Source organism: Pan paniscus, chromosome Y, assembly GCF_029289425.2.
Source record: "Pan paniscus chromosome Y, NHGRI_mPanPan1-v2.0_pri, whole genome shotgun sequence".
Taxonomy (NCBI): Eukaryota; Metazoa; Chordata; class Mammalia; order Primates; family Hominidae; genus Pan; species Pan paniscus.
The window spans coordinates 44,152,667-44,296,845 of record NC_073273.2 but is presented as its reverse complement, the minus strand read 5'-3'; the positions used below and the strand labels follow the sequence as shown (position 1 = coordinate 44,296,845).

The 144,179-nt window shown below is 38.8% G+C and overlaps 1 protein-coding gene, 1 long non-coding RNA gene and 2 pseudogenes across 7 annotated transcripts; 1 reads left to right on the top strand and 3 right to left on the bottom strand.

The window, feature by feature from the left end:
• Positions 1-7: 7 nt before the first annotated feature.
• Positions 8-2,130, bottom strand: LOC129395495 (heat shock transcription factor, Y-linked-like; annotated as a pseudogene).
• Positions 2,131-46,319: 44,189 nt separating this feature from the next.
• LOC129395496 (nucleosome assembly protein 1-like 1) lies at positions 46,320-48,213 on the bottom strand (annotated as a pseudogene).
• A 3,823-nt stretch (positions 48,214-52,036) lies between these two features.
• On the top strand, positions 52,037-102,364 carry ZFY (zinc finger protein Y-linked). Of its 6 annotated transcripts, none has more exons than XM_055107034.2 (8): positions 52,037-52,762; positions 73,799-73,887; positions 80,950-81,522; positions 94,963-95,112; positions 95,379-95,522; positions 96,534-96,686; positions 97,800-97,940; positions 98,669-102,364. In XM_055107034.2, exons 2-8 carry the CDS (start codon positions 73,827-73,829, stop codon positions 99,850-99,852), a joined length of 2,406 nt encoding a protein of 801 aa, XP_054963009.1. In that variant the 5' UTR covers positions 52,037-52,762; positions 73,799-73,826; the 3' UTR covers positions 99,853-102,364. The 6 variants fall into 6 exon arrangements, with proteins under 6 accessions (XP_054963009.1, XP_054963014.1, XP_054963013.1 ...); XM_055107035.2 differs by having other exon boundaries at positions 52,178-52,439; XM_055107039.2 differs by lacking the exon at positions 80,950-81,522.
• Positions 86,461-122,489, bottom strand: LOC134729865 (uncharacterized). The gene is made up of 3 exons (XR_010111365.1): positions 122,176-122,489; positions 101,701-101,790; positions 86,461-86,815 (listed from the first exon to the last, which is right to left on the bottom strand). It is a non-coding gene; the product is annotated as an uncharacterized LOC134729865 (long non-coding RNA).
• Positions 122,490-144,179: the final 21,690 nt, after the last annotated feature.

Genomic DNA, 144,179 nt, shown 5'->3' with positions numbered 1-144,179 from the left:
CTTGTTTTCAGAAATAAGGGAAAAGCAACCATAAAAGTAAACATGTAATTTTATTGTTTAATAAGAGAATTGCAGGAATTTTAAAATTTTTTATCAATGTAAATTTCAGTCCCTGTTGTCCTGCATAATCTGTTACCCCTTTGGTGGAAGATATGTTGTAATTAGGGTGATGTTTGTCCAGTGAAGATGGTTGATGAGATGGCCTGGAAAGACAGGCAGCCGATGTATCAAATGTCATAGGCATTTGGAACCACTGGTTGCCTACTGGTGGCAGGTTAGGATAAGGAGCCTCATTGGCTAATACCTCAAAATACCTGGTTGGAAAAGTAGTTGTTCCACTGGCAGCCCCAAAAAGCTATTCTGTAAGGGAGGTGTGATGTGGTATTGAGAAGTTGTGGTTGTAACAAAACTCACAATGTGCCCATTTGTTTGCATGTAGGTGCTATGAGAGTGCATATGAATATTGGTCAACTGATTTAAAATAGCATGTTGATCTGTGGCAATTTGGTCTGATGATCCAACTGAAGTTGAAGATGGAGGAGGAAAACTGCTTCTGACTGGGTCAGTTGAACTAGCAATTCTCTAGCTGACACAATACTTCCTTGTTAGAGGCATATTTAAATTTGTAGAGGTTGGAAATGAACTTTCTTCACTAGTTTCAGCAGCTAAGCCAGAATTATGACTATCCATGTTATACCCTGCTCTAAAGTGCTTCTTGTTGAAATCTTCAGCAAATAAAGTAGATACAGGAGAAGGATTTTTAATCCCAACTCTTCATTCTTACTGAAAGTTGGGGACAGTCATGTTTGAAATTTGGATTACGAGAACTGTAACTAAAACCAAAGGAGAAGTTGATTTAGTGCCATTTTTAACCAAGAGACAAGCGATTATCACAAATCTAACGTGTAAAGTCTCAGATTTCTGTATTATCACACACACTTAATGTCATCAGCTAATGCATGCACATTTTTGGCTATTTTTAAGAGTGCGCAGCCGAGCACGGTGGCTCACGCCTGTAATCCCAGCACTTTGGGAGGCCAAGGCAGGCAGATCATGAGGTCAGGAGATCGAGGCCATCCTGGGTAACATGGTGAAGCCCCATCTCTACTAAAAATACAAAAAAAATTTAGCTGGGCATGGTGGCGGGTGCCTGTATTCCCAGCTACTGGGGAGGCTGAGGCAGGAGAATGGCATGAACCTGGGAGGCGGAGCTTGCAGTGAGCCGAGGCCACTACACTCCAGCCTGGGCTACAGAGCGAGACTCTGTCTCAAAAAAAAAAAAAAAAAAAAAAGAATGCACTTTTTGGGGAAAAAAGCATTCAATTAATAAAACTGTCAAGTGAAAACATATTATATATTGACAGTGACATTTCACTAGTGGCTTTGGTATCTTTATTTGGAGTTCACTGATAAGATTCAAAGTTGTTGGCAAAATTTTTTAAGACACTGAAAGTTTAATGCTCAAGTTGTCCTCAATGTTTGCAAAAAATTAAATAACCTTAGTATTTCACATAATTTTTGAAATTTGGTCTTACTGCATATATTAGCATGTTTACTGATGTATAAAATAAAATCATATATTATATTCTACTTATGGTAACTGAAATATTTTGAATACTTTGCTTAAAACAGAGACTTGTTTTTCTTCTGCCAGAAAGTTGGCCAAAGAAGCAGATGTTTGAAAATTCTGTCAAATTTTACTAAATACGTGGAGGTTGAGCTGTCAAACTAAGCTTTTCATACTGTCAGTTTCCAATATTCTGTAAAGAGCCTTTCTTCCAAAATTTCTTTCTTGAAGAGTTCTTCATTAATCACTCTGCAAGTTCCATTCTCATCCCACGAAATAGACTTGAATTGGTCACTTTCAGCTATTTTCCAAAGTTTCCTGGGAAAGGTCAGAGAAAGAAAATCATTATCTTTATCTGGCTCAGAGACACAAACTGTGTAACGTGGCCTTTTTATCAAGGATCCTTGTGACAAAACCGGAAAAGCATTTTCTTCAATCATTGACCTTAAGTCTGAGTCCCCAGGGAACGTGTGTTCACAAAATGGAGACCTAGTGGAGGCTTCTGAACCAGTTAATTCATCTTTGGGAGAAACATCTTGAGTTTCTGAAGAAACATGTGCCATCTCAAATAAATATTTCTTTAGCTACTCTTCCAGCCTGCATGGTTTTCAAGCCTGCAGCTTCAAATGCTGCTTCAGAAGCCCTAGGCAGATAAAGTAACCATCACGATGTTTCCCAACCTGAGTAGCAATGATATCACAAGAGGACTTTGGTCTCCTAGCAACAAATGTAAAAAATTCAGCCAAGTGTGAGAAATGAAAATTTCTTCATTTTCATTTTCATTCCTCATTTCTTTATGGGACAATTCTTCCTAGAAAGGTATCCAGTAAAAAAAATAAAATGTGGACTTATTACTCACATAGTGTGATCTCCAAAATCTCATTCCTGCAGAATCTTTTAAGTAAATAAGGAAATAAATAAATAATGTCCTCAATCCCTGAAATAAAAGTGATTTTCTCTGTTACACATACACTCTTACTATATTGGTGCCAGGAGTGTAGGGCCTGGTAATTGGACAATGCAAAAACAACAACAATAAAAAAAAGATTTTAAAAGCTCTGTCAGTTTGGCGTGTTGGATTGGTAACTGATGCAGTGCAGAACCTATGTGTTAAAAGTCCTGTCTCTACTAAGATACAAAAAATTAGCCGAGCATGATGGCGTGCACTGGTAGTTCCAGCTACTCAGGTGGCTGAGGCAGGGGAATTGCTTGATCCCGGGAGGTGGAGATTGCTGTGAGCCAAGATCACACCACTGCACTCCAGCCTGGTGACAGAGCAAGACTCTGTTAAAAAAAAAAAAAAAAAAGCATGGCCTTTGGGTGTGGTGGCTCATGCCTGTAATCCCAGCTCTTTGGGAGCCTGAGGTGGGCAGATCACAAGGTCAGAAGTTCCAGACCAGCCTGACTAACATAGTGAAATCCTGCCTCTACTAAAAATACAAAAATTAGCTGAGTGTGGGGGCACATGCTTATAGTCCCAGCTACTCGGGAGGCTGAGGCAGGAGAATCATTTGAACCCAGAAGGCAGAGGTTGCAGTGACCCGAGACTGCACCATTGCACTCCAACCTGGGTGACAGAGAGACTTAGTCTCAAAAAAAAAAAAAAAAAAGTAGGTTACTGGTTGCTGCAGAGGGGATGGGGAATACAAAGAACTGTTTAGTAGATCAGAGCTTTCCTGTTGGGTGATAGAAATGTTTGAACTAGAGTGAGGTGATGATTGTATAACATCATAAGCATATTAAATTCCATTGAATTGTACACTTTAAAATAATTTTATATTATGTGAGATGTACTTTAAAAAATTAAGGGCTGGGCACAGTGGCTCACACCTGTAATCCCAGCACTTTGGGAAGCCGAGGTGGGCGGATCACAAGGTCAGGAGATCGAGACCATCCTGGCTAACACAGTGTAATTTTTAGTCTTTACTAAAAATTACAAAAAAATTAGCCGGGCGTGGTGGCGAGTGCCTGTAGTCTCAGCTACTCAGGAGGTTGAGGCAGGAGAATGGCGTGAACCCAGGAGGCAGAGGTTGCAGTGAGCCGAGATTGTGCCACTGCACTCCAGCCTGGGCAACAGAGCGAGACTCCATCTCAAAAACAAACAAACAAAAACTACTTGAATTTCTCCTTCATCTGAGTCCATAACTCCTGGGACTACATTAATGCCCTGTAGGTTAAGACGGCTTTTGCCTAAAATTAGTCCCATGTATCCTGCTGGTAAAGGTCCCCAAAAACCAGTGGGAACTTTGATGGGTTTTTCTCCCACAACTAATGTGATTCTTTCTCTTGGGGGGTAGATCTAATCCTGCACTTCCTGGTGCTCCTGGGGTGAGGGAATCAATGTGCCTCTGGGAACCCATGCCTGAAATGGGGTTGAGGTTTGAACTGGGAATGCCCTCATTGTTTGAGGGGCCGGGGTCCAGGCCCCCCTCTCATTTCCCAACAGCGGGTGCCATTCTGATTAAATCTTGAGTAACACTGATTAGCCCAGTGATTTCCTTTGTTAACAGTGAGGACAAAGTCCTGGCGTTTTTTTTCCCACTGGGTGGGACACTGCATTGTAAGGTCCTTTCTGTCCTGAGAACTGGCAGCATTCCTTTTTAAAATGTCCAATTTTTCCACAATTATAACATTTTCCCATTTTAGGGTTTGACCCTTGGCTCCTTTTAGATTTGTCAACTGCTAAATTAGCCATTGCTTGCGCTAACATTGCAGATCAATGAAGCTCAGTTCCTACATCCTGACAAGCTCTGAGAAAATTTCCCAAGTTTTGTGTACACCTTGCTGGTGCTAGTGCATGTTTACAATCCGTGTTTGCATTCTCAAAAGCTAGAGTTAAGGTTAGCACTTCTGCACCCTCAGTATGAGGAATCTGATGCTTCACTGCCTCTTGTAATCTTGCAAGAAATTGCAAATAGGGCTCCTGTGACCTTTGCATGATATGTAAAAAGGCTTGTACTTCTTTAGGAATTGTGGCCCAGGCATTTTTAGCAGCCTTTGCACACTGCAGATAAACAAAGTGTGCGAGTGCCATTTGTCACTCCAGGTCTGAATAAGGGCCATTACCTAACAGCATATCTTCTGTAATGTCTCCGTGTCCAGCAGCATTATTTTGTCTAGCCTGGTCTGCACACATTTCTTGCCAATTTAAATTCCATGTCAGATATGCACTAACAGACAAGTAAGTTTGTGCCAAGTGTTTTACATCAAAGGCTAAAAGATGCATAGCACCGAACACAGATTCTAGTAATCCTAAAGTGAATGGACTCTGTACGCCATTATTTACCACACTTGCTTTTTAATTCCTTCAACAACTTAAACTCTAGTGGAGTGTGTTCATGAATAACCTGCTATGGATTGTTTGGATCAGGCCTTACGGAAATAGGAAAAGCATAAGCTCCTAAGGACTCTCCAGCTATGGCAGCAGAGCATAAAATTCTTTATATTGGGGTTTCTATTTCTGCTATTGAAGGAGGTGGTACAGATGTTTCTGTAATTGGAGAAGGAGGTATAGGCCAATCCTCCCTGTGGTATAGGTATCCTCCCTGTCCTGTTTTTTATTTTTGTCAATGCTGTGGGTGGGACAACAGATGCTTTCAGATTTTTAGACTCAGCATGCTGTCCTGCAGAATAATAAGGACATATTGATAGACGAACAGTATGAATTAAACTCCAAGTGGAAAAAACAGAAGAATCAACTTTAAGACCTTTTTGATGGGCCTGTTTTAATTCTTTTCCTGCTCTGTCCCAATTTTCCGTATCAAGAGTGCCTGCCTGTGGAAACCATGAATTACGCCTAATAACCTCCTGCAGCATGTTAATGTCTGAGAACTAACTTGAGCACCAGTTTGTTTCAACAAAACTTTAAGCAACTGCACATAATATTTTTCTTCAATAGACAAATTCTGCCCCATGTTACCCTGATTTAGAAAACTTCCCATTCCCAGTATTTCTTTAAAGCACTGCTCCCACTACCTCTTTAGGGCACTGATGTTATATCTGCTGCTGGCAGACTTATCCTGGGGTCCCCCTTCACCTTGTCAATTTCAGTTCCTCTGCTCCAGCAGACCTTCTTCATTTACATCCTCGAAGTCCTGTGTCCGGACGCCACTTGTAACCTGCACGGACCTTGTGGGACTGAACAAAGGAGGATGAACGTGGGAATAAAAGACAAAGACAAAAGAGTATATTTGGAAGAAGGGTTTGGGGGCACTTTGCCTCTAGTGGACAAGGGCCCAGAGCTTTTTCAGCCCTCTGAATTTATTAGGTAAAAGAGATAATGAGAAAGCGGTGGGGGCCAGTGTGGGGGTGGTGGTGGTGGTGATTGTCGGGTAATTGTCAGTCAGCCATTTGGTTTACAGCTGGCTTGCGAGACTGCATCCTTGAAACAATAGGTGCTAAATTTCCCAGCAGATAACTTCAAGGAGACTGGTGCCAGGGAGTGACTGCCCTCAGCAAACCTTTTGGCAGCAGGCGCAGTGTGAGTTTGCCCACATCCTGCATTCATGATAAACAGTTTGCTGTTTGATCATATAGCCTCCAGTGGAATGCTGAGTTGGTCACGATTCCTTTGCTGGCTCACTACAGAAACTACTTTAATGATTTTCTGCATAGGAACAATGCTGTATTACACAAGAAAATTAGACATTTCTATTTGAGGGTTTGGGAGTCAAATTTATCACAATGCTTTAGAATATTGCCAAGAGGTGAGTCTGAAGGAATAGATAGGCTTTGTCCCATCATGGGACTGGAAAACACACTGCTCAGGAGCTTTCATGAACCGCTGTTTCTCTTGGGTTTCCTGCCGAGGTGAAGAGTGTTTCACTTGTGTCTGCTGAGGGACTTGGGTACATTTTCTAAAGGGGCATTCCACCTATTGGAAAAGATCTCTTGGCTGCTCAGGAGCCTTATGCTGGGTGATTGGTGAGGAAAATGGGTACACGAGTACTCAATCTGTGCTAGGGCAGCAGATGGAGCGGGTGAGGGAAGACTCCTTGTTCGGAGGTTGTCTGAGGTCACCTGATTTAGTAACGTCTAGAGCAGGATGGCTGAATTACTCAAGAAGAGAATTCAGAATGAGAAAGAGAGAGTCTGAGTCACCTAAAACAACTCTGAATGAGCTTCTGCTGTCAGTCACATCCCTTGTAGGGATTAGGGACTTTCTACTACAAAAGATAGAATAGAGTTTTAGTCCTTTTTAGGCAAGGCAGTCAGCTCTGTTCACACTTTGGCCTTCATGCAACAACAGAAAACAGGGCAGTTACTATAGTTGCCAGAGGGATACTGGAAGCCAGCTGTTGCAAGATTTAAAACAGAAAATAAACTTAGGTTCTTCACCTGCATGGTCATTGGTGGTCAGATGCTTCCATATGAACATTTTTCAGTCCCACTGGAATGTAGTTTCAGCCAGAGATGTTCACTTGTCTCTGGGCTTAGGTGCTGTTCACTGAGGATCCTGAGTTGGGAAAGAGAAAGGCAAGTGCGTTCCCCATAAGGAGAGGCCCTGTATGGACCCCCAAAATGTCATTGCTTATCAGCTACTGTCTAGGGCTGGTATCACACAGGTAGTAAGAAGAATTTACCAAAACAGTTATAAGAAAGGCAGATTTATTAGGAAAAGTATGGAACTATGTTGCAAGGATGCAACAAGCAGGGCAGCAAAAAGGACCCTACTGCAAGGAAACAAAGACTTGCTGAGAATTTTTTGGAACAGTGTTTATGTTGTGTACTGAAGAGGGCTTTGTGCAGTATTGATAACACCACAACCAAAGTTGCACTGAGCTAACTTGCATTTTTCTGTCAGCTGAGGGTCTGGTCATAGCTGCAGAAAGCTGCAGAAAGACTGGATTATTTGTCCAGGAGGGCTGTGTATCCTGAAACAATGAAGAAAGGTAGACTTACAGCTTATCTGCCTTCTTTTTTTGCCTTTCTTCTGTCCCACCAGCCAGACTCCTCCTTCCTTATTAGGACTTAGCAATTTCTTCATACTATTCTCAATAATTTATAGTAGTTTCTCACCTCTCCCTAGTATTTCAGGCCCATATAAAAAAGCCTGATTCAAACTAACCTTTTTTTCCCCTGTTTTTTCCCAATATAAGCCCCTCATTGAATTTTTCTATGTTTTCATTATTCCAGAATCAAGTCACACTTGGCTCTCTACCTGTTCTTTCTTCTTCCCTCTGCTCTCCTCCCCTCCCCTCCTCTCCCATCTCCCTCCCTTCCTCCCTCCCTCCTTTCTTCCCTCCGTCCCTCCTTCCTTCTTTCCTTTCTTCCTCTTTCTTTCTTTTCTTTCTCTCTTCCTTCTCTTCCTTCTTTTTTCTTCCTTTCTTTCTTTTCTTCATTTTAATAGGGAGGGATGGAATCTCTGTCACCTAGGCTGTGATACAGCTGTGCCATCATAGTTTGCTGCCAACTTGATTTTCCAGGCTCAAGCAATCTTCCCACCTTGGCCTCTCAAGTAGGTGGGACCACAGGCAGAAACCAGCATGCCAGGCTAAAATTATTTTTTGTAGAGACAGGGTCTCACTGTATTATCCAGGCTGGCCTCAGACTCCTGGCAGTCCTCCCACCTCAACCTCCCAAAATCCTGGGATTATAGGCATGAGCCACTGTGCTTGGCCTCTGTTCTTTTCTTACTCTCTACCTCCTTATGAAGCCTTCCATGAATTCTTTGCCCCAAGATCTGTCATCATTTATCATCAGCTACATTAGTATAAGTATCTAATTTATACTAATATTTAAAAGGTTAAGTTTCATTGCCTTTTGAGAAAATAATCTGGCTCTGTGGTGGTTTATAGATACTTGATTTTATTATTTCCTCTGTTATGATCTTAGTGTTTCCAGTGTGTTTAAAAATAAGTATAAAAAGGCCAGGCACGGTGGCTCACACCTGTAATCCCAGACTTCGGGAGGCTGAGGTGGGTGGATCATGAGGTCAGGAGTTCAAGACCAGCCTGGCCAAGATGGTGAAACCCCGTCTCTTCTAAAAATACAAAAATTAGCCAGGCATGGTGTTGGGCACCTGTAATCCCAGCTACTGGGGAGGCTGAGGCAGGGAATTGCTTGAACCCAGGAGGTGGGGATTGCAGTGCATAGAGATCGTGCCACTGCACGCCAGCCTGGGTGACAGAGCGAGATTCCATCTCAAAAAAAAGTATAAATAGGCCATGCACAGTGGCTCACACCTGCAATCCTATACTTTGAGAGGCTGAGGGGGGTGGATCACTTGAGCCTAGGAGTTTGAGATCAGCCTGGCCAACATGGAGAAATCCCATTTCTACAAAAAAATTAAAAATTAGCAAGATGTGATGGGGCTTACTTGTAATTCCAGCTACTTGGGAGGCTGAGGTAGGAAGATTGCTTGGCCCTAGTAGGTTGAGGCTATAGTGAGCAGTCATCAGGCCACTGTACTCCAGCCTGGGCAACAGTGTGAGACCCTGTCTCAAAAAATAATAAGTCTCTTTGGGAGGCTGAGGTGGGTGGATCTCTTGAGGTCAGGGTTCGAGACCAGACTGTGCAACATGGCAAAACTCCGTCTGTACAAAAAATACAAAAATTAGTTGGGTGTGGTGGCATGTGCCCCAGCTACTTGGAAGGCTAGGGTGGGAGGATTGCTTGAGCCCAGAAGGTGGAAGTTGCAGTGAGCTGAGATTGTGCCATTGCACTCCAGCCTGGGTCACAGAGCCAGACCTTTTCTCAAAAAAAAAAAAAAAGAAGAAGAAGAAAGAAAGAGGAGGAGGAAAGGAAGGAAGAAAGAAGGAGGAGAAGGAAGAGGGAGGAAAAGGGAGAAGAAGAAGAAACAGCAGAAGAAAGAATGAGGAGGAGGAGGAGCAAGAAGGAAAAGAAAAACAGAAAGCAGCAGCAGCATAAATAATATCAAGCCTTCAAAGACCTTTACAATGGAATATATTACTCAGCATGAATGGACATTTCCTGCATTAGAACACATTTTTAAAACAAAGGATCTTTAGGCCAGGCACGGTGGCTCATGCCTGTAATCTCAGCAATTTGAGAGGCCTAGGTAGAAGGATCACTTGAGTCTAGCAGTTTGAGACCAGCCTGGGCAACACAGCAAGACCCATCTCAGTTTTTTAAAAATAGTAATAATAAGAAAACAAGGATTTTTTGTCTTCTCACTATTACGAGAGAATTCTTTTCAAATGAAATTTCAGACTTTGAACAATTTTAAAATGTTGCATAGGTCTGGTATGGTGGCTTATGCCTATAATCTCAGCACTTTGGGAGACGGAGGTGGGAGGATCACAAGGTCAGGAGTTCCAGACAAGCCTGGCCAACATGTTGAAACCTCATCTCTACTAAAACACAAAAATTAGCCAGGCGTGGTTGCACGTGCCTGTAATCCCAGCTACTCAGGAGGCTGAAGCAGGAGAATTGCTTGAACCCAGAAGGCAGTGGTTGCAGTGAGCCGAGATTGCGCCGCTGCACTCCAGTCTGAGTGACAGAACGAGATTCTGTCTCCAAAAATAAATAAATAAAATAAAAGTGTTACACAAAGAAGTATCTGAATTATTGCTTTATAGTCTTAAAAAGTTATATTGTAAGGCCGGGAGCTGTGGCTGACGCCTGTAATCCCAGCACTTTGAGAGGAAGGGGCGGGTGGATCACGAGGTCAGGAGATCGAGACCATCCTGGCTAACACGGTGAAACCCCGTCTCTACTAAAAAAATACAAAAAATTAGCTGGGCGTGGTGGCGGGCGCCTGTAGTCCCAGCTACTCAGGAGGCTGAGGCAGGAGAATGGCGTGAACCCGGGAGGCGGAGCTTGCAGTTAGCTGAGATCGTGCCACTGCACTCCAGCCTGGGCCACAGAGCGAGACTCTGTCTCAAAAAAAAAAAAAAAAAGTTATGTTGTATTCTTTTTTTTTTTTTTTTTTGGAGACAGAGTCTCGCTCTGTCGCCCAGGCTGGAGTGCAGTGGTGCGATCTGGGCTCACTGCACTTCCGTCTATGAATTTTCCTACATTCAGTACCTCTTAGAAGTAGAGTTATACATTTGTCTTTTTGTTACTGGATTGTCACACTTAGCACAATATGCTCAAGGTTCATGTTGCAACATATAAAAAATTCCCTTCCTTTCTTCGGAGGGTGAGGCAGGAGAATTGCTTGAACCCAGGAGGCAGAGGTTGCAGTGAGCTGAGATGACATCACTGCACTCCAGCCTGGGCGACAGAGTGAAACTCCATTTCAGAAAAACAAACAAAAAATTTTCCTTCCTTTTAAAAACTGAATAATACTAATATTCTATGTATGTAACATGTTTTGCTTATCCGGGTATCTGTCAGTGGACATGTAGGTTGCTTCTACCTTCCAACTTTTGTGAATAAAGCTATTATGAATGTGGGTATACAAGTATCTCTTGAAGACCCTGTTTTCAATGATTTTGATATATACCCAGGAATAGAACTGATGGATTGTATGGTAATTGTATTAGCTGCTTTCAGTATTATCTGCCCACATATTTTGGTAGGTTGTGTTTTCATTTTCTTTTTGTCTCAAGATATTTTGTAATTTCTCATGATTTCTTCTATGATTTATTCATTGGCTAAGTGTATTGTTTAATTTCCACATATTTGTAGATTCTCTAATAGTTGTCCTTCTATTGTTTTTTGTTGTTGTTGTTTTCATCCCATCATGATCAGAAATAAAATCAGAAATTGTGCAATTTCCATCATTTTAAATTTATGAAAGTGTGATTTGTGGTCTGATTCATGGTGTGTACTGGAAAATGTTTCATTTACACTTGGAAAAATGTATATAATCCTGTTATATGTTGGGTGGAGACTTACATAAGTCTTTTAGATCCATTTGGTGTTCAGTGTTGTTCATGATCCTATTTCCTTATTGATCTTTTGTCTGAATGTTGTACCTGTTACTGAAAGTTATAGAAGTCTCTTATTGTAGCGCTATTTATCACTTTGATTCTGTCAATGTTTGCTTTGTGTATTTTAGAACTCGGATGTTTGATGCATGTTTGTAATTCTTATATCTTTGTGGCAAATTGATCTCTTTATCATAATATAATATCTTTCTTTTTGTCTTATAAGAGTTTTTATGCTAACATCCATTTTATGTGATAGCAGAATAGTTGTCCTCTTCTCTTTTGGTTACTGTTTGAATGAAGTGCCTTTTTCTGTTCTTTCATTTTCAACCTTTGTGTGCTTTTGCATCTAAAGTTAGTCTCTTTTAGAAAGTATGTAGTTTTTTCTTGATTTTTAATCTCTTTAGTAATTCTTTTCATTAGAAAGTTTACACAATTAATGTAATTACTTTTATGAAGAATGTATGATGCTGTTTTATTATTTGAGTTGTGTAAACAGATTGAATATTCCATATTCAAAATGCTTGGGTCCAGAATGGTATTAGATTTCAAAAATTTTTTTGATATTAGAATATTTCTGTTGTAGTTAATGCTTGACCATCCTAATTCAAAATTTGAAATACTCCAGTAAGCATATTTGAGCATCATGTCAGCACTCAAAAAGTTCTAGATTGTACAGATTTTGAGTTTTGGATTTTTTTATTAGGGATATTTCATCTGTATTGTACACATTTTTTGCTCCTCATTTTTCTCCCCTCTTTTACTCTCTGGTTTAGCTCATTTTTTGTAGTGACTTTCAATTTCTCTATCACTTCCTTTTATTATATTCTACAGATACTTCTTTCTAGTTATGAGCTTTACATACATCTTAAAAGTTAATAACAGCTTGTTTTATTTTTTAAGTTTTACTTACTTTTAGTACAAGTTTACTTTTAGTGTTTAGTTTTTCTGTTTTTACAGACTGAGGAGATCCTCCCACCTTGGCCTGCAAAGTGCTGGGTTTGTAAGATAAATAAATAAAATAAAAGTGTTATACAAAGAAGTATCTGAATTATTGCTTTATAGTCTTAAAAAGTTACATTGTAAGGCCGGGAGCTGTGGCTCACGCCTGTAATCCCAGCACTTTGGGAGGCCGAGGCGGGCTAATCACGAGGTCAGGAGATCCAGACCATCCTGGCTAACACGGTGAAACCTCGTCTCTACTAAAAATACAAAAAAAATTAGCTGGGCGTGGTGGCGGGTGCCTGTAGTCCCAGCTACTCGTGAGGCTGAGGCAGGAGAAAGGCTTGAACCTGGGAGGCGGAGCTTGCAGTGAGCTGAGATTGAACTACTGCACTCCAGTCTGGGCGACAGAGCCAAATACAGAGATAGACAGAGACAAATACAAAAACAAACCAAAAAAACAAAACAAAACAAAAACAGCTGCCTCCCTATTCTTTATGCAGACTAGCACTATGCAGGGAATGACTTTCAGTAATCAGCCCACAATGAAGGCTAATGGTTTTCTAAGGCTTTTTCTAGACCTGTGGCTGACCTGAGATTGTATGTTTGCCTTATTCCCCAGTTTTCTCACAATTGTGGCTGCTTTTAAATGTCTTTATTTCCCCCAGAGTCATACCCTTGCCGCTTCTTTAAAGCTCGCTGTTCTATTATGTTCCTGTTCCTGTAACTGGGGCCCCAGGATGCAGAATCTACTGTAGCTCTCAGGCTCTCAGTCCCAGGATTGTTGTGAGTAGCTTCCAACTGATATCCAAACTATGCTGCAGTTTTTCTCAAAGGCTTTAAATCAGGCAAGGCACAAACTATTAATAGTGCTTTGGGCAGCCCTCAGACAAGCCAACACTTTGAAAATGAGTTTCACTCCTTTTCTTATGTCTTGAGGAGAGGAACTGGGAAAAGGTGTCACTGCACCAGACTGCATGTTGTAGATGGTGGGGCAAAAGCGAGCAAAAATGCCTTTCATGATTCAGTTTTTAGTATTTCCAGGCTCAAAGGACTGTGGTACCAGTAGAAATTTCCTGCCATTATGAGTGTGCTTTTTCTTGAGTGAATACCTTGTTAGTTGTAGAAGATCCGTAACTACTTTCTAAATTTCCCACAGACTACTTTGGTCAGTATATTGTTGTTTACTTGGTATTTCTGTTGTGAGCACAAGGACTTACAGACTTCAAGTCTCCAACTCTTCTGATTTTTCTTCTTCTCTTATATTTTTACAATTGTAGCTTTTACCCATGTTAAAGTGAGTTTTGTTTTTCCTAAATGATTGGCCTGGTTATTGGCCCGAACAAACTTGAAGAACATAGCATAGTTTGCTCTGCTATTAAGACTAATATGCTTATGAAAAATATGATCTTCCAGTTCTTTACTTATTTTCATTTAAAGCTATTCTAATCTTTTCAGCTCCTGACAAGCTTAGGAAAGCATTTTTGGATTTTTAAAGGAGAAAAGAATATATAATGAAATTTTAAAAAAATTAGGCTGAGTTGTTTTGTGAATTGTCGTGGCTTCTTAAAGGGACTTAGAGTGCTCTTTATTGGCTGGTTTCTAATATCATAGGAATATCATAATGTTCCTAATGTGTAGAAATATTATGATAGAGGAAGATAAGCATATATATAGTGGCAACATTTTGCTGGCTTGCTTTCTTATATATGCTAACCAGAACTTATCTGAAGAGATAATACAGACCTTTATGTATATGAGGGCATATAATGAGAACAAGTTTAAATTTAGAATTATGCAGGTTAAACCAGTTATGTCATGATTATGTGGCAATGCTGACCAAATGGATTTAAAATTTATGTCTTCATTTACTTTCATTTTGCAATTTAATTGGATGGGGTCAGAACAGAAGAGGAATGACCATCAAGCCAAAAGTAGACGGTGACTGAAGAATCAAAATTAAATGTATTTTGATGAAGTCAGAATTTCTCTTAGCAACTTCGGGTTACATACTTAAAGCAAAATTAGTTTTTTTTTTTGGTGACAAAAATTCAACTTCTACTACTTAAATAGTAGAATCTAAAATAAATGTCAAACTTGGCATATTGGTGAATTTAATCTACATTTTAGCATACTTTGATCATTGCTAAACATTTCCAGATTTGTAGATTCATGCAGTTTTGAAATGAAATTGCTTATTACAACTGGTCCTTGCCTTACCACAAATACCACTGGACCTAGTTGAAATGAAGTTTTTCTTTTTATTTTTTCATGATTCAGTTTTTAGTATGTCCAGGCTTGAAGGACTGTGGTACCAGTAGAAACTGGGAAGACAAAAACTGTCTTTCAGAACTGGCTCCTGTTTTGCCCCATGTATGCTACCTTGCCTTATCTTTAAAATTTATGGTGAAAATGAAATTAATAGGGTCCAATTAATTTTTTTAATTTTGAGTTGGAGCATGAGCACTAATATACATAAAGAGACTTCCAGAACTCCCTTGACTCTATTCTTAGATTGCAAAATTGGAAGGTGAAGACAGTTCTAGTCACCTTCTCCCTGATGCCCTACACTTATTTCTTATTGGTTACTCCTAAAATTCAACAGTCTTTTCTTATTGGAAAATATGGTGACAAACACCAAATGCTTCTACATAAGTAATGAGGATCTTTCCAGTTCTTTTATATTTTAACTTAACTAATTAATTGATAATCTTAGAAAACAGATTCTAATCCTAGCATTTTTTTCTGCTATGAAATAGCAAGTATTTGTCTTTTTTCTTAAAATAATCATGTGAAGTTATTAATGCTTGAAAAAATTGGAGCTTGTAGAAGGCAAGATCCTGATATTTTATTTTAAACAAATAATACCCCAAGTTAAGCAAATTATATTTTTATTTAATGATTCATTTTTATTAGGCAACAAATAGTGAATGATTGTGAGTCTATTTATAATTGACTTTTTTATTAGCTAGTCAATAACTAGTGTTTAGAAAATTGGTAGTTTGGGATATTATAGACTGAGTGGCTCAAAAGGATCTTTTGAATTGTTGATTATATTGTGAAAAGAAGCTTGAGGATGGCATTAACATTTAAGCTCTTGGAGGCACAGGGACCATAAATTTCTTTTAAGAGCAATTAGGTGTGGTTTCCCCCCTGGATAAATACATTAAGCCAAGCAGTTTTGCATATGATTTTACTGGTCTCACAGAGCCTTAGGAGTCATTCCATAAATGTCACATTAATTAGGATGCATATAATTTAAGCATTTCACAATGTACATCTATATCAGAACATGACATTTTACAATGCTTGTAAACTGTATCTTAATTAATTAATTAATTTAATTTAATTTTTTTTTGAGACAGAGTCTCACTCTGTCTCCATGGCTGGAGTGCAGTGGCATGATCTCAGGTCACTGCAACCTTTTTCTACTGGGTTTAAGCAATTCTCCTGCCTCAGCCTCCTGAGTAGTTGGGATTACAGGTGCACACCACCACGCCCAGCTAATTTTTGTGTTTTTAGTGGAGAGGAGGTTTTACCATGTTGGCCAGGCTGATCTCGAATCCTGGACCTCAGGTAATCTGCCCACCTCGGCCTCCCAAAGTGCTGGGATTACAGGAGTGAGCCACCATGCCCGGCCTCTTGTATCTTAATTTTTTAAAAATGAATTCCTATAATGCAACCTAACCCTGAAAATATGGCTACTAAAGCATTTATGGAACACTTACTTTATGCTTGCCACAAGGTACAGCTACTCATTGTATGAATTCTCGTTTGAGAATGGAGTGAGTTGAGAGGTGATGATTTCGAAGTACATGCAAATCATTTTTTCTTTAATATATTTTCTTGTTTGAAAAGATGCAAATGGTGAAAATACTGCTTTGGAAGATATTTTCTTTATTTGTCATTGGTAGTTCATTCTGGTACAGGTACACCCAACCTTTGGGCTCTTACTGGTGACATGTAGAAGTGAGCCAAAGGGCCCAAACCAAAACTGTTACTATAGTTTAAATAAGAAGGCCAGGGGTGGTGGCTCAAGCCTGTAATACCAGCAGTTTGAGAGGCTGAGGTAGGAGGGCTGCCTGAGGCTGGGAGTTTTAGACTGCCATAGCCAACATATTGAGACTGCATTTCAATTAAAAACAAAAAAAGCACTTTGATTTTGGTTTTTGTTTTGAAATTAGTCTTACTTTGTCACCCAGGCTGGAGTGCAATGTCACCATCTCAGCTCTCTGCATCCTTGACCTCTTGGGCGTGTAGTCGGGATTATAGGCATGTGCCACCATACTCATTTCTGTTTTTTTTGTAGAGAGGGGTTTTTCCATGTTGCCCTGGGTGGTCTTGAAATCCTGAACTTGTGGATTTCAGGATCGTGGTGGACAGGAGGCAGGACTAGATTGCAGATCCGCATAGAGCAGCATGCGGGGGCTTGCATTGTAAATTTTAGCTCCAGATTGACTGCAAGAACAAACCAGCAATCCCGAGAGGAACCACAGACCCTCTGAAGGAAGAAGACTGCCGCTGTAGGACCCAGGAGACACCCCAAATACTGTGAGTGTCCTAACAGTGGAAGTGGGAAAGAGAGACCCTCCTCTCCTGAACACACGCCCCCACTGGAGAAGCTGAAAGTCTGTTTGTGGGAGAGCAGTTTCTGACTTTCCCTAGAGCTAAATCAAGTTAGAGAGCCAAGCCAAGCAAAATACAGGGATAGAGGAAGCAGCAGAAAGTCCATGGGAGCTCACTGGGTCCCCAAGCAACAAGTAGAAGAAAGAAATTCAGAGCTTGAAGACAAGGACTTCAGATTAACTCAATCCAACAAAGACAAAGAAAAAAGGAGAAGAAAATATGAGCAAAGCCTCCAAGAAGTCTGGGATTATGTTAAACGGCCTAAGAACAATCAGTACTCTTGAGGAAGAAGACAATTCTAAAAGCTTGGAAAACACATTTCAGGGAATAATCGAGGAAAACTTCCCCAGCCTTGCTAGAGACCTACACATGCAAATAAAAGAAGCACAAGGAATACTTGGAAAATTCATCACAAAAAAGTCTTCACCTAAGCACATTGCATCAGGTTATCCAAAGTTAAAATGAATGAAAGAATCTTAAAAGCTGTGAGACAGAAGCACCAGCTAACCTACAAGGGAAAAACTATCAGATTAACAGCAGAATTCTCCACAGAAACCCTACAAGTTGGAAGGGCTTATAGGGTTTCTGCCTCCAATCTTCAGCCTCTTCAAACAAAACAATTATCAGCCAAGAACTTTGTATCCAGTGAAACTAAGCAACATATATGAAGGAAAGGTACAATCTTTTTCAGACAAACAAATGTGGAGATAATTAGCCATTACCAAGCCATTTCAATAATAACATTGAATGTAAATGGCCTAAATGCACCACTTAAAAGATACAGAACTGCAGAATGGATATGAGCTCACCAATCATCTGCTGCCTTCAGGAAGATCATCTAACACATAAGGACTCACATAAACTTACAGGGGTGGAAAAAGTAATTTCATGCAAATGGACAACAAAAGTGACCAGGGGTAGCTATTCTTATATTAGACAAAACAAACTTCAAAGCAACAGTGGTTAAAAGAGACAAAGAAGGGCCGGGCATGCTGGCTCATGCCTGTACTCCCAGCACTTTGGGAGGCGGAGGCAGGCTGATCACGAGGTCAGGAGTTTGAGACCGGCCTGGCCAACATAGTGAAACCCCATCTCTACTAAAAATACAAAAAAAAAATCAGCTGGGCGTGGTGGTGGGTGCCTGTAATTCCAGCTACTAGAGGCTGAGGCAGGAGAATCTCTTGAGCCCGGGAGGCAGAGGCTGCAGTGAGCTGAGATCACGCCACTGCACTCCAGCCCGGGCAACAGTGCGAGACTCCGTCTCAAAGAAAAAAAAAAGAAAGAAACAAAGAGAGACATTATGTAATGGTAAAAACCCTTGTCCAACAAGAAAATGTCACAATCCTAAACATATATGCACTGAACACTGGAGCTCTCAAATTTATAAAACAATTACTAAGAGATCTAAGAAATGAGATAGACAGCAACACAATAGTAGTGGGGAACTTCAATACTCCACTGACAGCACCAGACAGGTCATCAAGACAGAAAATCAACAAAGAAACAATGGATTTAACTATGCCTTGGAATAAATGGACTTAATATATTTCATCCAACAGCTACTGAATACACATTCTATTCAAAAGCACATGGAACTTTCTCCAAGATTAGACCATATGATAGACCATAAAAAGAGCCTTAATAAATTTAAGAAAATTGAAATTATATCAAGCACTCTTTCAAACTACGGTGGAATAAAACTGGAAATCAGCTCCAAAAGGAAGCTTCAAAACAATGCAAATACATGGACACTAAATAACCTGTTCCTGAATGAACATTGGGTCAAAAAAAATGAAGGTGGAAATTAAAAAATTCTTTGAACTGAATGACAGTAATGACAAAATCTATCAAAACCTCTGAGATATAGCTAAGGTGGTGTTAAGAGGAAAGTTGATAGCTCTAAATGCTGACATCAAAAAGTCTGAAAGAGCACAAATTGACATTCTAAGGTCACATCCCAAGGAACTAGAGAAACAAGAACAAACCAAACCAAAACCCAGCAGAAGAAAGGAAATAACCAAGATAAGAGCAAAAATAAACTGAAACAAAGAAAAAAAAGATACAAAAGATAAATAAAACAAAAAGTGGGATCTTGAAAAGATAAGTAAAATTGATAGACCATAAGCAAGATTAATCAAGAAAAGAATAGACAAAATCCAAATAACCTCCTGTGAAACAAAACAGGAGATATTACAACTGACACCACTGAAATAAAAAAGATCATTCAAGGCTATTATGAAAACCCTTACACATATAAACTAGAAAATCTAAAAGAGACGCACAAATTCCTGGAAAAATATAACCCTCCTAGCTTAAATCAGGACCCTTAAATTTGATACCCCGAACAGACCAACAACCAGCAAGGTTGAAACAGTAATTTAAAAATTACCAACTAAAAAAAGTCCAAGACCAGACAAATTCATAGCAGAATTCTACCAAACATTCAAAGAAGAATCAGTACCATTCCTTTTGACACTATTCCACAAGATAGAGAAAGAAGAAACCCTCCCCAATTCATTAATTGAAGCCAGCATCATCCTAATACCAAAATCAGAAAAGGATACAACCAAAAAAGAAAACTACAGACTGATATCCTTGATGAACATAGATGCCAAAATCCTTAACAAAATACTAGCTAACTGAAACCAACAACATAGCAAAAAATAATCCACCATGATCAAGTGGGTTTCATACCAGGGATGCAGAGATGGTTTAACATACACAAGTGAGTAAGTGTGATACTGAGGCAAGATATTAAAGAAAAATAAAATTAAAAAGAAAGGGAAATAAGTTTTCCTGCATTAGGCTGATTTGTCCCAGAGGCAGCAACAGGCACAGCCCAGACCCAGGAAAAGTCTTGATAATATTACCTAATGTGCTCTGGAGACTCTCCAGCACTCCCTCAACATAGGGAGAAGAAAAACAAATTTTCCTTTGTTTTATGGAATGAGTTTATAGATCCTTGTTCTCTGTAACTAGTGACTTCAAGTATTCTGTTTATCTAAAAAGTACAACGAAGGTCATGAGAAGCCTGAGTAGGCCTGAACTACAGCTGCCTGGGCACCACAGTGAAGGTTATAGGATAAGCCCATGCCCAGACAAACCTAGATAATGGACATCTGGGTTGCTTGGCAATGGTCATGTGCAGTCCTGTCTTTGTCCTGCCTCTGAACCCCTGCTTTTATGCCACTGTAAGCTTGCTTCAAGCTAGCCCGCCCCCTTTTGTGAAGTGTATATAAAAGTCAGATGCTGTCTTTGTGCTGGGCCCAGTCTTGGGACGTGAGTCAGCTGGACCTGAGTGCACTCAATAAAGATCCTGCTGTTTCAACCCAAGGTCTCTCTCATTCTCCTGAATCCTGCAAAAATACACCACATAAACAGAATTAAAAACAAAAATCACATGATCATCTCAATGGGTGCAGAAAAAAGATTTGACAAAATCCAGCATCCCTCTATGATTAAAACCCTCTGCAACATTGACAAACAAGGGACATAGCTTAATGTAATAAAAGCTACCTATGACAAACCCACAACCAATATAATACCTAATGGGGAAAAGTTGAAAGTATTCCCTCTGAGAACAGGAACCCAAGACAAGGATGCCCACTCTCACCACTTCTCTTCAACATAGTACTGGAAGTCCTAGCCAGAGCAATCAGACAAGAGAAAGAAAGAAAGGGCATTAGAGGAAGTCAAATTGTCCCTGTTTGCTGATGATATGATCATTTACCTTGAAAACCTTAAGGACTCCTCCAGAAAGCTCCTACAACTGATAAAATAATTCCGCAAAGTTTCTGGATACAAGATTAATGTACACAAATCAGTAGCTCTTCTATACACCAACAGCGAATAAGCAGAGAATGAAATCAAGAACTCAACTCCTTTTACAATAGCTGCAAAAAAATTAAGATACTTAGGATATACCTAACCAAGGATTCAAAAAAACCAAGGAAAACTACAAAACACTGCTAAAAGAAATCATAGACAACATAAATAAATGGAAATATATCCCATGCTTATGGATGGATAGAATTAATATTGTGAAAATGACCATACTGCCAAAAGCAATCTACAAATTCAACAAAATCCCCATCAAAATATGACCACCATTCTTCACAGAGTTTGAAAAAACAATTCTAAAACTCTTATGGAATTGAAAAAGAACCTGCATAGCCAAAGCAAGACTAAGCAAAAACAAAAAATCTAGAGGCATCACACTACCTGATTTCAAACTATACTATAAGGTCATAGTTACCCGGCATGGTAGCTCACGCCTGTAATCCCAGCACTTTGGGAGGCCAAGGTGGGTGGATCATGAGGTCAGGAGATTTAGATCATCCTGACTAACATGGTGAAACCCCATCTCTACTAAAAATACAATAAATTAGCCAAGCATTGTGGCGGGCCTGTAGTCCCAGCTACCCGGGAGGCTGAGGCAGGAGAATGGCATGAACCCAGGAGGCGGAGCTTGCAGTGAGCTGAGATCACAACACTGCACTCCAGCCTGGGCAACAGAGTGAGACTCCATCTCAAAAAAAAAAAAAAAAAAAAAAAAAAGGGTCATAGTCACCAAAACAGTGTGACATTGGTATAAAAATAGGCACATAGATGAATAGAATAGAGAACTCAGAAATAAACTCAAATACTTACAGCCAACTGATTTTCAACAAAGCAAACAAAACACAAAGTGGGGAATGGACACTCTTTTCAACAAATGGTTCTGAGATAATTAGCTAGCCACATGTAGGAGAATGAAACTGGATCCTCATCTCTCACCTTATACAAAAATCAACTGAAGATGGATTAAGAACTTAATTCTAAGACCTAAAACTATAAAATTTCTACAAGATAACATTGGAAAAACCTTCTAGACATTGGCTTAGGCAAGGATTTCATGGCCAAGAACCCAAAAGGAAATGCAATAAAAACACAGATAAATAGCTAAGACCTAATTAAACTAAAGAGCTTTTGCACAGCAAAAGGAATAGTCAGAAAAGTAAACAGATAACTGACAGAGTGGGAGAAAATCATCACAATCTATACATCTGACAAAATACTAATATCCAGAATCTACCACAAACTTAAACAAATTAGTAAGAAAAAAACAATCCCATCAAAAAGTGGGTTAAGGACATGGATAGACAATTCTCAAAAGAAGATATACAAATGGCCAAAAAACATATGAAAAAATTCTCACCATCACTAATGATCAGGGAAATGCAAATCAAAACCACAATGCAATACCACCTTACTCCTGCAAGAATGGCTACAATCAAAAATGAAAAAAACTGTACTTGTCGTGGATGCAGTAATCAGGGAACACTTCTACCGTGCTGGTGGGAATGTAAACTAGTACAGCAGCTATGGAAAACAGTGTGGACATTCATTAAAGAACTAAAAGGAGAACTACCATTTGATCCAGCAATCCCACTACTGAGATCTACCCAGAGAAAAAGAAGTCATTATTTGTTTATTCAGAAAAGACAGTTACACATGCATGTTTATAACAGCACAATTCACAATTGCAAAATCGTGGTACCAATCCAAATATGCCCATTAATCAATGAGTGTATAAAGAAACTGTGGTATAGGCTGGGTGCAGTGGTTCACACCTGTAATGCTAGCACTTTGGGAGGGCCGAGGCAGGCAGTTTGCCTGAGCTCAGTAGTTTGAGACCAGCCTGCATAACATGGTCAAATCCCATCTCTACTAAAAAAAAAAAAAAAAAAAAAAGTTGTGGGACATGATGATGGGCACCTGCTACTCAGGAGGCTGAGGCAGAAGAATTGCTTGAACCTGGGAGATGGAAGTTACAGTGAGCAGAGATCGAGCCACTGCACTTCAGCCTGGGTGACATAGCGAGACTCCATCTCCAAAAAAAAAAAGAAAAGGAAACTGTGGTAGATATGTATACACACAAAAAGGAATGAATTAACAGCATTTGCAGTGACCTGGATGAGATTGGAGACTATTACTCTAAGTGAAGTAACTCAGCAATGGAAAACCAAATATTGTATGTTCTCACTGATATGTGGAAGCTAAGCTATGAGGACACGAAGGCATGAGAATGACACAATGGACTTTGGAGGCTTGCGGGGAAGAGTGGGAGGGGAGTGAGGGATAAACACTACAAATAGGGTGGAGTCTGTACTGCTTGGGTGATGGGTGCACAAAATCTCATAAATCACCACTAAAGAACTCACTTATGTAACCAAATACCACCTATACCCCAATAACTTATGGAAAAATAAAACATTAAAACACAATCATCATAGCTCCTCATAGCTCCTTTGTGCCAATGTGAATCAATGCAATCAATTATTACATTGATTCTAACTTGTCCTGAAAAGCCAGAGCAACATGAGGATGTCTGTTGGGTCCCTTATGGCTTATGGAGGGGGAAATTTCTGAGCCATTTTACAGACTCACAGATGGATTTCCAGATACTTCCTAGATGACCAAAATAGTGCACAGGAATCTAGGCCAGGATTATGTGAGTTGGTGGAGTCATTGCTTGTGCTAAGCACTGACAAATATTCATAGATGAACAAAGTTACTAGAAACAATAATGATACCAATTTGTAATAGGGATCTGATCCAGAAACTTACCTTTTCTGGTAACTAAGAAAGTAAACCCTTTTCCCTTTTTTCTCCTCCCCTCTCCTCCTTCTTATTTTTCTTTTTCTTTTTCTTTTTTTTTTAGACAGAGTCTCACTCTGTTGTCCAGGCTAGAGTGCAGTGGTGTGATCTTGGCTCACTGCCAGCTCCGCCTCCTGGGTTCACACCATTCTCCTGCCTCAGCCTCCCAAGTAGTTTGGACTACAGGCACCCGCCACCACACTCAGCTAATTTTTTGTATTTTTAGTAGAGACGGGGTTTCACCGTGTTAGCCAGGATGGTCTTGATCTCCTGACCTCATGATCCACCTGCCTTGGCCTCCCAAAGTGCTGGGATTACAGGCGTGAGCCACCACACCCAGCCTCCTTCTCCTTATTTTTTCTTGACATGGTCTCACTCTGTTGCCCATCACTCTGTTGCAGTGGTGCCATCATGGCTCACTGCAGCCTCAACCTCCTGGGCTCAAGCCATCTTCCCACCTCAGCCTCCTGACTGACTGGGCCTGCAGGCAGGTGTGCCTAGGTGATTTTTTTTTTTTTCTTCAAGATGGAGTTTCACTCTTGTTGCCCAGGTTGGAGTACAATGGCGCAATCTCGGTTCACTGCAACCTCCGCTTCCCAGGGTCAAGCAATTCTCCTGCCTCAGCTTCCCAAGTAGTTGAGATTATAGGCACACACCACCATGCTTAGCTAATTTTGTATTTTTAGTAGAGATGGGGTTTCACCATGCTGGTCAGGCTGGTCTTGAACCCCTGACCTGAGGTGAGCCGCCCACCTTGGCCTCCCAAAGTGCTAGAATTACAGGCATGAGCTACTATGCCTACTTATTTTTGTAGTTTTTAAGAGGCAGTGTCCCACTATGTTGCTCAGGCTAGTCTCAAACTCCTTGACTCAAGCACTCCTCCCACCTCAGTGACCCAAAGTGCTAGGATTACAGGCATGAGCAACAGGCATGGAATTTAAACAAAATTCCAGAATTTTCTTTAAATATTACCCAAATCTGTTATTATCATGAACGTGTTTACTTTCTTTTGGAATGCAAGTCTGAAATTTATTTCATTCTTGCTTTGGGAAGCTAAAGGAATAGCTCTTCTTAGCCAACTCTGTAGCTTTTTTTTCATATGGTGCAGCAGATTTCAGCTTAAATCATCAGAAGAATTTTTCTGTCTTGCCATTTTTGCCCAATAATTTGCTCATCCTGACCCAAAAGCAGACATATTAGCTGATATAAATCAATATCCAGCAATATAACATGGGCCAACTGCTGTACATTCCTGGGCAAATTTATGGAGTCCTCCTCAGTCACCCTGGCAAACTTTTTGGCTATTGCATGCAACTCAGTGGGACCAGAGAGTGTAAGAAGCCACTAATAGATTCTGTTTATTATTGAGTGGTGTTGAAATGCATACGCAGGAATTGGAGGAAGGATGGGAGAGCCTTCTGCTCCCTTGTTTGGGGGCTTGTAGACAAGTTTCGGTTCAGCTGTTTTAGGTGACTGTAAAGGGGAAAGAATTGTAATTTTAGAATTTACAAATGTTGGAGATGGACATTCCTGTTAAGATTTTTACTTTATTTTTCCATTTTTTTTAAGAGATAAGGTCTTACTCTGTCACCCAGGCTGGAGTGCAGTGGTGCAGTCATAGCTCACTGCAGCCTCCAACTCCTGGGCTCAAGAGATTCTCTTGCCTTAGCCTCTCAAATAGTCAGGACTATAGGTACATGCCACCATGCCTAGCTAATGTTTTTATTCTTTTGTGGGGGTAAAGTCTCACTATTTTACCCATGCTGGTCTTGATCTCTTGGCCTCAGACAATTCTTCCAACTCTACCTCCCAACGCACTGGGATTACATGCATGAACCACCCATGGTCTAAATTTTTATTCTAATTTTATTTTTATTTTTTTTTTACTCTAGAAGGTAGAGACATACTGTCTTGCAGAGAAGGTATATTCGATTTAGTGGACTTTTTAAGGCTTCTGAGTGCTAATTAAATTACACTTCCATACCCTTTACTCATTCTGAGAAGTGCAACCCTTTTTATTTTCAAGGTGTTGTCTTCAAAAAATAGTTTGAAAAGGCCAAATGAGCCCCAAAGGGACTAATGCAACTCCAAACTATTGTTAGTCAAACAGAGCCTTTTAGATAAAAACACATAATTTAGATTAAAAACCCATAACACCTAAACCTATAACAATCTAGATTCCCTCTGGAGAGAGAGAAACTTTCAGTTTGCTTAAAACAAAGGCTTTTATCGTTTCCTTGTCTGAACTTAAAATGGAAACAAGCAAAAAGACTGACAAGGAGCGATGCCAACAAATCCTGAACAAAAGAGAGATCTCAATCAATATGAAAGTTGTTTGGTATGCAAGAGAGCTTATCACTCCTGGTACCAAAGGACACTAAGATCCCAAAGTGCAACAAGGTTTCAGTAGGTACCTCATGGATGACCAAGACCCCTGGAACCATGAAGGATAAAGTCACTTTGCAACCATGCTCCTGACACCAACTGTGAACCCTAAAAAGAAAGACAGAATCAACCAATCAAACACAAATAAGCATTTACTCTGAAATGGATGTTGCAACCTGGGTAGCAGTTAGAGACTGTACCACCTGAGAGGGTGTGGGGGCTTACATTTAAAGGAACTTATTTAGACTATGTAAATTGTCTCATTATTTTATTGGTGGATTCAACAATTAAGTCTGTAATCATTAGTAGAGTAAGTGCAGTTGTGTTAATCCAAAGAAAAGCACATATAGAATGTTTGTCAGTTATTAGGACCAGTTTCTTTATATTGCATATGGTTGAAAATATGGTTGTTGTGAAAGAAGTGTGTTTCAGCGTTCCTTTCTGTTTTTCAGTATTCAAGAGTAGTTCAATATGGCATTGGTAGCCTAAGATGGAGTCAGTGACGGAAAGTTGGAAGCACTTCTAAGCTCACAGTAGCATGCCAAGACTGGGCATGGAAGTTGAGTGTATCTTTTGTAATAAGGCAGCAAACATGGGTATTTTTCTGGCTTCTCTTTTAGCCGTTCCAGGGAATTATTGGACTTGAGGAGAGAATTATGGGAAACTAATATGTAGCCAGTCTGTCAGTAGTACAGATTTCTTGGGACTAAGAACTCATATATTAAATAGGCATAACTCTATTTAAATCTGTGGAGTGTTCTGAAACTCCAGTTATTTAGTGTTGGAAATAATTGATAGTTCACAATGGGTAGCTCCAGGAGTTAAAAAAAAAAAAAAAAAAAAAGAAAGAGATAGAGACAGATATGAATTTAATGGTTGGACCATAGTTGGTGTTCAGAAAATTGAATAATTGGTAATTGATGTATTCAGATTTGTTTCTCTTAAATTTATTCTAATCATTTGTGTCTTTCAAGGTATTTGTTTCATTTAATTTTTCTCCAGGGTTGAGAGTAATGTCCCTTCTGATATCTCTGATTCTAATGTTACAGGTGGTTCTTTGTTCTTAGAGCTACCAAGATGGTGGCTGGCTGCTCCCAAGATGGCCTTTTGTTTTCTGACCTGGGGTTCTTGGCCTCATGGATTCCAAGGAATGGAACCTTGGGGCAGGTGGTGAGTTATAGCTCTATTAGAAGTCGTGGGTCACAGAAGAGAACTGTGGAAACCAGCAACAAGTGTTCAGCTCAATTAGGACGAACCTGGGCACTTAGCCACACAGGAACAATGACAAGCCTCTAGGCAGATTGGGAGTGGCAATGGGTGCCTTGCTGGATCAGAAGCACAGTGGACACCCTGCTGGATCTGGAGGGGTAGAAGTCACGGGTCTATGATGGCGGCGATCAGCAGTGGTGAACGGTGAGTGAAAGCTCAGCTTGTGCTGGACAAACACAGACCAGAAGAGTGTGGTGTTGCAAGATTTAATAGAGTGAAAACAGATCTCTCATATAATTGGAAGGGACCCAAAGGGGGTTGCCTGATCTGGCTTGAATGCCTGGATTTATATCCCGATCATTTTCCCTCCCACTGTGCTCTCAGGCTATAGATGATTTGACTATTTCTTTACCTCCTGCTTTTAGCCTAATTAGTATTTTAGTGAGCTCTCTTTATTACCTGATTGGTTGGATGTGAGCTGAGTTACAAGCCGCCTGTTTATTGATGGGTGCAGTCACCTTCCCCATAGAGGCTTAGGAATTCTTAGTTGGCCTAGGAAATCCAGCTAGTCCTGTTTCTCACTAGTTATATGAAACTTTTCATGTAAAATTTGTCAATTTTGTTATTTTTTATACAGCCAGCATTTTGTTTTATTGATTGTCTCTACTATTCTCAGTTTCACTGAATCCACCCGAATCATTATTATTTTCTATCTTATGCTTGTTTGTGGTTTGGTTTTGCTTTTCTTTTGCAGTGTCACTAGATAGAAGGTTAAGTTATTGATCTGAGGTCTTCTCATTTAATGTAGGCATTTACTGCCATCCTTTTTCTCTAAGTCATGCTTTAGATGCATTTTGTAAGTTTTGGTGTGTCAATTTTTTTCATTTATTTTTAAAGTATTTTCTGTTTTCCCTTTTGATTTTCTTCTCATAATGTCAAGTAAAAATTATAGGATATTATTGAACTATGCTTCTGCAGTAGGTCCGAAAAGACCAGACTAAAAATTAAACTGGGGTCACACATGCTAATGTTCTGCATCCCCAAATGTGAATTAAATTATCTGACCTTCCAACAAATAAAAAGAGAAATGACAGTCAATTTCCCAAACAAGCCAGTTTTAAATTTTCAGGGTCTAGCTTGAAAACGATGCTGTAAAATCGAGCTGACTTACAGACATACAGCACCAAGATGATCATCAGCAACATACCAGAACTCAAATGTGAGGACAAGACAGATGCAAGGATCACAGAAAAGTGAAAGACAAGGGAGACATATCCATGAGGATAGGCAGAAACAAAGAGGAGCAGTGAGATTACCATCCCTATCCCTGGAAAATGTGCTCTGTAACTTGGCCAAAGAGATGCCAAATCAGAGTGGCTTGTCAGGAGCACTATGATGCAAGAAGTGCATTTCATAGGTACCCTGGCCAAAAATGCCTAGGTAGCATTCCCACTCTGCTGGGATATCCCCTTTGGAACCTCCCTCATTCAAACTGGGCAGTACTCGAATTATTTAATACACCCAAGCAAACCTGGGCTTAAGATACAAACTAGAGTTAAAAAGAGGCAGCAACTTAGCAGTAAAGAATTTAAGCAAATATATCCAATAAAAAGCAAAAGAAGCCAGACAGGTAAGACTGCAATACGTAACCTATCCTTCAGTGCAAAGACATGCATAAGAAACAACAGCAAAGAGGAAACTATGACCTTTCCAAACAGAGAAAACAAGAAAAAAGTGACTGACTCTAACAAGATGCCAATATGTGAGCTCTCTAACCAATAATTCAAAGTAGAAATTTTAAGGAAACTCAACAATCTTCAACACAATACAGAAAAGCCATCAAAAACTTATCAGAGAAATTTAATGGACATTCAAATATATAACTTTAAAAGCATGCAAATCTTGAAACTAATAAATACTTTTGATAAACTGAAAAATTTGTTAGAGGTTCTTAACAGCAGGATGGATTCAGCAGAATAAGGAATTAGCTCATAAACAGGCTATTTGAAAACACACAGAGGAAAATTAAAAAAAAAAGGATAAAAAGGAATAGAAAATTACCTCAAAGAAAAAACAAACTTCAGAATTATTGGTGTTCAAGACAAAGTTGAGCAACAGCAAGGGGTGGGGGACTTATTCAAATAAATAGTAATAAAAAAGTTTCCAAAATTTGACAAGATGTATTCATGTACGAGAAGTTCAGAGAACAACAAACAGATTCAATTCAAAGAAGCCTACCCCAAGGCATATAACAATAAAACTCTAAAAGATCAAAGACAAAGAGGGGACCCTAAAAGCAGCAAGAGAAAAGCAAATAACATCAAGGAGCTCAGAATTTTCTGGGAACAGACTTCTCAGCAGAGACCATACAGACCAGGAGAGAGCAGACAATATTTTCAAAGGGCTAAAAACAGGGGAAAAGACACACACACACACACACACGCACACACACACACACACACCCCTACCATCCAAGAATACTGTGTTCAAAAAGCTAGTCTTTACATATGAAGGAGAGATAAATTCTTATTCAGAGTGACAAATCAGAGAAGTCAACACCATCAGAACTACTTTACAAGACATGCTAAAAATAACTCTTCTTCTTTGGCCAGGGTACCTGTGAAATAATAAAGCACCATGCAAAAAGAATGAATTTGACTGTATAAAAGCCACTGGTTAAATTTAGTACACAGACAAACTGAGAAATGTAATTGTAATATGCAATTCACTTCTAATTATAGTAGGAAGTCCAAATGTTGATAGCTACAATAACATGTTGAGGTGAGTAATATAAAAATATATAAATTGATACAAATAAAAGTCAAAATGTAGAGGTGATTGAATTAATGTCCAGAATTTTTCTTTCTTTATGCCTTTGTTTCTGTATAATCTAAAATTAGTCATCTTCACTTAAAATAACTTACTGTAAGATTATTTTTTTTGTAAGCCTCATGGTAACCACAATGCAAACATCTTTAAGAGACAATGTGAAAAGCAATGAATTAAGCCACAGTACCAGAGACAATCACTTAACCACAAAGAAAGACAGTGAGAAAGGGAAAACAGTTTAAAAAGAATGTGAAAACTTGCCACAAAATGGCAGTAGTAAGTGCTTTTTTTTAAAAAAATATTTTTTTGAGACAGGATCTTCTTCTGTCACCCAGCAGAGGGCAGTGGCAAAATCATGACTCACTGCAGCTTCACCAAACCCAGTGTAAGTCCTTCATAACAGTGGATGTAATTGGAATCAATTGATCAGTTAAAAGGCATAGAGTGGCTGAATGGATTCAGAAATGAGACCCAATTTTATGCTACCTACAAGAAACCCACTTTACCTATAGAGACACAGAGACTGAAAACAAACAAGTGGGAGAAAATATTCCATGCAATTGGAAAGCAAAAATGAGTAGAAGTAGTTATGATTATGTCAGATTAAATAAATGACTAATCAAACACAAAAAGAAACAAAAAAAGGTCGCTATATAATGATTCAGCAAGAGGATATAACAGTTACATTTGCACACAACACCACAGCTTCCAAGTATATACAGCAAATAATGGATCTCAAGGGAGAGACAGAATGCAAATAATAATAGTAGGTGACTATGAATCCATTCTCAGTAATGATGGATTCACACAGAAAATCAACAAAGAAATATCAGAGTTAAACAGTGTACTAGACATAATAGGCTTAAATGACATTTACAGAACATTTTATCCAACTGCTGCACAGAATTTTATCAGCACGTGAAATATTCTGCAGAAGAGATTATATCTTAGGCCACTTAACAAGTCTGAAAAAACTCAAAAAAATAAAAATAATATCAGGTATCTTGTCTGACCACAGTGGAATATCACTAGAAATCTGTAACAAGAAGAATCTTGGGAAATACACAAATACTTGGAAGCTAAACACTATGTTCCTGAATGACCAGTTGGTCAGCGTAGAAATTAAGGAAACATTTATTTTCTTTTTCTTTTATTGAAGTCAAAAGACAGTGAAGAAATTTAATTTTTTTGAAGCAAAGGAACATGGAACTACAACACACCAAATTCTGTGTTTAGCAAAAACAGTACTAAGCTGTACTAAATGGGAAGTTTATAGCAATGAACAACTATATTGAAAAAGTAAGAAGACATCAAAATAACAACCTAATGGTTCACCTCAAGGAACTAGGAAAGTAAGAACAAACCAAACCCAAGTAGAAAGAAGAAATAATAAAGATCACAGCATATATAAATAAAATTGAGAAAATACAAAATATTAATGAAATAATTGTTTTTAAAGATAAATTGACAAAACCTTATCAGACTAAGAAAAGAGGAGATTGAATAAAATAAGAAATAAAAAAGATGTAACAACTGAGACCACCGAATACAGACCCTGGATACGTACAAGTTCCAAGGTGAACCATGATGATATGGAACACCTCAACACACCAGTAATGAGTAATGTTATTAAAGCCATAAGAAAAAGTCATCTGTGAAAGAAAAGCACAAAATTGATGCCTTCACTGCTAAATTCTATGAAACATCTAAGGAAGAACAAATATCAGTTCTACTCAAACTCTTTAAAAGTAAATGGAAGAGGAGGGAATACTTCCAAACTCATTCTGTAGGTTTAGCATTACCCTGATACCGAAACCAGATGGGAACACAACAAAAAGAGAAAAACTACATGCCAGTAGCACTGATAAACTTAGATGCAAAAAATCCTCAATAAATTACTAAGAAGCCAAATTTGACATTAAGAATATTATTTACCATGATCAAATGTCCTATATCCTAGGGATGAAATAATGGTTCAACATACACAAATCGGTAAATGTGATACATTAACAGAAGAAAGAACAAAAACCACATGATTATTTCAACGGATGCAAAATAAAAGCTCTTAAATAAAATTTAACAACACTTTATGACAAAAGACTTAAACTGGCCGTAGAAGTAACGATATACCTCAAAATAATACAGGACATGTTTACATCTAAACAGTAACTTTATGGACAAATTTACAGCTAAAATCATATTTTACAGAAAAAAAAATTGGAGGTCTTTTTTTGTAAAATCTGTAACAAGAGAAGATGCTCACTTTTACCACTTTACTATAATACTAGAATAGAAGTCCTGGCCAGAGGAGTCAGACTTGAAAAAGAAATAAAGGGGTTGGGCGTGGTGGCTCACGCCTGTAATCCCAGCACTTTGGGAGGCCGAGAGGGGCGCATCGCGAGATCAGGAGATTGAGACCATCCTGGCTAACACCGTGAAACCCCATCTCTACTAAATATAAAAAAAATTAGCCGGGCGTGGCAGCATGGGCTTGTAGTCCCAGCTACTTGGGAGGCTCAGGCAGGAGAATGGCGTGAACCCGGGAGGTGGAGCTTGCAGTGAGCTGAGATCAGCGCCACTGCACTCCAGCCTGGGCAACTAAGCGAGACTCTGTCTCAGAAAAAAAAAAAAAAAAAGATTGATATTCATAATGTGTAAAATGTGTCTACAAAAAAAGGAGAAGGAAGAGCAACTCAAAAAAAAAAAAAAAAAAAAAAAAAAACAAGAACAACAACAAAGCAACAGGTTGTTCCAAGGAAATTTTCAGAAAAGAAAAATTGTATAGCTAATATACCACAAAGAAATTATAAAATTAAAACAATGTTAGCATTTCACAGTTCCTGGGTTGACAGACATAAACAGTATCAAGAGTTGGTTGGCTAAGGAGCAGGGAATGGAGAACACTCTTCTTGCTTGAGAGAATGACTCCTGGTATACTGGGCATATTATGGTAAAATAATGTAAAAACCATTAGTAAATGGTTTTTACTAACGTAAACCCATTAGTTTTATGGCTTAATGAAACAGGACAAATTATTTTATAAAACTGATATATATAATCATATTTTAATAAACATAGACATAGACCCTACAAGCTTTGAAACTTGAGAAAGTTTAATTTGTCTTATCTGTATTCCTTTCTCAGAAAACTAACCATCTGGCCTCCCAGGTTTCAGACACATAGTTTGTGAAGATTTTTCTCCCACTCTGTGTGTTGTCTGTTTTCTCTATTGATTATTTCTTTTGCATTGCAGAGGAGCTTTTTAGTTTAATTAGGTTCCATCTATTTATTTTTGTTTTTTTAAATTATTTGTATTGAGTTTGCTTTTGTGTTCTTGGTCATGAACTCTTTGCCTAAGCCAATGTCTAGAAGGGTTTTTCCAATGTTATCTTCTAGAATTTTTATGGTTTTATGTTTTAGATTTAAGGCTTTGATTCATCTTCAGTTGACTTTTGTGTAAGGGGAGAGTTGAGGATCCAGTTTCATTCTTCCACATGTGGCTTACCAATTATCCCAGCACCATTTTATTTAATATGGTGTCTTTTTCCCTCCTATGTTTTTGTTTCCTTTGTGGAAGATCAGTTGGCTGAAAATATTTGGCTTTATTTCTGGGTTCTCTATTTTTTCCATTGGTCTTTGTGCCTGTATTTATACCAATACCAAGACAGCCAGGGGGTAGGGAGTCCCTGGAGAAACTCCAACCAGTCTGCCCATTGAAGTGGGGAGAGGCTCTGGGAACTCACCACGTTTACAGCTGGGAGGAACCTGGCTCCTCATCTTCTAGGAGGGGAATCTGGCCTTGTGAAAGATCGCTGTTTCCCTTTATTTTCCCCTTTCACCCAATAAAACCCTCCATTACTCACCCTTTAAACCACCTGTCAATCTAAATTTCTGTGGCTGTGGGATGGACAGGAAACCAGTCTTTAGCTGAACTAATGAAAAGTCCTGCAACAATACCATAGCTGTTTTGGTAATTATAGCCTCGTAGTATAGTTTGAAGTTGGGTATTGTGACACCTCCAGATTTGTTCTTTTTGCTTAGTGTTGCTTTAGGTATGAGGGCTCTTTTTTGTTTCCATATGAATTTTAGGATTGTTTTTTTCTAGTTCTGTGAGGAAAGATAGTGGTATTTTGATGGGAATTGCATCAAAAATTTGTACATTGCTTTGATACTATACTCATTTTCACAATATTGATTCTACCCATCCATGAGCATGGAATATGTTTCCATTTGTTTGTGTTATCGTCTGTGATTTCTTTCAGCAGTGCATTGTAGTTTTCCTTGTAGAGATCTTTCACATCCTTGGTTAGGTATATTTCTAAGTATTTTAACTTATTTTTTGGCAGCTGTCATAAAAGTGATTGAGTTCTTGATTTGAATCTTAGCTTGGTCATTGTTGGTGTGTGCACTGTGTGCATTGATTTTGTATCATGAAACTTTACTGAATTCATTTATTGGATCTAGGAGCTTTTTGGATGAGTCTTTAGGGTTTTCTAGGTATACAATCATATCATCACTGAACAGTGACAATTTGACTTTCTATGTATTGATTTGGATGCCCTTTGTTTCTTTCTGTTGTTTGATTGGCTAGTACCTATTCACTTTCCCACAGTGGTTTGAAATGCTGGAGGCAGCAACTACTAAACATCAAATTACAGTGTTTTAACTTGTTAAATGCTAGAGAGAACTGCAGTAGACATTCTGCATTGTAAATATTCTATTAACTAATATTCATGCTGTTAAGTTACAGAGTTTTGACTTCTGGGTCTGAAAAAGGCAGCTACTTCTTTTTATTATTATTATTATTATTATTATTATTATTACACTTTAAGTTTTAGGGTACATGTGCACAATGTGCAGGTTAGTTACATATGTATACATGTGCCATGCTGGTGTGCTGCACCCACTAACTCGTCATTTAGCATTAGGTATATCTCCTAATGCTATCCCTCCCCCCTCCCCCCACCCCACAACAGTCCCCAGAGTGTGATGTTCCCCTTCCTGTGTCCATGTGTTGTCATTGTTCAATTCCCATCTATGAGTGAGAATATGCAGTGTTTGGTTTTTTGTTCTTGCGATAGTTTACTGAGAATGATGATTTCCAATTTCATCCACGTCCCTACAAAGGACATGAACTCATCATTTTTTATGGCTGCATAGTATTCCATGGTGTATATGTGCCACAGTTTCTTAATCCAGTCTATCATTGTTGGACATTTGGGTTGGTTCCAAGTCTTTGCTATTGTGAATAGTGCTGCAATAAACATACGTGTGCATGTGTCTTTATAGCAGCATGATTTATAGTCCTTTGGGTATATACCCAGTAATGGGATGGCTGGGTCAAATGGTATTTCTAGTTCTAGATCCCTGAGGAATCGCCACACTGACTTCCACAATGGTTGAACTAGTTTACAGTCCCACCAACAGTGTAAAATTGTTCCTATTTCTCCACATCCTCTCCAGCACCTGTTGTTTCCTGACTTTTTAATGATTGCCATTCTAACTGGTGTGAGATGGTATCTCATTGTGGTTTTGATTTGCATTTATCTGATGGCCCGTGAAGATGAGCATTTTTTCATGTGTCTTGTGGCTGCATAAATGTCTTCTTTTGAGAAGTGTCTGTTCATATCCTTTGCCTACTTTTTGATGGGGTTGTTTGTTTTTTTCTTGTAAATTTGTTTGAGTTCATTGTAGATTCTGGATATTAGCCCTTTGTCAGATGAGTAGGTGGCAAAAATTTTCTCCCATTTTGTAGGTTGACTGTTCAATCTGATGGTAGTATTTTTTGCTGTGCAGAAGCTCTTTAGTTTAATTAGATCGCATTTGTCAATTTTGACGTTTGTTGCCATTGCTTTTTGTGTTTTAGACATGAAGTCCTTGCCCATGCCTATGTCCTGAGTGGTAATGCCTAGGTTTTCTTCTAGGGTTTTTATGGTTTTAGGTCTAACGTTTAAGTCTTTAATCCATCTTGGATTAATTTTTGTATAAGGTGTAAGGAAGGGATCCAGTTTCAGCTTTCTACATATGGCTAGCCAGTTTTCCTAGCACCATTTATTAAATAGGGAATCCTTTCCCCATTGCTTGTTTTTCTCATGTTTGTCAAAGATCAGGTAGTTGTAGATATGCGGCATTATTTCTGAGGGCTCTATTCTGTTCCATTGATCTATATCTCTGTTTTGGTACCAGTACCATGCTGTTTTGGTTACTGTAGCCTTGTAGTATCGTTTGAAGTCAGGTAGCGTGATGCCTCCAGCTTTGTTCTTTTTGCTTAGGATTGACTTGGCGATGCAGGCTCTTTTTTGGTTCCATATGAACTTTAAAGTAGTTTTTTCCAATTCTGTGAAGAAAGTCATTGGTAGCTTGATGGGGATGGCATTGAATCTATAAGTTACCTTGGGCAATATGGCCGTTTTCACAATATTGATTCTTCCTACACATGAGCATGGAAGGTTCTTCCATTTGTTTGTATCCTCTACTTCTCTTAAATCTTGAATGTTGAAATCAATTAAAGCCTCACCTTCAGACCCATCTTCATTTGATGGGTCTTGATCTGGCCTTGTGAAAGATCCCTATTTCCCTTTATTTTCCCCTTTCACCCAGTAAAACCCTGCATTACTCACCCTTTAAGCCATCTGTGAACCTAAATTTCTGTGGCTGTGGGATGGACAGGAGCCCAGTCTTTAGCTGAACTAATGAAAAGTCCTGCAACAATACCATAGCTGTTTTGGTAATTAAAGCCTTGTAGTATAGTTTGAAGTTGGGTACTGTGACACCTCCAGATTTGTTCTTTTTGCTTAGTGTTGCTTTAGCTATGAGGGCTCTTTTTTGTTTCCATACTAATCAATCAAAATGCACGGTTCTTGTGAAACAGAGGTCCAGAAATCAAAACTATTCAATCCATATAGGCCCAGGGACTATTGTGGAAGATGGATGATTCTGATTCTTTGAATTATCTGAAAATTAGTTGAGAGATTTTCTATATATTAAACATTAATGTCAAAAGCACACTGATGTAAGGCCAGGACCTGGTCCTCTGTGTCAGAATAACAGGGTTTTCTTGGAGCATTGATCTGCTCTTTAATAAAAAATTGTAAATGGTTCTGGTACGTTGTGTCTTTGTTCTATTGGTTTCAAAGAACATCTTTATTTCTGCTTTTATTTTGTTATTTACCTAGTAGTCATTCAGGGTTCAGTTTCCACGTAGTTGTGTGGTTTGAGTGAGTTTCTTAATCCTGAGTTCTAATTTGATTGCACTGTAATCTGACAGACTGTTATGATTTCCATTCTTTTGCATTTCCTGAGGAGTGTTTTACTTCCAATTATGTGATCAATTTTAGAATAAGTGTGATGTGGTGCTGAGAAAAATGTATATTTTGTTGATTTGGGGTGGAGAGTTCTGTAGATGTTTATTAGGTCTGCTTGGTCCAGAGTGAGTTCAAGTCCTGGATATCCTTGTTAATTTTCTGCCTCATTGATCTGTCTAATATTGACAGTGGGATGTTAAAGTCTCCCGCTATTATTGTGTGGGAGCCTAAGTCTCTTTGTAGGTCTTAAGAACTTGCTTTATGAATCTGGGTGTTCCTATATTGGGTGCATAAATATTTAGAATACTTAGCTCTTCTTGTAGCATGGATTCCTTTACCATGAGGTAATGCCCTTCTTTGTCTTTTTTGATCTTTGTTGGCTTAAAGTCTGTTTTATCAGAGACTAGGATTGGAACCCCTGCTTTTTTTTGCTGTCCATTTGTTTGGTAAATATTCCTCCATCCCTTTATTTTGAGCCTATGTGTGTCTTTGCATGTGAGATGGGTCTCCTGAATACAGCACACTGATGGGTCTTGACTCTTTATTCAATTTGCCAGTCTGTGTCTTTTAATTGGGGCACTTAGCCCATTTACATTTAAGGTTAATATTGTCATGTGTGAATTTGATCCTGTCATTATGATGCCAGCTGGCTATTTTGCCTGTTAGTTGATGCAGTTTCTTCATAGTGTCGATGGTCTTTACAATTTGGCATGTTTTTGCAGTGGCTGGTACCGATTGTTTCTTTCCATGTTTAGCGTTTCCTTCATGAGCTTGTTTAAGGCAGGCCTGGTGGTGACAAAATCTCTCAGCATTTGCTTGTCTGTAAAGGATTTTATTTCTCCTTCACGTATGAAGCTTCGTTTGGCTGGATATGAAATTCTAGGTTGAAAATTATTTTCTTCAAGAAAGTTCAATATTGGCCTCCACTGTCTTTTGGCTTGTAGGGTTTCTGCCAAGAGATCCACTGTTAGCCTGATGGGCTTCCCTCTGTGGGTAACCCAACCTTTCTCTCTGACTGCCCTTAACATTTTTCCCTTCATTTCAACCTTGGTGAATCTGATGATTGTGTGTCTTTGGGTTGCTCTTCTCGAGGAATATCTTTGTGATGTTCTCTGTGTTTCCTGAATTTGAATGTTGGCCTGTCTTGCTCGGTGGGGGGAGTTTTCCTGGATCATATCCTGAAGAGTGTTTTCCAGCTTGGTTCCATTCTCCCTGTCACTTTTAGGTACATCAATCAAATGTAGGTTTGGTTTTTTAACATAGTCCCATATTTCTTGGAGGCTTTGTGTGTTTCATTTCACTCTTTTTTCTCTAATCTTGTCCTTTCACTTTATTTCATTAAATTGATCTACAATTTCTGATATCTATTCTTCTGCTTATTTGATTTGGCTATTGGTACTTGCGTATGTTTCACGAAATTCTTGTGCTGTGTTTTTCAGCTTCATCAGGTCATTTATGTTCTTCTCTAAACTGGTTATTCTAAAGCTAGCAGAAGATAAGAAATAACTAAGATCCGAGCAGAACTGAAGGAGATAGAGACATGAAAAACCCTTCAAAAAATCAATGAATCCAGGAGCTGTTTTTTTTTTTTTTTAAAGATCAACAAATTAGATAGACTGCTAGCCAGTCTAAAGAAGAAAAGGGAGAAGAATCAAATAGATGCAATAAAAAATGATACAGGGGATACCACCTCAATCCCACAGAAATACAAACTACCATCAGATAATAATACTATAAACATCTCTATGCAAATAAACTAGCAAATCTCGAAGAAAGGGATAAATTCCTAGACACATATGCCCTCCCAAGATTATATCAGGAAGAAGTCGAACCTCTGAATAGACCAATAACAAGTTTTGAAATTGAGGCAGTAATTAATAGCCTACCAACTAAAGAAACTCCAGGTCCAGACAGATCCACAGGCGAATTCTGCCAGAGGTATAAAGAGGAGCTGGTACCGTTCCTTTTTTTTTTGAGACAGAGTCTCACTCTGTCACCAGGCTAGAGTACAATGGCATGATCTTGGCTCACTGCAGCCTCCACTCCAGTGATTCTCCTGCCTCAGCCTCCCGAGTAGCTGGGACTACAGTCACGTGCCACCATGTCCAGCTAATTTTTTTAATTTTTTCAGTAGAGGTGGGGTTTCACCATATTGACCAGGATGGTCTCGATCTCCTGACCTGGTGATCCACCCACCTCAGCCTTCCAAAGTGCTGGGATTACAAGCATGAGCCACCATGCCTGGCCAGTACCATTCTTTTACAAACTATTTCAAACAGTAGAAAAAGAGGGAATTCTCCCTATCTCATTTTATGAGGCCAGCATCATTCTGATACCAAAACCTGGCAGAGACACAACAAAAAAAGAAAATTACAGGCCAATATTGCTGATTAACATCGATGTGAAAATCCTTAGTAAAATACTGGCAAACCAAATCCAGCAGCACATTAGAAAGCTTATCCACCACAATTAAGTCAGCTTCATCCCTGAGATGCAAGGCTGATTCAACATATGCAAATCAATAAATGTAATTCATCACATAAACATAACTAATGACAAAATCCACACGATTATCTCAATAGATGTAGAAAAGGCCTTTGACAAAATTCAATAGCCCTTCATGCTAAAAACTCTCAATAAACTAGGGACTGATGGAACGTACCTCAAAATAGTTAGAGTTATTATGACAGACCCATAGCCAATATCATACTGAATGGGCAAAAACTGGAAGCATTCCCTTTGAAAACCAGCACAAGACAAGGATGCCCTCTCTCACCACTCCTATTCAACATAGTATTGGAATTCCTGGCCAGGGCAATCAGGCAGGAGAAACAAATAAAGTGTATTCAATTAGGAAAAGAGGAAGTCAAATTGTCTCTGTCTGCAGATGACATACTATATATTTAGAAAACTCCATCATCTCAGCCCAAAATCTCCTTAAGCTGATAAGCAACTTCAGCAAAGTCTCAGGATACAATATCAAAGGGCAAAAATCACAAGTATTCCTATACATCAATAACAGACAAAAAGAGAGCCAAATCATGAGTAAACTCCCAATCACAATTGCTACAAAGAGAATAAAATACCTAGGAATCCAACTCACAAGGGATGTGAAGGACCTCTTCAAGGAGAACTACAAACCACTGCTCAAGGAAATAAGAGAGGACACAAACAAATGTAAAAACATTCCATACTCATGGATAGAAAGAATCAATATCGTGAAAATGGCCATACAGTCCAAAGTAATTTACAGATTTAATGCTATTTCCATCAAGCTACCATTGACTTTCTTCACAGAATTGGAAAAAAGCTACTTTAAATTTTATATGGAACCAAAAAAGAGCCTGCATAGCCAAGACAATCCTAAGCAAAAAGAACAAAGCTGGAGGCATCACACTAGCTGACTTCAAACTATACTACAAGGCTATAGTAACCCAAACAGCATGGTACTGGTACCAAAACAGATATATAGTCAATGGAACAGAACAGAGGCCTCAGAAATAATACCACACATCTACACCATCTGATCTTTGACAAACCTGACAAAAAGAAGAAATGGGGAAAGGATTCTCTATTTAATAAATGGTGCTGGGAAAACTGGCTAGCCATATGCAGAAAGCTAAAACTAGATTCCCTCCTTACACCTTATACAAAAATTAACTCAAGATGGATTAAAGACTTAAATGTAAGACCTAAAACCATAAAAGCCCTAGAAGAAAATGTAGGCAATACCATTCAGGACATAGGCATGGGCAAAGACTTCATGACTAAAACACCAAAATCAATGGCAAGAAAAGCCAAAATTGACAAATGGGATCTAATTAAACTAAAGAACTTCTGCATAGCAAAAGAAACTATCATCAGAATGAACAGGCAGCCTACAGAATGGGAGAAAACTTTTGCAATCTATCCATCTAACAAAGGGCTAATATCCAGAAACTACAAAGAAAAACAAATCTACAAGAAAAAAACAAACAACCCCATCAAAAAGTGGGTGAAGGATATGAACAGACACTTCTGAAAAGAATGCATTTATGCAGCCAACAAACATATGAAAAAAGGCTCATAACACTGGTCATTAGAGAAATGCAAATCAGATACCATCTCACACCAGTTAGTATGGTGATCATTAAAAAGTCAGGAAACAACAGATGCTGGAGAGGATGTGGAGAAGTAGGAATGCTTTTACACTGTTGGTGGGGTGTAAATTAGTTCAACCATTGTGGAAGACGGTGTGGCGATTCCTCAAGGACCTAGATCTGGAAATACCATTTGACCCAGAAATCCCATTACTGGGTATATACCCAAAGGATTATAATTATTCTATTATAAGTCACATGAACATGTATGTTTATTGTGGCACTGTTCCCAAGAGCAAAGACTTGGAAACACCCCAAATATACATCAGTGATAGACTGGATAAAGAAAATACGGCACATATATAGCATGGAGTACTCTGCAGCCATAGAAAAGGATGTGTTCATGTCCTTTGCAGGGACATGGATGAAGCTGGAAATCATCATTCTCAGCAAACTAACACAAGAACAGAAAACAAAGACCACTTGTTCTCACTTATAAGTGGGAGTTGAACAATGAGAACACATGGACACAGGGAGGGGAACATCACACACTGGGGCCTGTTGGTGGGTTGGAGGCTAGGGGAGGGATTGCATTAGGAGAAATACCTAATGTAGATGATGGGTTGATGGGTGCAGCAAACCACCATGGCATGTGTATACCTATGTAATACACCTGCATGTTGTGCACATGTACCCCAGAATTTAAAGTATAATAATAAAAAAATTGTAAATGATTATTAAAGGCCTATGAAATATTTACCTTATAATAATCTAGTTTAAAAAAATACGATATCAGTCAATTCTAACTATTCACTATTTCCTTTTAGCAATGGACTTGAGAGTTCCATTAAACCTCTTTTTCTTTATAAATTGCCCAGTCTCAGGTATGTGTTTATCAGCAGCAAGAAAATGGACTAATACAAAAACCATCAGATCTTGTGATACTCACTCATTTTCATGAAAACAGTATGGGGAAAATCTCATGATGCAATCACTTTTCACTGTGTCCCTCCCACAGCAGGTGGGGATTATAGGGATTACAATTTGAGGTTACAATGTGACACAGGGGACACAGCAAAATCATATCAAATAGATTTGTTTATAAGGGTTTATTAAAATAGTTTAATAATACAACAGAAAAAGGTAAAATTTGGTTTTCTCTTTTGAAATTATGTTTTCTTTTCCTTTTTTTTAGGATCTCAGTTTGGCTTTCAGGCTGTAGAGCATTGATGTGATTGCAGGTTACTGCAGCCTCAACCTTCCAGGTTCAGATGATACCTCCACGTCAGCCCCCTGAGTAGCTGCAACTACAGGCATGAACCACCACACCCGGCTATTTTTTCTGTTTTTTGGTAGACATAGGGTTTTCCTATGTTGCCCAGACTGGTCTCAAACTCCTAGGCTCAAGTGATCTGCCTGTTTCAATCTCCCAAAATGCTGAGATTATAGGCATGAGCCACTGTGCCTGGCCTGAACAGAATTTGTGTGTAATATTAATTAGAAATGGTCCTGCTATTATGTATCTTTGGTGGAAGTAAGGGGCTGGAGAGAGAAAGATTGTGTTTCAGAAGAAAACTATAGTATTAATTTCACCTTTGATTCCCAGTTGGCCAAGAGGCCACCATCATATGGAGCTACCAAAAATGCCCCTTCTCAGCATTGTGAAAGGAAAATATCTTGGGTCCCTTCAAGGTAGTAACTACTCAGGGCAAATCTGCTTCCCATTATATTCAAAGTCATCCTTCTGATCACTGAGTTAGATGCATATCTGATTGCCTCCTTTGGATAGGCTTCTCAGAAACTCGAAAGAATACAACCATTTGTCTCTCACCTACCTGTAACGTGGAAGCCCCCTCCCTGCTTTGAGTTGTCCCTGCCCTTCTGGATGGAACCAATGTACTTCTTACATATATTGACTGATGTCTTATTTCTCCCTGAAATGTATCAAACCAGGCTGTGCCCCAAACACCTTGGCCACATGTCATGAGGACATCCTGAGGCGATGTCATGGGTGTGTATCCTCAACTTTGGCAAATATACCTCCTTGAACTTGGAAAGTTTTAAAGTGTGTCTTATCAGAGTTCCTTTCTCAGGCAGCCCACCATCAGGCCTCCCATGTAGCATCAAGGAACTAAAACATAACTAGATTACTCCATTGGGATAATGAGATGCCAGACCCCTCACCCATTGCAATTGCATAACTGACCACTTGCTTCCTGTTGACCAAATCATCTTCTTTACACCTCCATAATTTCTGTTTTTCTGCATGTGTTTATATTTTTTCCCTGCTATATAAACCTTTGACTTTAGTTGGTTGGCACGATGGATTTGAGACTGAGCTCCTATCTTGTTGCCTGCAGCACCTGATTAAGGTTCTTCCCTACAAATATTTGTTGTTTTAGTAAATGGCTTCCTTTTCAGTGAGCAGCAGGACCTAGACTGAACCCCTGGCATTTTGGTAACATTAATCATTGATATGGTTTAGCTATGTCCCCATCCAAATCTCATCTTGAATTATATAGTTCCCATAATCCCCACATGTTGTGGGAGTGGCCTGGTGGGAGGTAACTGAATCATGGGAGCAGTTCCCTGCTTGCTGCTTTTCTCATGATAGTGCATGAGTTCTCATAAGATCTAATGGTTTTATATGGGGCTTTTCCCCCTTTTGTTTGGAACTTCTCCTCACTGCTGCCATGTAAAGAATGTGTTTGCTTTCCCTTCCACCATGATTGTAAATTTCCTGAGGCCTCCCTAGCCATTTTGAAATGTGAGTCAGGAAAGCCTCTTTTCTTTATAAATTACCCAGTCTCAGGTGTGTCTTTATTAGCAACATGAGAATGGACTAATAACAATCCTCAGTGGAAAAGCTATTTTAGATCTGGACAAAGAGGATTTTACAAGAGTGTGCTAATGTTTTTCAAAATGTGCTTGGTGTTGGGGAAAACTATTGATATGTGAGCCCTAAAATCAGTTCCTAGGAGTAGGGCCCAGAAATCTCCATTTTTAAAAAAAGATGTTTCTCTGGAAATTTAAGAACTATAGCTGTTTTCTGAAATATAAGTGGTCTGATTTTTATTTAGCTGTTCCTTGGTTATGCTAATTGGTTTCTTGTTTTGTTTTATTTCTGGTTTTTTTTTTTTTTTTTTTGAGATGGAGTCTTGCTCTGTTGCCCAGGCTGGAGTACAGTGGCATGATCTCAACTCACTGCAGCCTCCGCCTCCCAGGTTCAAGTGATTCTCCTGCCTCAGGCTCCCGAGTAACTTAAACTATAGGCACATACCACCATGCCTGGCTAATTTTTATATTTTTAGTAGAGTCAGGGTTTCTCCATGTTGGCCGAGGTGGTCTCAGACTCCTGACCTCAGGTGATCCACCTGCCTTGGCCTCCCAGATAATTGTTTTTAAAATAAGTGGTATTGCATTGGTCCACATAAACATGAAGGAAGCAAGTAGTGTCTATAGAGCTTGTTCCTCAACAAAGATACTTGGGAATGTGAAGGTAAACTTTTCTTTTTGTATTTGTCTTTGTTTGTCTTTCAAACCTGTGAAGTATTTTGAATATACACACATGGAGAATTACTCCACATATCCATCACTCAGCTTCTATAACTGTTACAACATAGACAAATCTTATTTCATGTATACCTTCCACCTATTTCACGATCCACTCATGATCCTCCCTCACCTTCACAGTTTTTTGAAGCAAATTTCTGAAATATCATTTCCTGTAAAAATACTTTGATGGCATATCTTTAAAAGATAGGAATTCTTTTTTAAGGGTATAATTACATAATCATGTCAAAATAAACATTAACAAAAGCATTCAAATTCAACATATTAACAAGAATATGTAGGTATATAATTATATATTTATATTGTATCTGTATATCATAATAGATGTATATTCATGTATATCTGTATATATAGGCATATTAAGAGTTTATATATTTCAAAGTCATAGTTTTTATAGTTATTTTTCTGGATCAGGATTAAAATAAATCTTATATAATTGTTTAATATGCCTTTTAAGCCTCTTCTAATTTATCGATTTTCCCCTCCATTTTTATCTCATATTTTTTATTTAATAAAGAAAAGTCATTTGTCCAGTAGAGTTTCTCGCCCTCTGAATTGTGTTAATCTATTCCTGTAAAACACTCCCCACCACCATGGCTTTACATGTTTCTCTAAGCCCCTAAATTTATTGTAAATTAGTGGTTAAATCTAGAGGATTGATTGTGTACAAGACTGCTTTGGGGGAGTTAGGAAACAAATTACTTTATAGATCTTATTGTGCATATCCTTCATAGGGCACATATCTAATTGTCTTCTAGTAGTCATTGATAATCATTGCTTTAGATTAATTTATGTACTAGGGCTTGCAAAATGGTGGTATTCTCCTATTGTCTATCCCTAATGAATTACTTGGAGTACACTTGTTTTTTGTATTTGACGTTTTTATTTTAGGCTGTAAAAACAAAAACAAGCCAGCAAGCAAACAACAAGAAGAAAACAACAACAACACAAACCTTGAAATAGACTTGTCAGATGTAAATATTTCTTTTCTAGGGAAGTAGAAGGTAGGCCATCTTACTTTACTGATGCTTGCTCTCTGTGAGGTTTTGACCCTGCTTTGGATTTTTGTTTTGTTGTTGTTGTTGTTGTTGTTGTTTTGAGACAGGATCTTACTCTGTCAGACAAGGCTGAGTGCAGTGGCATAATCATGGCTCACTGCAGCCTTAACCTCTTAGGCTCAGGTGATTGACCTTCCTCAGCCTCCCAAGTAGCTGAGACTTCAGGTGTGCACCACTATACCTGGCTAATTTTTGTATTTTTTGGTAGAGATGGGATTTTACCAGGGTGATCTTTGGTCAGGGTGGTCTCTAACTCCTGGCCTCAAGTGATATGCCTGTTTCAGCCTCCTAAAGTGTTGGATTACAGGTGTGAGCCACCATACCCAGCCTGGATAATTTTTCTCATCTCTTTTTGTTTCCTCTTTATCATCCATTTCTTCACTTTCTTCATCATAATCATCATCATCTTCAACAGTTGCTCCAGTAAAGTGTAACACTGATTTTGGGATTATACACCATTTTCACAGTCTGCAGCAAATACAGCTTCGGCAGCATCATCCAGAACTGCATTCTCAGAACTTCAGGCAGGCAGAAAAAAATTAAAGTCATCAGAAACTGTTTTATTCCCATTAGAAACTGTCCCACATTCCTTGTGTTTCTGCTTCTTAAAGGTTTTTATTCCTTTTTTCCCAGTCCATCTGGCACCCTGTAGAACCCATAATTTCTGGCCTATCAAAAGAAAAATGATGAGAGTCTTCTGATTTTGACTTCATACTATATGTCTTTGTCAACACTTCATTTGTGAAATATTCAGGGTTCAAAGTGAAATTCTAAGACAAAACTCATAGGTTGGCCAGCATCTGAGAACTTCACCTTAACATCTTTGAAGTGCTTCAGAATAGGTTCATCATGTTCCTGAACTATATTATTGAGCAAGTCCAAAATTTAGGAATTCCTTTGGGGTCTTTGTTTTCTTCATCCATTTTTTCATGATCAACCTTGGCCTTTCTTTCAGCTTTGAATTTCAGCTGAAATTTTGTCTTCTTTATCTCCTTTCAATTCACATTTTTCTTCCATAGTTCATAAATTGCATTAATAACATCAAATCACATATCAAATAGAGGCTGAGAGGGAATAGCATACTTCCTTTCAGGATTATAAACTTCCTCATGGAATTTGGCCTCTGTCTGTGCACATTTAAGTTGCAGGTTTTTGAGAGCATTGACTCATCTTTAACTACCTTAGGCAATCATTCAATATATCTTGTTGATCTTTCTACCAAACCATCAAGTCTTTCTCTAAAGCCTGTAAGAATCTGAGGATTTTCCATCATCTGAACAAATCTGCTTGATTTTTTTCTCTTCACCAGTTTCTTTTCTTTTCTTTCTTTTTTTGAAATGGAATCTCACTCTGTTGCCCAGGCTGGAATGCAGTGGCGCAATCTCAGCTCACTGCAACCTCCGCCTCCCAGGTTCAAGCAATTCTCTGCCTCAGCCCCCCAACTAGCTGGGACTACAGGCATGCACCACCACACCTCATTTTTATATTTTTAGTAGAGACAGGGTTTCACCATGTTGGCCAGGCTGGTCTTGAACTCATGATCCACCTGCCTTGGCCTCCCAAAGAGTTGGGATTACAGGCGTGAGCCACCATGCCTGCTCTTTTTCTACTTCTTCAATGCCAGTCAATTTTTTTTTTTTTTTTGGCCAGGTCTCATTCTGCTGCCCAAGCTGCAATGCAGTGGCATCATCTTGGCAATTCTGCCTCAGCCTCCCAAGAGGCTGGGATTACAGGCACACATCATTGACCCAGCTAATTTTTGTATTTTTAGTAGAAGTTGGGGTTTCACCATGTTGGCCAGGCTGGTCTTGAACTTCTGACCTCAGGTGCTCCACCCACCTTGGCCTCCGAAAGTGCTGGGATTATAGGCATAAGCCACCATGCGCAACTAATTTTAGTATTTTTAGTAGAGATGTAGTTTAGCCATGTTGGCCAGGCTGATCTCAAACTCTAGACCTTAGGTGATCCACCGTCTCGGCTTCTCAAAGTGCTGGGATTACAGGTGTGAGCAAACACACCCAGCCCCAAATCTTGTCCAAGATCAGACTCTTCTTTGTTGTCAATGTCTGCCATGTAAGAACTCTGAATATCTGAAATGCAATCCTTCATTTCTGTTATAGTTCTTTCGGTGGATGAAAATGGCATATTTGTGCATTCTCTGGACATGCTATAACAAGGACACTCCTTGTAACTATTGTTACATATTAACTCAAAAATTCTTTCTCAAAGTGTGGTCTGAGGGTCCTCAGACCCTTACAGGGGAATTTCGAAACTATTTCCAGGCTGGGCGCAGTGGCTCATGCCTGTAATCCCCACACTTTGGGAGGCTGAGGCGGGTGGATCACAAGGTCAGGAAATCAAGACTATCCTGGCTAACACGGTGAAACCCCATCTCTACTAAAAATACACACACAAAAAATTAGCAGGGCGTGGTGGCAGGCACCTGTAGTTCCAGCTACTTGGGAGGCTGAGGCAGGAGAATGGCATGAACCTGGGAGGTGGAGCTTGCAGTGAGCCAAGATCGCGCCAGGGTACTCCAGCCTGGGTGACAGAGTGAGACCCCGTCTAAAAACAAAAGCTAAAAAAAAGCAAAAACAATAACAACAAAAAACTATTTCCATATAACCATAAATACTGCCTCTTGCATTCTTATTTTTCCACAGGTGTACAGTGGAGTTTTCTGGAGGCTACATGACATGTGATAAGAAAACAGACTGAAAAAGGGACTATATCTATAAAGAGAAAATTGCTATCACTGTTTTTGGTTGGGAAAAACATTTGTATGAGATAAACGTGTTATTCTTTTCATAATCAGACATTCTTCTCACAAGTGTTGGTTCTCTACCATTCCTCAAAGATGATAATTTTTTGAAATATGTTATTGTGGATTCATGATTTTGGATATATCCAATGGGTTTAAGTGCATTGCAATAAAATGGTATTTTGATACTCATCATTAGCTAGTACAAGCCTCTTCAAACTGGATCACAACGTTTTTTGACACACCCTAGCAATGATGTATTTTGCATGTGAGAAATAAGATGCATTTTGAGCGACCAGAGGGTAGAGTATTTTGGGCTGAAATGTGTCCTTCCCCAGATTATAACTCCAAGTACCTCCAACTGTGCCTGCATTTGCAGAGAGGTAATTAAGGTAAAATGAGGTAATACGGGTGAACTCTAATCCAATATGACTAGTGTCCTTACAAGAGAGTCAGACATAGACACAGAGTGAAGATCAGGTGAAGATAGTGATAAGGCTGCCATCACTAAAAGCCAAGTAGAAAGGCCTTGGAATAAATCAAACCTGTCAATACTTTGATCTTGGACTTGGGGCTCTGAAATTGTGAGAAAATGAAATTTTCTTTTGGTTAAACCACTCAGTGTGGTATTTTCTTACAGCCTCCATAGCAGCCTAATACACTTAGTTCTATAAAACTTTTTGAGATGTTTTAGATACGATGTCTTTAAATTTTGGTTCCATAAAGCTTTTTGAGACATTTTAGATAACATGCTTTTACATTTTGGTGTATGAATTAATTCTATACTATTGAAGTGTCTCTGTTTTCTCAAAAACTAGTATAATCTTTTTTTTTGTAAATTCCTTCTTAGTGATGGGAAGTAAAATTTTTTTTTTTCTGCTTCATCTTCTTTTGGAAAAGATATAAAGACCTTGTACTGTGTCTTGCTTATGCAATTGTGGCTACTTTACGCAATTGTAGCTACTTTATTAAAACCTCGATCTTTGTGAGCTGGTTAGTTACTTTCAAAGCTGAGACACATTAGCAACTGTGAACAACAGGTACATTTTATCAGTAATAAAAGTTTATTTGCTTTGCAGCCAGTTATTTTGTATTCACAATATACTTTTGAAATATTATCTCATCATTGTCCCTATATAAATTTTCCCTCTGTTGTGTTTCTTTGAGAAGGTAAAAAGATGTAAATATAGTTGACTTCATCTGTAGTCATTTATAATTTTTCTTGGACTGTAATAAAGACTTTTCTTATATGACAACTAAAATTAGACCATCCTTTCCTTGTCTCTTACCAAAAGTTAACATTATGAATGAAAAGTAATGTCAAAAGCTGTTTAGTTCATCTGAACTACCTCTGATCTTTTAGATTAAGAAACATCTTTTTTCCTTTATATTCCTTAGCTGTTCTTTCTGAAGTGCTTTATATATTGGTAATTTTTTATAATAATACTAGGATTTTTGATAAGCATGTAAGTATTATCAATAATGTTTACTTTGTTTTTTGTGTTCTGACCATGTTGCTTACAGTTGACATGAGACCCCATTCTTGACATACCATAACATTAAATGAAGGCCTTTGGAAAATATTTGATTTACAGCTGTAATCCCAGTGCTTTGGGAGGCCATGGCTGTTACACTGAACTGGAGAGTTCAAGGCTGAGTGAGCTACGAAGATGCCACTGCACTCCAGCCTGCGTGGCAGAGCCAGGTACCATCTCTAAAAACTTGAACGTTATCAGTATTTTGAAATTATGTTAATTACCTATGAAATTAGGCTAGTGTTTTTACTGAAAAACATAATGTAAAAATACTTTTCTTTCCTCAAAATACATTGTCTTAACTTGATGAAAATTTCTCAAACAAGAGTTATTTTATTTATTTAAATACAGGATCTTGCTCTGTCATAAAGGCTGGAGTGTGGTATCACAATCATAGCCCAAACAAATGGGCTTAAGCCTCCCCATAGCTGGGACTACAGGCGTGTTCCACCACACCCAGCACTTTTCAATTTTTTTGTACAGATGGATCGCCCTGTTTTCCAGGCTTGTCTCCAACTATCAGTTGAGCACAAGCTGATTTTATCTCAGCCTTCCAAAGTGTTTTGGAATTACAGGGGTGAGCCGCCTCTCATTTATCATTTTTGAAACAAAAGGTAACGACTTGAGAAAACAAGGTCAAACCAATGGTTTGAAAAGAGAATTGCTATCCAGCACTTAACTCATTATATCAACTATGTACCACTGGTTTTCCTTTCGTAAAGCATTTTATGATTTTTAGGTTTCTCAGTTAAGGACAAGATGATTTGTGAGTTTTAAAAATAGGTATGCTAGAAAACTGAAATACCTGGCCTCTACATTTAGAGATTACCGGCTCTGGCCCACAGGCTGCAGTGCAGTGGCTTGATCACAGCTGTCCGCCTGTATCTGCTGGCCTCAAGCGATACTCCTGCCTTGGCCTCCCAAAGCGCTCAGAGGTGAGCGACCGCGATAGGCATGTTTAACTTTTTAGTAGCAACTTTTAAACACAGTCCGGGTACCTAGTTTAATGGGAAATTAGAGTGCATTAAAACGTAAAGTAATGAAAACGCACAATACACGTTTTTGGAGTTCATCAGTACTATCTGTTTAATCAAATGCATTTTCCTCTCAGTCTCTAAAGCCTTTTTAAACTTTAAGAGGATAAATAATTTTATAAGAAGACAATCCCAAAACCAATTGTTAGTTTACATTTATTAAAGGATGTGCATAATTCATTGTTCATGAGACAATTACACAAAACTGACATTTCAAGGATGTCAAAAGATGAAACACTGTCATAAAGAACATATACTAGACATTACAAATCTTGGTCAAAATACCTACGTTAAGGCAAAAAAAAAAAATCAACTGGCTCAGTAATTGATCTAGGAAAATCCTCCCCTCCTCTTGCCTGTACACTGTGGCAAGTCCATTTACTTTTTTTTTTTTTAAAGCCAACAAAGGAGACAGTGGGGAATGCTATATCTCTGTATCTGCTTTCCTCCTCAACCCTAGGAATAAAGTAAACACGTTTACTGCGGGCGGGGGTCTAAGGGCCTGCAACAATGAGATCTGTCGCCTTGGCTAGGACTGGCGCCGAGAGGCGATAGGTCTCGGGAGAGCCTGGCGCAGGGTGTGGGAGATTAGGAATCCGAGGTCCACCGGAGATGGCAGGGGGTGGCCTGGCCCGGTGCGGGGCCGCTTGCCTGCACGCAACCAACTAAGGCGGTGGTGCGCGAGTAGTGATGACGGCGGGCGCGCTTAAAAAAGGAACGTTGTGACGGAAACTCCAGCTGCCGGAGACCCCACCGCAGTGAGGTCACTGGACTCCCCGGACTCGGGGCGTGACCAGCGCCGACCCGGGGCGCCGAGAGGCCCACCGGGCGGAGGGGGCCCAACTACCATCCCGCATTTTCCTGGGTCTCTTTCCCGGGCGGTGACGTGATGTGCTGACGGCGGGCCCCTGCCGGGGAGCTGGGCCGCTTTTTGTCAGCTCCGAACTCGGCCCCTCCTCCCTCCCTCCGCCCGCCCTACCAGCCGGAGCCCGGCCCAGTGCTCCAGAGAAAGGCCGGCCTGCAGCACCCGCCGCTGTCGCCGACCGCCCGCACATCCGTCGGGTGAGTCCCGCGTGCCCCCGCGGCCGCGGGGCCTAGTGCGCGCGCAGTAACCTGCTTCTGGCCTGGTCGGCGTCCCGTAGGGCGCCCTCCCGCGTTAGGCCGGCCGGCGTGGCGCTCGGCGCCGAACAGGCCCCGAGGAGGCCGCAGTTAGGCCTAGTGATTATCCAGTTGCCCTGAGCGGCTGCGGAGGTGCGCTCCGTAAGCGGGCAGGGTGGGAAAAGTTCGCCCGCTTGTCCGGAAGGCAGTTGATGGACCTGGGGTCGACACCATTGCGGACGCAGGGCACGGCACGGGGGCGAGAAGGCGAAGGCTGCAGGCGTGAGGTGAAGGCCGGAGGCCTGCTGGGCCTATTTTCGCTATGTAAATGTCCGCGAAGGGGAGGAGGGACGGGGGGGCAAGATGGCGGCTGCTAGGCGCCTGCTGCTGGGGAGTATTGAGAGTGTTGTCGGGAGGCGGAGCCGCCATCTTGAAGGCGGTATCTGGAAAAAAAATTCCGTTATGATCCTTGAGCCGGGGATGGGGAAAAGGACGACGGCGGCGGCGGCGGCGGCAGCGCAGCCTCCGGCGCGACGGCGTGTCTGCGCAACGGGGCGTGCTCGTTCCCTTGGCGGCCCTTGCCTTTGTCGCCATATGCGCGCGTGCGTTCCAGACGCCTGCGGCAGCGCCACCTTTCGGCCTTCCCCTCACAGCCCATCCTTGGCTGGGTGCAGTGTCGGCTACGCTTTAGGTGACATGCCGCAGGCGTCCGTTCAGGCGCCGGGGTCATTTCGCCCCTCAGCGCTCCCGGCTCTGTGCCCTTCCGAGAGTCTACAGCCACCCGTTTCGGCAGGTGGCAGTTCGGGCATCTAGGCTCACGAGAGCATATAAATTCCAGAAAATTTTATTTTCCCCTAATTAAAGTCATTATGTGGCTGTTCGGGGACCTTCGATGCGCTTATTTTTCAATCATCATTGCTTCTTCGAGGATCTGCAAAATAGAAGTGGAATTTATTATGAAAAAGTTATTAGGCACTCGTCCAATAGACAGTACAGTACAAATTATACAGCACAAGGGCAGAGGAATAAAATTTCCCCAAGGAGACTTTTCCCATTTATGTGGAAACACTTTTTTGATGAGCTGTATTTAAACGAGCTTTTTAGTCCGTGTACTTTTTTTGAGTAAGAGATGGAAAATAGGCAGAAGAGGTATTTTTCTTTTTGAAAGACAATTCATGCATTACTTGTAGGTTCATATACCCATGATGACATTGAGATTTTATTTGAAATTTCTTATACAGTTTCATCTTCAAAATACTTTTGTTAGCATTTTGTACAACTTTGCTGGCAAATTGGAGCACAGTAGTGTGAGCGTTGGACAGTGCTAGGTGCTAAGAAAGATTTAAAAGGCTCTTAATGCAGAACGTGACTGCAAAAAGTTTGCTGCGGGCATTTTACAGGAAGGAGAGGTTTCAGTTTGCAAAATTGGGAATCCTGAAGTAGATGGGGTTTAGCTAGGGTGAGGAATGGGAGTAGGAGAGGTCATTACAAGATTGAAATGTCTGTAGAAAATGCAAATATTTACGGTTTTGCTGGAGTGGATAATATAGATAGGAAAGGGATTCAAATTTAGGGTGTAAAAAGTAGATTTTGAAATACATTGGTGGCACACCTCAGTTTATGCTGAGCTCTGGCTGCAGCTGTTACAAAAGTTTAAAGGTTGAGAAGCATTGAGAGCTAGTAGTAAATTGATAAGTGTTTTCGTTACTGGATAGATGATCAAGAATGTAGCTGTTTTTTGGCCAGGTGCGGTGACTCACGCCTGTAATCCCACCACTTTGGGAGGCCGAAGTGCGCGGATCACCCGAGGTCAGGAGTTCAAATCCAGCTCGAGACCAGCTGGAGACCAACGTGGCGAAACCCCGTCTCTACTAAAAATACAAAAAAACTAGCAAGGCATGACGGCGCGCGCCTGTAATCCCAGGTACTTGGAAGGCGGAGGTTGCAGTGAGTCGATATCGCACCACTGCACTCCAGCCTGGGGAACAAGAGTGAGAGTCTGTCTCAAAAAAAAAAAAAAAGAATGTGGCTATTTTTTGAATTAGTCTCTACTAGACTGCTGCTTCATTTTTTCATCGAAAGTTTACCAAATAATCTTTTGCTCCTATTTAAAATTGTAAGCAAAATTGTATTTACTGTGGTTGAAAATTACAAAAATACAGGAAATCAGTTTGAGAGGTATGTTTAGAAAAGCAGTTTTCAGAAATGCAGTAGCCTTCAGGTGGCTTTATGAAACTTTGCCCTTCTTCTTGGTGAAGGTAAGCAAGCTTTAAAATTCGCTGTTCACTTTATATGTGAGGGTCCTAGATGCAGTAGTTGCAGAGAACATGTATAGCAGCACTTGCTTCCTAGACTTTTACTAAATAAAACGCAGGTTTTGAGTCTTCCCAGACTGCAGCAGATCACAACGCTGATGATTCAAAGAAGTCTGAAGGGAACTAGAGATTGCTGTTTTACAAAAGTGTCTGGCAGTATATTGCAGGAGGTAGTCAAAGCAACATTTCTTTTTTTTTTTTTTTTTTGAGGCAGAGTCTCGCTCTGTCTCCCAGGCTGGAGTGCAGTGGCGCGATCTTGGCTCACTGCAAGCTCCGCCTCCCGGGTTCACGCCTTTCTCCTGCCTCAGCCTTCCAAGTAGCTGGGACTACAGGCGCCCGCCACCACGCCGGGCTAATTTTTTTTTTTTTTTTTTTTTTTTTTTTTTTTTTTTTTTTAGTAGAAACGGGATTTCACGGTGTTAGCCAGGATGGTCTCCATCTCCTGACCTCGTGATGTACCCGCCTCGGCCTACCAAAGTGCTGGGATTACAGGCGTGAGCCACCGCGCCCGGCCGTCAAAACAAATTTTTAATGCAATCTAGTTGTCGACTTGCTAAGGGTCAGCATAAACTGTAGAGGTAGTTGCCTTATATCTTGACAGCTGAAGAGCTGTAAAGAAGATAGAACTGTATCTTGTACAGTACAGCAGCTGTAGATGTTCCAGTACATCAGCAGTGGATGTGCAAAAAGAACATAGGCAAGTGTATAGTTTTAAAGGATTTATAAGGAAATTGTTAAGTATAAAATATTTTTTTGCCTGATAGGATAGACCTTGATGATTTGCTAGCCAGTTTCTTTTTTTTGAGACGGAGTCTTGTTCTGTCACCCGACTGGTGTGCGTTGTTGCTGTCAGCTCACTGCCACCTCCGCCTCCTGGGTTCAAGCGATTCTCCTGCCTCAGCCTTCCAAGTAGCTGGGACTACAGGTGTGTGCCACCATACCCAGGTAATTTTTGTAGTTTTCGTAGAAATGGGGTTTCACCATGTTGGTCAGGCTGGTCTCGACCTCCTGACCTCAGATGATCCACCCGCCTTGGCCTCCTAAAGTGCTGGGATTACAGGCGTGAACCACCGTGCCCGACCTCTGGTAGCCGATTATCTTGGATGAATGAGTTGTTAGTTTTTAATTTATGTGTATTTTTCAAATAGATGCCCCTTAACTTTCTCTTAAAAAGCATACAGTGCTTATATATATATATATATATAAATAACTCTTTACATTCGTATTGTCACTAATTGATATCCTTTGAATTGTTGCATTTATGCATTCTGGCAATTGCAAACCTTTTTAGATTCTTAAATTCTTCAACCCCTGCATATTACTTCGTTACTTAATTGAGAAAGATAGATGACTATATGATACATATGTTTGATCTCATTCATTTCATGCTTTTTCTTTATTTCTTCCTACGCTTTCTTTTGCCGATGGAAGAAGTGCTGCTTTCAACGTCCATTTTCTCTGCTTACCCTTTTCCCTGCTCTCTGCCTGCCCCTTTCTATAAATATTCATAGGTATGCTCGTTTTACAAAAACCTTATCTGTCTTCTCTTTAGTTTCACTAGTACTTCTATTTCTATTCTTCCCGCTTCTAAATCTGGTATTTCTCAATGCGTGAAACGGTTCCACAGCAGGTAATTGGTGTGTCACATGAAAGTGTACTGCATTTCAGAAACTCTCTGTGCTTTCTTTGTCTGCTCTGGTCGTTTTCCTAACCTAAATGTGGAATTTAACTTGAGATTAATTACTTGTTTTCTCCAAACTTCTTCCCTGCATCACTGTCTCTTATTCTCACTCATCAAATTTGTCATCTAGCGTTTACAGTTACCTACTGAACATCTCCATCCTGACCTCTTATTAACAGTCCATATTCAATATTGCTGAAACCAAATTTATCTGGCACATAGTAGGTGCCCAGTAATGTGCAGTGAACCTCTTTTACTCTAGGGTCCCTAAAATAATTCCTGATTTTGCTTTCTTTCTTTTCCAAACACTACTGTTTTACCAGGCTTTCTTTCATCCGGGTCACTTAGAGCAGTGTAGGTATCTTTAATTAACATTTAATCTGTTGTATTCTAAATGTAGGTTTATACTTTTTGTTTTCATCCGTAACTTTTGAAGCCCTTAATTATAGTAGATAGTTTTTTATCTTGATTTGCTCCCCTAACAGAATGATTTGGCAGGTAAACATTATTCCAAAAAAAATTATTTGAATAATTTAATGCAGAGATTTATATGGAGTTGAATGGCCCTCCAATTGAAATTAAGGAGCCAAATAGTGTTCTTGAATTGTGTAAGTGTTAAGGCATACAGTGTTCATTTTTTGAAGGCAGCAGATGAAAACAGGATTCTCAGGAACATGTTTCCACCATTGCTTTCACAATCTACCTTGACTGAGAGCCCATTCTTTTTCTTACTAAATTGTTTTAAACGTAGTATTTTCATAAATACGGCTCTCTTATTTAGCTATAAAATGAAATAAAGGAGAGTTACTAGATTATAACCAAATCCTGCTTTATTGAAAGAGGAATTTGAATCTAGGCGAGGCACAAAGGAATCTACGTCAATGGCTTTAAAAAATTAACATAGTTAATATATTAAACATGTAAATTATAAAATCTTCTGTCCTTAGTAAGCAAGTACAAATCTGTTGTAACAGATTGTAACCTGTTGTAACAGATTGTAACAAATGTTACAGTCTTTCATACTTGTTTCATGTCTTTTTCTATTTAAAGAAATGGAATTCTGCAGGTCATTTTTAAGAGTTGCCTTCAGTGCTTCCCAATCCTGCTTCTTTTTCCCCAGACTGGTTTCCTTGTATATGTTTTAACTTTAGAAAGGTATCTTATAGTATGTGTCATTTTGTGTATTTTTTATCACTCAACAGTTAGTTTTTGAGTTTCTTTCATGTTACCTGTGGATCTGATATTTTAGTTAGCAAAAGTTGGTCTAGGAACCCATGGGGATCTTTGACACCTTTTCAGATGTCTGTGAGAGGAAAACAATTTTAAAAAAATTACCGAGAAGTTATTTACCTTTTTTACTCTTATTATCCCGTGAATGTAGTGTATGGTAGAGTTTTCATGAGTTTCAGATGTTTCAGAAAGTTGAATGCAGAAGCAGAGGAATCCACCTGTTTTATTTAAGCCAGGTATTAAAAAGATTAACATAAAAAATTTGTATTGTGGAAAGTGCTTTTAATACAGTGTTATTTATCTTAATATTAATGGTTTATTAGTTGTAAGTGAATAAACATAAACTTTTCATAAAATTACTAGGCATTAACTTTTAAAATGGCATATATTGATAATAAAACCTGCTTAAACAAAAGCTCTTTGAGGACTCTCAAATTTTTTAATTGTAAAGGAGTCCTAAGGTGAAAACGTTTGGGAAATCATTAATCTGAATTTATTTATATTCTATTATAGTTTATAAATGTACTGTGGCCTGTTTATTCATTACTAGGAACCAATTAGATTTCCAGTCTTTTGCAATTTTGAAACAATGTGGCTGTGAACATCTTTGTACATGATTAACTTCTCTTGGGTTTAAGTGGAATTGGTAATCTGAAGTGTATGTGCATTGTCAACTTTACTGGAATTACCAAATTCTTTCCACATTGGTTGTATCTAGTTGATACTAAGTTTTCTATTAGACTGTTTCTCCATATCATTACCAATTTTTTTTTTTTTTTTTTGAGACAAGAGTCTCATTCTGTTGCCCAGACTGGAGTACAGTGGTGCAGTCTTGGCTCACTGCAGCCTTTGCCTCCTGGGTTCAAGCAGAACAATAGCGGGGACTACAGGCACGTGCCACCACACCTGGCTTATTTATTTATTTATTTAGTAAAGGCAGAGTTTTGTCATGCTGGCCAGGCTGGTCTTGAACTCTTGACTTCGGGTGAGCTGTCCATCTTGGCCTCACAAAGTGCTGGCATTTCAGGCGTGAGCCACCATACCTGGCCCCAAAGATTTGACAGTTTAATTTCTTTCAGGGTTTTGGAGATGGAATAATACCCAGTTGTTTTAATTTTGCATTTATCATATTTTTAGTGAGGTTAAGCTTCCCCGCTTGCCCACCCTCCGCCAATATAAACTGTGTGTGTGTGTGTGTGTGTGTGTGTGTGTGTGTGTGTCTGTATATCTCTGTTTCCTGTGCTGGAGTGTGGTGGAGTGGTCACAATTCATTGCAGCCTTGACCTCTTGGGTTCAAGCAAACCCTTTGCCTCAGCCTCCTGAATAGCTGGGCCCAGGTGTGCACCCCACCACACTGGTAAATTTTTTGTTTGTTATTTTTCATAGACAGAGGGTCTTGCCGTGTTGTCCAGCCTGGTCTTGAACTCCTGGGCTGAAGCAGTCTTCCTGCCTTGGCTTCTCAATGTTGGAACTACACGTGTGAGCCATCATGCCTGGCCTGGGGCTTCTTTTAACGTTCTTTTGGGTATATTTTGTTGAGTAGGATGCAGTTTGAGGTAATCCTTTTAGTGTTTTCATATACAGGTTGGAATTTTTGTGTCTGCAATACATTTTCCTATCAAAAAGGGCATAAAGATGCTGTCTTCTATTTGTTTTTAAAACTGATTTAAAGTTTTGTGTTTTACAAAAATATATAGGGCATGAATCCTTCTGGATATCTTTTGTATTTTTTACAGGATTGCAATTTATCTATTTTCATATGGCTTTATTTCATTTAGCTTTTCTCTCCATTGATATGTAATGCAATTTATGTGGTATATCAGATTCCTTTATGTATTTATGCATTTTTAGTTTCTCTGTTTTGTTTTCAGTGTTTTATTTGCTTCTCTGTTTGCTGTCTTTTAAAACTGACTTTGTAATCAAATGTTAATATGTATATTTTCTTTAGAATTGTTTTAGCTTTCTTTTCTTTTTTTAAAATTGAGATGGAGTCTTGCTCTGTCACTAGGCTGTAGTGTAGTGGCACTATCTAAACTCACTTCAGTCTCCACTTTGCAGGCTCAAGTGATCCTCCCATGTCAGCCTCCTGATTGTTTTAGTTGTCTTTCTTCTACTCATTTTAGGGTTTTTCAGTTTTCATAGGCAGGGCACAGTGGCTCATGCTTGTAATCCCAGCAGTTTGGGAGGCTGAGGTTGGCAGGTCACCTGAGGTCTGGAGTTTGAGACCAGCCTGGCCAACATAGTAAAACACAATCTCTACTAAAAATACAAAAATTAACCAGATGTGGTCGCAGGTGCCTGTAATCTCAGCTATGGGAGAGGCTGAGGCAGAATTGCTTGAACCTAGTATGCAGAGAGGTTGCAGTGAGCTGAGATCATGTCACTGCACTCCAGTCTGGGCGACAGGGAGACTCCATCTCAAAAAAAAAAAAAAAATTCATGGTAAAACTTTTAGGTTTTATATATGTATCACATTTATAGAATATATACATACACAGAGACACACACGGTTTTGGTGAATTTAGTACATAATCATAAATACTTTTTGTGTGCTAGCACTTTTTTTTTTTTTTTTTTTGAGATGGAATCTCACTCTGTCACCCAGGCTGGAGTGCCATGGCCCGATTTCAGGTCATTGCAACCTCCCGGGTTCAAACGATTCTTCTGCCCCAGCCTCCAAAGTAGCTGGGATTACAGGCACCTGCCATCATGCCTGGCTAATTTTTGTATTTTTATAGAGATGGGGTTTTACCACGTTGGCTAAGCTGGTCTTGAACTCTTGACCTCAGGTGATCCGCCTGCCTTGGTCTCCCAAAGTGCTGGGATTACGGGTGTGAGGCACCGCACCCGGCCTCTAGCACTGTTCTTGAGGTTTATTAATATATTAGCCCATTTAATCTATGTATCACTCCCTAAAGTAAAATATTTTATACCTTTTTTTTTTTTTTTAATATGAGAGGGGGTCTTGCTGTTACCAAGCTGGAGTGTACTGATGCATAATTATGGCTCACTTCACTCTTGGACTTCTGGGCTCAAGCGATCCTCTTACTTCAGCCTCCCAAGTGGTTGGAACTACAGGCACAAACCACCGTGCACACCCAGCTAGTTTTTTATTTTTTATGGAAATGAGGACTCACTGTGTTGCCCAGGCAGGCTTTGAACTCCTGGGTTCCAGTGATCCTCCCATCTCTGCCTTCCAAAGTGCTAGGATTACAAGTGTGAGTGATCCACCTTCCCTAGCTTTATACTGCATTTCTGATAAGAAAGTCTATAGGCCATGATATTATATATACATATAATTAAGTGCTGGTGTAGGTTTTGAATTTGACCATCTAGGTCCACTGTCCATACATACACAATATGTGTGTGTGTGGAAATTTATGGGGTACAAGTACATACACAGATTGCATGGCATATACATAGGTGCATTTGTTACATACATAGAAATGTATACATAGAGATGGTAGAGTAGCTGTCTTCTAAGTAACATACATTATACCCATTAAGTAATCTCTCATTATCCAACTCCCTTCCACCCCTTTAGCCTTCTGAGTCTCTAGTGTCAAGTCCATGTGTACACATTAGTTAGCTCCCACTTATGAGATAACATGGCATTTGTCTTTCTGTACCTGGTGTATTTCACTTAAGATAATAGCCTTCAGTTCCACCCATGTTGCTGCAAAAGACATGATTTCATTCTTATTTTAATAGCTGAATAGTATTCTGTTGAGTATATATACCACTGTTTTTTTTTCTTTTGAAACAGAGTCCCACTGTGTTGCACAGACTGGAGTCCTGTGGCATGATCATAACTCACTACAGCCTTGAATTCCTGGGCTCAAGTGATCCTTCCACCTCAGCCTTCTGTGTAGCTTAGAGTATAGGTGCACACTACCATGTCCAGATAATTTTTATGTATTTTTGTAGAGATGGGGTCTCACTATGTTGCTCAGACTGGTCTTGAATTCCTGAACTTAAGTGATCCTCCCACCTCAGCCTCCTTTGTAGCAGGGAGTATAGGACACTCACCGTGACTGGCTAATTTTTTTTTTTCTTTTTTGAGACAGGGTCTCACTCTCACCCAGGCTGGAATGCAGTGTTGCTCATTGCAACCTCCACCTCTCAGGTTCAAGCGATTCTCGTGCCTCAGCCTCCCAGGTGTAGTCCCAGCACCTGTAGCTGGGACTACAGGTGCATCTCACCATGCCTAGTTAATTTTTGTATTTTTGGTAGAGACGAGTTTTCACCATGTTGGCAAGGCTGGTCTTGAACTCTTGGCCTCAAATGACCAGGCTATGTCAGCCTCCCAAAGTGCTGGGATTACAGGTATAAGCCACCGTGCCTGAGCCTAATTTTTGTATTTTTTGTAGAGATAGGGGTGTCACTATGTTGCTCAGGCTGGTCTTGAAATCCTGAGCTCAAGCGAGCCTCCCACCTTGGCCTCCAAAATTTTTGGGATTAGTGGTGTGAGCCAATGTGTCTGGCTAATTTTTCTTTCGTTTTTTTTGGTTATTTTTATTTTTTAAATATGGAACTTCACAAATTTGCAATTTGCATTTTTTTTTTGTTTTTTTTTTTGAGACAGGGCCTCTCTCCTGTTATCTAGGCTGTAGTGCCAGGGCTATTTTTTTTTTTTTAATTTTTTTTTGAGACAGGGTCTCACTTCTGTTACCCAGGCTGGAGTGCAGTGCCTGATCATGGCTCAATGCAGCCTTGACTCCCCGGGCTCACATGATCCTTCCACCTCAGCCTCCCCAGTAGCTGGGGCTACAGGTGCACACCACCATTCCTGTGTAAATTTTTCTTTTTTTGTTTACTTTTTGGTAGAGGCAGTTTTTCACTATGTTACCCAAGCTGGCCTTGAACTCTTGGGTCCAGGTGATCCTCCTGTCTCAGCCTCCAAAAGTCTTGGGATTACAGACATGAGCCATGGCCCCCGCTGTGCCACATTTTCTTTCTCCATTCATTTATTGATGGACACATAGGTTGTTTCCATATCTTTGCAACAGTGAATAGCTCTATGATAAATATAGTTCTTTGAGAAATCTCTTTACAGTTTTCCACTGGGGTTGTACTAACATACTATACCTACAATATATTGCTTTTTATAGAGATCTTGGAAAATTTTGGATAACTATACCAAGATGTTGTGTGACTTTTGTTGCCATTATGAATAACAATTTCAGAAAGTTATACTTACCAGTTGTTGTAATTTGTAATAGAAATCCTATTGACTTTCAGCAGCCTTGCTGAAAATTCCGTGATCATATTTCATAGCTTCTGAGATGTATAAATCTTCATATTTTAGCACTTCTAAAATCTGAATGTATTTTACCACGGATAGGGTTGTATAATCAGTTTTCCAATTTATAAGTTGTTCATTTTGTTATCACTTCAAATGAATTGCATCCATTTTTGGCACTAATCAGGTTGCTGATACATGCCAAACAGTGTAACTGTAAATAAAATAAATTTCCTTTGGATAAATTGAAACAATTTTTATTTATTTATTTAAAGAAGCAGTCTCGCTCTGTTGCCCAGGCTGGAGTACAGTGGCATGATCTCAGCTCACTGCAATGTCTGCTTCCTGGATTCAAGCAATTCTCCTGCCTCAGCTTCCTGAGTGGTTGAGATTACAGGCGTGTACCACCATGCTTGGCTAATTATATATATTTTATATATTTTTAGTAGAGATGGCGTTTCACCAGGCTGGTTTTGAACTCCTGACCTCGTGATCTGCCTGCCTCAGCCTCTCAAAGGCTCAGCCGGGATTACAGGCATGAGCCACTGTGCCTGGCTGAAGGAAATGGCCAGAGGCAGGTTTGATTGGCCCTTGGTTCAGTCAGAGGTTAATTGGTCATAGGTTGAGTACAAATACGTTGTAATGTGTTTATTATATATTTTCTAATTTTGGAGAGCAGTTCCTTACCATAAATTAGCGTGGTTCAGTTGAGGGGAAAAGATGAAACAGACTTGTCAAATGGTAAAGTACTAGCATCAGAACTTGGAAAGTAGATGTCTTTGACTTGAAAGAATATTCTAGAGATGATAATTTAGTATGCTTCATCATTGGCACTGTTATTATCAAGATGACTCTATTGTTAGAAAGATAAGGACATTGAACAGCAGTGAATAGAAAAGTGAGTAAAAGTAGTACTCTGAATTCAAATAAATTTTATCAATACCCTGAGTCAATTTCCTTTGGATGTTATTTTTCTTTCTATGTATGCATAAGAGTGGTGTATGATTTTTAGAAACGGTGTGAATAAATCTAAAAGAACTCCAGTATATCAATTTACTTGGCAATGTTTTTTCTTAGTGGTATATAAAGGCTCATGCTACAATTGTGAGCATGTAGACATAGTGAGATTTAGCAGTAACAACGATGTTTTTTTGCATTTTTTGTACAGTTATATTATCTGTGAAGAGTGATGTTAGATTTCTTTTCCGGTGGTCTAGATTTTTTAAAAGAAGTGCTTCCAGTGTTTTATCCTTAAATACTGATGTTAAAAGGTTTTCTTGGGAAGATATTCTTTAAGCTTCCTTCCATTCACAATTTTAGAGTTTTTTTTTTAATATAAAGGAGGAGTTGAATTTTTAAGATAACTTTGGTTGCATCTGTTGATTTTCTCCTTTAATTTATTAATGTGCTTAATTGCGTTAACAGAGTTTCTAACTTAAAACGTTCTTTGAATCACCTGGATGTTTAATATTTACATTGCCTTATTGTAGTCCTATCTGCACAGTCTCATAGATGCTAATAAAATAGAAACAAAATTACAGTCCTGTAATTTTTTTTTTTCACAGTTTGATAAGGTTATGTTAAATTCACGTAATGAGGGTTTCTCTCTTTCTGGACACAGGTTGCCTATTAAAAAGGGATTCATTGTTTCTTTGAACTTAGAATTTCTTTGTATATTTACTTGTACTTGGAGTCTTTTTATGATTTTTTTTTTTTTTTTTTTTTGAGACAGAGTCTTCGTTCTGTTGCCCAGGTTGCAGTCAGTGGTGCAATCTTGGCTCACTGCAACCTTTGCCTCCCGGGTTCAAGCGATTCTCCTGCCTCAGCCTCCTGAGTTGCCGGGATTACAGGCATGGGCCACAATGCCCAGCTAATTTTGTATTTTTAGTAGACATGGGGTTTCTCCATGTTGGTCATGCTGGTCTCGAACTCCTGACGTCAGGTGATCTGTCTGCCTTGGTCTCCCAAAGTGCTGGATTACAGAAGTGAGCCACCATGCCTGGCCATGAATATTTTTTTGTCATTTGATCTATTGAAAGTTTCTTTCATGGTGATATGTCTTTGGCTTTTCTTGAGTATGTTCTTGTTGCTTATACAGAATTTTTAATGTCCTAGAAATATGTTTATAAATAGGATATAAATATTTATAGTTTTATCTTATGACTTATAAAACATGTATAATTCTGTCAGTTTGCTTTTTTCTGATAAGCTTTTTACATTTTGCCATTTTTCCTTGCCAAATAGGAATTTGATTATATTTTTTAAGCAATTTTTTTGTTGATGCTTTTTGTCCGTATCTTTTGTTCCGTTTTGCTTGAGTTTATTATGCCTTTTTTTTTTTTTTTCAGTTTTCTGTGTGTGCATATGTAGGAGGCTTAGCACATTCGTATTTAATTTCACTTTTTACAGTATGTTCAATTAAAGCTGCTCCCCTGCCCTCCCCTCCCCTCTTTTGACTCAGCATTTCACTCTGTTGCCCAGGCTGGAGTGGAGTAGTACGATGTCGGCTGACTGCAACCTGTGCCTCCAGGTCCAAGCAATTCTTGTGCCTGAGCTTCCCAAGTAGTTGCATGCCATGACACCTGGCTAATTTTTTGTGTGTTTTTAATAGAGATGAGGTTTAACCATATTGGCCAGGACCATGTTGGCCAGGCTGGTCTCAAACGCCTGACCTCAAGTGATCCTCCCACCTTAGCTTCCCAAAGTGCTGGGATTAGAGGCATGAGCCACTGCACCCAGCCTCTATAGATATTTTACTTGTTACCCCTGAATTATTTAAGTTTTTCCCTGTGTTTTCAAATTTATGTATTTATTTATTGGGCTGTATTGTTAGGTGCCTGTGTTTAGGACTATTGCATATTATGTCACTATTTTCTTTTTAACATTAAGACATGATGTATTTCAACAATGATGATGATTCTTGTCTTAAAATGTGTTTTGGCTAATTTCTGGCTTTTTTGTTTATTAAAATGCCTTTTTAAAAAATCTTTTTCTACCTCTTATAAAAATTGTATAATTTTTTAAGAAACTAGAATATGTAATGGTTTTAATTTTAATCTCCTATTAACAAAGGCATGCAAGGAGGTTTTTTTTTTTTTTTTAAGAGATGGGATCTCACTATGTTGCCCAGGCTGGTCTTGAACTCCTGGGCTCAAGCAATCCAATCACCTTGGCCTCCCAAAGTGCTGGGATTATAGACATGAGCCACCCTGGCTGGCCACAAGGAGGATTTTAAACATAACCCATTGAGTGAGTATCATTTCCAGGTGTGTTTAATCTCTTATTTAGGAAATATTTTTAAATCTCTTTCCATTGTATTTTATGTTGTCTGTTTGCCAATATTTCATATGAGTTCCCATCTCTTTTCTGACTTTTTATTGTACTGAATGATTTTATCTCACCATCTTTTTAAACAACAGCTTATAAATAAATTGCTTCTACTTACGTCTTTTCAGTTATTTTGTTTTAATGTTAAACCCAGTTACTTGATTTCAGGCAGTAGAAAATCAGTGTGTTTATTTTCTATTTAAACTTCTACTTGAAGATAGGGTTTGGTGGCCAGGAAAAAAAGGGAAGTTTAAAATTTGCTTTATCTTGAAAAGATTGGTTGAGTGGAGTAGCAGATAAGAAAAAAAAAAGATGAATTTTTGAGATAAATAGGATATATTAAATTAAAAATATTTGGGCCAGGCACAGTGGCTTTCTGCCTGTAATGCCAGCACTTTGGGAGGCTGAAACGGGTGGATCACCTGAGGTCAGGAGTTTGAAACCACCCTGGCCAAACATGCTGAAACCCCATCTCTACTAAAAAAAAAAAAATACAAAAAAAAAATTAGCTGGGCTTGGTGGCGGGCACCTGTAATCCCAGCTACTCAGGAGGCTGAGACGAGAATTGCTTGGAACCTGGAAAGTGGAGGTTGCAGTGAGCCAAGATTGCGCCTGTGCCAGTGCACTCCAGCCTGGGCAAAAAGAGTGAGACTCCGTCTCAAAAAAAAAAATTTTTGAGGAAAGCTAAATAGAAGTTAAAAGCATTACAGTGATATCAAAGAAATGTGTATAACATGCCATATTAATGTTTTCTGAGTATTTTGATATGGAAGAAAGTTGGACCATGGAAAATCAGGATAAAAGTTTTATAATATGGTGCAAAGTAGCTTGAGATTTTATTTCTATAGATGAAATAAAAATTATGAATTTGTTTCATCTTTCAAAAATCAGATGTAATTGTAATCCTGTGTACTAATTATTTGAATGAACAGAATGAATTAAATGGTGGATTCTGTTTTGGCTGACAGAATTGTGTGATAGTACGGTAATGGTATTTTCATTGAAACGCACTGCATGATAATAAAGAAAATATATTCAAGGGCTTTGTCAGTTTTCTAAGAGCTGTTGCAGGTCTTGATATTCACATAATTCTCCTTTGGAAAAAAATAGCTTCCGAGCTTACAGTTGTGTTTTTCTTTCTACAGTTATAATTTCTTTCTACAGTTATAAAGGGAGATCTATGTTTAAGCCAATGGCCATGACTGTGATTGAACTTTTTTTTTTCACATTCACCAGTTTTTTATACATATATTGTAGGATTTACATTTTTCATCTTACAACATAATTGCTTTGTAATTACTTTGTATTGTCAGCATGTTGCTGTATTTACCATTCAGACTGATTAACAAAGACAGTGTGTTGAGTGGGAAGCAGTTACAGTTTATAAAGGGAGGAGTGTTTGCATTTTTTAGTTGAGTAATCTCCAGTTTTTCTTATTCACGTATCTTGTTAAACTATTACTTATTTTTAAACATACAAGGTAGACATTTAAAGGATGAGATGTTACAATATATAAAAACAAAAGTTTTGATTTTTGTCTTTTTACATCCATTCCCTAAATGTGTGCAAGTACTACTTTAGAGACTAGTAACATGCTAAATATGTTCATTCTTAGGACTTTTGTTTTCCTCTGCAACCATAAAACTCTTGAGACTAAGATAATGAACATTCAGATAAAGTAGACTAAATGAAGATATTGTGAAACAACTGAAACTAGAGAATAAGGAATTAAAAGATTAAAAAATAAGTAGTTGAAATTTATATGAGGAATAAAATGGAATGAAGTCACAGATTATGATACAGAGTACTGAGACAAACAATAGACTTGGTGGTTTGACACCATAAATGAAAGATCTTCTTTTGCCATAGTGTGTCATTGAGCAGCCTTCTTAGCATTTTAAGCTTCAATTTCCTTAATTGGAAAATAGGGTTGGTCATATCTACTACTTATGGTGAGTTAAATAGATGGTTTATACAAAGGGCTTAACAGATTTTTGCATCTAACAAATTATGCCACCTTTTAAAAATGGGTGAAGTTAGAATAAATTAAAACAAACATGGATACAAGTTAAAAAGACTAACATTTGACTTTTATTTCTGACTTTATTAAAGAAGCCTATAGCAGGCTAACATCCAGTGCTTTGAAGTAAATGTAATGAAACAATCTTTCTCATATATTCATATATTAAATCTAAGAGGACCTAAATTAAAGAATAGATATGGAGTAGAAAAGTTAATATTTTAAAGATGCTATTTCTTTTCAGATTGATCAGTGTAGATTGATGCAGTTCCAATCAAAATCTGATGGGGTTGCTTAAAAAATTTAAATATATGATGGATAAATAGAAGTATAACAGTAGATCACATAACATTATAAACACGCATAACATCACATCAGTGAGATGAAACTTGATAGAGAGATGTATGAAATGCACAAGCAGACCTTCCAGAAAAAACACATTGGATACAAATGTTTGTTTGTTTTCAGTAAGGGGGTTGGAAGTTATTATTACTTTTTCTTTTTTTGAGACAGGGTATTAAAAAGCTTCATAGCTTACTGCAAGCTCAAACTCCTAGGCTCAAGCCATCCTCTCTCCTCATCCTTCTTAATAGCTGGGACTACAGGGGTGTGCCACCACACCCAACTAATTTTTTTTTTTTAGTAGAGAAAGAGTTTCACTCTGTCGCCCAAGCTGGTATTGAACTCCTGGCCTCAAACGATCCTCTTGCCTTTGCTATTTCAAGTGTGAGCCACCATGCACAGTCACATTTTTTTTCCCTTTTTTTGAGACAGTTTAGTTCTGTTGCCCAGGCTGGAGTACAGTGATAAGATTATGGCTCACTGCAGCCTCAACCTCCTGGGCTCAAGCAGTTCTCCCTCAAACCCCAGATAACTGACTACAGGTACCCACTATCATGATTGGCTAATTTTTGTATTGTTTGTAAAGATGGGGTTTCACCATGTTGGCCAGGCTGGGTTTAAATTCCTGGGTTCAAGCATTCCACCTGCCTTAGCCTCCCAGAGTGCTAGGATTACTGGGGTGAGCCACGGCACCCAACCTGGCCAAAAAATTAAAGTCTGTGATGCTTATTAGTTTTTGGGAAATAGGCACTCTTACATTACTTTTGAAAGCTAATAAATTATTCAAGAGCCTTTATCGAGATTATTTTAGCAGTATTGCTGGCTGTGATGGCTTACATTTATAATCCCAGCACTTTGGAGGCAGAGACAGGCAGTTACCTTGAGGCCAGGAGTGAAAGACCAGCTTGTTCAATCTACTGAGACCCTCATGTCTACAAAAAAAAAAAAAAAAAAATTAGCCAGGCATGTTGGTAAGTGCCTGTAGTCTCAGCTACTCTGGAGACTGAGATGAGAGGATTGCTTGAGCCTGGGAGGTCGAGGTGGTAGTGAGTCATGGTCACACCACTGCACTCCATCCTGGGTGACAGAGCAAGACCCTGTCTCAAAAAAAAAACACCAAAAAAACCCATATATATACACCTACACACACAAACACACACTCATATATATGTTTGTAGAATGGTTTTCTACTTTACATTGCTTTATTTCTCCTTTTTTGGTTTACTAGCTATTAGTTGTTTTCTCATCTTCATACCACTGTAGCTAGGACTGAAGGCATGCACCACCACATCTGGCTAATTTTGCAGTTTTTTATAGAGACATTGTCTTGCTCTGTCATCCAGGCTGGAGTGCAGTGGTGTAATCATAGCTCACTGTCATGGCTACATGACCTCTCAGGCTCAAATGATCCTTCTTACCTCAGCTTCCCAAGTAGCTGGGACCACAGGTGCACCACGACGTCCAGCTAATTTTTAAATTTTTTTGTAGAGAAGGGATCCAACTATTTGCCTAGACTTGTCTAGAACTCCTGGACTCCAGTGATCCCCCTCCCGTGGTCTCTCAAAATGCTGGGATTACAGGATTAAGCCACCACACCTGGCCTAAATTATTTTTCAGAGTGGATCCTCTGGATCATTCTGCTTATTTGTCTTCCAATTCAGCTGATCTCTAAGCTTGGTTCTTACTACAAAGGCATGGGAAATTACTGTTAAATCATGGGAACTTATTTTTCACCTTATCAAAATTGTGATAATATTATTACCATTAAGAGCATGGTTTTGTTTTGGTTGTAGGAAGAAATTGGCAGTTGTAACCCAAGAAAGCTTACTAACGTAAAGGTGTGGTCATCTTTACAGTGAAGTGCAAAAGAACCTCTTGTGCCTCTGTCAGTTTTCGCTGTGATAAAATAGGACAATAATCAGTCAAATGTGTTGTTGAAGAATGATTGCTCACTATAGTGAAGATTGGATTGGTGGGCAGCCCTTATCATAGGCTCAAGTACATAGTAGGGATATGTATATGACGTAAAATTATACTTAACCCTCTTTCATTCAAGATTTAGAGTTTGTAGGTGTTGTGCTGAATAGAGTCCTAGAACGTAGCAGTTCGTGGTTGGTTTCTCACTTGTTTGAGCTCTTTTCTCTTTATTGCCTGTTTCAGAATGATTAAACCAGAATTTAGCTATCTGTGGCACAGATGTCTGGTTACATACATGAGACACTAGCACTATGTCCCTAGGTCACTGATAGCGACATTTTCCTGCATTTATAAATATTTGTAAATATTAGCAGTTATTGACCCTGCTAATGACAGTTGACTAGGTATAGCTCCACTTTTTCAAGACCTCACCTCCTAGAAAATTCTAGGATGTTGAGTGCCAGGGTAAAAACATAAAGATTGTTTGAAGAATGACATGCTGTCCAGCTAGGTTGCAAAGTTGAGTAATAACAGTAAATAAGTCATGTGGTAGCTTGGGTTAATAATGTGGAGGTCACTGAATATTGGAGACTGCTTCTTGGTAAGGGAGTGATCAAAGCAGTGCTTCAAGAAGATTCATCTGGCTATAGATTGTAGGAATGCCTTGTTAGTTGGCATTACAAGACCCCCTTCTTATAATAGGTTTCCTAGTCATTTGTTTTGGAAGTGTTACAAAGGCCATTTCAGAAGCTATTTTCATTTCTAGGGATCAGAAAATAGGAAGCTTAGAGTGATTGGTGATAATGGGAATACAAGCAGGGCAAACATGACAGAGAAATTGTGGAGAAGAAATTGACAAGATCTGAGAAACCAACTGTCAGGGAAGGAGGAAAAGGCCATAGTGATTGTGCCAGGAAAAATCTGGGTTTTAATTTTTGAAGATGTTCAGTAAACGGTCTGATGGAAATTTTAGGTCCTTCTCAGTGTGTGGATTTTGGGGATCATCTTCATGTAAGTCGTCATTAAAAACTGTGGAAATAAATGAGAAAGTAGTAGAGAGGAAAGCTGAATGCGAAACCTTGGACAAGACTATAGGAGCCATCAGTTAAGAAGGTGAGAAGAGAACTAAGATATCATATAAACAAAGAGGTAGGAGGGAGTTTCAAAATTAAAGAAACTGATCATCTGTCAGACTCTAACAGACAGGCTAAGGAAGATGAATACCTGAAACAGGAAAATTACGCTACAAGTTGATCTGTTTTTTTTTTTTTTTTGAGATGGAGTATCGCTCTGTCGCCCAGGCTGGAGTGCAGTGGCATGATCTTGGCCCACTGTGAGCTCCGTCTCCTGGGTTCACACCATTCTCCTGCCTCAGCCTTCTGAGTAGCTGGGACTACAGATGCCCGTCACAATGCCCGGCTAATTTTTTGTATTTTTAGTAGAGACAGGGTTTCACTGTCTCTACTGTCAAGACACCAGATGGTCTTGATCTCCTGACCTTGTGATCCACCTGCCTCAGCCTCCTAAAGTCCTGGGATTACAGGCGTGAGCCACCATGCCCGGCCCACAAGTTGATCTTTTATTAGAACTAATGAAATTGCTGTTTTTAGGGAAATTGGAAGGTCACTTCAATAATCCAACAAATCACATTTATTCCATCATTCATTGCCTTAATTTCATGTGGTTTTCTTTAATTATGCAGAGAAGATTAGTTTGCATTTATAATTTTATAATTAGATTTTTTTAAGAGGGGAAAAATTAATGAAGCCAGAGATTGTTTGGGTAGAGGGAGCAGTGACATCTTATTTAGAGCAGGTGTCCTTTTTCTTTTTCTGTGGTTGACAAAATATTAGTGTAGTCATCATGGCCTTTTTATTTGAAGCAGTTTGAATGTCATAAAACACACTTTCTTTAAATTGAGTAGATCTGTTTCAGAGAAACACTTTGGAAATCCGTTTGTTTCTCACTTGCATATTGCCTTATCATATAGTTTAATATTTGAAAATTGACACACATAAGTGACCATAACATGTGCTAAAAATACAGTAAGGGAGCTGGACATAGTGGCATGTGCCATTAGTCCTAGCTGCTTGGGAGGCTGAAGTAAGAGGATTACTTGAGCCTAGGAGTTGGAGGCTGCAGTGAGCTATGATCATGCCACTGCACTCCAGTCTGGGTGACAGGGTGAGACCCTGTCTCTGAGGGGAAAGAATGGGGAGGGCTTTTAAGCTACACAGAAATCTGAGGAGTGCTTATAATTATTAGGAATTTTGAGTTTTTTACCATTTTGCTAATTTACTGTAGAAAGACTGGAGACTATGTTAAATATAGAGATGTAATACAGTCTTGCAGCAAAAACCTACAGAATGTGTTAAAGTTGAGAGTTAATCATGGGTGCCAGACACAATAACATTCCTGTAATCCCAGTACTTTGTGAGGCTGAGGTGGGAGGATTGCTCAAGCTCAGGACTTTGACACCAGCCTGGGCAACATAGTTAGACCTTGTCTATACAAAAAGATGTTTTAAAAATTAGCCAGGTTTGGTGGCACATACTTGTAGTCCCAAGTAGTTGGGCTGAGGGGTGAGCATTGCTTGAGCCTGGGAAGTTGAGGCTGCAGTGAACTGTGCCACTTACAGTTTAGCCTGTATGACAAAGCCAGATGCCCTGTTTACAAAAAAAAAAAAAAAAAATCATGGGGGTTACTGATAGAAGGCAAGAGGGAGTCATCTAGTGTGTAAGAAATGTTCTGTTATCTTAATATAAATAATGCAAGTACCAGTTAACACTTATGTACTTAACATAAATAATGCAAATTCCAGTTAACACTTACGTAAAAATTTGTTATGCTAAATACTGAAGCATTGTGAATTTTATATAAGATGATAATTGAACTTTTTAAAACACCTAAAAAAGCCAGATATGGCGGCCTGTAGTCCCACCCACTTAGTAGGCTGAGGGAGGAAGAATTACTTGAGCCCTGGAATATTAAGCTAGTGTGAGGAACATAGCAAGACCCAGAATCTTTACAAAACAAAAAAAAACAGAAACACTGTCAATCTGATTTGATCTACCTGCCCTTTCCTGTCTTGTTGCAGCCCATGTATCACTGGAAATCAATTTGTTCCCTTTAATTTTACATTGATAGCTTAGTAAAAAATTATTTGAGCATTTCAGAAATGTGAATATCATGACATTTTAATATGTGATATAAAAATTAATGTTTGGTATACTTTATTCCCTGGTTTAGGAGCTGTGACTAATGAGAATTAAAGGCCATGGATGAAGATGAATTTGAATTGCAGCCACAAGAGCCAAACTCATTTTTTGATGGAATAGGTATTACTATTTATTGGGTTGTTTCACTTCCCATCTGCCGGATTTTGAATTACATACCAAAATTGCAGAATCTGATGTTAATTCATATTTAAGTACTTAGGTCCATACTTAGGTCCTGTCAGAATCTCAGAGCCAACTCATAATCTTATTAGTTAAGCCATCAATATCAAAATCTTACTGTTACCCTTCAGTTATTCCAGTTTTTCCAGTTATGCAACTAAAGCCTGCTAGTTCTCCCTTTGAAATGTTTTCTGTTTGTGCTAGTTTTCTATTTTTCTGTTGGTACATTTCAGCAAATTTACTAATCTAAAACAGGACAAATTTATCTCAGAGTTCTATAGGTCAGAAATGTGGCTCAACTGAGTTCTGCGTGTAGAATTATACAAGGTTAAAATTAAGATGTTGGCCAGGTGTGGTGGCTCACATCTGTAATCTCATTGCTTTGGAAGGCTCAATTGTGAGGATTGCTTGAGATCAGGAATTGGAGACCATCCTGGGTGGTGGACAACCCAATGGAAACCTGTGTCTACAGAAAAAAAAATTTTTTTTTTAATTAGCTGAGCATGGTGGTGCCTATCTCTAGTTCTAGCTGCTCTGGAGGCTGAGGTAGGAGGATTGTTTTACCAGAAGTTAAAGGCTGTGGTGAGCTATAATGGCACAGCTGTACCCCAGCCTGGGTAACAGAACAAGACAGTGTCTCAAAAAATTTAAAAAAAAAAAAAAATAAATAAATAAATAAAATAAGCTATCTGCAGGGCTGGAGGCTCTTGACTTTGAAGAATATCCAGACTTTTAGCCAAATTTAGTTTCTTTTTGTTGCACGATGGAGATACTGTTGTTCCCTACAGTTCATCATCCAGGGCCATTTTTTGCTTCCAGAGCCTGCCCACATTTCTTCTCATGCTTTGCAGGGTGGTTTCCTGAAGCAACAGTGAGTGGAGTCCATCTTATGTTTTTAGTCTTTCTGATCTTCCCCTCCATCACATCCGTCTTCTTGAATCTAGCCAGAAAACTATTCAGTTTAAGAGCTCACATGATTAGATTTGATGCACCAGGGTAATCCAAGATAATTGCCCAATTTTAAGTTCATAATCTTAATTATACCTGAAAAATTTCTTTGCCATATCATGTAACATATTTTCAATATTTATAAGGATTAGTTTATGGACATCTTTGTGAAAGGACCATTCTCCCTGACACCATCTTCACCCCGGTTCTCAAAGATGTCTCTGGCAAATGTAAAATAACATCCACCCTCTCTTAAAGTTCCCAGTCCAAAAAAAAAAAAATCTTATCTGAAATTAATCAGCTCTGAAGTCCTAAGTATCATTTAAATCAGATGCTTATTCTCTGGGTATCAGTTATTAAGTGCAACTCCTGGGACATAATTCCTCTTTATCTGCTTCCCAAAGTACAGTGGTGGGACAGTTTGGGATATTCTGGTTCAAACAGGGTGACATGAAAGTAAGAGAAATTTGTCTAAAGAAATTTTGAAATGCAGCTGGACAAACTCCCATTAGGTTTCAAGACCTGAGAATAATCCTTTTTGGCCTGTGGCTCCGCCCTTTGAGTCTTCCGTGCCATTTTTTTCAAAGATAGCCGGTATTTGCAGCTGAATAGTTTTATTTCCTGCTTCCTGCCTCTGGAATTCTGTCAGTCCAACTGTCTTCATTATATTGATTCTGTGTCCCTTTCCGTTTAAGCTAGCAGTGCTTCTTTTGAAAAAAATTTTGCGTGTGTCATGGGGATTTATTGTATTAGGCAAGAGGCTAATATATTTTTTTTCTGAGATTATCCCATGTCTGTTTTTGACTTCTGCTAAAATGGTTGAAGTCCAGTATCCTTAGATTTCTTAGAAGTGTTGGGTATGTGTAAGTCACACTTTTACTTGCTTGAAAAAGACTTAATTCTCTGGCCTTTTGATCTTTCCCTTTCCTTTCCCTCCACTTCCTTTCCTTTTTCTTTTTACCTTACCTTACTTTACTTTACCTTACCTTACCTTTCCTTACCCCTTGCCTTTTCTTTTCCTTTCCTCTTTCTTTTTCTTTCACCTTGGCTTTTCCCTTTCTTTCCTTTTTCCTTAACTTTTACTTTTCTTGTTTAATGATCGGGTGCCTGAAGGAATCTTTTGTTTTTTCTGAGGGTTCATGGAATAGTTGAGAATCACATACTGTTTTTTTGTCTCTCTCTAAATCAGCGTTCTCCACCCTTTTGAGTACCAGGGACTGGTTTCATGGAAGACAATTTTTCCAGAGACCTGGGAGTAGTGGGGTTCGGGGGATAGTTACTAGATGAATCAAGTGCATTACATTTATTGTGCACTTCATTTGTATTACTATTATGTGTAATATATAATGAAACAATTATACAGTTCACCATAATTTAGAATCAGTGGGAGCCCTGAGCTTGTTTTCCTGAAACTATGCCATCCCATCTGGGGGTGATAGGAGACAGATCATCAGGCATTAGATTCTTATAAGGAACATGCAACCTAGATCCCTCACGTTTGCAGTTTACAGTACGGTTTGCATTCCTGTGAGAATGTAATGTTGCTTCTGACCTGACAGGAGGCGAGAGCTCAGGCAGTGATGCCGGTGATGGGAAGTGGCTGTAAATACAGATGAGGCTTTGCTCTGACAAGGAATCTCCTTAATTTAACCTCCCCTTTCACCCCCCCCCCCGCCCACAGATGGACAGAAAACTTCTGATTTTGTCATGTTTCGCTATCTTTTTGTTTAATAAATCTTCCAACTATTCATTTTTCTCACTGAATTTTACTCTAAGCAGTAAGTAGAAACAAGACCACTTGTCCAACACTTTGCTGAAATCTTCTGAGCTAAAGAGTTGATTTTTACAAGTTGTTTTTTCCACATAACCAAGGGAGACAATTTTGCTAAGTGGTCTGTCTTCAAGTTGTGCTTTCCACATAACCCAGGGAGACAATTTTGCTAAGTGGTCTGTCTTTTTATGTAACAAAGCTCTTCCTTCCTTCAGTTAGAAACTCACTTTTAAGCCCTTACAAGCAGTGTTACAAAACACTAGATTTCTACTAGCAGTCATACATGACTTAGGTATTCTCTGAGTCCATGTAGGATTTCTCTACCTTGATCCCTTCTCCCTCTGGATTCTCAGTGGCAGAGTTGTTACTGGTTTTTTGTTGTTGTTTTTGAGATAGGGTCTCACTGTGTCACCATGGCTGAAGGGCAGTGACATGATTATGGCTCCTCACTACAGCCTCAACCTTCTGGGCTCAAGTGATCCACCCGCCTCAGCCTCCTGAGTAGCTGGAACTACAGGCACACACCACCATGCCTGGGGAATTTTTTAAAATAGAGATGAGGTTTTGCTGTACTGCTCAGGCTGATCTCGAATTCCTGAGCTCAGGCCATCCTCCCACCTCAGCCTCCCAAAGTGTTGCGATTACAGGCATGAGCCACTGTGCCCAGCCTGTTATTTTTAACATTCATGTTTTTACTTATTGGTTTATTTAAGGAAATCTAGGCTTTTTTCCACTCAACAGAATCTAAGCTTTTCATTCTGTAAAAAAAAATTTTTTTTTCATTTTCCTAAGAGCTGGAATTTCTCTTTATTCTTGTAAGAAATTTTACAGCCTGCACCCATCCAACTGCAAAGCCACTTTACATTTTTAGGTATTTGTATAAGCAGCTCTCCACTTCTTGACACCAAAATCTGAAATTATTTCTGTTACTGCAATGAAAATTACCACAAACTCAGCAGTTCAAAACAAATTTATTGTCTCACAGTTTCTGTAGGTCAGAATTCTATCATGGTGCGGCTAGTTTCATAAGGTATTGCCAGAGGTTTGTTCCTTTCTGGTGAATCCAGTTTCATTGTTCTCTGGATGCATCCAATTTGAGGTTATTCAGGTCATTGGTTGAATGCAGTTCGTTGTAGCTATAGGACTGAAGTCCCCATTTATGTGCTGGTTGTGAGCTAACAGGCTAGTCTTTGCTCCTTTTGGCAAAATCTGTGTTGTTTCTTATGCTTTCCATGGGCCACTGTAGGCAAGGCTAATTCGATCTCTCTCATACATAAAATCTTTCCAATTTATGATTCTGCTTCAACTTTCCAACTCCAGACACAAAAAGCCCTCTGCTTTTAAGTTTTATCTGAGCAGATTGGGCTTAACAAATTATTCTTAAAGTTCATGACCTTAATTTTACTTGCACTGCCCATGTGGTATATAAGTCATAACATAATATATTCATAAGTTCTAGTGATTAGAGAATAAACATCTTGGGGATTTGGTTGGTGGGGCATATGGTGGGGTGTAGATTGTCTGGGGTGCTGAGAGAAGTCTGCTTATGACACAGCTTTTTCTTCATGCTAGCTCCTAGGGCCATATAGGCCCTATTATCTCATTCTTAACTGATAATATTAAGACTCTTTTTTCACTCTTGATTTCTTTCTTTCACCTACCCTAGTGGTAGAATATTCAATCCCGAAAAACATGTGGATCATACCTTTCTACTGCCCAGGAAATAAAGTATAAATCCCAGGTCCTCTGGAATTGATTCTGTTCTAACTTTTGTAACCCTTTCACATATTCACAAAAGGAGCCTCTATATCATGCAGATGCATCCTTACCTCATTTCCAAAACTGCAAAAAGAGAATTATACCTAAACAAGAGGGGGAAAAAAGTATTCTCAATTTCAGATTGGTCATGGTTCTAAATACATAATGCTATAATTAAACTAGATTTTATTTTTCTGTTTCATACTCTTTAAGTTAAAATTTTAATGATTGTATTAACTGAATTTTAAATGAACATTGCCATATATTAGCAATAGTAATTAACTTTACCAAGAAACGTAAGGAATTTTAAATATACCTTCTAAATTTTGTGTGTGTGCGTATATTTCCTAAGCAATTTAGGATATTCTTTTGACTCACCGTTAGGTACTTTCAGGTTGTTAACGGTAAATGCAGACCTATAATTCTTTCTTTCTCTGGAACATAGTGAAATATAATTATTTTGGGAGGCCACAGCAAGAGGGTTGCTTGTGGCCAGGTTTTTAACACCAGTCTGCACCACCCTTTCAGATTTTTTGTTTGAAAGAGAGAGACTAAGTTCTTAGGGAAAACTCAGTATTTTTTAGTGTAATCTTGCCACAATCAAGCCTGAGTCAGGGCTAAATGGTAGATTGAAGGGCTATTGCATTTTAGCCTTGATTGTTAACACTTGAAATGGTATTTTTTTTAAATTTGAGGAAGTCATGTAATCTGCCCAAGCTCCTATTTTCATATGCATAATAATAATGAAACATCTGGTTACATTTTTTTCAGGACACTTACCATGCATTCGCATTTGGTCACTATAGTCCTGTGAGGTGCGCATGACAGATACTACTGACATCATTTTACTGTTGAGGAAACTGAACTCAGAGGTTAGATGACTTGGTCCAAGGTCACAAAACTATTAAGTATCTACACTTTGCCCTCTGATTTAGACCATTATAACCAGTGCTGTTGCCACTAAATGCTATCAAATTTATATCTGTGCAATGAGGATTACACTGTTCTATTGCTGTCTATTATTATGAACATAGAAGACAAATGAGTAGAAAACATTTTCTAGAAGATGTATAAAAATAAAAGCAAACATTCTTTCAACATATAAGTTAAGTAGGTTTTAACTACTTTAAAGACTTCCTGCAACATCTATTGTTGGTTTGCCCTTGGTGATCATTTTTGTTGAAGAAGCTGTGTGTTTATTTGAGGGCTTTGCCACAGGTACACAATCACTGAGTTGTGCACCCACTTGGACTCAGCTTACTCTGAGTTACAATCAGAAACACTAATCAGATAAATAGCCTTTTTTTCCTTTCCTTTTCTTTTTTTTTTTTTTTAAGAAAAATCCGGTGAGGTAGTGAGAGTGCAGAAGGAAAAAGAGAAATCTTAACTGCTTGTGATACGTGAATAGCTTTTAATTAGTCATCCATGTTTGCTTTTCTCTATGCACTAGTAGCCATAATGCCTGATTTGTTTCATATTAGGTTATATTTTTGTTAAAGTTGTATGAATTCTCTTCCTATTTGTGGTGTTCATTTAGAATAATATTTACTGAGCATGATGTGCTGTGCAAGTTGTGTGATCTTGGTTAAGTCATTTGATCTCAGTGGGCTTTAACTGGCTCTCACCCTTCTACCTTCATTGCTTAACTGCACCCAGCACTAGAAAATGCTTTTATATATTCTGAGGAACTACCTTGGGATTTGGGGTTAGTGGGAACAGGAGGAGGATAGATGGAGGTGGAATACCCTGGCAAAATTAGGGCAGGCCCCACTCCAACCACCCCCACCCTTCACCACCCAGCCCAGCCCATTTTATCTATCTGTAGAAACCTCTAAACCTAATGTCTTTCCTCTTTTTATTCCTCTTTTGATTTCTACCCTGATTCTTTTGTCTTAGATTCAAAGAATGACTTTCTAATGACCAAAGTTATAGTGGATATTGATGCGATATTGCACCAGGACAAAGTGGGAAGATTATAAGGGCTGAAAGAGAAAAAAGAAAGGGTAAAAACGAAATATGTAGGTATAATGAAAAAAAAAAGTAATGTGTTAAGAAAGGAGATGATGAAAGAAGGAAGAGAAATGAATGAAACATGTAATGAAGAAATAGTATATTTGTTTTCTGAATTTGTTGTTTAACTTATATAAAAATCTCTTAAGATTTTATTTTAGTGGGGTGAGAAATTTTTTATCTTGATGTTTTAAAAGTATTTCACGAATAGTTTTTTTCTGTCATTGCCCCAAGGTTTTTTTTATTTTTCTTTTCTTGTTAGTTGATTTTATATTTCTTTTTTACTTTTGTATTTCTTTTCTTGTTAGTTGATTAGGGTTGAGTAAAATAAATTTTTATGTTAAAAATTTCTGTTTGTTAAGTGAATCAAAAGTGGATTCATTCTGTTGTTTATTGTCTCAATGTTTGAGGAACACCAAGGACATAGTCTGTTTTCCCAGAAGAAATTAAATAAAAACTATATTTAGTCATGTATACTTACCTGAGATTTGTCATTTTAATTTTTATTCTTTAAGGAGCTGATGCTACACACATGGATGGTGATCAGATTGTTGTGGAAATACAAGAAGCAGTTTTTGTTTCTAATATTGTGGATTCTGACATAGCTGTGCATAACTTTGTTCCTGATGACCCAGACTCAGTTGTAATCCAAGATGTTATTGAAGATGTTGTCATAGAGGAGGATGTTCAGTGCTCAGATATCTTAGAAGTGGCAGATGTATCTGAAAATGTCATTATTCCTGAGCAAGTGCTGGACTCAGACGTAACTGAAGAAGTTTCTTTACCACACTGCACAGTCCCAGATGATGTTTTAGCTTCTGACATTACTTCAACCTCAATGTCTATGCCAGAACATGTTTTAACGAGTGAATCCATGCATGTGTGTGACATTGAACATGTTGAACATATGGTGCATGATAGTGTAGTGGAAGCAGAAATCATTACTGATCCTCTGACGAGTGACATAGTTTCAGAAGAAGTATTGGTACCAGACTGTGCCCCTGAAGCAATCATAGATGCCAGCGGGATCTCAGTGGACCAGCAAGATAATGACAAAGCCAGCTGTGAGGACTACCTAATGATTTCGTGTAAGTCATGGGGTACAGTGATTTTAAGCAATGTTTTTGAAACCTGTGTTTTCTAACATAAATAATGGTGAAATTTTATTGAGTTTAACTTCTGTAAAGTTAAAGTAGAAATGATAAACCTACATGCGTTGTTGCTTAGTTTGCATCCCAGAAGATAAACCATAATTAAGTGACATGGTGCAGAAGAGAGTTATTTCTATATTAGGATAGAACATAAGGATGAAAGAATAAGAAATGAAAATAACAGAATTGAGTCTTATGAAATCATACAAAGTATGATTGGTCTGTTACTCACCTTCAGATTTATCCCTGAGACTTGTAATCAGTTTTTTAAAAGTCTTTTTATTATGTAGTCATTTCACTTTCCCCTTTTTTTCTACCTTATTGTCCATTTTCTCTTTAAAGTAATGATTTTTTGTTGTTGTTTAATTCATTACTGGCTTTGGAGTTAAATCTGGTGAATTCCCTGAAATACAGTGGTCTCACCAAGACCATCAACCACTAATTTATTTAGGTTTGAAATTGATTTCAAATTTTACATTGTACTAGTTTTATGTTTTGCTCACTAATCCTCATGGGATGCTGGCTTTGTTGATTGTGTTTATAACTTTGTCAACCAGAACATGACTGGACATACTTTTGCTTATGCAGCAGCTGCTATAGTCATTCTGTTACTAGAATCCCTGACTCTGTGTCTCTAATATTTTTAACTTCAATATCTAGGTATATTTTGTACGTTAATATGGTTACAACTTATGGAATCATTGTGTCATTTACCTGCTGATTTAAATAATTTTGTTATCCTAATTGACCAGTTCATTACTACGGTCTTTGGAATGAAGTTTTATAGTGTAGATTTAGTTTAGAGCATTCCCATTAATATTAAATACCGCCTACACTCCTCTTCCTGTGTCTTTGAGCATAGCACAGCAAAAGAGTTGTGCAGGCATTTTCGTGGGCACAGGGAGAGTAGGCATTTACCTCTTATGTGATCAAGTGTACCATTATGGCCTAGTTTTCTGATAATGATAATTTTCTACCTCCCTCTGAACCTGCTTAATGATTTTAAACAGCCTCATTCAACTGATTTAATAAACATTTATTTCTGTGTGTAAAAACTTATTCTATGAAGTGTTTAAATATTTAAGATTAATAATTTACAGTTTTTGACCTTCGGTTTATAACCTGGTGTGCCAAAAAAAAGGGGGAGTAAGGTGGTGTTTAGCTCTTTGAAAATGTAATAATAAATATTTTTATATGCTGAATTTATCTAGCTATTTCAATTTTTTTTTTTTTGCTAGCTCTTGTTTCTTCCAGAAAAAATATCTACTCTCATGCTGCATTTGTAATTAAAAATCCTGTAGGGCTGAGGGTAAGGGGACATATTTAGGGTTGACAGGTTTTTCTTAAAGTGTATAAAGGAAGTACGGTCTGATTTTATATTAGTATAGAGAATACTGAGAATACTGTCATTGACAGTAAGCTTTAATGCTTTCCATAATGTTATGAGAGTTGGTAATATCTTTTACATTCTTTAATATAGTTATTTAATACATAGATTAAAGGTTTTAAAACATTGTTTAAGTACACTTTACAATTAAAAATATGTTACTGGATTTAAGAGCTTATTAATTTCTGTCTTTAGTGGCAGGTTTTTTCTCCTCTGAATATCTCATTTAAAATGATGAGAGAGTCCTCTATGGTATCACAGTAGTATATCTGCACAGAAGTGCTCACTGTTACACCCTAAGTGCTATTGAGATCAACCTGACCTCTTTATATACTCTTTACAGTATAGATGTTACTATTGGCTTTTAAGTTGATTATATCATCTTTAAGGACAGGTCCCCCTCAAACCTGTGCATATTTGGTATAAAATATTTGTTGAGTGAACACTTAGGTGAACTTTATAGCTGAACATTTGTGCATATCATGTCTCATCCAAAGGGCATCTAGTTAGTTGTTTTAGCAATCTACCTGGTGTTTCTAATAAATTATGACTTTGGTCATAGTGAACATTCAGTGATTAAATGAATAAATGAAGCCCAATCCTCATATCTAAAGCAGAAAGCCTATGGATCAATACAGTTTGATGATTTGTTTAATGATTCTAGTGGCTACTAGAGCAGAATAGGGCTGGTAAAGTAGTTGTTTATTGTAATTATTTTATATTTTTTGTATATACACATTGCATATATTAATTTTGCTTATCCTTCTGTTCTATAACTCATTATTAGACGTATATATCTAAATATATATATATATTTTAAGCTACCTAGTAGTTTTGCTTTGTTTTGTAAAACCATTTGGCAAAATGGTACCAAATGCAAGAATTTAAAAAATGTATATCTACAAGGGATGATTTCTGAAAAGTGAATAAAGATATTTTAGGGAGATAGGTTGTTTTAAGTTTTGATACATTTCTGAAACAGGTGTTTTTTCATAAGACTTTCAAAAACTAATGATTTTTATGTAGGAACTCTAAAATGTATTTAGAAAATCTTAAAGCACATATGCAGTGTTTCAAAGGAGATAAGCTAATCAAAGGAGATAGAAATCAAACTGTTGGAATTTAGGAAAGAAGCTGAACAGAGAAATAACATTATCAAGGTAAAAGAGACTATAAAAGCAGCAATTAAAATAAATGTGGATTAGTATTAATATGACTGGAGACCTTCTGATTGGGCTTTAGAAAATTGCCAAAATGAAATGATGAAAAAACAGATGTAAAAATGATTATGGACAAGATTAGCAGACATGAGAAACAGAAGGCAAAACTTAGATACAGAAAAGAAGAAAACAATTAATATGACAGAAAGCTATGGAAGAAAGCTTTCCTGAAATTAGGAATGATTAGAGTACAGCAATGAAAATGGCAGAGTAAAGAACACTGAAAAACTTCTCTTTTATAAAAATAATGAGAACAATGGTTAAAAAATTATCAGAGTAACATTTTTCAGCACTCTGAAAACTAAATGATTGTAGCAATAGAGGGGGTACTGGATATTGGTGAGATTGTGCCCTTTTAATTTGCTGTTTACATCCACTCCTCCCAAGCTGTACGTTAGCCTTAAAAACTGACATCTGACAAATATAAAAAAAGGAGCAGTCACGGAAGATACAGCGGCTCATGCCTGTAATCCTAGTGGTTTGGGAGGCTTGGCCAGGAGGATCACTTGGGGCCAGGAGTTTGAGACCATCCTGGTCAACATAGTGAGACCCTATCTCTAAAAAAGTTAAAAAATTATATGAGCATGATGGTATGCACCTATAGTCCCAACTACTTGAGGCTGAGGTGGGAGGATCCTTTGAACTCAGGAGATCACGATTGCAGTGAGTTATGATTATGCTACTGCACTTCAACCAAGAGCAACACTCTGACTCAAATTTTTTTTTTTTCTTTTAAACAGTAGTCTGGCAGTTACTGGAGGAGGAAGAAAGGCCCATTTTTAGAGAACTGATATTATTTGACCTGTTGGTGGTGACCTGCAAGACCCACCCTTTTTTTTTTTTTTTTTTTTTGAGACAGAGTCTTGCCCTTTTACCCAGGCTGGACCCCAGTGCTGTGATCTCAGCTCACCACAGCTGCCAACTCCTGGGTTCAAGCGATTCTTGTGCCTCAGCCTCCTGAGTAGCTGGGACTACAGGTGCTGCGCCACCACACCCCAGCTAATTTTTTTTTTTTTTTTGGTAGTGATGGGGTTTCTCCATGTTGGCCTCTCTGGTCTCTAACTCCTAGCCTCAAGTGATATACCCAGCTTGGCCTCCCAAAGTGTTGGAATTACAGGTGTAAGCCACTGCACCCAAGACCTCACTTAGACTATTGACTTAGACTCTGAACTTCTGTAGTATGATCAGCCTTCTCCTTTGGGTTGTTGGTTGAAAATTGTAGAGACAGCTGTTGAACATACTGGTTTTTAAGGCAATTGATACAGTTAGGGCAAACAATAGATACACTAAAGCTTAAAAGGAAAGAAAAGTCCAGTAGTGGAATGAAGAGTCCAGAGGGCTTTGAAAAGCTGGGACATATTCCTGATAATCTTGAATGTGATAATGCCAGGTCTGTGGCCCTGCTAAGGAAAGGCTTGGCAAGGCCTTAGGCTCACACTTCGGGTAATCTTCAAGGGCTGCCCAAATAAATAAAAGCCAGTGTAGAACTATAAACAGCCTGAATGAATATTTCAACATGCATGTGGAGCCAAAAACTGCTGGTTCTACACATCTCTGTCAAGTCATAAGCTGAATATGTATTTTATGTAATTACATAGACTTTTAAATTGCTGCATATGACAAAACACACACACACTTTATAGGATTAGTTTAGGAAAGTCACAGTACTGTTGTTTACTAAGCAGCAGTAACCAGTCATAACACACATTAGGAAAATGAAGAATCTGATTTTCACAGTTGCCAAATTATATTATTTTAAATGTTCAGTTTTCAACAACAACAAAAAATGAGACAGGCACAAAACCAAAAAAAAAGTACAGCCTATACGCAAGAAAAAGCACAGCCAACAGAAATTCATTCTAAGGAAGTCCAGACAGAGTAACTAGAGTAGCTTATAAATCAGTTATATTACATTGTTCAAAGGCCTAATTAGGAAGTCATGTGTAAAGACATAAAGGAAAGTAGGAGAATGATGTCTCATTAAGTGGAGAATATCAATAATCATAAATTAAAAAGAACTAAATAGAATCTGGGGTGGAAAATTATGACAACTGAAATGAAGATTTCACCAGATGAACTCAAAAGTAGATTTAAACAGGCAGAAGAAAGAATCAGCAAACTTGTAGGAACTTCAATTAAGATTATCTCGTTTGAGGAGAAAGAAAAATAAGACAAATTAATATAGTCTTATATAATCTATGGAACGCCATGAAGTAAGCATACCAAGATATACTGTACCATGAGTGAGAGGGAAGAAAGAAATTGGCTTAAAGAATAGTTTAATAATAGCTGAAAACTTCACAAGTTTGATGAAAAACTGTAATCTTCACTTGTAAGAAGTTGTGTGAATTACAAGGGATCCATGTTTAGACACAAGACATTTTATGTTGTCAAAAGACAGATAGATTTTTTAAAGCAGTAAGGTAGAAGTCACTTCTCACATACAAGTCCTCCCTCCTTCCCTCCCTCCCTCCCTTTTCTCCTTTCTTCCTTTCCTTCTCTTCCATCCATCCTTTTTTTTTTTTTTGAGATGGAGTCTTTCTCTGTCGCCCGGGCTGTAATGCAGTGGTATGACTTCGGTTCACTGATGTTGTACAGCCACTGTGACAAAGTTTGGCAATTCCTGGAAAAGTTAAATTTACATAGGATTACCATATGACCCAGCAGCTCTCTTCTGGATATACCCAAGAGAACTGAAAACATATGTCCACAAAACAGTTTATATATTGTACAAATGTTCATAGCATCATTATTCATAGTAGCCAAAGAGTAGCAACAACTTTAATATCTATCAGTTGAATTGATAAAATGTGGTATATCTAATGAAATATTATTTGATCATAAAAAGTAATGAAGCACTGATGAATGCCATAGCATGGATGAACTTTGAAAACATTGTGTTAAAGTGCAAGAAGTGGGTGCAGTATCTAGAATAGGTATGTATGTAAAGTCAAAAAGTATATCGTTGCCTAGTGTTCGTGGATAGTGTTGTGTGGAATAGGGAGTAGTAGCTAAATGGTACAGCGATTTCTTGTGAGGGTGATAGAAATTTTCTGCAATTAGTGGTGTTGCTTGCACAGCTCTGTGAATTTGCACAGCTGTCTGAAAACCCACTGGTTTGTATGCTTTACATACTGTGCAATAGTAACTCATATTATGTGAATTTCCTCTCAGTGCCAAAAAAAAAAAAATTGGAATCTTTTAAGGCAATTCATTTTCTGCTAAGAAATTGAGAGACGAATAAAACTTTTTTTTTTTTTTTTTTTTTCAGATGGAATCTTGCTCCATCACCCAGGCTGGAGTGCAGTGGCTCAATCTCGGCTCGCTGTAACCTCTGCCTCCTGGGCTCAAGAAATTATCCTGTCTCAGCCTCGCGAGTAGCTGGGACTACAGGTGCCTGCCACCATGCTTGGCTAATGTTTGTATTTTCAGTAGAGATGGGGTTTCACCTTGTTGGTCAGGCTGGTCTTGAACTCCTGACCTCAGGTGATCTACCCACCTCGGCCTCCCAAAGTGCTGGGATGACAGGCATTAGCCACCACACCCAGTAAAAACTATTAATAATCATCATTATATTAGTGAACTTAAGGATCAAGAATTATATAGTCACCCACATCAAAATACTCAATGCTATACACAGTGCAACAAAGCCTAAAGTTTCTGAGAAAAGTATAGCTTAATAATTTTATACCCAGACAACTTATTCAAGTCAAAATTACAGGTAGACATTTTCAAACATCCAGGATTTCAGAAATTTTAGCACCCATGTGCGATGGAGTTGCTGCTTGGTACCGTAAACCGAAAGATGAATTAGTAGAAAAAGACTCAAGAATGGAGAACTGATAAAATAATGAGTAGTGATTTTTGAATTAATTTAATGTAAAATTGGAGTAAACATTTATACAAATTAAGGTTATGTAACATGGTAAATGTCTACAAAATATTAACGAAAATATTTGCCGTGGCACGATGTGCAAATATGTTCATGTTTTCACTTTTTTTTTTTTTTTTGAGACGGAGTCTTGCTGTGTCACCCAGGCGGGAGTGCAGTGGCAGGATCTCGGCTCACTGCAAGCTCCGCCTGCTGGGTTCACGCCATTCTCCTGCCTCAGAATCCCAAGTAGCTGAGACTACAGGCGCCTGCCACCACGCCTGGGTAATCTCTTTTTTGTATTTTTAGTAGAGACGGGTTTCACCGTGTTAGCCAGGACGGTGTCAATCTCCTGACCTCATGAACCGTCCGCCTCTGCCTCCCAAAGTGCTGGGATTACAGGCGTGAGCCACTGTGCCCGGTTGTTTTCATCTTTTATAGCAGGTGACAGTAGATAATATCTTTACAATATGATTCCTACCTATTATTTTTATCGTATTTTTCTTAGAGTATTTTAAAATCTTCTCTTGAATTAATAGACATTTAATTGATCATCATTCATATAACAAATTGAATGTTAGATAGTTACTATGGCTAGACAGTATTGTCAAGTCTTGAGATACATCACTGGGCAAAATAGAGATTCCTTTCTCTCATCATTGTGGACTTGTAGTGTGGCTGTACCTATATCAAATTATTTAAATGTATATTAGAATGTGTCTTGGGAAAGTAGAAGAGTTTAATCAAAATGATTGTGAGTTTCAGAGATGGTCAAGGATGCCTTGCTGGAAGGATGACAGTTTGTCGTAGACTTCAGTTTGAGTTGTATCATAAACTTCAAAAAGGAAATGCATGTATTAATCTTAGTAGAGAGGACAGTGACAGTTTGCGTCAAATGCAGCAACTTAGGCAAGTCAGATGAGGACTCAGAATTGGTCATGTATGTCTTTGGTGAACAGATTCAGTGAAATCATGGACAAAAGCTTGATGGAAGTATTAAATAAGTTTAGAGAAAGAATGTGCAATGAGAATCACTGGAGATATGAAACAGTTGCTTGCAGGAGAAGTGGGATCAAGAGGAGATGGAATTTTTGTTTCTTTTAGTGTTGTTTCAAGAGAAAAAGCTTATTTGTTTCCTGATGGGAGTGTTCCTTTACTGAGTGATAGATAAATTGATGGTTTAAGGGATAACTGCAAAAAAACAGAAAAGAGAAGGTATAATTTAGTGCTTATGTGGAGGGATTGTTTTTAAGTGGAAAGGAACATTGCTTGTCTGCGGCAATGTGCAGGAAATACAAAGTTTGTGAATTAGTTGTTGACAGTAGGACAGATGTGGCAGACAGCAGATCATCTTTTCTGTTTTGGGTTCTTCATAAGGTGGGAAATAAGATCAACAGGCAGGCAGTATTGGAATTTTAAGAAAAATATGGCAAATAGCATCTACTCAAGATTCATATTTGTATATTTAAAGATGATGCTATCTACATCATGCTTTTTTTTTCTATCTAGAGTTAGCTGCATAGATGTAGATGCTGACATAAAATTATATCAGGCAGGTTTGTGGTTTTGCCAGCCAAGTATTATGAAATCAGTCAAGGGCATAGGAGTTGAAAAAATATGCAAGAGAACAGTTAGAATGACCAGCCATGGAATTAAGCTGTTATACTTGTTCAAATTGCTATAAAATTTTTGTTTAAAAGTAACATTTCAATTTTAATTTTAAACTTGTATTTGTCCTTTCTGTTCTTTTACTTATATATATGCATTGAGAAATATCTGAATAATATTATTGTAAATTCTATTCGTATTTCAGATGGTTTGTTTTTGAGCACTCTTTAATTTTTTTTTAAGTAGTTTCTTAAATATTAAATGGATCATCTCAAGAAAAAGCTATCTTTTAGGGCAAAGTTGAAGAAGCATAAGGGAATAAATAATAAAATAGTATTGCTTAAATTTGGGGCCCATGAGATATTGGGGACAATAATACTGTAAAGACCAAAGCAGTTTGGGCAGATTTTGGTTGCTAGACTGTGCAATTTGTATTTTACTTGGTAGGAAAAGGAGTGCTAGAGACTAGGGCTGGAGGGTAAAGTAACTGGATCTTTCTTTTAAGAAGACAGAAAATTGATACCAATTTTCTTGATACCATTGATACCAATGTCAGGGTGTTTGGTTGGAAACCTTAGGAGAGAGAAATCAGGTAAACTGTTAGTTTCTGAGGTTGGTGGTAAATGAACTTTAACAACCTGGTTTTGAAAGATGAGACAATTTGAGTGGAGAGGCACAAGCCATGTTCTTGCATTGTAAGACTGCAAAGCAAAAGAATAGCAACGTTTTTATGATATTAATTTAGACAAAATGCAGTCCAGTGGAAATCCAACATCCAATTTTTTTTGTCAGCAAAACTGTAATTCTTTTTCTGAGGAAAACAAAGAGAAGTGAGATAACATGACTAGGTAAAAATTAAGCTGTGAATTATAAAGACAGGCATCCTTCTCATTTCCTCACCTCTCCCTTTCGTAGCTGATTGGCTTGTGTTATTACAGCAGGTTTTACTAGCATTATTGGAATCTTTAACTCCCTAGCTTGTTTCATGCCCTTCCAATTACCTCTCCAGCTTTTACTACTTAGGTTAATTTGTGAATTCTTTCTTGCCCCTGCCTTAAATTGTAATCTCACTGGGACTGTGATTTTCTTTACACTCATGATTTCTTTACAGCTCCTGATTTTCTTTACACTGCAGTTTGCTGATGGCTTCCAAATTGGTGTTGATCTTCAGCTTTCAGAGTTGAATATTCTGTAGGTGGCTTCATATGTCATTCATTCTGTCTTCTCAGTTTATTCTTAAATATGACCCAACTCCAGCCTTTATCCCAATTTATACTACCTCTGTCCTGATTCAAGGCTTCATTATCTGTCACCTAAATGTACTTGAAGCTGTAGTGCCCTGCTTCATTTCTTGGTCTCTTCACATCTGCTTTTTTATAAGGCCAGCAGGATGCTTTGGCAAAAATACTGATCTTAGTGACTGGTCTTTTTAAAAGCAGAAATTATCAGATCTCTGATAAGAATCCCCAAGAGTAGGATACCTTGAAGTCTATTTTGTATACAAGTTCATTCCATACCTGCAGATCTGGTTTTAATCAGATTGAGAAACTTGCAGTCTACCAGAATTAAGTTTGAGCCCCTCTGCCTGGTGCATAAAGTCCTCCATGACCTGGTTTTGGTTTACCTGTAGTTCACATTTCCCACTATGGCCTCATTTGCAGCAGTATTGAAGAACACACTCTCTTACTGTCCTGTCCCCCTACCTGCTGTATCCTTTGCATAGAATAAGTGCCATTCTCTTTCAGTCTACATAATGTACCTTCACTTTTTTTTGTGGCAGCTGTTATTGCACTTTGCAACATTTGCCAAAACATTTCTGACTCCCCAGCCTGTTTTATAGTAATACTCATATGGACACCTTGAAAATTTATAAAATATTATTTCATTGGATGAGAAAATGAATCAATTTTAATAAAAATAATTTACACCAATGTTAACATTAAAGATTGCACTAGAGAGTTCAAAATTAGTATATTTTTATGTTTAAAGAAATTTTAGGCCAAGTGCAGTGGCCTGAGCCTGTAATCCCAGCACGTTGGGAGACTGAGGCAAGTGCATCACTCGAGGTCGGGAAGTTCAAGACCAGCCTGGCTAATATGGCAAAACCCCATCTCTACTAAAAATGCAAAAATTAACAATGCTTGATGGCAATGCCTGTAATCGCAGCTATTTGGGAGGCAGAGGCAGGAGAGTCACTTGAACTTGGGAGTTGCCGTGAGCTGAGATAGCGCCAGTGCACTGCAGCCTGAATAACTGAGACTCCTATCTCAAAAAAAAAAAAAAAGAGATTTTAACTTTTTCTTCTAAGTAATCTTTTAAATTTACTTTAAGGAATCAGCTAGTGTCTAAGTGACATTTTGTTTTGAAGACAAGTGTATATTAAAATGTGATTTGCCAATGTTACTGTATCCAAAATAGACAAAAAACTCTTTTCCCCATTGTTTTGGGTTCTTACATCTTGTGTTTAAGTAGTTAAGTTTTAGTTGCTTTTAGTAGCCCAGTGTTTCAAGTTCTCATATTGTAGGTTAAGTAGTTAGATTTTATAATATCCGTGTTTGTAACAAGGAGATGCTATTTGAAAGTAGTCCGTAATTTCTAGTAAGAAACTAAATTATATCGTCATTGTATTTGTGTTTTTTTAATGTTGGCTTTAGATAATTTTGATTAGACAAATATAGTTTTGGATCTTTTGAAGAACAAGATGGGGAATTTGAAAAGTATGCAGAGATTTCAAAATCTAAATTCTGTGTTTATAAGCCACTGCTGAAAGTTAAGACTAAGAATTTAAAACCTAAAATAGTCAAAACTATTACCATTGCCTTTTGTAAGTAATGCTTATTGTAGTTGAGTTGTGAATACATTTATCTGCTCTACACTAATGGAAAACATCTTTTGTTATACTGTTCTTTATTTCTTATAAAAAATTATTATTGCCTCTAACAATTTAAACTTAACAGCATTCTTCAAACACCAGAGGTTGATGGTGGTTTCTTGTGAATTACATGGATCAAGATTTGAATTCTGGTTTTGCCAGTTACTAGATGTGTGTGACCTTAGATAAATCATTCAAGTTTTCTAAACTTCAGTTTGCTTTACTGTAAAATGTCGACAGTATTATAGCACTTCCTCGTGGAGTTATGAGTATTAAGTAATGCTTTCAGTAATCACTTAATAAAAAGTAACTACATTATTATAATCACATTTTAAAATTATCATCTGTTCACCTGTCTGCTTTTTCACTGAATTACAAATTTCTTGGGTCCATTACTTTTTTTTTTTTTTTTTTTGGAGACAGTCTTTCTCTGTTGCCCATGCTTGCGTGCAGTGGTGAGATCTTAGCTCACTGCAACCTCTGCCTCCTGGGTTTAAACGATTCTTGTGCCTCGGACTCCCAAGAAGCTGGGATTACAGGCATGTGTCATTATGCCCAGCTAATTTTTGAATTTTCAGTAGAAAACATGTTTTGCCATGTTGGCCAGGCTGGCCTCAAGCAATCCACTCACGTCCACCTCCCAAAGCCCTGGGATTACAGGTGTGAGTCACCACGCCTGGCCTTGGGTCAGTTTCTTTTAAAGTTTGCACCTCTAATACTTGCCCAGAGTCTGATTGATAGTTGTGAATCATTGTTTAATTGACTTACACATAAACATTTAGCCAAAAGGATAATGAAATATATTCAGCAGAGGACTACAAAAACAAAACTAAAATGGGAAAGGGGAAATGAAAAAACTTCTTGGGGTCCTGCTCCTCTGTGGTTGGTCTCTTGCTGTGTCATACTGACCAGGTGGGCCCAGAACAGAGAGAACATTACTTAGTGTTTCTCTAATGGACCAAACATTGAAAAATCCAATTTTTGTGATAAATTAAATTGTACTGTGTGCTATGTGTTCATTAGTCTGTGCCACACTTTCTGTTATGCTAAAGATAGTAGTCAGTGCCCACAGTGGTGTGTAGTGTAAGGTTACATTATATGGGGGTTGTATTTTTGGTATTTACTGCAATCCAGAATGTATTTTTTAAGACATTATTTTTTACTTTTGTTAATTTTGAAGTCCCAAGCATAACACCACACTTGATTCCCTTACTGTGTAACACTTAAAAGTTTGTTGTAGATTCCCTGAGCCCACTGTTGGAAATCATATGTTCACTTTATCGGTAAGTAAGGATTCTTTTTTTTTTTTTAATACATAAACATGAAACAGGCTGCCTTAAGTATTTAAGAAGATACTTAAGTATACATCTTACTGTATTTGCCAGCAGTAGACCCAGACTCATTAGAACTCATATATATGTTTTGTGTGTGTGGTTTTTTTAAAAAATGCGTGTGTGTGTAGTGTTAGGTTTGAACAGGTTAATATCAGAATTTACAACTATTTTTATATTTATTTATTTATTTATTCAGACAGTTTCACTCTGTCATCCAGACTGGAGTACAGTGGTGCAATCTTGACTCACTGCAACCTCTGCCTCCCGGGTTCAAGCGATTTTCCTGCCTCAGCCTCCCGAGTAGCTGGTACTACAGGCTCCTGCCACCATGCCCAACTCATTTTTTTGCATTTTTAGTGAGACAGAGGTTTCACTATGTTGGCCAGGCTGGTCTCAAACTCCTGACCTCAGGTGATCCGCTGCTTCGGCCTCCCAAAGTGCTGGGATTACAGACATGTGCCACCATGGCCAGCCAGAATTTATGTTTCTGACAACCATATTTTGATTTTTAAAAAGTTTATGATTCTCATAGAACAGATAAGACAATTGTATTCAGAAGTACTGAATGTTAGGTAATGCTCATAAAATATATTAGGACTAGTGTGTACTGAATTTACTAGTAGGACATTATTTTTCAGATCTTCAAGAACATTGGTAAGCTGGATGCAGTGGCTCAAGCTTGTAATCCCAGCATTTTGTGAGGCTGAGGTGGGAGGATTGCTTGAGCCCAAGAGTTGGAGATAAGCTAGAGAAAACCAGTGAGACCTTGTCTGTACAAAAAAATTAAAAAATTAGCTGAGCATGGTGGCATACGCCTTTTGTCCCAGCTACTCAAGTAGGCTGAGACAGGAGGATCGTTTGAGTTCTGGAGGTCAAAGGTGCAGTGAACTATAATTGTGCCACTGTACTCCAGCCTGAATGACAGAAAAAGAAAAGACCCCATCTCAAAAAATAAAACAGAATACTTGTAATATTGTATGCTTTTACTTTATGATAAACAAAGATGACATACGTCCTTTCATTAGTTTTCTTAAGTTTTAAAGAATCTGCTGTTATGGTTGATGATATATTTTCTGCCTTTTCAGTGGATGATGCTGGCAAAATAGAACATGATGGTTCCACTGGAGTGACCATCGATGCAGAATCAGAAATGGATCCTTGTAAAGTGGATAGCACTTGTCCTGAAGTCATCAAGGTATACATTTTTAAAGCTGACCCTGGAGAAGATGACTTAGGTAAGAGGAAGCTGTCAGCATTTTATACATTGTCATCCAAATGTTTCAACCAAATGGTGTCAAAAAAAGTAAACAGGTTACTTTTGTTCATTGATACTTAACATTTAGTTTAGGTTATTTAGGTTGGAAAATTTGAACTCTTTTCCAAAGACAACTTTTAAGACATATTTTTGATTTAGTAATATAAAAATACACTAAAACGTGTAAGCAAAATATGTGAAAATGAACTCTCAAATAATTTTTGGAGCTTTCATATTCTCTGATAGGTGGAACTGTAGACATTGTGGAGAGTGAACCTGAAAATGATCATGGAGTTGAACTACTTGATCAGAACAGCAGTATTCGTGTTCCCAGGGAAAAGATGGTTTATATGACTGTCAATGACTCTCAACAAGAAGATGAAGATTTAAGTATGTGGCTTTTTAAAAAAAAATTTTTACTTTAAGTTCTGGGGTACATGTGCTGAACGTGCAGATTTGTTACATAGATATACATGTGCCATGGTGGTTTGCTGCACCTGTCAACCCATCATCTAGGCTTTTAAGGCCTCCATCCATTAGGTATTTGTCCTAATGCTCTCCCTCCCCTTGCACCCCACCCCACAGTGGGCCCCAGTGTGTGATGTTCCCCTCCATGTGTCCAGGTGTCCTCATTGTTCAGCTCCCACTTACGAGTGAGAACATGTGATGTTTGGTTTTCTGTTCTTGTGTTAGTTTGCTGAGGATGATGGTTTCCAGCTTCATCCATGTCCCTGCAAAGGACATGAGCTTATTCTTTTTTATGGCTGCATAGTATTCCATGATGTATATGTGCCAGTATGTGGCTTTTTTTGTGGGAGAGAGTTTTATGTTTCTACAACGTGTGTTTTTTTTTTTTGAGACAGAGTCTTATTCTGTTGCCAGGCTGGATGGAGTGCAGTGGAGCAATCTCCGCTCACTGCAGCTTCCACCTCCTGCGTTCAAGCAGTTCTCCTGCCTCAGCCTCCCAAGTAGCTGAGACTACAGGCACATGCCACCACACCCAGCTAATTTTTGTATTTTTAGTAGAGATGAGGGTTTCACCATGTTGGCCAGGATGGTCTCAATCTCTTGACCTCGTGATCCGCCCACCTTGGTCTCCCAAAGTGCTAGGATTACAGGTGTGAGCCACTGTGCCCTGCCCAAGCTGTCGTCTTTTTTTTTAATGTAACCAATATTTGAAAAAAAATAAGCAGCACTGTTGTAGAGATTACTATGTTGCCGTATTCCAAGAAAAGATATCAGTGACTATGTATGTTTTGATAGTTGCTTTATAAACTAATTATGGTGAAAGCCAAGAAATGAATAATTCAACCAATGTTTATTTTTTCCTACTAATGAATTTTTTCTGTGTGATCTCTGTAAACCTAGTCACAAAAAATTTTTTATTTATTTTGTGCTTAGATGTTGCTGAAATTGCTGATGAAGTTTATATGGAAGTGATCGTAGGAGAGGAGGATGCTGCTGTTGCAGCAGCAGCAGCTGCTGTGCATGAGCAGCAAATTGATGAGGATGAAATGAAAACCTTCGTACCAATTGCATGGGCAGCAGCTTATGGTAACTTACATAGAAGCCAGAAGGATTGAGTAGTTTTTGAACATTAATTCACTGTTGAAAGTGGTTTCTGTTGGCCAGGCGTGGTGGCTCATGTTTGTAATCCCAGCACTTTGGGAGGCTGAGGCAGGCGGATCACGAGGTCAGGAGATTGAGACCATCCTGGCTAACATGGTGAAACCCTGTCTCTACTAAAAAATATTTTTAAAAAATTAGCCAGACGTGGTGGCAGGCGCCTGTAATGCCAGCTACTGAGGAGGCTGAGGCAGGAGAATAGTGTGACCCTGGGAGGTGGAGCTTGCAGTGAGCCGAGATTGCGCCACTGCACTCCAGCCTGGGCAGCAGAGCAAGACTCCATCTCAAAAAAAAAAAAAAAAAGAAAAAAGAAACAGGTTTCTGTGGTCTTAGGGTTTCATGATTTAAGCAAACGTAGAGGAAGATTAAATAGTCTCCCTGTTGCCTTTAATTTTAACATGAACTTCTTTTATTATGTAAGAAGTGTGGGAGCTTTCAGTCTAACATTTTAAATCTTGGTTTATAGGTGACACATAACTTTACAATTTTTGGGAGATAGCAGGGAGTCCAGTAGAGCAGCATGCTGCTAGATACGGAAGCTAGGCACTTCCCCTGGTCTTGCCATAAATATGCCCATAAAACACATGGTCTACAATTGGGGGCCAGGTGTAGTGGCTCTTGCCTGTAATCCCAGCACTTTGGGAGTCTGAGGCAGGTGGATGACCTGAGGTCAGGAGTTCAAGATCAGCCTGGCCAATATGGTGAAACCTCCTCTCTACTAAAAATACAAAAAAATGAGATGGGTGTGATGGCGTTGTTCCTGTAATCCCAGCTATTCAGGATGCTGAGGCAGGATAATCGCTTGAACCTGAGAGGAGGAGGTTGCAGTGAGCCAAGATTACACCTCTGTACTCTAGCCTGGGTGACAGAGCAAGACTCTGTCTCAAAAAAAAAAAAAAAAAAAAAAAAAGAATAAAAATAAATAAAGTAAGGACTTTCTGTCATTCATGAGTGTCAGGACTTCTTGTTGTTAATAAAGAATTCCTAATTCTTCAGAATTTATAATGTTGTGTAATTCTGTGTTTTAATGCGCATTGTTAGGTAATAATTCTGATGGAATTGAAAACCGGAATGGCACTGCAAGTGCCCTCTTGCACATAGATGAGTCTGCTGGCCTTGGCAGACTGGCTAAACAGAAACCAAAGAAAAAGAGAAGACCTGATTCCAGGCAGTACCAAACAGGTGAGTTCCACAGGGGTGTTATGATGGAGTTTTAGCTAGTAGGCCACATGTATTTTTATGTGTTGAATTTGAAAGAAAAAATTTCAAAATTCAGTGATATTCATGAATGGTTTTCTTGGATAAGAAGAAACAGTTGTGCATCAACCATTCAGGAAAAAGAATTAAAATCCTCTGGTGATTTTAGTGAAAAGGAAAATAAATTTCTAAAATGTTACCTAACTTTAAGTGAACGAAATTACATGGATCTACTTACACCAGCATAAAGCAGGTATAATTTACAGAGAAGTGGAAGAAGTACCTAGGTTATTTGTAGGACTGATTACTATCCTATGTTGTTTTGAATGCTGCTTTGCATATTAAAATTTATTTATAGGTGCAGTTAAGCTTTACTGTTTGCATATATTTGGCTTGGAGTCAGTCACCAAAGCAGAAATGCTGGACTTGATTTTTATGAGTTATTTGCTACACATTTCTAAATTCATGTTCTTTTGTCACTGCTTGATTGATTTTTTTTTTTAACTGGAGGGGGTGAGATTGGTTCATACTTAACCAAACCAGTTCTCTCGATTAGGACATTATTATAACTCTTAACATTGAAAAGCAGTAAAAGGAATGTTAATAATTTAAAAGTATTTGCCCACTAATGTTCAGAACACAAGCTTTAAAAAATTCATGAGGAGACCAGAAGTTTGATTAAGCACTCATACTGCTTTCTTTTCCTTTCTTAGCAATAATTATTGGCCCTGATGGTCATCCTTTGACTGTCTATCCTTGCATGATTTGTGGGAAGAAGTTTAAGTCGAGGGGTTTTTTGAAAAGACACATGAAAAACCATCCTGAACACCTTGCCAAGAAGAAGTACCACTGTACTGACTGTGATTACACTACCAATAAGAAGATAAGTTTACATAACCACCTGGAGAGCCACAAGCTGACCAGCAAGGCAGAGAAGGCCATTGAATGTGATGAGTGTGGGAAGCATTTTTCTCATGCAGGGGCTTTGTTTACTCACAAAATGGTGCATAAGGAAAAAGGGGCCAACAAAATGCACAAGTGTAAATTCTGTGAATATGAGACAGCTGAACAGGGGTTATTGAATCGCCACCTCTTGGCAGTCCACAGCAAGAACTTTCCTCATATTTGTGTGGAGTGTGGTAAAGGTTTCCGACACCCGTCGGAACTCAAAAAGCACATGCGAATCCATACCGGCGAGAAGCCATACCAATGCCAGTACTGTGAATATAGGTCTGCAGACTCTTCTAACTTGAAAACACATATAAAAACAAAGCATAGTAAAGAGATGCCGTTCAAGTGTGACATTTGTCTTCTGACTTTCTCAGATACCAAAGAAGTGCAGCAACATACTCTTGTCCACCAAGAAAGCAAAACACATCAGTGTTTGCATTGCGACCACAAGAGTTCAAACTCAAGTGATTTGAAACGACATGTAATTTCAGTTCATACGAAAGACTATCCTCATAAGTGTGAGATGTGCGAGAAAGGCTTTCACAGGCCTTCAGAACTTAAGAAACATGTGGCTGTCCACAAAGGTAAAAAAATGCACCAATGTAGACATTGTGACTTTAAGATCGCAGACCCATTTGTTCTAAGTCGCCATATTCTCTCAGTTCACACAAAGGATCTTCCATTTAGGTGTAAGAGATGTAGAAAGGGATTTAGGCAACAAAATGAGCTTAAAAAGCATATGAAGACACACAGTGGCAGGAAAGTATATCAGTGTGAGTACTGTGAGTATAGCACTACAGATGCCTCAGGCTTTAAACGGCACGTTATTTCCATTCATACAAAAGACTATCCTCATCGGTGTGAGTACTGCAAGAAAGGCTTCCGAAGACCTTCAGAAAAGAACCAGCACATAATGAGACACCATAAAGAAGTTGGTCTGCCCTAACAGTGTGTCTACAAGCTTGTAAAGATGTTGGCCTTGAAGCAGAAAATTCATTTTTTAAAGGCAGTCATGTTCACATCCATTACTATACATTGAATTATGCTGTGTAAAAATATAATTATTGCTTCTAGTCCACTTTTCTTTACATTTTATTCAATACGCTGTCCTGAATCCTATTCAGTTTCTTTAATAGATGAGGAAAAATAGCAACAAGCAAGTTGCTTATAATAAAATAATTTGTGATTCTATACTGAATATTCAGTCATAAAAGCTTTACTATTTATTTACGTATTTATTCATGTTGATGGTACTCTTCTAAGACAAAATCAGATTGATAACTATGAAAGTAACATTTTTGACCCATTTCTTCCTACACAAGTGTTTCACATTGGAGACATCTGCTAATATAAATGGGAGGTTTTACTGTCAAGTCCAATTAGCAAAACGTGGTAATAATTTTTTTGTCAATATTTTCAGATTACATGATAAAATTTTACATTTGAGCTTCTAGCATTGATTAACATAGGATATTGACCACGTTTATGTTTAAATTTAATTTTGTTCAGCACACAAAATGTACTTCCCTTAACTTTCATTAATAGTGTTTACATCTTTTGTCAGCACAGCAAACTTTTAGAAAGTATTATTGAAAAGTTTTACTTATTTTTATCTTCTGTTTTCTCTTTGTACTGCTTTGTCTTGCATTGTGTTCCAACACATGAGACTTACTGCACACTGAATTTTGGAGTCTTTTAGAGGTAAATTATGGACTCAGGATTTTTTGAAACTTGGTGTGTAACTCTAAATCTTGTATATGCATCTTAGTTGCTTATTACATATTTACACACACAACCACAAATTTTAAACTTATGATGAAAATTTACAATAACCTGAAAGATCCAGGGATGTATGAGAGCATTTTGTAACTTGTTATTCAGTTACTAAATTTGAGGTGAATAATTAAAAAGAAAAGGACATTAGGAGAGTGAAAATCTTCTCTTCAAATAATCTTTGATAGATAAAAATGGAAAAGATGTTTCTAGATAGAATGTTTTCATACAATTTCAGCTTCATATCATAAATTTTTCTGGAAAGCTATTTCAGACATAGATTTCTTAGTATTTTTCTGAGAATCCTGTGAAGGAACTGTGTCTCTTTGCAAAGTAAGGAGGACTAAGGGAAAATGATGGTACCATGTAACAGAATGAGAGCTAATTCCAAATTAGCAACTTCATCCTGCTTTCTATTTTACATTGAGTAAAGTTTTAAAAAGACAACAGTCAAGTTGATTTTGATTAGAAGATAAAAGTACATAATGAAAATCCATGGCCTTATTTGGAATATATATCACTTTCCAAATTTTATTGTTTATTTGAGAGTTAATAAGTTAATGTTATTAAGCAGTTAATAATTTATATGTATGGATATAATATAAAATGAATTCATATAATTAAAAAGAATTTGGTTAATAAGAATTTGGAGAATGGAAAATACATTTTTAGATTCCTTAATTTGGCTGTTGGTACCTGTGTATTTGGAATATTTTAGGGGATTCGAATTTTTTTTAACCCACATTACAGCTACCTTCTAGCTTTAGTATGGTGGTGCTTCATTCAACTTTTGCTGTCAGGTTTTTATTTTCACCTTTTTCTGTGCCACCAATTCAAAAGTTATAGGATTAGGAAATATAAATTTATATTTGGTGATTGGCAGCCTCTGAAATGTTAGATTAATTTGATCTAGTTCTAAAGTGCTTTAGTCATATATGAATTTAAACCTAGTATCAACCAAAACCATGTAATGGATTTTAAGAACCTGTTAGGCCTTCTTAGCCTTTATACATGTCCCTACCTGATTTTTACTGTCCTTCATGATCCTGTTCTTGAAAACTTCAGTTTGTATTTGAGAATCCTTTAAATCTCCTTCCAATTTGTTTTCTCCCTGAAGTAATATAAAAGGAAGTATTTAAGTGAAAGTTTAAGAGTTTTAAAACATTCTTTAAAATTAATACAGATAGTTAGCTATTTATCTTTTAAAAATAAACTAAAAGGTAAAAAACGTAACACTTTACATATTTCATATTTTTCATATAGTCTGGAGTTATACACAGTTGTTTTGTTTTTAACCACGATATTGAAACCTTTAAAAGGTAATTAAGCATTTGGTCAAGTAAATATAGAACATTTGTATAAAGAAGTGAAATTGTGCTTAATGTTATATACTGTTATTATTTGCAGGCTGGTTTTAATTCTTAATTTGATTAGCAAAGCTAAAAAAGTGGATGTCGAAGTTGAAAGTTTTAAAGAGGTACAAAATCTTACAAGGACATAAATTATTATTTGGTTGAAAAATAGCCTATTAGATATTGTATGTCCCTTCCTCTGTACAAATTGTAAAATACTTAAAATAACTATGAAGAATTCATATAGGAAGTGTGATACTATTGTAAATGTGTATTTGAGAATATGCAAAAATAAAAATATTTTACTGTTAATAAATGTTTACTTGTATATGATACCAATACTAAGTTAACTCTTTCTTTAAAACACGCAGTTTTAAGTCTTAATAAACATAAAACATAGTGGACTATTTTTATTTCCCCACTTAGTTCATTCTGTACATCAGTGGAATACAAAATGCTTTTTATGTAAATATTGGTAACCTTATGAATTTACAAGTAGTATTTCAGAGTACTTGTGCTAGTTGATGAGGCCTTTGCTTAATGTGTTCTTGAAAGTCAATTTTTTGTTTTATCTTTAATGAAAGATGGTTTGGTTAGCATCTGCACTTGCTGAAATAAATTTTCCTTGCATAAAGCTTTTTTTTCTTTTTCTTTTTTTTTTTTTTTTGGTTTTTGTTTTTGTTTTAACAGCAAAGTCTCACTCATTTGCCCAGGCTCAAGTACAGTGGTGTGTGATCTCAGCTCACTGCAGCCTTCAACTCCTGGGCTCAAGCGATCCTCCTACCTCAGCCTACGCAGTAGTTGGGACTATGGGCATGTACTGTCATGCCTGGCTAATTTTTTATTTTTTATAGAGATTGGGGTTGGGTCTCATCATGTTGCGCAGGGTGGTCTCAAACCCCTGGGCTCAAGGAGTCCTCCCGCCTCAGTGTCCCAAAATGGTGCTATTACAGGCATAAACCACTGCACCAGCCCTTAAGTGGTTTTTGAGGGCACTAAGTCCATAGCAGAAGAACCTGCACTAGTTACACATTTGTGTGTCACCTCTTTGTATTCAGTTTGGAGATCTTTAGTGCACACATAATACTGTGGGATGGGTATTATGACAAAAATTAGAAGCTTGGTAGAAGTTAACCAGGAGTCAAACAGATTACAACAAAGAAGACTGAGACTCATAAATTTTTGTGGAGGTAAAATTCACATGATAAAAGTCACTATCTTAAAATGTGTTAAGTGGCATTTAGCACATTCATATGTTACATTTCCATCACCTCTCTTTAGTTGCAAAACACCTTTGGTAAAGATTCTGCAGTTCTTCAACTCTGTAGGAATGTGTTTGTTTAATGGTTCAAACAGTAAATAATTAAAGCCATTAAAATGTTAAAAAAATATGGTGAATGTCACTGGCCAGAGTTGTAAGCCAGATAAGATCATGAATAACTTAGTTGTCTTAGAAAATCTAAATAAACATACCCAATCAGGCCTGTGATTTCACCTAAGATAATTTACTGACTGGTTTTCTGGCAATGTCAATGTCAATTTGATTTTTAAAAATTTTTTATTATTTTTTAACTTCTCAGGAATTCTAGGGTTTTTGTAAAGAAAAGCATTAAGCATTATGACCAATATCTTAAAGGTATGATATTTCGGAAAACTGGTTTTTGAAGCTGGGCCAGGTCAGCATCAGCATTACTTGAATCTTGTTAGATACATAAAATCTTGGACTCATCCTAGACCTACTACATAAAAAAATTGTGCATAGGCACCAGCAGTCAGTTGGTTTCATTGGGAAAAAAAAAATACAATTTCCCATTTAAACCATTTTAAGTGTATATGATTAGTAGTACTAAGAATATTTACATTGTTGTGAATGTTTCTTAACTTTCATATTTGAAACTCAACGTCCGTTAAACAACTTTCCTTTCTCCACTGATGCCCAGGCCCTGGTAATGTTTTTATGAATTTGACTACTTTATTAGAATCATACAGCATTTTTTTGGTGACTGGCTTATTTCACTTAGCAGCCTTGCCTCCTTAATTTTAGAGAAAAGTTTTCAGCCTTTCACCATCAAATAAGGTGTTACCTGTGGGCTTTTAAAAATAATTGCTGGCTGGGAGTGGTGGCTCACACCTGTAATCCCAGCACTTTGGGAAGCTCAGGCGGGTAGATCACCTGAGGTCAGCAGTTCGAAACCAGCCTGGCCAACATGGTGAAAACCCGTCTCTACTAAAAATACAAAAACAACTGGGTGTGGTGGCAGGTGCTTGTAACTCCAGCTAGTTGGGAGGCCGAGGCAGAAGAATTGCTTGAACCCAGGGAGCAGAGGTTGCAGTGAGCCAAGATTGTGCCACTTCCCTCCAGCCTGGGTGAAAGAGGGAGACTCCGTCTCAAGAATAAATAAAATTGCCCCGGGTAGTCATGGTGGCTCATACCTATAATCCTAGCACTCTTAAGAGGCTGAGACAGGTGGTTGGCTTGAAGTCAGGAATTTGAGACTAGCCTGCCCAACATAATGAAACTATGTCTCTACTAAAAATACAAAAATTAGCTGGGCGTTCTGGCACATGTCTGTAATCCCAGCTGCTCAAGAGGCTGAAGCATGAGAATGACTTGAACCTGGGAGGAGGTTGTTGCAGTAAGGTGAGGTTGCACCGCTGCACTCCAGCCTGGGTGACAGAGCAAGACTCCATCTCAAAATAAATAAATAAATAAAAATAATTGCCATCATTATGTTGAGGGTTCTCCCTTCTTCCCTAAGTGTATTTTATAATGAAAAGGTGTGGAATCTTGTCACATGCTTTTTTAATGTAAATTGAAATTAGCCTTTGTCCTTTATTTTTGTTAACATGATGTATTAAAAGGTTTTGCTGAACCATTCTTAAAATCCAGTGAAATCTTACTGGTAATGGTATATAATTGTTTTTGTTTTTGTTTTTGTTTTGAGACCGATTTTTTTCTGTGTTGCCCAGGCTGGAGTGCAATGGTGTGATCTTAGCTCACTGCAACCTCCACCTCCTGGGTTGAAGAGATTGTCCTGCCTTACTCAGCCTCCCGAGTAGCTGGGATTACAGACATCTGCTACCACTCCCAGCTAATTTTTGTATTTTTAATAGAGATAAGGTTTCACCATGTTGTCCAGGCTGGTGTTGAACTCTTGACTTCAGGTGATCCATCTGCCTCGGCCTCCCAAAGTACTAGGATTACAGGTGTGAGCCACTGCACCTGGCTTATGTAATTGTTTATTTTTTTATTTTTTGGAGATGGAGTCTTGCTCTGCTGCCCAGGCTGGAGTGCAATGGTGTGATCTCGGCTCACTGCAACCTCCACCTCCCAAGGTCAAGTGATTCCCCTGACTCAGCCTCTCAAGTAGCTGGGATTACTGGCGCATGCCACTGCACCTGCGCTACCACATCTGGCTAATTTTTGTGTTTTTAGTGGAGGCAGGGTTTTACCACGTTGGCCAGGCTGGTCTCGAGCTCCTGACCTGAAGTGATCCACCCACCTTGGCCTCCAAAATGCTGGGATTACAGGCTTGAGCCACCATGCCCAGTCTGTAATCCTTATAATGTGCTGTTAAATTCAACCTGCTTGTATTTTACTGAGAATTTTTGCATAGATTTTTGTTAGTGATACTGGTCTGTGATTTTCTTTTTGTCTTTATGTGTTTAAAAAAATTTTTTTTTTGGACACAGGGTCTTGCTCTGTTGCCCAGGCTGTAGTGCAGTGGTGTGATTGCAGCTGACTGTAACCTCGAACCCCTGGGTTCAACTATCCTGCCATCTGAATAGCTAGGACTGCCAGTGCTCACTATCATGCCTAACTAACTTTTTACAATTTTTTTGTAGAGACAGGGTTTCCCTAAGTTGCCCAGACTTGTCACAAACTTCTGGACTCAAGCAATCCCCATCTTAATCTCCCAAGATGCTGAGAATATAGGCATAAGCCACCATACCTAGCCTTGTTTATGTCTTTATCTGGTTTTGATAGCAATGTAATACTGGCGTCTTTATATGAATTTCAGAGTGCTTCCTCCTTTAGGATTATTGTTAATTTCTTTTTATTTTTTTAAAAATTCATTTTTATCTTAGATTCAGGTGTATTTGTACAGGTTTGCTATAAGGGTGTATGTGTAGTGTTGAGGTTTGGGCTTCTACTGATCCCATCAGCCACATAGTGAAGATAGTACCCAATAGGAAGTTTCTCAGCCCTTGCCCCACTCCTTTACTCCCTTCTTTTGGAGACCTCAGTATGTGTTGCTTCTATCTTTATGGTCATATTAACCTATGATTTAGTTGCCACTATAAGTCAGAACATGTGACATTTGGTTTTCTGTTTCTGCATTAGTTTCCTTATGATAATGGCCTCTAGCTGCAACCATGTTGCCACAAGGACATGATTTCATTCTTTATTGTGGCTGCATAAAATTATTTTTAAATGTTTGATAGAATTCTCCAGTGAAGCCATCTCACTGTGGGCTGTTCTTTGTTCAGATTTTTATTTCTGATTCAATCTTACTAGTTACTGGTTTGTTCAGATTTTCTATTTCTTTGTATTTACTCGTGGTAGGTTGTGTGTTTCTAGCAATGTATTTTTTTTTTTAAAGACAGAATCTCACTCTGCCGCCCAGGCTGGAGTACAGTGGCAGTATGTCTGCTTACTGCAACCTCTGGCTCCGGGACTCAAGCAATTCTTCTACCTCAGCCTCCCGAGTAACTGGGATTACAGGTGTGCATCACCACCCCTGAGTAATTTTTTTGTATTTTTAGTAGAGATGGGGTTTCACCATGTTGGCCAGGCTGGTCTCAAACTGACCTCAGGTGATACCTGCTTTGGCCTCCCAAAGTGCTGGGATTCCAGGCATGAGCCACCACACCCAGCCTATTCCTTCTGATTTATCCAATTCCTTGGTGTAATTTCTATTCATTGTATTCTCTTTACTCCTTTTCATTTCTGTGGCATCACTTGAATTACCCTTCTTTCATTTCTAACTTCAGTTATTTGAGTCTTTTTCTTAATGTAGGCAAAATTTGCCAATGTTATTCATCTTTTCAAAAAATGAATTCAGTTTTGTTGATTTTTCTACGATTAAGCTTTTTTTTTTTTTTTAAATGGAGTCTCGCTCTGTCACCCAGGCTGGAGTGCAGTGGTGTGATCTTGGCTCACTGCAAGCTCTGCCTCCTAGGTTCACACCATTCTCCTGCCTAAACCTCTCCAGTAGGGGGACTACAGGTGCCCACCACCACGCTGGCTAATTTTTTTTTTTTTTGTATTTTAAAAATATTTTTAGTAGAGACAGGGTTTCACCATGTTAGCCAGGATTGTCTCGATCTCCTGACCTCATGATCCGCCTGCCTCGGCCTCCCAAAGTGCTGAGATTACAGGCATGAGCCATCGCACCCAGCCCCTTATTTTTAAATAACATATAAGAGTTATACATATTTTGGAGTACATGTGATATTGTTTGTACATATTTTGGAGTACATGTGATATTGTTAGGTAGTTGGTTTGAGGTCTTTCTTCTTTTTTGATAGATGTATTTACAGCTGTAAATTTACCTCTCTGCAACTACTTTGATTGTATCTCATGTTGTGTGTCCCAGATATTGTGCTTTCATTTTAGTGTGTGTCAAGGTAATTTTTCTTGTAACTTCTTTAGCTTCATTGGTTGTGTGGTTTTGTTTTTGACACTGGCTTTTGCTCTGTTGTCTAGGCTGGCCTTCAGCTCCAGGGCTTGAGAACTCTTACTTCCAACTCAGCCTCCCAAGTAGCTGGGACTACAAGTGAGTGCTATTGTGCCAGGCTTTCCATTGGTTAACAGTTTGTTGCTTGGTTTCCACACATTTGTGAATTTTCCAGTTTTCCCATTGCTCTTGATTTTTAGTGCATCATATTGTGCTCAGAAAACACACTTTGTATAATTTGCTTTTAAAATTTGTTAAACTTGTTTTGTGACCAAATATATGGTCTATTCTAGAGAATGTTCAATGTGCACTTTAGAATACTGTATATTCTGCTGTGGTTGTGTGGCATGTTCTCTATATATCTGGTATGTCCAATTGGTGTACAGCATTTTACCAGTCCTGTTTCCCCATTGATTTTCTATTTAATTTTTCTACCCATTATTGAAAGTGGTCTAATGATGCCTCCTATATTATTGTCTTTGTTTCTTGTTTTTATGTCTGTCAACATTTGTATCACATAGTTAAGAGCTCTGATATTTAGTGCAGTATATTTATAATTGTTATATCTTCTTTTAATTTTTATTTTAAGTTCATGTGCAGGTTTATCACATAGGTACACTTGTTTCATGGGGGGTTTGTTGTACAGATTATTTCATCACCCAGGCATTAAGTTGAGTACGTATTACTTGTTTTTCCTGATCCTTTCCCCACTCCCATCCTCCATTGCTCTGGTAGGCCCCAGTATGTATTGTTCTCCTCTATGTGCCCATGTGCTCTCATCATTTAGCTCCCACTTATAAGTGAGGACATGCAGTATTTAGTTTTCTGTTCCTATATTAGTTAGCTAAGTATGATGGCCTCCAGCTCCATCCATGATCCTGTTCTTTTTTTTTTTTTTTTTTTTTTTGAGACAGAGTCTCACTCTGTTGCCCAGGCTGGAGTGCAGTGGCACCATCTCAGCTCACCACAACCTCCGCCTCCTGGGTTCAGGCGATTCTTCTGGCTCAGTCTCCCAAGTAGCTGGGACTACAGGTGCATACAATCATGCCCGGCTAATTTTTGTATTTTTAGTAGAGACAGGGTTTTACCATGTTGTCCCGGCTGGTCTTGAACTCCTGACCTTGTGATCCACCCACCTTGGCCTCCCAAAGTGCTGGGATTATAGGCATGAGCCACTGAGGCCAGCCTGATCCTGTTCTTTTTATGTGGCTGCATAGTATTCCATGGTGTATATGTACCACATTTTCTTTATTCAGTCTACTATTGGTGGACATTTAGGTTGATTCCATGTGTTTGCTATTGTGAAAAGTGCTGCAATGAACATACACATGCATGTGTCTTTATGATAGAAGGATTTATAATTCTTTGGGTATATACCCAGTAATGAGATTGCTGGGTCGAATGGTAGTTCTACTTTTCCTTTTATGAGGAATCACCACACTGTTTTCCACAATGGCTGACTTAATTTACACTCACACCAACAGTGTATGGGCCTGTCATTTTCTCCACAACCTTCCCAACATCTGCTGACTTCTTAATCATAGCCATTCTGACTGGTGTGACTGGTTTCTCACTGTGGTTTTGATTTGCATTTCTCTAATGATTAGTGATGTTGAGCTTTTTCTCACATGTTTGTTGGCTGAATGTATGTCTTCTTTAGAAAAACATCTGTTCATGTCCTTTGCTTATTTATTTATTTATTTATTTTGAGACAGAGTCTTGCTCTGTCACCCAGGCTGGAGTGCAGTAGCGCTATCTCAGTTCACTGCAAATTCCACCTCCTGGGTTCACGCCATTCTCCTGCCTCAGCCTCCTGAGTAGCTGGGACTACAGGTGCCCGTCACCACGCCTGGCTAATTTTTTCGTATTTTTAGTAGAGACGGGGTTTCACCATGTTAGTCAGGATGGTTTTGATCTCCTGACCTCATGATCCACCCACCTCAGCCTCCCAAAGTGCTGGGATTACAGGCATGAGCCACCACGCCCGACCCTTTGCTTACTTTTTAATAGGGTTGTTTTCTTGTTTTAAGTTCCTTATAGAGCTGGATATTACACCTTTGTCAGATATATAGTTTGCAAAAATTTTCTCCCATTCTATAGGTTGTCTGTTTACTTAATTGACAGTTTCTTTTGCCGTGAAGAAACTATTTAATTAGATCCCATTTATCAATTTTTGGTTTTTCTGCATTTGCTTTTGATGTCTTTTTCATGAAATCTTTGCCCATTCCTATGTCCAGAATGGTGTTGCCTAGGCTGTCTTCCAGGGTTTTTACAGTTTTGGGTTTTATATGTAAACCTTTAATTCATCTTGACTTGAGTTTTGTGTATGGTGTAAAGAAAGAGTTTCCATCTATATGGCTAATCAGTTGTCCCAGCACCATTTATTGAATAGGGAGTACTTTTCCCATTCCTTGTTTTTGTCAGCTTTGTTGAAGATGAGATAGTTGTAGGTGTGTGGCCTTATTTCTGGGATATCTGTTCTGTTCCATTGATCTATGTGTCTGTTTTTATAGAATTCCCATGCTGTTTTAGTTACTGTAGCCCTGTAGTATAGTTTGAAGTCAGGTAATGTGATGCCTCCAGCTTTGTTCTTTTTGCTTAGGATTGCCTTGGCTATTCAGGCTCTCTTGTGGTTTCATATGAGTTTTAAAATATTTTTTTCAAGTCTGTGAAGAATGTCATTGGTAGTTTGATAGGAATAGCATTGAATCTATAAATTGCTTTGGACATTATGGCCATTTTAACAATATTCATCTTTATCCATGAGCATGGATTGTTCTTCCATTTATGTAATCTCTGATTTCTTTGAGCACTGGTTTGTAGTTATCCTTGTAGAGATCTTTCACCTCCATGATTAGCTGTATTCCTAGGTATTTCATTCTTTTCATGGCAGTTGTGAATGGAATCATGTTCCTGATTTGGATGTTGGCCTGACTGTTATTGGTGTATAGGAATGCTAGCAGTTTCTATATGTTGACCCTGTATCCTAAGATTTTGCTGAAGCTGTTTATCAGCTTTTGGGCCAAGACTATGAGGTTTTCTAGATTTAGGATTATGTTGTCTGCAAACAGGGATAGTTTGACTTCCTCTCTTTCTATCTGGAGTCCCTTTATTTCTTTCTCTTGCCCGACTGCCCTGGCCAGAACTTCCAATACTATGTTGAATAAGAGTGATGAGAGAGAGCCTCCTTGTCTTGTGCCAGTTTTCAAGAGAAATGCCTTCAGCTTTTGTCCATTCAGTATGACGTTGGCTGTGGGTTAGTCATAGATGGCTCTTGTTATTTTGGGTTGTGTTTCTTTAATACCTAGTTTATTAGGAGCTTTTATCGTGAAGTGGTGTTGAATTTTATAGCAGCCTTTTCTGCATCTATTGAGATGATCTTGTAGTTTTGGTCTCTAGTTCTGCTTATGGGATAATTTACATTTTTTTATTTGTATTTGTTGAACCAAACTTGCATCCCAGAAGATAAACTCTACTTGAGTATAGTTGATTAATTAGCTTTTTAATCTAATGCTGGATTCGGTTTGCCAGTATTTTGTTAAGGATTTTTCCATTGATGTTCATCAAGGATATTAGCCTGAAATTTTTTTTGTTAGTTGTGTCTCTGCCAGGTTTTGGTATCAGGATGATGATGGCTTCATAGAATGAGCTAGGGAGGATTCCCTCTTCCTCAATTTTTTGGGACTAGTTTCAGCAGGAATGGTACCAGCTCTTCTTTCTTACATCCACTAGAATTCAGCTGTGAATCCATCTTATCCTGGGCTTTTTTTTTTTTTTTTTTGGTTGATGGCTATTTATTACTGCTTCAATTTTGAAATTTTTAAATATTTTCTTGTTGAATTGACCCTTTTATTATTATATAACATTTTTTGCCTCTTTGAATAGTTTTTTGCATGAAGTCTATTTTATCTGTTATTGTAGTCATTCCTGCTCTTTTTGGTTACTATTGCCTGAATTATCTTTTTTCATCATTTCACCTTCAGTATGTATGTCATTAGATCTAAGACAGATGACATATAGTTAGATTCTGTTTTCTTTTGTTGTTTTATAGCCAGTCGTTAATAGTCTCCAATGTTACAATGTTATTTTCTTTCTTCTTCTTTTTTTTTTTGAGACAGAGTCTCTCTTTCTTTTTTTTTTTTTTGAGATGGAGTCTTGCTCTATCACCCCACCTTGAGTGCAGTGGCACAATCTCGGCTCACTGTAATGTCCTATTCCTGGGTTCAAGTGATTCTTGTGCCTCAGCCTCCTGAGGGGCTGGGATTACAGTTGTGTGCCACCACACCCAGCTAATTTTTATATTTTTAGTAGAGATTGGGTTTTGCTACTTTGGCCAGGCTAGTCTCCTGGCCTCAAATGATCCATCAGCCTCAACCTCCTAAAGTGCTAGGATTACAGGCCTGAGCCCCTGCACATGGACACTCCAATGTTATTTTTAGATTTCAATCTATTTACATTTAAATTAGATTATAATAGGGGAAGGACTTACTATTGCCATTTTGTTAATTATTTTCTGTTTAGCTTTTTTGTTCCTGCTTACGTCTTAGTGCCTTCCTTTGTGTTTAGTTTTTTTTTTTTTGGTAGTGATTCCTTGCTCATTTCTTTTGTGTATATTCTGGATATATTATGTTTACAATATTATCATTGCAATTAAATATCTTAAAGTTTATAACATTCTATTTTAAATTGATATAACTTAACTTCAATCACATATATGTGCCTCTTTAGCTGTAACCTCCATACTTGGTTATGTTTATTCATTAGCATAAATTTATCATTACTTTTTCTTTTTTTATTTAAGAATTATGTGGGAAACTTTTATTTTTTACTCATTTTTGAAGGATAGTTTGCCAGTACAGTTTATTTGGTTGGCAGTTTTAAAATGTCAGCACTTTAAATGTATCATCACACTGCCTTCTGGCCTGCAATGTTTCTGTTGAGAAATTACTGATAATCTGATAACTCTTCTTGATTTTACTTGGCATGGGTGCTGTAGTTTCTCAGCTGATCTTGAGAGCTCTCATAAAGATATTCTGGTCTGCAGTTTATTCTTAACTTGGTGTCTCAGTGGTGGAATGAGGGCCTGGAGAGTTCTAGTATACCATCTTATGGACATCATTCTTTGCTGTTACTTGAGATTTTAGGCAGGCATAATTCATTTGCCAATATTTTTCCTACCAATAAGCCCAGCGATCTGATTTAATAAGTCCTTAAAGTTAAGGACTTTATTCTGATGCACTCTCAAGTTTGTGAATCTTTGCTAAAGAGCACTTGAAGGAAGTTACAAAATAATTATGCAACATATTGTGTTTTATGTGAAAAATTATAGAACTAAACCAAACCAGAAACTCACAGGTGGGATGTGGTGGCTCATGCCGGTAATCCCAGCACTTTGGGAGGCCAAGGTGGGCAGATCACCTGAGGTCGGGAGTTTGAGATCAGCCTGGCCAACATAGTGAAACCCTGTCTCTATTAAAAATACAAAAAAGTAGCCAGGTATGGTGATGTGCACCTGTAGTCCCAGCTACTCCAGAGGCTGAGGCAGGAGAATCCCTTGAAACCAGGAGGTGGAGGTTGCAGTGAGTGGAGATTGAGCCACTGCACTCCAGCCTTGGCTACAAAGTGAGACTGTATCTCAAAAAAAAAAAAAAAAAACAAAAACAAACAAAAGCAGTTCAGGTAAAGCAGGGCCTAAATAGTTCATATTTATACATTTATGTATAGTTCATATTCATACTTTTATGTAAGCTTTTTACAGGGCAGGTTTTCACTCAATAAGTATACTTTTTAATGCACATGTAAATAATGTGCATTTCATAAATCTTGTATGGTCTCCCATGAGTTAAATTCTTCAAAGGTAAATAAAATTCAGAAGCAGAGTCAGCAAGCAAAACTCAAAAGGCTGGAAAAGATGTGGTGTGAGTAACTGCATGAGTATTTTGTTTTTTAAAATTAACTGCCCCAGGGGTAGTTAATGTAAATCATGTTAGAAATACAGTTTTTCCATACTCAGTAGCTATTAGGTAGTCAAAATTAAGTTGGCCTCATGGATTTTGTTTTATTATACATATATTTTTGCTCATAAAATTTTGTTTAATATATTATTCCTGTTTTGTTTTGATATCTGCTTTTATTTCTAAATAAATTTCTACCTTATTTTAAGGTACGTGTTTGAATATTGGTAGACGATAGATGACATGACATGTATATATATGTTTCTGTGTATGTATGTCCATATATATATGTTTGGGGATTCATGTATTCATGCATGGATATACACAAGAAATACATACAGACAAAAGCTGCTTAATCCCCAATATACTACCAGCTGGAAATGTTGCAGCTCTTTGAGTAGCTTGGCATTTCTGCTACCAGTGAAGTATTATCACTGTTGCCTGGAGGTATGACTCCTATACCTACTCAGATTTTAAAACCATTTTTGTATCCTATGAGGTTGAAATACTTTGTAAATTATTGAAGTTTGAGGTCACAGGCTGGAGTGCAGTGGAGTGATCACAGCTCACTGTAGCCTTGACCTCCCAGGCTCAAGAGATCCTCTCACCTCAGCCTAGCTGCTTATGTTGGCTAATTTATTATTATTTTTAAGAAGTTTTTTTGTAGAAATGGGGGTCTCACTATGTTTCTCAGGCTGGTCTCAAGCTATCCTCCTGCCTCTGCCTTGCAAAGTGGTGGGATTACAGATGTGAGCCACCACAAAAGCTGTTTTTCTTTATTTATTTTTTCCTGTCAACTGAAAGTCAGCTTATGGTAAATACATAGGTTTTTATTCTGTTCCCTTGGTCAGTGTGTCTGTTTATATGCTGTGTCATGCTGCTTTGATTAATATAGTTTGTAATGTATTTTGGGTTCTTTTTTTGGTGTTTTCTCATTAAACTTTGTTTTAATGGTTCTCAAAATGCTGTGACAGATTTTTATTCAAGTTGTTTCAATTAAATAGTACTGGTTTTTAAACCCAGTAACTGAAAACTGCCATATGCAAAAAAAAAAAAAAAAAAAATTCAGTGACGAACAAACAACACTCTCCCTACCAGTGACCCGTAATACACTCTACTTTCCTTCTCAAGTTTTATGATGCATTATTTTCATTAATGATTCTTTCATTATTAAACTTAAATGGCCAATTGAAACAAACAGTTCTGAGACTATTCTTCCACCACTGATTAAAACTGGGGTAGCAGGTATTAAGGATAACATTCATTTAGCCTTCTGAGACTTTTGGGAAGAACTGAGGACCTTGCCAGCTCCAGCAGCCCTCTTGTCCACTGCTTTGATGATATACACAGCAACTGTCTGTCTCATATCATGAACAGCAAAATGACCCAGAGGATAGTTAGAATAAGTCCATATTCACAGGGGCTTGTCAGGAACCCTATCAAGAATGGCAGCATCGCCAGACTTCAATATATATAAGATCATATCATCAGTGAATAGAGATAGTTTCACTTATTTCTTTCCAATTTAGATGACATTTATTTATTTTTACCTGATTGCTCTGGCTATCACTTCCCATACTGTAGTGAATAAGAGTGGTGAGAGTAGATGTCCTTGTCTCATTCCTGATCTTTGGGGAAAAGCTTCTGAGTATAATGTGGCTGCAAGTTAGTAAAATATATGGCCTTTATTGTGTTGAGTTACATTCCTAATTTGTTGAGATTTTTATTATAAAAAGATGTGGAATTTTGTCAAAGCCTGTCTGCATCTATTGAGATGATCATATGGTTTTGTCCTTCATTCTGTTAATGTTATATATTACATATATTCATGTGTATATATTAAACCATTCTTGCATCCCAGGGATAAATCTCAATTGATCATGGCAAATGTTCTTTTAACATGCTGTCTTTTAGTCTGCTAGCATTTGTTTGAGACAGTTTGCATCTATGTTTATCAGGAATATTGGCCTATATTTTCTTTCCTTGTGATATTCTTGTTTGGCTTGGGTTTAGGGTAATTCTAGCCTTAGAAAATAAGTTTGGAAGTATTGCATCTCCTTTAACTTTCTGGAAGGGGTTGGCAAGGGATTGGCATTAGTTTTTCTTAAATTACGTGGTAGAATTCACCCAGAAGCCATCAAATCTTGGGATTTGCTTTGATGAAAGACTTTCTTGTTTTTTGAGACAGGGTCTTGCTCTGTCACCCACATTGGAGTGAAGTGGTGAGATCACTGCTCACCACAACCTTGATGATGGGAAAGTGTTTATTACTGATTCAGTTTCTTTACTAATAATTTGGTTTGTTCATTTTTTATTTCTTCATGTTCACCTTTGATAGGTTTTATATTTCTATGAATTTATTCATTTCTTCTATGTTACCTCATTGTTTGGTATAAAATTTTTGGTTTGGAATAGTTTCATAATCTTTGTACCTTTGTGATATAAGATGTAATGTCCCCTCTTATTTCTGGTTTTATTTATTTTAGTCTTCTTTCATTTTTTTCTTAGTGTAAAGATTTATCAAATTTGCTTATTTTTCAGTAAGTTAAATGTCAGTTTTGTTAATCTTTTAAAATGTTTTTCTAGTCCTATTTTATTTCTTTTCTCATCTTTCTGCTCTTCTTTCTGCTAACTTTTGGCTTAGATTGTTCTTTTCTAATTTCTTGAGGTAAAACAGTAGGTTCTTATTTGAGATCTTCCTTCTTTTATGATGCAGGTTATCCTTCCTTACACATGATCTAACAATTCCAGTTCTGGGTATTTATCCAAGGAAATTGAAATCAGCATGTGGAAGAGTTATCTGCACTTCCATGTTCACTGCAGTCATTATTCATAATAGCCAAGATATAAAATCAACTTAAATGTCCATTAACAAATAAAGGAATACAGAAAATGTGGTGTATCTAGACAAGGAAATACGATTAAGCCTTTAACAAAAGGAACTTCTGGCATTTGTGACAGCATAAATAAACCTACTAGCTATTATATTAAGAGAAATAAGGTAGGTACAGAAAGACAAATACTGCATATATTCACTTATATGTGGAAATATTAAAAATTAAACTTATCAAAGCAGAGAATATAATGGCCTTGGGGTAGGAGCATATAGGCAATGGGCAGACATTGGTCAAGGGCACAAAGTATTACTTAGATAAGAGAAATAAGCAATACATTTTATACTATGATAACTGTAGTTAATAATAATGTATACCTTACAATTGCTAAAAGTAGGTTTTAAATGTTCTCATAAAAAGAGTAAGTGTGTGAGGTAATGGATATGTTAATAAGCTTGATTTAATTTTTCTACAACATACACATGTATGACAGCATCATTTTGTACCCCATTAATATATACATTTATAACTTGTCAAGAAAAGCTTTATAGATCTACTGCACAACAGTGTGAATACAGTTAACACTAGTGAGCTGTAAACTTAGAAATTAGTAAAATGTTAAATTGTTTCCCACAATTAAAAATACCACAAATAATTTAATTTTTCTTTAATTATTCAGTGAGTGAAAACTTTCCTCAATTGGACTAGAAAGTTGGAAGTATTTCTATGAAGTAGTTTTAGGTCCAGTAATGTTTAAATCCTGGTGTGTCCAGAATTGGTGGGTTCTTGCTCTCACTGACTTCAAGAATGAAGCCGTGGACCCTCACAGTTAGTGTTACAGCTCTTAAGGTGGCGCGTCTGGAGTCTGTCCCTTCTGATGTTCAGATGTGTTCAGAGTTTCTTCTTTCTGGTGGGTTTGTGGTCTCGCTGGCTCAGAAGTGAAGCTGCAGACCTTCGCGGTGAGGGTTACAGCTCTTAAGGTGGCGCCTCTGGAGTTGTTCATTCCTCCCGGTTGGCTCTTGGTCTCGGTGGGCTCAGGAGTGAAGCTGCAGATCTTCGAGGTGAGTGTTACAGCTCACAAAAGCAGCGTGGACCCAAAGAGTGAGCAGTAGCAAGCTTTATTGCAAAGAGCGAAAAAACAAACCTTCCACACAGTGGAAGGGGACCCGAGTGTTGCCAATGCTGGCTCGGGCAGCCTGCTTTTATTCTCTTATCTGGCCCCACCCGCATCCTGCTGATTGGTGGAGCCCAGTGGCCTGTTTTGTCAGGGTGCTGATTGGTGCGTTTACAGTCCTTGAGCTAGATACAGAGTGCCGATTGGTGTATTTATAATCCCTGAGCTAGACATAAAGGTTCTCCAAGGCCCCACCACAGCAGCTAGATACAGAGTGTCGATTGGTGCATTCACAAACATTGAGCTAGACACAGGGTGCTGATTGGTGTGTTTACAAACCTTGAGCTAGATACAGAGTGCCAACTGGTGTATTTACAATCCCTGAGCTAGACATAAAGGTTCTTCCACGTCCTCACCAGAGCAGCTAGATACAGAGTGTCGATTAGTGCACTCACAAACCTTGAGCTAAACACAGGGTGCTGATTGGTGTATTTACAATCCCTGAGCTAGATATAAAGGCTCTCCACGTCCCCATCAGACTCAGGAGCCCAGCTGGCTTCACCCAGTGGATCGCACACTGGGGCTGCAGGTGGAGCTGCCTGCCAGTCCCGCGCCGCGCGCTCGCATTGCTCAGCCCTTGGGTGGTCGATGGGACTGGGCGCCGTGGAGCAGGGGGTGGCGCTCGTCGGGGAAGCTTGGGCGGCACAGGAGCCTACGGAGCGGGTGGGAGGCTCAGGCATGGCGGTCTGCAGGTTCCGAGACCTGCGCTGTGGGAAGGCAGCCAAGGCCCGGCGAGAAATCGAGCGCAGCGCCGGTGGGCCGGCACTGCTGGGGGACCCAGTACACCCTCCGCAGCCACTGGCCTCGGTGCTAAGTCCCCCCTTGCCCGGGGCCAGCAGGGCTGGCTGGCTGCTCCGAGTGCGGGGCCCACCAAGCCCACGCCCACCTGGAACTCCAGCTGGCCCACAAGCGCCGCACGCAGCCCCGGTTCCCGCTCCTGTCTCTTCCACACCTCCCTGATGCTGAGGGAGTGGGCTCCGGCCTTGGCCAGCCCAGAAAGGGGCTCCCACAGTGCAGTGGGGGACTGAAGGGCTCCTCAAATGCCACCAAAGTGGGAGCCCAGGCAGGGGAGGTGCCGAGAGCAAGCGAGGGCTCTGAGGACTGCCAGCGCGCTGTTACCTCTCACTGGCACACAGGATTCTGCAGAGGTAGTTTAAACAGGGTTCAGTACAATGAAACCGTAAGGTGGTCGTGGATAGTTATAGCATGATGGGAGAAAATAATCCTACATGTGCACACCTAGCCATATCAGCTGCCTTTTTTTTCTTGGTTTATTATTTTTTTCATACTTTTTTTTTAGTTAGCAGCAGGCTTTTGATCACTTTGGCATATTAGATTTGTGGATAGTTCATTTGAAAATGTATAATGTGGGAAAAAGGTATAAACATGAATACTCTTCAGTATGTTGTTTTATAAATATGAGAATTGAGGCTGCCAGTTAAAGTCACATAGTTAGTGGTTGATATTGTAGTAAAGCCACATTCTTTATTTCCTCCAACTTTGGACCTTCTCACTGATTATTTTTATCTGACACTTAGAAGCAAATTACTTTACGTTGACAATATTACACATGTATACCGTGAAAGCTGTCAGATTAAAAATGGAGTCCCTAATGTTAAAAAAAAATTCCTAACAAATGGAGCCAGGAAAGGCCAGGAATATAGGTTTCTCCTACTTGTATGCCTGATAGCAAAGAAGACTCTACAAAACTCTACAACCTTGCACAATGTCCATCACAAACTATTAGTCCATTTAAGCGGCCTTATTTAAACTAATTTCAAGCCCGTTTAAACTACTATGCAGAATTCTGGATACCAGGATTTAAAGGTTATTGGACCAAGTGATTGTTAGTATCACTATTAGTCTGTTCTCATATTGCTATAAAGAAATGTCTGAGACTGGGTAATTTATAAAGAACAGAGGTTTAATTGGTTCACAGTTCTCCAGGCTGCACAGGAAGCATGGAAGCATGTGCTTCTGGGGAGGCCTCAGGGAGCTTTAACTCATGGCAGAAGGCAAAGCAGATACAAGTGTCTCACATGGCTGGAGCAGGATCCAGAGAGAGAGGGGAAAGTGGCACACACTTTTAAACAACCATATCACAGGAGAGCTCACTATCAGAATGACAGCACCAAAGGGGAATTGTGAGCAACTGCCCCCATGATCCAATCACCCCCCAAAAGGGCCCTTGCTTCAATACTGAAGATTTCAATTCAGTGTGAGATTTGGGTGGGAACACAGATCGGAACCATATCACAAACTTATTAAAAAAATTTCCACAAAAAAATTTCCGCAAGACATCTGCCAACAACTGCCTATTCAACCTCAGACTAGCATTATATTTGTTACTTTTCTTTTTGACTTACCCACACACCTGTGTTACTGATCTTTGTAGCCAGGGATAGTTATTTCATAACAGTTATGTAATCCTCCTCATTTACTACTTTAAAGCTCCTTTGTCTTCCTTTACTGCTCTGAATGTGCACCTAGTTTACTATAGCTTGTGCATTGCTTGCAATTTTCCTTTTCCAAATAAACACCTTTTCTTTTATAGAGTCTCTGTGTTTGTTTTTTTAGGTTTACACTACAATATGTTGCATTTTAGATCGTTGGTAAATAGTGCACAGAAATTATGCAAAAAAGGAAAAGTTGAATTTGAACTCCTGGCTTCAAGTGATCCATCTGCCTTGGCCTCCGAAAGTGCTGGGATTACAGTGTGAGCCACTGTGCCAGAGGTGCCTATCTAAATTGCTGCTATTTAACAGTGTACTGGAAATTTAAGGCAGGTCAATTGGCAAGGGAAAAAAAACAGGCACCTAAATTGTAAAAGATTAATGAAATCATCTTAATTTGCTAATGACGTAAACCTTTATGTTGAAAACATAAAGATTACACAAAAAAATACACAAACTGTTAGACATTCAGTACATACAAATAAGTCATATTTTCATATATTGGCACTGAATAATCTGAAAAGGAAATTAAGAAAATAATCCTATTTAAAATAGAATCCAAAAGAATAAAATACTTCAGAATATCTTTTTTTTTGAAATGGAGTTTTGCTGTTGTTGCCCAGGCTGGCGTGCAATAGCACAATCTTGGCTCACTGCAACCTCTGCCTCCTGGGTTCAAGCAATTCTCCTCCCTCGAGAGAATCTGGGATTAGCTGGAATTATAGGCATGTGCCACCACGACCAGCTAATTTTGTTTTTTAGTAAAGACAGAGTTTCTCCATGTTGGTGACTCCAGTCTCAAGCTCCCGACCTCAGGTCATCTGCCCACCTTGACCTCCCGAAGTGCTGGGATTACAGGTTTAAGCCACTACGCCCGGCAAAATAAAAAATATGTAAGCTGGACAAAATTAGAAACTTCTGAATACCTAAAAACACTACCAACAGAGTGAAAAGGCAATCCACAAATAGGGAAAATATCTGTCAATCATACATCTGATAAGAAACTAATATCCAGAATATATAAATAACTCATACAACTCAACAAGAAAAACCAATTAAAAATAGGCTAAGGGTTTGAATGGACATTTCTCACCAAAGAAGATACACAAATCATCAATAAGCACATGAAAAGATTCTCAACATCATTGTCCATTAGGGAAATGCAGATTAAAGCTACAATGAGATACCATTTCATACACATTAATACTTACTTTTAAGAGCAAATAAGTGTTGGGAAAAATGTGGAGAAAATGGATATTATGAATTGCTAGTGAAAGTAAAAAATGGTGCAGCTGATGTGGAAAATGATGCAGCAATTCCAAGATTACATATATACCCCAAATAATTGAAAGCCTGGCTCACAGATATTTGGACGTAAATATTTATGGCAAGAGTATGCACAACTGCAAAAGGTGGAAACAATTCACATTTCCATTAAGAGATGAACGGATAAAATATGAAATGTACTTAAAATGGAATATTATTCAGCCTTAAAATAGAATACAATTCTGACATATGCTACAACTGGACTTACAGTAAAAACAGTGTTAAGTAAAATAAGCCAGACATAAAAGAACAAATACAGCATGATTCCGTCTATATGAAGTCCCTGGAATAGTCAAATTCAGGGAGACAGTATGTAGGTGATGGTTGACAGGACTGTGGGGAGGAGAAAATAGGGAGAAGTTGTTTTAATAGGTATAGCGTTTCTGTTTTACAAGATAAAGTTCTAGAAACAGGTTACATCAACAATGTGAAGGCATTTAAAAGTACTGAATTGTACACTTAAAAATGATTATGGTGGAAAATTTTATGTTATGAGCACTTCATCATAATAATAATTTTAAAAGGCCCAATTTTCTTTCTAAGTAGATTAATGATGAAAAATACCAGGCAATGGAATTATTTAGGAGAACTCTGCTGCTATAAGAGTTTCTTGTTACTTTGTTTCTGTTTCCTAGTACTGGCTGTTAGCTTTGAGACTGACTTTTGCACTCCAACAGTTAGAATTAGTCATAATGACTTTCTAGTATCAGCTAGACACTCACCTTTAGCCTCACTTAGGGTTTCCAAGATGAATCTGTCCATAGGTTTAGATTCACTCCCTCTGCTTCCATCTTTGCTCTGCTGGACTCTTCTACTGTGAAGGTAAAGCTTGTTGTTTCTTGCTCATGAAGCGGGAAATATAAGAAAAACAAGTAAAGAGAAAAACAAGTCCTTCCCTGACCAGGCTGACTCACTCCAAAGTCCAGCTGCAGCTGTGATAACATTACCTGCAAGGCCAGGTAGGGGCCCTGAAGAAATGGGTTCCAAAAACAGGGACAAGAGAAACAAGTTCTTATCAGTGTCTTCCTGAAATTCTCTCCCCATGCCATCATTCTTTGTTCTGCTTGTATAACTACTTTTGTAACTATTTCTGCAAGTTTGCAAGGATTTTGTAAGGTCCTGTTTTTCCCATCTGTGCAGGATGGCAAAGGTCACAAGACATGCTCACAAGTTTTGCACCACGGGCTAGCCAACACCCTTTGGTTGCATGAATAAAAGTCAAGCCCTATCTTTGTTCATTGCTCAGCCTCTGGGTATTAATCTGCTGAGCTGGTGGCCACCTAAATACAATCGTCCTGTTCCCCTCACTGGTCTCTCCAGTGTCCTGATTCCCACAACAGTGTCCTGATTCCCACAACACTGACAATCAAGGCAACATAATGCTGTTGACTGAAGGCATGTCCTAATTATAAACCTTTATTGTCAGGGTATCCAACTATAAACCTTTATTGTCAGAGTATCCAACTGTTAAAAAACTAAAAAAATCCCAGGCAAACCAGGAAGAGCTGGCTTTCCTAGCCAGCTTGCACCATCTTATCCAAGTATCTGTTGCAATATGCTAGGAATTAATGAAAGTTTTTATGAAAATTTCTACATCTCCTTGGCCTGATATAAGATATCCCATTGATCCCTATTTCCCTCTGGATCATGACTTTTCTCTAATTGGCCACTTATTGGGATGGGCAGGTGGTGGCCATTGGTCACTTATTTTGGCTGCTCAGAATCTAAAATTCCCTATATTTCAGGAATTCCTCAAGTTATATGGCAGAGTGTATCACCTTTCTTTGTAGAACTTCAGCATACTAGCTTCCCTTACAATTGGAGTGGTGGTACCTACCCAGGCTCTGCCAATCAGTGCTTGTACTGGAGGCTGAATTGGAAATAAGGGATACAGAGTCTGGAATTTTGAGAAAGTTGTGCTGGTGAGGATGGAGACAGCCAGCAGAGGCCTATCAGAGTTAGAGGGAACAGTGTGCCCAAAAGTTCTAGAGCCAGCATCAGAACTCAATGTCAGTGTTTGTAACATTGTGTGTCTGTAATGAGAGCAGGGACCACTAAACTAACTCTCTACAATTATTCTGGACATTGTTCCTGGTTACTTCACTTCCAGTCTTCATTCCCTCATCCTTCCAAAAGCTTATATTTTGTTACAGCCCCTCTGCTAAATCAAATAGAGTTGTTTTTTGTTATTTAGAAATGTATTCAGTATATCCCCTTGACTAAGATATGGTCTCTACCTGCAACCATGTGACATAGAAAAACTGGGTAATTTAAGACTTTAATAAATGGACTATTTACAAAAATGAGCAGATTTGTGGGAAACTAATGAGATATAATGCAACATCCAATGTTAGGAACATTGGGGAGTACTCATCAGTTCAGACTACGGTGAAAGTGTTGGGAGGCTTTTTTGCTTCCTTTCTCAGCATTCCCACATGGTCCACAAACAATCCACCTTGACAGCTAGAGATGAAAGATAGGAAATGCCATTCTCCCCTTAGAAGCATGCCAATATCCTAAAGCCTTCCCCTTTCTGTCACAGGAGACATTGGCTTACTTTCCAGTGTTACCAACCTGGAGACCCTTTCCCCTCAACACTTAAGGAGTTTTGCTAGCATTTCATTGAAAAAGTTCTCTCTCTGGAGGGGAGGATGGGAAGATCATTAGTAGCCTTGATAAAAAAAACCAGTCCCCTAACTGAGGGTTTCTCTCCTATAATGCAACCCACCACAAGCTAGGTGAATACTTGGGCCTCAGCATGATATGTGTGAATGGAGGTATTTTGTATGAACTTAAGAGATTGCTCAGGCTGCTGCTTTTTGCTGTAAACAGTAAACAATCTTTGTCTTTGACCAGGTCTCTAGTCTCTTTGGTCAGGATATGAATATAATCACCTTATTTGTTGTAAGGAAGGCAAAATCTCTGGTCCTCCACAGTTCCTGACTTCTCAGGATAAGCATAGCCAAGGAAGAAAACTGTACTGACAGGAGCTTACTCCCTTCACAAGAGAGGAGCCAAGGCAATAAATACCACCCGCCTTTTATCACCCTTCTAAACTGCCCATTGGCTGACTCCACCTGGAAACCAAAGGGAATGGGAGCACCTAACACAGTCCATAGAGGTCACTTTCTCAGGCACACAGCAAGGTAGAGATAGGAGGAGAATTGATGATGATGAGCACAGTAAAGGCATTGAGCACAGTGAATAGTTTTATGGTTTGTACATTGCTTCTCTTGAACTGCTGCTCATGTTTCCCTTCATAAATATGCTCTGTTAAATATTAATGTTTTTGTGTTTGTTGAGATTTTCTTTGCATACTTTACCTGGTCCATTGTTTGCCAGTGTTCTATAAATGTATTGACTAATGGTTTACTGGTTTGTTTATATGTCTCAAAACAACTATAACAGTGGGTAATGAGAGCAGGGAGGGGGCACTGAGTAAAAGCATGATGGAACCAAAATACTACACAATAACAATATACAGGAGAATTGGCATTGTTATTGCTACAGGATTCTTAGGGTGTCGCTTTACCAACCAGAAACCTCTGTGACTGGTGACGCATCTGCTTGGGTTTTTCTTGGGCCTGCTGGGCCCAAGTGAGCTTGTTCCACTCACTTGGTGAAGCAACCAGCCTGGATTCCATGTCTGCCAAGGGCAAGCCAGATGTGCAGCAATGAGAGGTCTGCAAGTGAGGTCTGGCCACTGTGCACTGCCAGGCATGCCAGCTGTGGTGAGGTGGGCAACTCCAAGTGCTAACACAGGTGCTAGCTCTGTGTGAGGCTGCAGCTGGACCAGGCATACTGCAAGTGGCTTCCACTATGGGTACCAGGTAATGCAGTTGTGCCCAGAAGCTTGGAAATGCTAGGAACCATAGAGCCTCAAAGAAGGTGTCACAACCCTGGCTTGGGGAGGTCCTAGGTGTGGGCTCCTGAAAGTCAACAACTCTTCTTCTTCTTGTCACTCACAACGTGTCAAGTGGAGGGTATGTTTCAGCCTTGTTTGTGTTACAGCTCTTTCAGTCCCACCATTCTGTGGTCCTGAGCTCTGGTCCTGCATCCAGGAAGAATGACGTATGTGGAAAACTGGAGCGTGAGCAAGGCAAAGAGGGGGTTCATTGAGCAACAGAACAGCTCTCAGGAGACCTGCAGTGGGTAGCTCCTTTCTGCAGGCTGGTTGTCCCAATGAGTGTCCACCTTTCAGCAGAAAGGAGACCTGCAATGGGTAGCTCCTTTCTGCAAGCAGGTTGTCCTGACAAGTCAAGGAGACCTGAATTGGGTCACTGCTTCCCACAGCTGGTAGTCCCACAGTCTGTGTAAGTCTGGCTGTCTGAGGTTTTTACGGACTTCAGAAGGCAGGAAGTGTGTGCTGACTCGTCCAAGGGCAGCCATGTGCAGGCCTGGAAAAAGCACCATAAGTTTTCACTCAGGGCCAAGGACTTCACCTGGAACTGACAACCTTCAGGATGGCTTGAAGCAGGGCCTCTCCAGGGAACCAACCCTTTATGCCCAGGAGCCCATCTGCCTATTGTTGCCATCAATTTGGCATCCATAGTGCCCAGGCTGTTCATGCCAAGCAGTGCTGGCAGGCCTGTGCCAAATGACCCTCAGCACCCCCTCAGCTCCACTCCTGTGGTCATGGGTGCCCAAAGTCTGGAGGGGGATGAGGCGGCAGGGGGCTGGTGTGTCAGCACCACCCTGAGCACGTGCAACCTCCTGGCTGGGATGTGATAGCTCCTGGGCTTGGCCACAATGTTGATCTGCACTTGGAGCAACCAGGAGTTGAGAAAGGCCAGGCAGTGGCACCCAGCTCTTTCAAGCCTGCAGAGGCAAGGGGGCTTCCTGGGCTTCAAAAAGCATAGGGATACCAAGTCTGCAGCCACTGCTGGGCAGCTGCAGCTAAGCATGGGACTCCTGCCCCACCAACTTGGAAGGGGACAGGGCTCCTGCCTGTTCGCAGCTCCTGACGGCTCCTGAACATGCAGCCCTGGCCACGCCTCCCCTGCTGCAGCTGGCGTCTCCACAGTGGCTGCTCCAAACAGGTTGCCACCATCATTATAAGTCAGAATGCTCTTGGCTGCAAGTATTACAGATCATAACTTGGCTGGGTGTGGTGCCTCATATCTATAATCTGCTTTGGGAGGCCAATGCAAGAGGATTGCTTGAGGACAGGAGCTTGAAACCAGCCTGGGCAACATATAATAGTAATACCCTGAGTCTATACACATATGAAAAATAAAAGCACACTCGCACACTCACACACTCAAAATGGAAGACATGGCTCAACAGACCAAACAATAAGAAAACTTTTAATAGGAACTCCAGATGTAGTTATCTTCAAGGTTAGTTGCATATTTGATGTTTGTTGAATCAACATATTGGGAACAATACATTTATAGCAGTTCCACATGTCTCGTCCAAATTTGGCAATTGGGAGAAAAAAGATAAATAACATTTTCCTATGGCTTTCTCTTAAAGATGAAGAAACTTTTTCTCACAGTCCTTCTGTAAGGCTGCTTATTGTGTATCAATGGCTAGTGTTGGATCACACAGCTTTTCCTGGAAATACTGTTAACATAACTAACCATTACCAACCCCAACAAGTTAATTACATTATGCATAACTAGGTTGACTCCCGTAACAAGAGATGGAGTTAGCTTTTCCTTCAAAAAAGCAAAGCAAAACAAAATATACACACATGATATGCAGTGAAGGTGTTGGTACTTCAACAAATTTGAAGTATCTTTGGTACAAGGGATAAAAGTATGTAGTGGGTAGGCAACCACTATCCTTCACTGCAGAGATTACTAGACTAAAACAGTGCTAAAGTATTATAATGAAAAAGGTTTGATTGCTTTTTTGTCTTTAAATTACATATAGGTGTTAAAGTATTAAGGGTAATCACCACAGGAATAGAGAGAGAATGCAAAATGTTCAAACAAGTAGAAGGGAAATATGGTACCAAAAAAACCCAAAACAAAATAAACGAACTTTCAAAACAAATTAAATAGCTGTTAGTAAAGCTGTCATAAAGGAAGTAAAGAAATAGCCTGATGAAAAGAAAATATGAAATAAAATATATAACATATTTTAATTATTTTAGCCAAATATTTTAATAATTGCAATGAATATAAGTAGACTACCTATTAAAGGCCAAAAATTATAAAATTAGATAAAATTCTAGCTATTCAATATTGGCAAGAAAAATACATAAATTAATGATACAAAAAAGCAGAAAGTAAAAAGATAGAAAATATACAGTAAAAATATATTGGGCAGCCACTGCCAAAATATTTTGAATGAAAGACTTTAATGCAAAATAATTATTACATAATGACTAAAACAACAACTTCCAGTGTCATAAATGGTAGCATGCTTACGTACATAGCTGTACTTTCATTTGTCATAGTAAATGTTTTAGATGTTCAGTGTCATTATTGATTAGGAAAATAAAATTGTCTTATAAGTATTACAATATTTTTTCAGTTTGTTTGTATGAACCTGGATCCACATATGACTGGCACTATGTATGTTATATTTCTTAAGTTGCTCCTTCATCTTGTTTCTTCCTCACCTCTCTCCTGCTCCTTCCTCCTAGCTGGAGTTTATATGTTGAAGAAACAAAATAACTTGATGGGTATACTTTCCACAGTCTGGATTCTACCGATTTTATCCCCAATGTGATGTTGAACTTGTTTCTCTGGTATTGGTATTTCCCAAAAGCTATAATAGAATCTGAAGGCTTTGATCAGATTCAGATTTGACATCATGGCAAACACTATATCTTAAGTGGTAATATGCTTTTTTATGGAGGCACATTATATACCTAGCCATCTTGCTTGTGATTGTGGCAACTATTTGATGCTCAAAGCTAAGATTCAGTCAATTCTTCAAGGCTTGAAAATAGCGATATAGAATTTTATGATTCTTTATGATTTGCAATTCTTAATATTTTTTGAATGAGGATTCTTGAATTCTCATTTTGTCATGGGCCCCAAAAATTAAGTAGCTGGTCCTGGGTATGGACATCATGTAGGAGATATGCGGAAAACAAAGACAGAAATCTAGATTTGTTTACAGTGTGGTTGGCCTAATGTTGGTTCCCACCAAAGGAATACAAACTAATATGAAAATTTCAGAACATTTCCTCTAGTTTCTTCCTCTACATATCTGGATTTGTTATATTGTTAAGTTTTTACTAGACGTTTTCCTATCACCTTAACAGTGTTTTTAAAAATCTTCATGTTAGTTTCCTGATATAAAATCCTTAAGTCAAGGATATTTATTAGTTTAGTATTTTATGGCTGCAACAAAATACCAGACACTCCCACAAGTCACCCGGTCACCCAGGAGTGCCTTTCGGTGGGAGGAGCAAATGCCTTTTCTTGTCAGATAAAAAACTCAGTCTGTCATTTATCTATGAAAACAGCAGTTCCGTTCGTCACACAAATGCACACAGAAAAACCAAATCAAGATAAATTTTAGGAGAAAAAGCAATAGAGAATTCCCTTTAGAATGCATCTCTGAACTGGAATTAGGATCCTCAGACAACAACTTCCTAGCAGAAAATCAGCTCAGAATAAATCAAGCACCATCAACCAAAGGGAGGTGGGACTCAGGAGACTTATCAGTTCCACCAAAGGAGAACTGGAAATCAGGTAGTTTTCAGTGGGCCCCGCTAGTACCTTAGCTCCAAGTTCAGATAACTCCTTCTGGGCCCTGAGTCTTCTCTGGGGCTCCTGTATTTAAGCACCAAATTATTGTTGATGAAAAGAGTTAAACTGTGTAAAAGATTTCAAGACATTTATTTTGAGCAAAATGTGAGTGACCATAACCTGTCACACAGCCCTCAAGAGGTTCTGAGAACATGTGCCCAAGGTGAGCAGGGTACAGTCTGGTTTTATATATTTAGAAGAGGCATGAGATATCAATCAAATACATTTAAGAAATGCATTGGTTTAGTTAAGAAAGGCAGGACAACTGAGAGCAGGGGGGTTATAGGTAAATTTAAACGTTTTCTGGTTGACAATTGGTTATGTTTGTCTAAAGACCTGGTAGAAAGGAATGCTCAGGTTAAAATAAAGGATTGTGGAGACCAGGTTTTAGTGTACAGAGGAAGCTCTCAGATAGCAGACTTCAGAGACAGCAGGTTGTAAAGTGTTTGTTATCAGATTTAAAAGAATGCCTGGCTCTTAGTTGATTCTCTCCTGGATCTGGAAAGGAAGGAAGAAGAAAAAAGGTGAAAGTGGATTCTCTATAGAATGTGGATTTTTCCCACAAGAGACTTTTGCAGGGAAATTTCAAGGTATGGCTTGGGAGGCCAAAGTGTGCAGATCATGAGGTCAGGAGATTGAGATCATCCTGGCTAACACAGTGAAACCCCCATCTCTACTAAAAATATGCATAGTGGCGCTTCTGTAGTCCCAGCTCTTTGTGAGGCTGTGGCAGGAGAATTGCTTGATCCTGGGAAGTGGAGGTTGCACTGAGCCAAGATGGTGCCATTGCACTCCAGTTTGGGCAACAGAGCTAGATTCCATCTAAAAAAAGAAAAAAGTATGGCAAGCAAATATATTCTGGGATAAAACATTTTGATTTTCTTCCTTGTTATGCCAGCATCACATTGGAGCGTAAGTCACTGTATAGTTTTAAATAAAATGCATCTGATGATAACTTATGGTTCGTAGGGCATGACTCCTTAGACCCATTGGATAGGAATTTAGGCAAGATAAAAAAAATTAGAGCTTAGTTCTTACTTAGAAGAGAAAAGGAGGCATAGTCTGGGCTGGATGGTCTCTGAGTCGTGCAAGGAACAGTCTTTGAGTTAGTAGAGTCTTCAGCAGCATATGCCAGGTTCTTATAATGAGTGACTGCAGGATGGTGTCAGCTATGACAGCTGTTTTAAGCTGCTGAAGTTCTGCTCTTTTATAGTCACAGCGTCCTCTGTGGAGGACTGACAGTGGAAGAGTGTGCTTGTTTATGTCCCCACATCTGGATGGATGCAAACCTAAAAAAAAAAAAACCTTTGTTTATTAAACAAAACATCTTTGTTGAGAGAGTACCATATGAAATAGAAAATAAAGTCTTTTTTAAAAGGTGGAGTAAGTTATGTCAAGGGTGCTATACACAACCATGTAACTTAGATTCCCACAGTTTTCACACTAGAAGAGCTAGAATAATTTCGTTCAAATTTCTCTTTTTGCATTTGACTGCCAGGCCAAGAGATGTGTTGAACAGGCATTTTAATAGGCAAGAACTTCAGCTGAATTTTCTGACCACTGATCCAGTGGTTTTTCCAGAATGCTACTCATCTGCCAAAACTGTATCCATTTTTCCTATTTTTTTTTCTTGAGAGGCAGTCTGGCTCTGTTGCCCAGGCTGGAGTGCAGTGGCGCAATCTCGGCTCATTGACAGCTCTGCCTCCAGGGTTCACACCATTCTCCTGCCTCAGCCTCCCAAATAGCTGGGACTACAGGTGCCTGCCACCATGCCTGGCTAATTTTTTTGTGTTTTTAGTAGAGATGGGGTTTCATCGTGTTAGCCAGGTTGGTCTTGATCTCCTGAACTCATGATCCGCCCACCTCAGCCTCCCAAAGTGCTGGGATTACAGGCGTGAGCCACTGTTCCCGGCCAAAGCTATCTATTTTTAAGCACCTTGCCTCTGTTCATTTGCTTATTCATTCCTCCATTCATTCATTTGTTCATTCATTCAATACCTATTAGTTTGTTGACGTTTTCTGGGTCTGGTAGTTTAGAGAATGCTTGCTTTCCTCAGCTAAAAGTTTTTTCTTTTTTTTTTTCTTCCTCATTTTTCTCTTTTAGTCAGAAGATTTTTTCCTTGAAAGCATCGATGATAAACATCTGCACGTCAGAGAGTTTCTCAATAAGACTTGTAATCCAAAAACAATCTGAGAAACGTCTTAATTAATTTAGAAGTTTATTTTGCCAAGGTTAAGGACATGCCTGTGACACCACCTTCAAATGTCCTGACGACATGGGCCAAAGGTAGTTGAGATACAATTTGCTTTTATCCATTTAGGAAGAAACGAGACATTAATCAATACATGTAATATATATAGTGGTTTGGTTCAGAAAAGTAGGACCATTAGAAATGTGGGTTCCAGATTTTAGGTGGATTGAAATATTTTCTTATTGTCAGTCATTTGAGTGAATATCTGCAATCAACAGAAAGAAATGTCTGGGCGATAATAAGGGATTGTGGATACCAAGGTTTGTCATGCAAATAGCCTCCAGGTATCAGAGAGGCTTCAGAGAAAATAGATTGTAAATGTTTCCTGTCAAACTTAAAAGATCTGTTCTATCAGTACCAAGGTCTGTGTTGATGTTAATGGCAATGAGGCATGTCTGACTCCGCCTTCTCATTATGGTCTGAACTAGTTTTTCAGGTTATCTTTGGAATGTTTTTGGCTGAGAGGACGTGTATATTCAGATGGTTTGAGGCTTTATATTTTATTTTGTCTTACAAGCTCATTTCTGGATAGTCCTGTGCCATGTGTAGGTAGTGGTGCATGTGTGTGTGGGGGACAGGGGGCTGTTGCTAGAGGGTCAAAGAGAAGTTGTCTCAGTGAGGAATTTTAAGAGCACCAAAAAGCCAATTGGGATGATGATGTTACAAACTGGTTAAATGAAACCCTGTCAAGTCATTGATTTACATACCTGCTGTCACTTTTTAATCATTTGTAGCTTTAGTTATTGCACATTAGTTAGAATTTTAACTACTACTATCCTAACCCATAGAGAAAACCTAAGAAACACAGTTTTTAACTATGTGAACTGAGACAGGGCTCAGTTAATTTGGAAAACTTATTTTGCCAAGATTGTTCTGTTCCATTGGTCTATGTATCTGTTTTGGTACCAGTACCATGATGTTTTGCTTACTGTAGCCTTGTAGTATAGTTTGAAGTCAGGTAGTGTGATGCCTCTAGCTTTGTTCTTTTTGGTTAGGATTGTCTTGGCCATGTAGGCTCTTTTTTGGTTCCATATAAAATTTAAAGTAGTTTTTTCTAATTCTGTGAAGAAAGTCAATGGTAGTTTGATGACAGCATTGAATCTATAAATAATTTTGGGCAGTAGGACCATTTTCTGCATCTATTGAGATAATCATGTGTTTTCTGTCATTGGTTCTGTTTATGTGATGGATTACATTTATTGATTTGCATATGTTGAACCAGCCTGGCATCCCAGGGATGAAGCCAACTTGATTGTGGTGCATAAACTTTTTCATGTGCTGCTGAATTTGGTTTGCCAGTATTTTATTGAGAATTTTCACATCAATGTTCATCATTCCTTGGTCATAGATATTGGCCTGAAATTTTCTTTTTTGTTGTGTCTCTGCCAGATTTTGGCATCAGGATGATGCTGGCCTCATAAAATAATTTTTCCATAGTTTGTGTCCTCTCATTTTCTTGAGCAGTGGTTTGTAGTTTTCCCTGAAGAGATTCTTCACATCCCTTATAAGTTGAATTCCCAGGTATTTTATTCCCTTTGCAGCCATTGTGAATGGGAGTTCACTCATGATTTTGTTCTCTGTTTGTCTATTATTGGTGTACAGGATTGGTTGTGATTTTTGCACTTTGGTTTTGTATTCTGAGACTTTGCTGAGGTTGCTTATCAGCTTAAAGAGATTTTGGGCTGAGATGATGGAGTTTCTAAATATACAGTATGTCATCTGCAAACAGACACAATTTGGCTTCCTCTTTTCCTAGCTGAGTACACTTTCTTTCTTTCTCTTGCCTGACTGCCCTGGCCAGAACTTCCAATACTATGTTGAAGAGGAGTGGTGAGAGAAGGCCTCCTTGTCTTGTGCCAGTTTTCAAAGGGAATCTTCCAGTTTGTGCCCATTCATGGCTATGGATATGTGATAAATAGCTCTTATTATTTTGAGATACATTCCATCAATACCTAGTTTATTGAGAGTTTTTTTTTTTTTTTTTTAGCATGAAGGAGATTGTGTTTTTCAAAAGGTCAATGAAGTGTTATATTATCCTTGACAAAAATTTTGTCAATAAGAGGAGAAACAGAGGGAACACATATAGTTGGCAGAGATTTTAAGAACAGAGAAATTCAGTAGATGGAGTAGCTATTATTGAGAGAATAGAGGCCTCACAAAAATAAACATATATAGCCTAAATATTAACTTTTTGTTCATTTGTTTTTTGAGGTGGAGTTTTGCTCCATCGCCCAGGCTGGAGCGCAGTGGTGTGATCTTGTCTCACTGTAGCCTTGCCTCTTGGGCTCAAGCAATTATCCTGCCTCAGCCTCCTGAGTAGCTGGGATGAGTACACGGATGAGCCATCATGGTCAACTAATTTTTGTATTTTTTACTAGAGGTGGGGTTTTGTCATTTTTGTCAGGCTGATCTTCAACTTTTAATCTCAAGGGATCTACCTGCCTTGGCCTCCCAAAGTGCTGGGTTATAGACATGAGCCACCAAACTGGGCCTAACTATCAATTTTTAAGTTGACTTTTGACTATAGAGCTCTTTTTTTTGTCTGTTTTGAGATGAAGTCTTACTCTTGTCACCCAGGCTGGAGGGCAATGGTGCAATCTCGGCTCACTGCAATCTCTGTGTCCCAGGTTCAACCCATTCTCCTGCCTCAGCCTCCCGAGTAGCTAGGATTACAGGTGCCCACCAGCAAACCTGGCTAATTTTCGTAGTTTTAGTAGAGACGGTTTTTCACCATGTTGGCCAGGCTGGTCTAAAACTCCTGATCTCAGGTAATCCTCCTGGACCTTTCCAAGTGCTGGGATTACAGGCGTGAGCCATTGTGCCCAGCATTTTTTTTTCTTTTTAAATAGACTTCATGAAAAGTCTTTTTATCAGATTTTGGTTGAGCAAGTACGAAACATTCCTATTTGTTGGCTTTTTATTTCTCAAGTTTACAGCAAGAAAGATTTTGGAGATGGAGCCAAATTTGTTTGTTACAGGTCTAGGATGATTGCTTTTAAAAGGTGCTGGTAGTTGAAATGTTTTAATGAAATATTTTCTTCTTTCTGGGTATATGTTTCCAAATAACTTACAAGAAACGGTGTAAACAAATAACAATAAAAGTTTCCTATTACATTCTAAATATAAAGGAGAATTTTAAATCAAAGATATTAATGAAAAAAATGACTCAAAAGCAACATGAATAAACATACATGAGGCCAAAACCCAAAAGACGTTTATAGCATCAAAGAGGAAGCAAAAATTTTGCAGTCTTTCCAAGATCTATACCCCTACCACAGACTACTTAAAGGAAACTTTCACTAGCTGCCAATAGTTGAAACCCACAACTATCTGGCAATTTTCTTACAGGGTTTCAGCTTCTAAGCTGATCATGTACATACAAATGCCCAGCATTTCTGGTGCCATACAGATGGAAGGTTAAAAGAGACAGTAGGTAAAATGAAAACAAAAGGTGTTCATGTAGATGGCAAGCATAACACATGATACGCCCTCAAAATCAAGAGTTACATAAATAATCCAAAATAAATAGTTCAAATCAGAATAAGTAGTTCTAACAGAAATGTTTCGCTCCTAAGCTAGCAGTATGCACTGGGGAAAGGAATTCTGTGGTTGATCTAAAGAACTTTAACTCTGCCTCAAACCGGATCTTAGCTGAAATGTTGTTTGGCCGCTTGGATATAACATTTGGATATATCTGTGGATATAACATCTCCCAGACATAAGATTTACATCTCCAAGGAACTGCAAAAGGTCAGGGGAAAGGGTGGAGTGCCTTTTATAAATCCTGTAGGGAAGTTAAGCACGCAGTTTGAACACAAAAATGTTCTGGAGGACTTAAACGGGAAGTTTCTAAAAACAAAATAAAACTTACAGCCTATATAGTGACAAGACAAAGCAAAGACCACCTTTAGGCTCCAAAAGGCCTGAAAATGTGGAAAGGTAAGTTTATGGGATGAGTAAATCTGTCCCTCTATCCTCGATGCTTTTGTCTCTGAGCTGACAAGGAACATTAAGAGGACTATCTTTAGATGGGAAAGGCAGCCAAGAGGACAGTAAGACCTTGTCTTTGTAAATTGCTGTCCTACTATCAGGTAGGCAGAGTGAGTGGAAGAATATCCTCCTACATATTTTTTGAGACGGAGTCTCGCTGTGTCGGTCGCCCAGGCTGGAGTGCAGTGGCGCGATCTCGGCTCACTGCAAGCTGCACCTCCCGGGTTCACGCCATTCTCCTGCCTCAGCCTCCCGAGTAGCTGGGATCACAGGTGCCCGCCACCACACCCTAAAAAATTAGCCATTTTTTGTGTTTTTAGTAGACCTTCCTACTTTTTAACGTCCTCCAGCTCTGCACTCTTTAGGATTTTGATAAAGCTCAGATGAGTGGAGGAACACCAGGGTTCTTGCCTTACTTAGAATTAGGTAAGACAACACGGACACATGTGGAGTGGTTTTAAGGAGTAGGGAGTTTAACAGGGAAGAAAGAAGGGGGAAGAAAAAAAGAAGCAGCTCCCTTGTACAGACAGAGAGGTAGGAGGATCCAAAGATGAGAGAGGAAACCCCGCTTTCAGGTAATGTTAGCTAAATTAGATGGCTGGAGGAGGCGGTGTCTGATTCCCACAAGGCTCACGGTATTGGTTTGACCAGGCATGTCTTTCACGTAGCCCGAGAGAAAACTGGCCACCCTAGCCTTTTAAATATGCAAATGCAGGGTGCCCTCGTGTTCCACACACCTGGAGATATGTGGGGGTGGCTATGCTGCCAGGCACGTGTTGGGGAAAGAGCAAGAGGACAAAGGTCGGAATCGCCATGTTGAGTGAACCCAGTTTCTAACGCTGGCATTTGCATATTAAAGGTTGACAGCCTAGGTCTAAGACCCAGGGTTTTCATGCTAGACAAGAGCTGCGAAAAATCTTCCAAGGAACCCGTTTTTTCCTCTCTGCCTAAAATAATTTCTTAATAACTCTTACCACAACTTTAGACAGGAATATTTTTGTTTTCTTCACAGGCATCTTCCTAAATTAAGGGTAATGTAAATTTGAACTCAGCCTTGCTCAGTTGCTGTCATTAATTTTTTCACTTAGGCTTCGTATAGATATACAGATTTTCTCATTAATTTGGTTTGTTGGAAGGCATATTTTTTTTTTTTACCACAGGCCATCATTTTATAGAAAATGTTGCTCCTAACTATAAGGAGCATTTATTCCAGGTGTTACGTTCAGTCCTTTCCCATTGCAAAAAATCAAGGCCAACTCTCTCATTTATTTTTTTTCTCGTTTTAAAACAAACTTTTTCCAATCGCGCATGCAAATAAATTACTTTGACCATTTCAAAAGACCTTCATTTAGGCTGTAGCTGCTTATGACCATCCCAGGTTACGTGGGCTTATTTTTCCAGATATTGTTGACAACACCCCGTTTTTGTTGTACATAAAACCAGCTGCTTGTATAAAAGAAGATTGCCCATCAAAAGAATACACAGATCTGGCCGAGTGCAGTGGCTCATGCCTGTATCCCAGCACTTTGGGAGGCCAAGGAGGGCGGATCACAAGGTCAGGAGATAGAGACCATCCTGGCTAACACAGTGAAACTCCATCTCAACTAAAAATACAAAAAAAAAAAAAAAAAAAAAAAATTAGCCGGGTGTCGTGGAGGGCGCCTGTAGTCCCAGCTACTGGGGAGGCTGAGGCAGGAGAATGGCGTGAACCTGGGAGGCGGAGCTTGCAGTAATTGGAGACAGTCCAGCCTGGGTGACAGAGCGAGACTCCGTCTCAAAAAAAAAAAAAAAAAAAAAAAAAAAAGAATGCACAGAGCTTGATTTCCCATAATTTAGGAACCTTTTGAAAGTGACCTAGGGCAGAAATGTGTTTGGGGTTGAACTGTGCTGCTTATGCAAGTCACTCAGCCAAGGTGTTACCCAAGAGTCATTAATTTGTCTTATACATCTTGGAATTTCTCATCCCCTTGCAGTGGCTGAGTTGCTAAGTTGCCAGGTGACCAATCCTAATATACACCTTCTGGCTATGCTGAAAGTCTCTGAAAGTCCTTTTTTTGCAAGGTCTCTGAGACTGCTACATATCATGGACAGCTGTCCAAACACCTCTGTAATACGTCTAGTCACTTAGAACACCCAGTTGGATTTGGAGGGAGCAAGTGTCTCTTAACTCTGGAGTGAGAGAACTCATCTTCATGTACCTTTTGATTTGAAACTATCAGTAATTGGTTACAGATGAAAATGCAAGTCCACATTACAAACAGTAGGTCGCAGCTGCAATTTTAAATACACACAATGTAATTTTGGGCCAAAAGAAGTGAAACTATTGGTGGTACACTGCCAATAGCCTGACACAGATTTCTTCCTGAAGACAATGGCAGAGAAGGCAGTTCTCTGTAGAGTTGTTTTCCTGCTGTGACCTGCGCTTCTGTTCTTGAGGCAGAGAAGGCTGTTTTGATTTCTGTTTTTGTTTTTTTCTCCTGAAACTTGAAACTCCTACCCATGGCCAGAGATAGGCTAGATGAATTCTGCAAAGGGAGAGTTGGAAAGAACAGCTCAAACAGTTTGATCTCAACCAAGGGGTACGGAGATTTGAATTGTGGAGGACTAACCCCTTACATTAGCAGAAGAATGTAAGGTCTTCTGCCTGTCTAGATGTTGGGTCCACAGTGCTGACTCCTGGATGAGTGTTGGATGGTCAGAGGAGTGGACTCTGAACCCTGCTTACTGTACTCTAAATATCAAACTAAAGGAAAAAGCTGAGGGATGAAACATACTTTGAAAATGTCTATTTGATACAAGATGTGGAAAAGTTGCTGGAAAACACAGAACCTAGTAAACTTAGGAGCACCAAAGTTTTGTTAACGTGGGTATGTGATAAGCAAATTTGTAAAGGCAAAAAGTGGACAGCAAGTGGCCTATAACAAAGTTGTTTGTTATGAATTGTCATTGGATTACAGAAATAGCATTGATTAGCAATTGGCTACATATTGTTAAGCTGTAGTTCATTGGTTGTAGTGTCTAATATGTGGCATTGGTTGATGGTTTTTTAGTTAACGTGTGGCCATAATACTTGTAGCATCTATACAGCAAGCAGCTTCAAGAGATGACTACTTATCTTAAGGCGGGAAGTGGGATGTGGGTGCTACCTATGGGAGGCTTGCATTCCTTAGATAAAAGTTTATTTTCTTAGTTTGTTGCATAGCTTCTCAGTCTAAGGTGGTCTTCCAGAGTTTGGGACTCCAGTGTTAAACACCAGACAGCCCCTGCCATGGGTCTTACCCTGTGCTTGTTTCCTCTCCATGAGGCCTTACCATGCTGTTTTTGCCTGTGGGTTTCTCCCTATTAGCGTTCGTTGACTCTGTGATTGAGGTGTTCAAATGCTAGGTGCTCTAAGCACTTATGTAGATGTTTCATTGAGAGCCTACAAAGGCTGCACTAGCTGTACAGTATCATATGATGAAACTGACGCCAAGGGAGGTTGACTTAGTAGCCTCATTTCCCATAGCCAATGAGGGACAGCATGTCTTTGACTCCAATGTTGAGCACTGGTCCTTGCCTGTTCTAGATTCTCCATTGGCTTGGTTTTCCAAATTGCTTACACTCTGCTTGACTCTTTCAGAGACACTAATGTGTCATACATTTGGTCTGTTTACATAATCCCATATTTCTTAGAGGTTTCGTTAATTTCTTTCTTTCTTTTTTTTCTCTGTTATTCTCTGACTGTCTTATTTCAGAAAAATACACTTCAAGCACTGAGAGTCTTTTCTCATCTTGGCCAGTTCTGCTGTTAATACGGGCAGTTGAATGATGAAATTCTTGTAAAGGGTTTTTCAGCCCTATCAGGTTGGTTACGTTTTTTTCTATGCTAAGTATTTTGTCTGTCAGCTCCTGTTATCATTTATTTGTGATTCTTAGCTTCCTTTAATTGGGTTATGCATAGTCCTGCATCTCAATGATTTTGGTCTCTGTCTCTATTAGGAATTCTGTTCCTGTCATTTTAGTTATCTCTGCCTGGTTCAGATCCCTTGCTGGTTCCCAGCTTCCTCCCCACTTCAGCTCAGCTTCTGTGTTTTCCCTCCATGCACTCTCAGTGCCTCCCTCTGAAGACCTGGTAGGAGTATGCCAGGCATCCTGGTACCAGACCAAACTAAGTGTTGGGCTGCTTATTCTCACAGCCCAATAAAGAGATACAAATGAACTGGGAAAGGAGGGAGTTTATTTCTGTAATTGGGTACAGAGAGGAGGCCTGGAAAATATTGCCAGACCAACTCAAAATTAAGTTTTCCAGAGCTTATATACCTTCTCAGCTATATGTGTTTGTGTAAGTGTGCATTCATCTAAAGATATAAGTGATTAATTTCTTCTAATCTGTAACTAAAGTCCAAACTTTGAAGACCCTTCTCAGGAGCTTCAGTAAATTTATTCAATCTAGATGGATCCAGGTGCTGAGGTGATTACCCTTATCTTGTCTCCTGCTAAATCACGGCGGCTTGGGGAGTTCTTTCAGATCTCCAATAAAACTTGTTTACGGAGGGCTGGGGAGTTTCTTCACACCAACAGTAAAACGTGTTTAATTCTAAACTCGTCCCATTAAGAACTCCTTTGTTATCTTATCATGCTTCAAGGCCTAGGAAAAGCCTGGGCAAAACTCTTAGTGGGCTTTTGTTACATTCTAGGCTTTGGATAAGAGCACTTGCTCTTATTATTTAGCTTAACCACTCAGTGCTGAAACAGTTGTTACAGGGGCCTGTCTGTTCAGCTGTTAGTGACCTACTCTGCTACAATCCTGGTCCCTCAGTGGCAGCTGTTTCACTTGACTGCCTCTGTTTGTCCATCTTGCTTGAATCTTGCAGTAACTTTTGAAATCTAGAATTGTGAGTCTTTTTACTTCCCCCTCCTGTAGTGTTACATGTAATTTCACATCAATTATAAAATCAGATTACCAATTTATTGAAAGTAACTCTTGAAGTCTAGAATTGTGAGTCTGTTAATAATGTTTGGTAATTTTCATACATTTTAAAACTTACAGTACAATGTTAAATAGAAGCTGTGTAAGCAGTATTCTTGTCTTGTTCTTTATCTTTTGGAAATGTACGCAGGCTTTCACTGTTAAGTGTGATGTTACTTGTGGGTTTTTGCAGATGTCTTTTATCAGTTTGAAGAAGTTTACTTCCATTCATATTTTTATCACAAATATTATTGGACTTTATCAGATCTTTTTCTCTCCTATCCTTGAGATAATCATGTGATTTTTGTGTTTTGTTCTATTGATGTGATGTGTAATATTAATATTTTTTGAATGTTTAGCCAAACTTGCTTGCCCAAGATAAATCCCTGTTTGTCATGGTGCTTAATATGTATGTTGCTGCATTCAGTTTGCTGATATTTTGTTGAATTTTTTTGTTTTTCATTCCATAGTTAACACACTGTACTGTAGTTTTCTTATGATTTTTTTTTTTTTTTTTGAGATGGAGTCCCCCTCTGTCACCAGGCTGGAGTGCACTGGCACGATCTCGACTCACTGCAACCTCTCTGCCTCCTGGGTTCAAGCGATTTTCCTGCCTCAGCCTCCCAAATAACTGGGACTACTGTCTTGTTGATCTGTCTAATGTTGACAGTGGGGTGTTAAAGTCTCCCATTATTATTGTGTGGGAGTCTAAGTGTCTTTCTAGGTCTCTAAGGACTTGCTTTATGAATCTGGGTGCTCCTGCATTGGGTGCATGTATATTTAGGATAGTTAACTCTTCTTGTTGAATTGATCCCTTTACATTATGTCATGGCCTTCTTTGTCTCTTTTGATCTTTGTTGGTTTAAAGTCTGTTTTATCAGAGACTAGGATTGCAACCCCTGCCTTTTTTTGTTTTCCATTTGCTTGGTAGATCTTCCTCCATCCTTTTATTTTGAGCCTATGTGTGTCTCTGCACATGAGATGGGTTTCCTGAATACAGCACACTGATAGGTCTTGACTCTTTATCCAATTTGCCTGTCTGTGTCGTTTAATTGGAGCATTTAGCCCATTTACATTTAAGGTTAATATTGTATGTGTGAGTTTGATCCTGTCATTATGACGTTAGCTGGTTATTTTGCTCATTAGTTAATGCAGTTTCTTCCTAGCCTTGATGGTATTTACAATTTGGCATGTTTTTGCAGTGGCTGGTACCAGTTGTTCCTTTCCATGTTTAGTGCTTCCTTCAGGAGCTCTTTTAGGGCAGGCCTGCTGGTGACAAAATCTCTCAGCATTTGCTTGTCTGTAAAGGATTTTATTTCTCTTTCACTTATGAAGCTTAGTTTGGCTGGATATGAAATTCTGGGTTGAAAATTCCTTTCTTTAAGAACGTTGAATATTGGCCCCCACTCTGTTCTGACTTGTAGAGTTTCTGCCAAGAGATCAGCTGTTAGTCTGAGGGGCTTTGCTTTGTGGGTAACCTGACCTTTCTCTCTGGCTGCCCTTAACCTTTTTTCCTTCATTTCAACTTTGGTGAATCTGACAATTATGTGTCTTGGAGTTGCTCTTCTCAAGGAGTATCTTTGTGGTGTTCTCTGTTTCCTGAATTTGAATATTGGCCTGCCTTGCTAGATTGGGGAAGTTCTCCTGGATAATATCCTGAAGAGTGTTTTCCAACTTGGTTCCATTCTCCCCGTCACTTTCAGGTACACCAATCAGACATAGATTTGGTCTTTTCACATAGTCCCATGTTTCTTGGAGGCTTTGTTTGTTTCTTTTTATTCCTTTTTCTCTAAACTTCTCTTCTCTCTTGATTTCATTCATTTGATTTTCCATTACTGATATCTTTTCTTCCAGTTGATCAAATCAGCTACTGAGGCTTGTTATTTCATCACGTAGATCTTGTGCCATGGGTTTCAGCTTCCTCAGGTCCTTTAAGGACTTCTCTGCATTGGTTATTCTAGTTAGCCATTCATCTAATGTTTTTTCAAGGTTTTTAACTTCTTTGCCATGGGTTTGAACTTCCTCCTTTAGCTCAGAGAAGTTTGATCATCTGAAGCCTTCTTCTGTTAACTCGTTAAAGTCATTCTCCATCCAGCTTTGTTCCGTTGCTGGTGAGGAGCTGTGTTCCTTTGGAGGAGGAGAGGCGCTCTGTGTTTTAGAGTTTCCAGTTTTTCTGTTCTGATTTTTCCCCAACTTTGCAGTTTTATCTACCTTTGGTCTTTGATGATGATGACGTACAGATGCCATTTTGGTGTGGATGTCCTTTCATTTTGTTAGTTTTCCTTCTAACAATCAGGACCCTTAGCCACAGGTCTGTTGGAGTTTGCCAGAGGTCCACTCCAGATGCTGTTTGCCTGGGTATCAGCAGTGGAGGCTGCAGAACAGCAATTATTGGTGAACAGCAAATGTTGCTGCCTGATCATTCCTCCGGAAATTTTGTCTCAGAGGAGTACCTGGCCATGTAAGGTGTCAGTCTGCCCCTACTGGGGGGTGCCTTCCAGTTAGGCTACTCAGGGGTCAGGGACCCAGTTGAGAAGGCAGTCTGTCTGTTCTCATATCTCAAGCTGCGTGTTGGGAGAACCACTACTCTCTTCCAAGCTGTCAGACAGGGCCATTTAAGTCTGCAGAGGTTTCTGCTGCCTTTTGTTTGGCTATGCCCTGCCCCCAGAGGTGGAGTCTACAGAGGCAGGAAGGCCTCCTTGAGCTGTGGTGGGCTCCACCCAGTTTGAGCTTCCCAGCCACTTTGTTTGCCTACTCAAGCCTTGGCAATGGTCGGCCCCCCTCCCACAGCCTTGCTGCTGCCTTGCAGTTTGATCTCAGACTGCTGTGCTAGCAATGAGTGAGGCTCCGTGGGCACAGGACCCTCTGAGCAAGGTGCAGGATCTAATCTCCTGGTGTGCCATTTGCTTAGATCATCAGAAAAGCGCAGTATTAGGGTGGGAGTGACCCGATTTTCCAGGTGCTGGCTGTTACCCCTTTCTTTGGCTAGAAAAGGGAATTCCCTGACCTCTTATGCTTCCTGGGTGAGGCGATGCCTCGCCCTTCTTCGGTTCACGCTTGGTGCACTGCACCCACTGTCCTGCACCCATTGTCCGACAATCCCCAATGAGATGAACCCAGTACCTCAGTTGGAAATGCAGAAATCATTCGTCTTTTGGGTTGCTCACACTGGGAGCTGTAGACTGGAGCTGTTCCCAATCGGCCATCTTGGCTAGACTCCCGTAACTCATTATTTTAAGCTAGGAAAAACTTAACCCTGTTTTTATAGACTAACTAATAAGCTAAAAGAAAATTCATAAAAATTCAACACTGTAACTTCATCTATCTGCTTCATAACTTGTTATTGTTTCTATTTATATCTTGGGCTAAGTCTTGAGAAATTGTTTTAGTTATAATTTTTGAATTATTTGCCTTTTAGTCTTTGTGCTTTAAGTGTAGTTTACCCCCTGCAACTACAGCATTATACTATTCTGTGTTTTTCTTTGTACTTACTGTCTCCAATGAGCTTTGTTTCTGTAGATGACTTCTTATTGCTCTTTCGTGTCGTTTTGTTTCTGATTGAAGAACTGCTGTATTAGCATTTTTTATAGGACAGGTCTGGTGTTGATGCACTCTGCCAGCTTTCATTAATCTGGTAATTTCTTTATTTCTTCTTCATGTTTGAAGGATACCTTTGTCTGATATACCATTCTAGGATAAAAGTTTTTTTACTTGAACACATTAAATGTCTCATGCGCCTCTCATGGCCTATAAGGTTTCCACTGAAAAGTCTGCTGCCAGAGGTATTGGAGCTACATTATATGTTATTTGTTTCTAATCTCTTG

What these genes read in the sequence shown, in the direction of transcription:
- ZFY (XM_055107034.2), top strand. Translation starts at nt 73,827, where the DNA reads ATGGATGAAGATGAATTTGAATTGCAGCCACAAGAGCCAAACTCATTT. An exon ending in CCCTGGAGAAGATGACTTAG is followed by an intron (nt 95,113 to 95,378) that starts GTAAGAGGAAGC and finishes ATTCTCTGATAG; the next exon opens with GTGGAACTGTAGACATTGTG. An exon ending in ACAAGAAGATGAAGATTTAA is followed by an intron (nt 95,523 to 96,533) that starts GTATGTGGCTTT and finishes TTTTGTGCTTAG; the next exon opens with ATGTTGCTGAAATTGCTGAT.